A 121896-nucleotide genomic window follows, 5' to 3' on the forward strand; every position below is an offset into this window, starting at 1 on the left:
AGAATCGTGAGTGCAGCTCTGGAGTATAATACAGGATGTAACTCAGGATCAGTACAGGATAAGTAATAAATGTACACAGTGAATCCACTAGCAGAATCGTGAGTACAGCTCTGGAGTATAATACAGGATGTAACTCAGGATCAGTACAGGATAAGTAATGTATGTACACAGTGACTCCACCAGCTGAACAGTGAGTGCAGCTCTGGAGTATAATACAAGATGTAACTCAGGATCAGTACAGGATAAGTAATGTATGTACACAGTGACTCCACCAGCAGAATGGTGAGTGCAGCTCTGGAGTATAATACAGGATGTAACTCAGGGTCAGTACAGGATAAGTAATGTATGTGCACAGTGACTCCACCAGCAGAATAGTGAGTGCAGCTCCGGAGTATAATACAGGATGTAACTCAGGATCAGTGTAGGATAAGTAATGTATGTGCACAGTGACTCCACCAGCTGAACAGTGAGTGCAGCTCCGGAGTATAATACAGGATGTAACTCAGGATCAGTGTAGGATAAGTAATGTATGTACACAGTGACTCCACCAGCTGAACAGTGAGTGCAGCTCTGGAGTATAATACAAGATGTAACTCAGGATCAGTACAGGATAAGTAATGTATGTACACAGTGACTCCACCAGCAGAATGGTGAGTGCAGCTCTGGAGAAGGTTGGGTGTGTGAGAGCTCTGCAGGATCCAGGGTGTGGTCACCAGTAAGAGGAAAGCTTACCCAGCCAAGTCTACAGGTGCTGGGCTTGCTCCAGCCATGGAGTCCCAGACCTCCTCCCTCTGGCCTCGGTCGGGGGGAGGGAGGACTGCACCCCAGGAGGGGAGAACACCTGGTCGGAGTGGCAGCAATGTCACCCTGACTCCCCTGGAGGAGCCCAAGAGGACCCGCAGCCAGAGGAAGAGAGTGGAGGACCATGCGGCAAAACAACGTTTGCAGGCAAGTTGGGCTGATCGCAAGGAGGGCGAGTCTGTAACGGATGTGGCATCACGCATTGCCAAGTATATGAAGGACTTTGGGCATGTCGGGAGGCAGCTGAATAAATATAAGCAGGAGCTGCACGTTGCCCGCTATGATGCGGAGCGGGCCAGATCCCGCACCAGGAAGTTAGCCATATCGCGGCAGATTGAAGCCTGTGAGGAGGCCATTGAGTTTTATGCAGAGGAGAGGGAAAGGATTCTGCAAAGAAGCGGGCCTTTCAAAGAAAAATTGTTAAACGACGAAAGGTTTAGCAAAATGGCATCTGTGAGCAGCGGTGCTATTAAAGAGCGCTCTGCCAGGTGCTCAAGCAGCAGCACAGGCGAATCAGACAGTGCTGAGGATGGGCGAGCTGGGTGCTCTGGTGAGCAGCAATCGTCGCTGCCAGGTGGGACTACTGGGCCCAGCATCCCAGCTGAACAGGTCAGCCTGCCCCCCACGTCAGGCGAATCTGACCAGGAGGACACCGACGACAGCTGCAGCAGCAGTGGAGAGGGGGCGCTGATAATGCGGCAGATACAGCTGCAGGAGTCCCCAGAGAGGCTACAATCCTGCTACTTTGGAAAGGATTTGCCCCCAGAAACCTCAAGCAAAAAGAGGAGGAAAAAGGAAAAAACGTATATTCAAGAAAAGTTCGTTTATGTCACCAAGCACTCTGGTTTGGCTGAAAAGTCAGACCAGGGTGGTAACCCTGAGCTCCTAGTCCCGGGCTCTATGGTGGGTCCGGTGCAGGGGACTGGGGAAGAGAGGGTTAATGCGGCCCAAAACTCCAAGCCCACTTGTGCTAGTAGTGGGAATGGAGGAGTAAAGGAGGTGGAGAAGAGCGTTCGGAAAGCGAAGAGTCGCGGCCAGTCCAGAGGTGCTGGCGCTGTTGGTCACGTCCCAGTGGGAGGGGGGCGTGATCCGGCGCCAGGTCCCACCGGTGGTAGCTTAGCTGTCCCCCCTGTGTCCCTAAAGCGCCTTTCCGGTGCAGAGGGGGCGCAGGGGGTGGTGGCTGGGTCTGCCGATCCTCCCACACATGGTAAACATCCTTCTGCTGCTGGAAGGAAAGCTGGGGGAACTGCAAATCCAAGAGTGGCTAAGGTGGGCGGAGCTACAGCCACCAATGTCAAAAGAAATGTTGAAGTACATCTTCAGCCACCCACCAAAGGTGCCATGGACTTGCCCTCAGGGCATAAAGAGAAAATTAAGAGTAAAGGTAACATGGGTCCTGGTCCAGCAGCTAATGGAGAAGTGAGTGCGGTAATGGATGCGGCTGTTGGTACCCCTGCTGCCCCTGTTCCTGCTGCCCCTGTTCCTGCAGGAACAGGTGTCCCCGATTTCCCGGCTGGTATGCCACCTTTTGTACGGGAGGGTGGGGCTTTGGAGGGTAGTCAGGGGGTGGGTCAGGATCCAGTCGCCCCTCCAGCGGCGACAACATCTGGTAGAAGTTATGCCAGTGTCGCCGCTGGAGGGAGGGGGGATGCGTCCTCCTCGTCTTTGGGCTCTGGGGACGGCGTTTTGCAACAGCGCCTCCTGGAGGCCTTGAGGAGGGGGGAGAGCTCGATGAATGTAGGGGGCAGAGTTGTGGATTTGTCTCTCTGGGTGGAGAGACATGGTCTTGGTGCCTTCCGAGAACAAAGGGGGGAGACCGTCTGGTCCCTGCCGACAACCGGGCAGGACATTGGCCGTAGGAATGTGGCTCGTCTTCAGTGGAGAGGCAATGACGCGTGCCCATCCAGGAGTAAGGTGGTGGAGCTTCTGCTGAAGATGGGTTTCAGGGCAAATGACATCTATGCCCTGATCCATCCTTACGGCACGTCTGAGTTCGACATCAGCTTTGCTCGCCCGGAGGGCCTGGAGCTCTTCTGGGGGAATTATGAGCTGATGAAGGACGAGCCCGGCTGGCGCGGTTTCGCTGCACAAGTGGTAACCCGCCAGACTGGAGTCAAGAGAGTGACCATTTTGACTCGTAACGAGTCCCTCTCTTGTTATGATATCATGACTTGGATAAGTCGGTACGGAGAGGTGGTGGATATGCCCAATAAGAACCGGGACGAACACGGCATCTGGTCCGGAGCCTGGACGTTTATGGTAAAACTAAAGCGTTCAGGGAATTCGGTGGCCCACATACCATCCGCGGCCTTCCTTGGCAGGGATCGTATCTTGGCCTTCTACCAGGGGCAGCCGAAGCTCTGTCACAAGTGCGGCGACCCCACACATTTGAGTGCAGCCTGTAACGTCATCAAGTGCGCTCTGTGTGGCGAGGTAGGTCATCTTGCGGCATCTTGTACAGAGATTAGGTGTCACCTGTGTGGTGACCTCGGTCACCCATTCAGTCGCTGTCCACGCTCTTTTGCCAATGCGGTCAGGGCCCCAGCGGAGGAGAGCCGTGAGGTTGCTTCTGCAGGGGAGGGGACCAGCAGAGGCGATGGAGCCCAGGAGCCAAGGAAGAACAAACATGCTGGGGCAGCCAAGCTAAGGCGCCAAGAGAAGCGCGGAAGGGGCAGGGAGCTGGTGAAAACCCAGGTGGCAGGTGGGTCAATGCTGGCCCCTGCTCCGGATGCAAATCATGTGGCTGAGGCTCCAGGGGACAGGGAGCTGGATGAGGAGGTCAGGAGGATCCAAAGGGAAGAGGATGCCACTTATTCAGATTCTTCCCACTATGAAAGTGTGGGTGAGGGCAAGGATGAGTGGCAAAAGAAAAAGCGCAAGCAGGGCTCCAAGAAAATGAAAAAAAGGGAAGGGAAATCTTCCCCTGCAACGGGCCAGGTGCAGGAAGGCAATCCAAACTCTCCTCTTGTTGGGCTCTCCAACAGGTACCAAGCTCTCTCGTCCTCGGAGGAAGAGATGCCTAGGACAAGCGTGGGGCCTACAGGGGGTGCTGAGCCTTCCTCTTATGGGGGTTTGGTGACCTCCAGGGGGAGGGCTGGCCCAGAGCCCAGTGACAAGGAGGACGAGGTCGAGGAGCCCCTTGCCATGGACCTTTCAGTGTCCAAGAAACGTGGCAAGGGGTCATCCTCAGACCCGGATGAGAAGGGGGGTGGGAAGAAGAAAGCCATCTAACTCAATCACCAATGATGGCGGCACCCGCTCCGTTGACGCTGGCATCCATTAATGTTGCCAGCATTAAATCTGATATGGCTAGATTTGCGGCCTTTGATTTTCTCGGCCGCGTTGAAGCTGACATTTTGTTTTTGCAAGAGACCAGGCTGCCAAATTTGGCAGCTGTGCATAAGGCAAGGAGGGAATGGAGGTCTGGTCCATCTTACTGGTCTCTTGCGGCCGAGCCATATAGCGGAGTGGCGGTACTTTTTACCGCAGCGGTTGAATGCCGACGGGTTATCGAGTTAGAAATAGGGAGGTGCCTGATCCTGGATGTTCTCATGAAGGGACAAGAGCTTCGGCTAATCAACATCTACGGTCCCCAAACCAAGCGGGACCGCAAAGATCTCTTTATGAGGATCAAGCCGTACCTTTTTACCAGTCGGCAGGTGATCTTTGGGGGTGACTTTAACGCAGTCACGAGGACCCGTGACAGGGGAGGCTCCCTAGGCAAGCTGACTTATGATAGCGTCGCGCTTAATAGCATAGCTAGCGAAGCTCGCCTGGTGGATGTCCACATCCGGCACACCCCAGGCCACACGGGTTTCACCTATTATAGAGGCGAGTGCAGGTCTAGAATAGATAGGTTTTATTTGAAGGAGGAAGCCATCTCTTCACCAGTTTCTGTTGTTGAGGTGGAATTCTCCGACCACTGTCTGATTTTGTTTTCCCTGAATGTTGCAGAGACCCCCCGGATGGGTAGAGGCTTATGGAGGCTGAATTCATCACTCCTGGAGGAAGCAGAGATAAGACAGTCCTTTGAGGATTTTCTGCAGAGCCAGGTACCATTACTGGATCTTTGTAGCAGTAAGTCAGAGTGGTGGGAGATATTCAAGATCAGGGCTGCGAGGTTCTTCCGCCAGCTCTCTAGCCTCAGGAGCCTGAGTAAGTATCGTCTTTATCAGGGCCTGAGGAGGAAACTCGAACATCTCATCTCGACTGGAGGTAGCCGCGAGGAGATCTCCAGAGTGAAGTCTTTGCTCAAAGGGTGCCAGTATAATAGGCACGCATCTTTGGTTTTTGAGAGGGACTTCGGGAAGTACCACTCACCTGACCCTTACAGAAACTGCAAGATGTCAGTGAATCGTAAAGTTGTCACTGGACTGATCGACGGTACGGGATCTCTGAACAGGTCCAGATCAGGGATTCTGGAAGTCATCAGATCCTTCTACTCGCACCTTTTGAGGAAGAGGGATCTAGATCGAGATGTGATGTCGGCTTTCCTGGCTGAAGCTGTTCCTGAGCCAGGGGATGACCTCTTCCTTAATGTTTTGACAGAGGAGATCAACATAGAGGAAGTTAAACTGGCGATTGATGGGCTTGCGCTCAAAAAATCGCCAGGACCGGATGGCTTAACATCTGAGTACTATAAGACCTTTAAGGACCTCTTGAGTCCCCTCTTGACTGAGGTTTTCAATGAGTGTCTTTCCTCGGACACTCTCCCAAAGTCAATGAGGAGGTCGGCTTTGATCCTTTTGTCAAAGGGTAAAGACTCGAGCCGTATTGAGAACTGGCGTCCCATAGCGCTTCTCAATACGGACAGGAAGGTTCTGGCAAAAGTGCTGTTTAATCGGCTGGTCAAGTTTGCACCCCGGCTCCTCTCGGGCGCCCAGCATTGCTCTGTTCCAGGCCGTAGCACCTTTAGTGCTGTTCTAGGTGTCCGGGAGGCAGTGGAGCAGGGTAGGGCTGGTCACTGGGAGGGGTACCTGCTGTCCTTGGATCAGGCCAAAGCGTTTGATCGGGTTAATCATGAGTACCTCTGGTCTGTTCTTCTGAGATATGGCCTGCCAGTGGGGTTTGTCAATTGGCTCAAGACATTGTACGCGGGGGCTGAGACTTTCCCGCTAGTGAACGGTTGGGTCGGCCACCCATTTGAGGTTGGGTCTGGCGTCCGTCAGGGTTGTCCTCTGAGCCCCTTGCTGTACGTGTTTGCCATTGATCCTTTCCTTAGGATGATTGATGGTGGGCCTATGGCGGGGGTCGGGATGGATCGGGCGGTGCCGGAAGCCGCCCTCAGGGTGGCAGCGTACGCTGATGACGTCACCGTCTTTGTGTCCTCGAGGGGGGAGGCAGAGTACGTGATGGCAGAGGTGGATCGCTACTCGGAAGCATCCGGGTCCGGCATCAACTGGGATAAGTGCGAAAGTCTCTGGTTAGGAAGGGGAGATCCTACATTTAGTCTCCCGGACACCCTTCCAGTGCCCCAGGACTCGGCTAAAGTTCTCGGCATCAAATTCGGCCGGGGAGATTACCCCATGCAAAATTGGGTGGTCAGGCTCGATGGTGCCACTCAGAAGGTGGCCCAGTGGAAGGGTTGGTCTTTGACCCTTCGGGAAAGGGTTAACCTGATCAAAACATACCTGCTCCCTTTATTCATCTACCTGGGCAGCGTATGCATTTTGCCAGAACCTCTCTGGACCCGGGTCTACAACCTGTTCTTCCTAATGTTGTGGGGGAACAGGTTGAACCTAATTAGGAGAGATGTCACATATCGCACGAGGAGACTAGGGGGGTTATCTATGGTCAACCCCGTGGTGTTTCTCGTAAACACCTTTGTTAAGATCAATATAGGCAACCTCTGGCAAGAGAGGGCTCCTCCGTGGGTATTCTCCTGTTGGGGATGGCTTCGGCCTTTCTTCCAGGAATGGGAGACAGGAGGGCGAGTGAAGGATCTTCGCACGCCGCACGGGCATCTTCCGGCTTACGCTACTGTGGTTCTGAAGATGATACGTCGGTGGGGTCTGGGGATGTGGGAGATCAGAACTCTGTCGAGGAAACTCCTCGATAAGAGGGTTCTGTTGACCCATTTCCAGAAGCCCCTGGCGCTCAAGGACTGCCCAAGTCGGGACCTGGAGGGAGGGTTACGTTTATTGAATTCTGACAGGATCCCCTTGAAGTTTTGGGACTTGACTTGGCGCTGTTTCCACGGGAGACTGTATGTAAGGGGCAACTTGAAGAGCAGGCCTCTGGTGGATAGGGGTTGCCCCCGCCAGGAGTGCAGCAACGTACTGGAAAGCATGGAGCATTTCCTGCTTCAGTGTCCCTTTAATACAGAGGTGTACAAACGGGTGGGAGCCTCCATTGGTTGGCCCAGGTTGGCACGCCTCTCGTATGCGGAATGGGTCTATGGGGCATTCGGGGACCTTGGTTGCAGGGACCGGTGCACTTTATTCTTAGTCAGCCTAGTGGTCAGGTTTCACATTTGGAACGCACGGTGTTTAGTTTCGACGGAAGAGAAAATCCTCCCCGTGGATGAGGTGAATAGAAACATCCTGGGTGACCTGGTGAAGGTGCGCTCTCTGGATTATGAGAGGTTGGGCACGACTAAGGCCTCTCTCCTATGGAGAGGGTTTGTATTTCGTTAGGGACAGTCTTCTTATTGTTAGGGTCTTTGTAGGGACAGAATAGGGAGAGGTAGGGACAGTTTCTCTGAGGGTAAGTTTTAGGGAAGGAGTAGGGACATTGTAGGGACAGATTAACTATAGGGATAGTTTTTCTCTTTTTGGTCGGTGCCCGGCTTATCATATCCAGTCCTTGTGGAGGGCTGAGTGTGACACTAGTAGAGTTTTTGTTTTTCGGTCAAAGATGAAGTATGTACGGCTGCAGGTAACTGAACCTTAGGCTTTCGGGTACTAATATGTAGTGTTGGTTTGTAGTTGTGTAGTATAAGAGATGTTATATGTTATGTTTTGTTTTGTATATAGGGCTAGGGGTTATAGAGAGGTTGGGTGGGGGTTTATTGGGGGGAGGGGGGGGGATTTATGCCTCAGCCGTAGCTTGACACGTCCCGGACAATGAACACTGGGCACGGACTGTTGGTGCGGGCGTGGCCCTCAGGCTGCGGCGGGCAGGGTGTGTGTATGCGGTGCAGCTCGGCTCGTCCTGGACATAGACATTGAGCACGGACTTGGGATGCAGGCGTGGCTCCCGTGGCTGCACCGTAGGGGGTTGTTTGGGGTGTGTGGTGGTTTGGTCTGGATATAGGGTTAGTTTAGGATTATGTAAGGTTTTATTCTTTAGGTGGCGGGCATTAAAAAAATAAAAAAAAAAAAATTGAAAAAAATATTAAAAAAAAAAAAAAAAAAAAGGTATTGGGTTGTTCTTATTATTGTTATTATTATTACTTTTGTTGTTGTTTGCATTATTGTTATATAATTGCTTCGGTTATTAGTCGTTTTCTTTCTTCTTTCTTGGGATTTCAGGCTGGATCCTGTGAGTTAGGGATGTTTTCTCACATGTGTGTATATTGTTATATGTAGTATGTAGTGTATATGTATTGGTGAGGATGGGTGAGTGTAGTTTGGAGTGCAGGTTGGTGTAGTGTGCGGTGTGTATTATTTGGACCAGATGGACCTTTTGCTTTTGTCCCTTTGTCCTGCAGTAAGGCAAAGTACAGATAATATAAGTGATGATTTGTTTTTGTTTTATGTTTATGTCTTATGCCAAGTGAGTGATATTTATGTTCTGTTTATTGTTATGTTTTTTACTTTTATAATAAAAGATCTACAGGATGTAACTCAGGGTCAGTACAGGATAAGTAATGTATGTACACAGTGACTCCACCAGCAGAATAGTGAGTGCAGCTCTGGAGTATAATACAGGATGTGACTCAGGATTAGTACAGGATAAGTAATTTATGTACACAGTGACTCCACCAGCAGAATAGTGAGTGCAGCTCTGGAGTATAATACAGGATGTAACTCAGGATCAGTACAGGATAAGTAATGTATGTGCACAGTGACTCCACCAGCAGAATAGTGAGTGCAGCTCCGGAGTATAATACAGGATGTAACTCAGGATCAGTGTAGGATAAGTAATGTATGTACACAGTGACTCCACCAGCTGAACAGTGAGTGCAGCTCTGGAGTATAATACAGGATGTAACTCAGGATCAGTATAGGATAAGTAATGTATGTGCACAGTGACTCCACCAGCAGAATAGTGAGTGCAGCTCTGGAGTATAATATCGGATGTAACTCAGGATTAGTACAGGATAAGTAATGTATGTACACAGTGACTCCACCAGCAGAATAGTGAGTGCAGCTCCGGAGTATAATACAGGATGTAACTCAGGATCAGTGTAGGATAAGTAATGTATGTACACAGTGACTCCACCAGCAGAATAGTGAGTGCAGCTCTGGAGAAGGTTGGGTGTGTGAGAGCTCTGCAGGATCCAGGGTGTGGTCAGCAGTGAGAGGAATCTTACCCAGCCAAGGTTACAGGTGCTGGGCTTGCTCCAGCCATGGAGTCCCGGACCTCCTCCCTCTGGCTTCGGTCAGGGGGAGGGAGGACTGCACCCCAGGAGGGGAGAACACCTGGTCAGAGTGGCAGCAATGTCACCCTGACTCCCCTGGAGGAGCCCAAGAGGACTCGCAGCCAGAGTAAGAGAGTGGAGGATCATGCTGAAAAACAAAATATGCAGGCAAGTTGGGCCGATCGCAAGGAGGGCGAGTCGGTGACTGATGTGGCAACCCGTATTGCCAAATACATGAAAGACTTTGGGCATGTTGGGAGGCAGCTGACTAAATATAGGCAGGAGCTGCGCATTGCCCGCTATGATGCGGAGCGGGCCAGATCCCGTACCAGAAAACTGGCCATATCACGGCAGATTGAAGCCTGTGAGGACGCCATAGACTTTTATGAGGAGGAGAGGGAAAGGATTCTGGAAAGAAGTGGGCCTTTCAAAGAGAAACTGCTAAATGATGAGAGGTTTAGCAAAATGGCATTGGTGAGCAGCGGTGGCATTAAAGAGCGCTCTGCCAGGCACTCAAGCAGCAGCACGGGTGAATCTGACGGTGCTCAGGATGGGCGAGCTGCGTGCTCTGGTGAGCAGCAATCTTCGCTGCCAGGTGGGACTACTGGGCCCAGCATCCCAGCTGAACAGGTGAGCCTGCCCCTCACGTCGGGTGAATCTAACCTGGAGGACAGTGATGACAGCTGCAGCAGCAGTGGAGAGGGGGCGCTGATAATGCGTCAGATTCAGCTGCAAGAGTCCCCAGAGAGGCTGCAGTCCTTCCATTTTGGGAATGATTTGCCCCCAGACACCTCAAGCAAGAAGAAGAGGAAAAAGGAAAAAAAATATATACAAGAAAAATTTGTTTATGTCACCAAGCACTCTGGTTTGGCTGCAAAGTCAGACCAGGGTGGTAACCCTGAGCTCCTAGTCCCGGGCTCTGTGGTGGGTCCGGTGCAGGGGACTGGGGAAGAGAGGGTTAATGCGGCCCAAAACTCCAAGTCCGCTTGTGCCAGTAGTGGGAATGGAGGAATAAAGGAGGTAGAAAAGAGTGTCGGGAAAGCAAAGGGTCGCGGCCAGTCCAGAGGTGCTGGCGATGTTGGTCACGTCCCAGTGGGAGGGAGGCGTGATCCGGCGCCAGGTCCCACCTGTGGTGGCCTGGCTGTCCCGCCTGTGTCCCTAAAGCGCCTTTCAGGTGCAGAGGGGGCGCAGTGGGTGGTGGCCGGGTCTACCGATCCTCCCACCCATGGTAAATATGCTCCTGTTCCTGGAAGGGAAGTTGAAGGAACTACAACTCCCAGAGTGGCTAAGGTGGGCGGAGCTACAGCAACTAAAGTAAAGAAAAATGTAAAAAGGCCAGACACTGAATCCGCTGAAGTGCATCTCCAACCACCCACTGGAGGTGCCATGGACTTGCCCTCTGGGCAAAAAGGGAAAAAAGAGGGTAAAAATAATAAGGGTCCTGGTCCAGCAGCTAATGGAGAGGCGATTGAGGTAATGGATGTGGCTGTTGGTACCCCTGCTGCCCCTCTCCCTGTTGCCCCTGTTCCTGCAAGGACCCTGGGAACTCCAGGTGTCCCTGGTTCCCCAGTTAGTATGCCATCTTGTGTACAGGTGGGTGGGGCTTCGGAGGGTAGTCAGGGGGTGGGTCAGGATCCAGTCGCCCCTCCAGCGGCGACAACATCTGGTAGAAGTTATGCCAGTGTCGCCGCTGGAGGGAGGGGGGATGCGTCCTCCTCGTCTTTGGGCTCTGGGGACGGCGTTTTGCAACAGCGCCTCCTGGAGGCCTTGAGGAGAGGGGAGAGCTCGATGAATGTAGGGGGCAGAGTTGTGGATTTGTCTCTCTGGGTGGAGAGACACGGTCTTGGTGCCTTCCGAGAACAAAGGGGGGAGACCGTCTGGTCCCTGCCGACAACCGGGCAGGACATTGGCCGTAGGAATGTGGCTCGTCTTCAGTGGAGAGGCAATGACGCGTGCCCATCCAGGAGTAAGGTGGTGGAGCTTCTGCTGAAGATGGGTTTCAGGGCAAATGACATCTATGCCCTGATCCATCCTTATGGCACGTCTGAGTTCGACATCAGCTTTGCTCGCCCGGAGGGCCTGGAGCTCTTCTGGGGGAATTATGAGCTGATGAAGGACGAGCCCGGCTGGCGCGGTTTCGCTGCACAAGTGGTAACCCGCCAGACTGGAGTCAAGAGAGTGACCGTTTTGACTCGTAACGAGTCCCTCTCTTGTTACGATATCATGACTTGGATAAGTCGGTACGGAGAGGTGGTGGATATGCCCAATAAGAACCGGGACGAGCACGGCATCTGGTCCGGAGCCTGGACGTTTATGGTAAAACTTAAGCGTTCAGGGAAATCGGTGGCCCACATACCATCCGCGGCCTTCCTTGGCAGGGATCGTATCTTGGCCTTCTACCAGGGGCAGCCAAAGCTCTGTCACAAGTGCGGCGACCCCACACATTTGAGTGCAGCCTGTAACGTCATCAAGTGCGCTCTGTGTGGCGAGGTAGGTCATCTTGCGGCATCTTGTGCAGAGATTAGGTGTCACCTGTGTGGTGACCTCGGTCACCCATTCAGTCGCTGTCCGCGCTCTTTCGCCAATGCGGTCATGGCCCCAGCGGAGGAGAGCCGTGAGGTTGCTTCTGCAGGGGAGGGGACCAGCAGAGGCGATGGAGCCCAGGAGCTAATGAAGAACAAACATGCTGGGGCAGCCAAGCTAAGGCGCCAAGAGAAGCGCGGAAGGGGCAGGGAGCTGGTGGAAACCCAGGTGGCAGGTGGGTCAATGCTGGCCTCTGCTACGGACGCAAATCATGTGGCTGAGGCTCCAGGGGACAGGGAGCTGGATGAGGAGGTCAGGAGGATCCAAAGGGAGGAGGCTGCCACTTATTCAGATTCTTCCCACTATGAAAGTGTGGGTGAGGGCAAGGATGAGTGGCAAAAGAAAAAGCGCAAGCAGGGCTCCAAGAAAATGAAAAAAAGGGAAGGGAAATCTTCCCCTGCAACGGGCCAGGTGCAGGAAGGCAATCTAAACTCTCCTCTTGTTGGGCTCTCCAACAGGTACCAGGCTCTCTCGTCCTCGGAGGAGGCAGAGGTATCCAGGACAAGCGTGGGGCCTACAGGGGGTGCTGAGCCTTCCTCTTGTGGGGGTTTGGTGACCTCCAGGGGGAGGGCTGGCCCAGAGCCCAGTGGCAAGGAGGACGAGGTTGAGGAGCCCCTTGCCATGGACCTCTCAGTGTCCAAGAAACGTGGCAAGGGGTCATCCTCAGACCCTGATGAGAAGGGGGGTGGGAAGAAGAAAGCCATCTAACTCGATCACCAATGATGGCGGAACCCACTCCGTTGACGCTGGCATCCATTAATGTTGCCAGCATTAAATCTGATATGGCTAGATTTGCGGCCTTTGATTTTCTCGGCCGCGTTGAAGCCGACATTTTGTTTTTGCAAGAGACCAGGCTGCCAAATCTGGCAGCGGTGCATAAGGCAAGGAGGGAATGGAGGTCTGGTCCATCTTACTGGTCTCTTGCGGCCGAGCCATATAGCGGAGTGGCGGTACTTTTTACCGCAGCGGTTGAATGCCGACGGGTTATCGAGTTAGAAATAGGGAGGTGCCTGATCCTGGATGTTCTCATGAAGGGACAAGAGCTTCGGCTAATCAACATCTACGGTCCCCAAACCAAGCGGGACCGCAAGGATCTTTTTATGAGGATCAAGCCGTACCTTTTTTCCAGTCGGCAGGTGATCTTTGGGGGTGACTTTAACGCAGTCACGAGGACCCGTGACAGGGGAGGCTCCCTAGGCAAGCTGACTTATGATAGCGTTGCGCTTAATAGCATAGCTAGCGAAGCTCGCCTGGTGGATGTCCACATCCGGCACACCCCAGGCCACGCGGGTTTCACCTATTATAGAGGCGAGTGCAGGTCTAGAATAGATAGGTTTTATTTGAAGGAGGAAGCCATCTCTTCACCAGTTTCTGTTGTTGAGGTGGAATTCTCCGACCACTGTCTGATTTTGTTTTCCCTGAATGTTGCAGAGACCCCCCGGATGGGTAGAGGCTTATGGAGGCTGAATTCATCACTCCTGGAGGAAGCGGAGATAAGACAGTCCTTTGAGCATTTTCTGCAGAGCCAGGTACCATTACTGGATCTTTGTAGCAGTAAGTCAGAGTGGTGGGAGATGTTCAAGATCAGGGCGGCGAGGTTCTTCCGCCAGCTCTCTAGCCTCAGGAGCCTGAGTAAGTACCGTCTTTATCAGGGCCTGAGGAGGAAACTCGAGCATCTTGTCTCGACTGGAGGTCGCCGCGAGGAGATCTCCAGAGTGAAGTCTTTGCTCAAAGGGTGCCAGTATAATAGGCACGCATCTTTGGTTTTTGAGAGGGACTTCGGGAAGTACCACTCGCCCGACCCTTACAGAAACTGCAAGATGTCAGTGAATCGTAAAGTTGTCACTGGACTGATCGACGGTACGGGATCTCTGAACAGGTCCAGATCAGGGATTCTGGAAGTCATCAGATCCTTCTACTCGCACCTTTTGAGAAAGAGGGATCTAGATCGAGATATGATGTCGGCTTTCCTGGCTGAAGCTGTTCCTGAGCCAGGGGATGACATCTCCCTTAATGTTTTGACAGAGGAGATCAACATAGAGGAAGTTAAACTGGCGATTGATGGGCTTGCGCTCAAAAAATCGTCAGGACCGGATGGCTTAACATCTGAGTACTATAAGACCTTTAAGGACCTCTTGAGTCCCCTCTTGACTGAGGTTTTCAATGAGTGTCTTTCCTCGGACACTCTCCCAAAGTCAATGAGGAGGTCGGCTTTGATCCTTCTGTCAAAGGGTAAAGACTCGAGCCGTATTGAGAACTGGCGTCCCATAGCACTTCTCAACACGGACAGGAAAGTTCTGGCAAAAGTGCTGTTTAATCGGCTGGTCAAGTTTGCACCCCGGCTCCTCTCGGGCGCCCAGCATTGCTCTGTTCCAGGCCGTAGCACCTTTAGTGCTGTTCTAGGTGTCCGGGAGGCAGTGGAGCAGGGTAGGGCTGGTCACTGGGAGGGGTACCTGCTGTCCTTGGATCAGGCCAAAGCGTTTGATCGGGTTAATCACGAGTACCTCTGGTCTGTTCTTCTGAGGTATGGCCTGCCAGTGGGGTTTGTCAATTGGCTCAAGACATTGTACGCGGGGGCTGAGACTTTCCCGCTAGTGAACGGTTGGGTCGGCCACCCATTTGAGGTTGGGTCTGGCGTCTGTCAGGGTTGTCCTCTGAGCCCCTTGCTGTACGTGTTTGCCATTGATCCTTTCCTTAGGATGATTGATGGTGGGCCTATGGCGGGGGTCGGGATGGATCGGGTGGTGCCGGAAGCCACCCTCAGGGTGGCAGCGTACGCTGATGACGTCACCGTCTTTGTGTCCTCAAGGGGGGAGGCAGAGTATGTGATGGCAGAGGTGGATCGCTACTCGGAAGCATCCGGGTCCGGCATCAACTGGGATAAGTGCGAAAGTCTCTGGTTAGGAAGGGGAGATCCTACATTTAGTCTCCCGGACACCCTTCCAGTGCCCCAGGACTCGGCTAAAGTTCTCGGCATCAAATTCGGCCGGGGAGATTACCCCATGCAAAATTGGGTGGTCAGGCTCGATGGTGCCACTCAGAAGGTGGCCCAGTGGAAGGGTTGGTCTTTGACCCTTCGGGAAAGGGTTAACCTGATCAAAACATACCTGCTCCCTTTATTCATCTACCTGGGCAGCGTATGCATTTTGCCAGAGCCTCTCTGGACCCGGGTCTACAACCTGTTCTTCCTAATGTTGTGGGGGAACAGGTTGAACCTAATTAGGAGAGATGTCACATATCGCACGAGGAGACTAGGGGGGTTATCTATGGTCAACCCCGTGGTGTTTCTCGTAAACACCTTTGTTAAGATCAATATAGGCAACCTCTGGCAAGAGAGGGCTCCTCCGTGGGTATTCTCCTGTTGGGGATGGCTTCGACCTTTCTTCCAGGAATGGGAGACAGGAGGGCGAGTGAAGGATCTTCGCACGCCGCACGGGCATCTTCCAGCTTACGCTACCGTGGTTCTGAAGATGATACGTCGGTGGGGTCTGGGGATGTGGGAGATCAGAACTCTGTCGAGGAAACTCCTCGATAAGAGGGTTCTGTTGACCCATTTCCAGAAGCCCCTGGCGCTCAAGGACTGCCCAAGTCGGAACCTGGAGGGAGGGTTGCGTTTATTGAATTCTGACAGGATCCCCTTGAAGTTTTGGGACTTGACTTGGCGCTGTTTCCACGGGAGACTGTATGTAAGGGGCAACTTGAAGAGCAGGCCTCTGGTGGATAGGGGTTGCCCCCGCCAGGAGTGCAGCAACGTACTGGAAAGCATGGAGCATTTCCTGCTTCAGTGTCCCTTTAATACAGAGGTGTACAAACGGGTGGGAGCCTCCATTGGTTGGCCCAGGTTGGCACGCCTCTCGTATGCGGAATGGGTCTATGGGGTATTCGGGGACCTTGGTGGCATGGACCGGTGCACTTTATTCTTAGTCAGCCTAGTAGTCAGGTTTCACATTTGGAACGCACGGTGTTTAGTTTCGACAGAAGAGAAAATCCTCCCCGTGGATGAGGTGAATAGAAACATCCTGGGTGACCTGGTGAAGGTGCGCTCTCTGGATTATGAGAGGTTGGGCACGACTAAGGCCTCTCTCCTATGGAGAGGGTTTGTATTTCGTTAGGGACAGTCTTCTTATTGTTAGGGTCTTTGTAGGGACAGAATAGGGAGAGGTAGGGACAGTTTCTCTGGGGGTAAGTTTTAGGGAAGGAGTAGGGACATTGTAGGGACAGATTAACTATAGGGATAGTTTTTCTCTATTTGGTCGGTGCCCGGCTTATCATATCCAGTCCTTGTGGAGGGCTGTGTGTGACACTAGTAGAGTTTTTGTTTTCGGTCAAAGATAAAGTATGTACGGCTGCAGGTAACTGAACCTTAGGCTTTCGGGTATTAATGTGTAGTGTTGGTTTATAGTGGTGTAATATAAGATATGTTATATGTTTTGTTTTGTATATAGGGCTAGGGGTTATAGATAGGTTGGGTGGGGGTTTATTGGGGGGAGGGGGGGGGGGGGATTTATGCCTCAGCCGTAGCTTGACACGTCCCGGACAATGAACACTGGGCACGGACTGTTGGTGCGGGCGTGGCCCTCAGGCTGCGGCGGGCAGGGTGTGTGTATGCGGTGCAGCTCGGCTCGTCCTGGACATAGACATTGAGCACGGACTTGGGATGCAGGCGTGGCTCCCAGGCTGCACCGTAGGGGGTTGTTTGGGGTGTGTGGTGGTTTGGTCTGGGTATAGGGTTAGTTTAGGATTATGTAAGGTTTTATTCTTGAGGTGGTGGGCATTAAAAAATTTAAAAAAAAAAATATAAAAAAAAAAATGTATTCGGTTGTTCTTATTATTGTTATTACTTTTGTTATTGTTTGCATTATTGTTATATCATTGCTTCGGTTATTAGTCAATTTTTTGGGATTTCAGGCTGGATCCTGTGAGTTAGGGATATGCTTTCTTACATATCGGTTTATTGTTATATGTAATGTATATGTATTGGTGAGGATGAGTGAGTGTAGTTTGGAGTGCAGGTTGGTGTAGTGTGCGGTGTGTATTGTTTGGACCAGATGGACCTTTTGCTTTTGTTCCTTTGTCCTGTTAACACAAGTGATAATTTGGTTTGGTTTTATGTTTATGTCTTTTATGCCAAGTGAGCGATATTTATGTTCTGTTTATTGTTATGTTTTTCACTTTTATAATAAAAAGATCTACAGAATGTAACCCAGGATCAGTACAGGATAAGTAATGTATGTACACAGTGACTACACCAGCAGAATAGTGAGTGCAGCTCTGGAGTATAATACAGGATGTAACTCAGGATCAGTACAGGATAAGTAATGTATGTACACAGTGACTACACCAGCAGAATAGTGAGTGCAGCTCTGGAGTATAATACAGGATATAACTTAGGATCAGTACAGGATAAGTAATGTATGTACACAGTGACTACACCAGCAGAATAGTGAGTGCAGCTCTGGAGTATAATACAGAATGTAACTCAGGATCAGTACAGGATAAGTAATGTATGTACACAGTGACTCCACCAGCAGAATAGTGAGTGCAGCTCTGGAGTATAATACAGAATGTAACTCAGGATCAGTACAGGATAAGTAATGTATGTACACAGTGACTACACCAGCAGAATAGTGAGTGCAGCTCTGGAGTATAATACAGGATATAACTTAGGATCAGTACAGGATAAGTAATGTATGTACACAGTGACTACACCAGCAGAATAGTGAGTGCAGCTCTGCAGTATAATACAGGATGTAACTTGGGATCAGTACAGGATAAGTAATGTATGTACACAATGACTACACCAGCAGAATAGTGAGTGCAGCTCTGGAGTATAATACAAGATATAACTCAGGATCAGTACAGGATAAGTCATGTATGTACACAGTGACTCCACCAGCAGAATAGTGAGTGCATCTCTGGAGAAGGTTGGGTGTGTGAGAGCTCTGCAGGATCCAGGGTGTGGTCAGCAGTGAGAGGAATCTTACCCAGCCAAGGTTACAGGTGCTGGGCTTGCTCCAGCCATGGAGTCCCGGACCTCCTCCCTCTGGCTTCGGTCAGGGGGAGGGAGGACTGCACCCCAGGAGGGGAGAACACCTGGTCAGGGTGGCAGCAATGTCACCCTGACTCCCCTGGAGGAGCCCAAGAGGACTCGCAGCCAGAGTAAGAGAGTGGAGGATCATGCTGAAAAACAAAATATGCAGGCAAGTTGGGCCGATCGCAAGGAGGGCGAGTCGGTGACTGATGTGGCAACCCGTATTGCCAAATACATGAAAGACTTTGGGCATGTTGGGAGGCAGCTGACTAAATATAGGCAGGAGCTGCGCATTGCCCGCTATGATGCGGAGCGGGCCAGATCCCGTACCAGAAAACTGGCCATATCACGGCAGATTGAAGCCTGTGAGGACGCCATAGACTTTTATGAGGAGGAGAGGGAAAGGATTCTGGAAAGAAGTGGGCCTTTCAAAGAGAAACTGCTAAATGATGAGAGGTTTAGCAAAATGGCATTGGTGAGCAGCGGTGGCATTAAAGAGCGCTCTGCCAGGCACTCAAGCAGCACGGGTGAATCTGACGGTGCTCAGGATGGGCGAGCTGCGTGCTCTGGTGAGCAGCAATCTTCGCTGCCAGGTGGGACTACTGGGCCCAGCATCCCAGCTGAACAGGTGAGCCTGCCCCTCACGTCGGGTGAATCTGACCTAGAGGACAGTGATGACAGCTGCAGCAGCAGTGGAGAGGGGGCGCTGATAATGCGTCAGATTCAGCTGCAAGAGTCCCCAGAGAGGCTGCAGTCCTTCCATTTTGGGAATGATTTGCCCCCAGACACCTCAAGCAAGAAGAAGAGGAAAAAGGAAAAAAAATATATACAAGAAAAATTTGTTTATGTCACCAAGCACTCTGGTTTGGCTGCAAAGTCAGACCAGGGTGGTAACCCTGAGCTCCTAGTCCCGGGCTCTGTGGTGGGTCCGGTGCAGGGGACTGGGGAAGAGAGGGTTAATGCGGCCCAAAACTCCAAGTCCGCTTGTGCCAGTAGTGGGAATGGAGGAATAAAGGAGGTAGAAAAGAGTGTCGGGAAAGCAAAGGATCGCGGCCAGTCCAGAGGTGCTGGTGCTGTCGGTCATGTCCCAGTGGGAGGGAGGCGTGATCCGGCACCAGGTCCCACCTGTGGTGGCCTGGCTGTCCCCCCTGTGTCCCTAAAGCGCCTTTCAGGTGCAGAGGGGGCGCAGTGGGTGGTGGCCGGGTCTACCGATCCTCCCACCCATGGTAAATATGCTCCTGTTCCTGGAAGGGAAGTTGAAGGAACTACAACTCCCAGAGTGGCTAAGGTGGGCGGAGCTACAGCAACTAAAGTAAAGAAAAATGTAAAAAGGCCAGACACTGAATCCGCTGAAGTGCATCTCCAACCACCCACTGGAGGTGCCATGGACTTGCCCTCTGGGCAAAAAGGGAAAAAAGAGGGTAAAAATAATAAGGGTCCTGGTCCAGCAGCTAATGGAGAGGCGATTGAGGTAATGGATGTGGCTGTTGGTACCCCTGCTGCCCCTGTCCCTGTTGCCCCTGTTCCTGCAAGGACCCTGGGAACTCCAGGTGTCCCTGGTTCCCCAGTTAGATGCCATCTTGTGTACAGGTGGGTGGGGCTTCGGAGGGTAGTCAGGGGGTGGGTCAGGATCCAGTCGCCCCTCCAGCGGCGACAACATCTGGTAGAAGTTATGCCAGTGTCGCCGCTGGAGGGAGGGGGGATGCGTCCTCCTCGTCTTTGGGCTCTGGGGACGGCGTTTTGCAACAGCGCCTCCTGGAGGCCTTGAGGAGAGGGGAGAGCTCGATGAATGTAGGGGGCAGAGTTGTGGATTTGTCTCTCTGGGTGGAGAGACACGGTCTTGGTGCCTTCCGAGAACAAAGGGGGGAGACCGTCTGGTCCCTGCCGACAACCGGGCAGGACATTGGCCGTAGGAATGTGGCTCGTCTTCAGTGGAGAGGCAATGACGCGTGCCCATCCAGGAGTAAGGTGGTGGAGCTTCTGCTGAAGATGGGTTTCAGGGCAAATGACATCTATGCCCTGATCCATCCTTATGGCACGTCTGAGTTCGACATCAGCTTTGCTCGCCCGGAGGGCCTGGAGCTCTTCTGGGGGAATTATGAGCTGATGAAGGACGAGCCCGGCTGGCGCGGTTTCGCTGCACAAGTGGTAACCCGCCAGACTGGAGTCAAGAGAGTGACCGTTTTGACTCGTAACGAGTCCCTCTCTTGTTACGATATCATGACTTGGATAAGTCGGTACGGAGAGGTGGTGGATATGCCCAATAAGAACCGGGACGAGCACGGCATCTGGTCCGGAGCCTGGACGTTTATGGTAAAACTTAAGCGTTCAGGGAATTTGGTGGCCCACATACCATCCGCGGCCTTCCTTGGCAGGGATCGTATCTTGGCCTTCTACCAGGGGCAGCCGAAGCTCTGTCACAAGTGCGGCGACCCCACACATTTGAGTGCAGCCTGTAACGTCATCAAGTGCGCTCTGTGTGGCGAGGTAGGCCATCTTGCGGCATCTTGTGCAGAGATTAGGTGTCACCTGTGTGGTGACCTCGGTCACCCATTCAGTCGCTGTCCGCGCTCTTTCGCCAATGCGGTCATGGCCCCAGCGGAGGAGAGCCGTGAGGTTGCTTCTGCAGGGGAGGGGACCAGCAGAGGCGATGGAGCCCAGGAGCTAATGAAGAACAAACATGCTGGGGCAGCCAAGCTAAGGCGCCAAGAGAAGCGCGGAAGGGGCAGGGAGCTGGTGGAAACCCAGGTGGCAGGTGGGTCAATGCTGGCCTCTGCTCCGGACACAAATCATGTGGCTGAGGCTCCAGGGGACAGGGAGCTGGATGAGGAGGTCAGGAGGATCCAAAGGGAGGAGGCTGCCACTTATTCAGATTCTTCCCACTATGAAAGTGTGGGTGAGGGCAAGGATGAGTGGCAAAAGAAAAAGCGCAAGCAGGGCTCCAAGAAAATGAAAAAAAGGGAAGGGAAATCTTCCCCTGCAACGGGCCAGGTGCAGGAAGGCAATCTAAACTCTCCTCTTGTTGGGCTCTCCAACAGGTACCAGGCTCTCTCGTCCTCGGAGGAGGCAGAGGTATCCAGGACAAGCGTGGGGCCTACAGGGGGTGCTGAGCCTTCCTCTTGTGGGGGTTTGGTGACCTCCAGGGGGAGGGCTGGCCCAGAGCCCAGTGGCAAGGAGGACGAGGTTGAGGAGCCCCTTGCCATGGACCTCTCAGTGTCCAAGAAACGTGGCAAGGGGTCATCCTCAGACCCTGATGAGAAGGGGGGTGGGAAGAAGAAAGCCATCTAACTCGATCACCAATGATGGCGGCACCCACTCCGTTGACACTGGCATCCATTAATGTTGCCAGCATTAAATCTGATATGGCTAGATTTGCGGCCTTTGATTTTCTCGGCCGCGTTGAAGCCGACATTTTGTTTTTGCAAGAGACCAGGCTGCCAAATCTGGCAGCGGTGCATAAGGCAAGGAGGGAATGGAGGTCTAGTCCATCTTACTGGTCTCTTGCGGCCGAGCCATATAGCGGAGTGGCGGTACTTTTTACCGCAGCGGTTGAATGCCGACGGGTTATCGAGTTAGAAATAGGGAGGTGCCTGATCCTGGATGTTCTCATGAAGGGACAAGAGCTTCGGCTAATCAACATCTACGGTCCCCAAACCAAGCGGGACCGCAAGGATCTTTTTATGAGGATCAAGCCGTACCTTTTTTCCAGTCGGCAGGTGATCTTTGGGGGTGACTTTAACGCAGTCACGAGGACCCGTGACAGGGGAGGCTCCCTAGGCAAGCTGACTTATGATAGCGTCGCGCTTAATAGCATAGCTAGCGAAGCTCGCCTGGTGGATGTCCACATCCGGCACACCCCAGGCCACGCGGGTTTCACCTATTATAGAGGCGAGTGCAGGTCTAGAATAGATAGGTTTTATTTGAAGGAGGAAGCCATCTCTTCACCAGTTTCTGTTGTTGAGGTGGAATTCTCCGACCACTGTCTGATTTTGTTTTCCCTGAATGTTGCAGAGACCCCCCGGATGGGTAGAGGCTTATGGAGGCTGAATTCATCACTCCTGGAGGAAGCAGAGATAAGACAGTCCTTTGAGGATTTTCTGCAGAGCCAGGTACCATTACTGGATCTTTGTAGCAGTAAGTCAGAGTGGTGGGAGATGTTCAAGATCAGGGCGGCGAGGTTCTTCCGCCAGCTCTCTAGCCTCAGGAGCCTGAGTAAGTACCGTCTTTATCAGGGCCTGAGGAGGAAACTCGAGCATCTTGTCTCGACTGGAGGTCGCCGCGAGGAGATCTCCAGAGTGAAGTCTTTGCTCAAAGGGTGCCAGTATAATAGGCACGCATCTTTGGTTTTTGAGAGGGACTTCGGGAAGTACCACTCGCCCGACCCTTACAGAAACTGCAAGATGTCAGTGAATCGTAAAGTTGTCACTGGACTGATCGACGGTACGGGATCTCTGAACAGGTCCAGATCAGGGATTCTGGAAGTCATCAGATCCTTCTACTCGCACCTTTTGAGAAAGAGGGATCTAGATCGAGATATGATGTCGGCTTTCCTGGCTGAAGCTGTTCCTGAGCCAGGGGATGACATCTCCCTTAATGTTTTGACAGAGGAGATCAACATAGAGGAAGTTAAACTGGCGATTGATGGGCTTGCGCTCAAAAAATCGCCAGGACCGGATGGCTTAACATCTGAGTACTATAAGACCTTTAAGGACCTCTTGAGTCCCCTCTTGACTGAGGTTTTCAATGAGTGTCTTTCCTCGGACACTCTCCCAAAGTCAATGAGGAGGTCGGCTTTGATCCTTCTGTCAAAGGGTAAAAACTCGAGCCGTATTGAGAACTGGCGTCCCATAGCACTTCTCAACACGGACAGGAAGGTTCTGGCAAAAGTGCTGTTTAATCGGCTGGTCAAGTTTGCACCTTGGCTCCTCTCGGGCGCCCAGCATTGCTCTGTTCCAGGCCGTAGCACCTTTAGTGCTGTTCTAGGTGTCCGGGAGGCAGTGGAGCAGGGTAGGGCTGGTCACTGGGAGGGGTACCTGCTGTCCTTGGATCAGGCCAAAGCGTTTGATCGGGTTAATCACGAGTACCTCTGGTCTGTTCTTCTGAGGTATGGCCTGCCAGTGGGGTTTGTCAATTGGCTCAAGACATTGTACGCGGGGGCTGAGACTTTCCCGCTAGTGAACGGTTGGGTCGGCCACCCATTTGAGGTTGGGTCTGGCGTCCGTCAGGGTTGTCCTCTGAGCCCCTTGCTGTACGTGTTTGCCATTGATCCTTTCCTTAGGATGATTGATGGTGGGCCTATGGCGGGGGTCGGGATGGATCGGGCGGTGCCGGAAGCCACCCTCAGGGTGGCAGCGTACGCTGATGACGTCACCGTCTTTGTGTCCTCAAGGGGGGAGGCAGAGTACGTGATGGCAGAGGTGGATCGCTACTCGGAAGCATCCGGGTCCGGCATCAACTGGGATAAGTGCGAAAGTCTCTGGTTAGGAAGGGGAGATCCTACATTTAGTCTCCCGGACACCCTTCCAGTGCCCCAGGACTCGGCTAAAGTTCTCGGCATCAAATTCGGCCGGAGAGATTACCCCATGCAAAATTGGGTGGTCAGGCTCGATGGTGCCACTCAGAAGGTGGCCCAGTGGAAGGGTTGGTCTTTGACCCTTCGGGAAAGGGTTAACCTGATCAAAACATACCTGCTCCCTTTATTCATCTACCTGGGCAGCGTATGCATTTTGCCAGAGCCTCTCTGGACCCGGGTCTACAACCTGTTCTTCCTAATGTTGTGGGGGAACAGGTTGAACCTAATTAGGAGAGATGTCACATATCGCACGAGGAGACTAGGGGGGTTATCTATGGTCAACCCCGTGGTGTTTCTCGTAAACACCTTTGTTAAGATCAATATAGGCAACCTCTGGCAAGAGAGGGCTCCTCCGTGGGTATTCTCCTGTTGGGGATGGCTTCGACCTTTCTTCCAGGAATGGGAGACTGGAGGGCGAGTGAAGGATCTTCGCACGCCGCACGGGCATCTTCCAGCTTACGCTACCGTGGTTCTGAAGATGATATGTCGGTGGGGTCTGGGGATGTGGGAGATCAGAACTCTGTCGAGGAAACTCCTCGATAAGAGGGTTCTGTTGACCCATTTCCAGAAGCCGCTGGCGCTCAAGGACTGCCCAAGTCGGGACCTGGAGGGAGGGTTACGTTTATTGAATTCTGACAGGATCCCCTTGAAGTTTTGGGACTTGACTTGGCGCTGTTTCCACGGGAGACTGTATGTAAGGGGCAACTTGAAGAGCAGGCCTCTGGTGGATAGGGGTTGCCCCCGCCAGGAGTGCAGCAACGTACTGGAAAGCATGGAGCATTTCCTGCTTCAGTGTCCCTTTAATACAGAGGTGTACAAACGGGTGGGAGCCTCCATTGGTTGGCCCAGGTTGGCACGCCTCTCGTATGCGGAATGGGTCTATGGGGTATTCGGGGACCTTGGTGGCAGGGACCGGTGCACTTTATTCTTAGTCAGCCTAGTGGTCAGGTTTCACATTTGGAACGCACGGTGTTTAGTTTCGACGGAAGAGAAAATCCTCCCCGTGGATGAGGTGAATAGGAACATCCTGGGTGACCTGGTGAAGGTGCGCTCTCTGGATTATGAGAGGTTGGGCACGACTAAGGCCTCTCTCCTATGGAGAGGGTTTGTATTTCGTTAGGGACAGTCTTCTTATTGTTAGGGTCTTTGCAGGGACAGAATAGGGAGAGGTAGGGACAGTTTCTCTGAGGGTAAGTTTTAGGGAAGGAGTAGGGACATTGTAGGGACAGATTAACTATAGGGATAGTTTTTCTCTATTTGGTCGGTGCCCGGCTTATCATATCCAGTCCTGGTGGAGGGCTGTGTGTGACACTAGTAGAGTTTTTGTTTTCGGTCAAAGATAAAGTATGTACGGCTGCAGGTAACTGAACCTTAGGCTTTCGGGTATTAATGTGTAGTGTTGGTTTATAGTGGTGTAATATAAGATATGTTATATGTTTTGTTTTGTATATAGGGCTAGGGGTTATAGATAGGTTGGGTGGGGGTTTATTGGGGGGGAGGGGGGGGGGATTTATGCCTCAGCCGTAGCTTGACACGTCCCGGACAATGAACACTGGGCACGGACTGTTGGTGCGGGCGTGGCCCTCAGGCTGCGGCGGGCAGGGTGTGTGTATGCGGTGCAGCTCGGCTCGTCCTGGACATAGACATTGAGCACGGACTTGGGATGCAGGCGTGGCTCCCAGGCTGCACCGTAGGGGGTTGGTTGGGGTGTGTGGTGGTTTGGTCTGGGTATAGGGTTAGTTTAGGATTATGTAAGGTTTTATTCTTTAGGTGGTGGGCATTTAAAAAAATAAAAAATAAAAAAAAAATAAAAATATAAAAATAAAAAAATAAAATATAAAAAAAAAAAAAAAAAGGGATTGGGTTGTTCTTATTATTGTTATTATTATTACTTTCGTTGTTGTTTGCATTATTGTTATATCATTGCTTCGGTTATTAGTCATATTTTCTTTCTTCTTTTGGGATTTCTGGCTGGATCCTGTGAGTTAGGGATGTTTTCTTACATGTGTGTATATTGTTATATGTAGTATGTAGCGTATATGTATTGGTGAGGATGGGTGAGTGTAGTTTGGAGTGCAGGTTGGTGTAGTGTGCTGCGTGTATTGTTTGGACCAGATGGACCTTTTTCTTTTGTCCTGCAGTAAGGCAAAGTACAGTTAATATATGTGATAATCTGTTTTGGTTTTATGTTTATGTCTTATGCCAAGTGAGCGATATTTATGTTCTGTTTATTGTTATGTTTTTCACTTTTATAATAAAAAGATCTACAGGATGTAACTCCGGGTCAGTACAAGTAATATGATGTATTTAACCCCTTAACGACCGCCCCATCGGGAAACTACGTCATGCTGTTGCAGGACGTGTATGGAGGGAGGTAGCGGCGCTATCTCCCTCCATACAGCGCGGGCATCAGCTGTTTATTACAGCTGACACCCGCGGGCAATAGCTGCGCTCGGCCGTTCGGCCGATCGCAGCTATTAACCCTTTAAATGCCCCGAACGCTGTTCGGGGGTCCCGCAGGGGCGCCCCGCGCTGTGAGATCGGGGGAGCCGTGCAGGTGTCATGGCAGCCGGGGGCTTAATGAATGGCCCCACGGCTGCCTTAGCAGACTGCCTATCAAGCCCTCCACAGAGGGTGGCTTGAAAGACTGCCTGTAAAAAAGCAGTATGACGTAATGCTATAGCATTACGTCATACTGCAGGAGCGATCAAAGCATCGCATGTTAAAGTCCCCCAGGGGGACTTCAAAGTAATGTAAAAAAAATAATCAATAAAGTTTTTTTAATTGTTAAAAAAAAAAAAGTTATAAAAGTTTAAATCACCCCCTTTTGCCATATCCATTATTAAAAAATCAAAATCATAAAATAAAAATATGTATTTGATATCGCCGCGTCCGTAAAAGTCCGAACTATCAAAGTAGTGCATTATTTTTCCCGCACGGTGAACGTTGTCTGAAAAAAAAAATAAAGAACGCCAGAAATACACTTTTTTAGTTACCCTGTCTCCCAGAAAAAATGCAATAAAAAGTGATCAAAAAGTCGTATGTATTCCAAATTGATACTATCGGAAACGTCAGGACATCCCGCAAAAAATGAGCCCTTGCTCAACTACATCGACGAAAAAAAAAAAAAGGTATTGCGCGCACAAAATGACCGCAGAAAATAATTGAAAAAAATTAAATATCTTAAAAAAAAAATAAAAGTACTACAGCAAAAAAAATACTATACAAGTTTGGTATCGTAGCAATCGTACTGACCCATAGAATAAAAATATCAGGTCGTTTTTGTTGCAATTTGTGTGCTGTAGAAACAGGACGCACCGAAAGATGGTGGAATGTCATTTTTTTTCCATTTCTCTCCGCTAAGAATTTTTTAAAAGTTTTTCAGTAAATTATATGGGCAATAAATAGTGCCATTGAAAAATACAACTCGTCCCGCAAGAAACAAGCCCTCATACAGCGACGTCGATGGATAAATTAAGGAGCTACGATTTTTTAAAAGGGAGTAGGAAAAAACAAAAATGGAAAAAAGCAAAAAAGCTCCGTCACTAAGGGGTTAAAGAGTGACTCAACTACCGAATTTATGTAGATTCATTCTATCTGTAAAATGGTGAATACTGTAGTAGTGACGACTTTCTGTCATTTTGCTAAGTGTAAGACAATTACTGCTCCATGTCAGACTACTAGAATTGGTATGTGCTGTATATTGTGTATGCTATTCTTTTATTTCTAATGAAGTGATGTGTTAAACCAGCCAGCAGGTGGCAGCAGTAGGTGGAATAGCACCCCAGGGGACTAGAATTGTGTGATCTGACATGAGATCTTCCTCATACCAAGCAACCGAAAGCAAATTCTTCCTCAGTTTGAGAACCCGTGGTATTTAAAGAACAACTATAAATTATTAACTAACCCAGATACATAAACATAGACGTCTACATCAATCTACACAAGCAGATGACACCAGTAATGTTGTTATTCTTCCATTAGGAGGTATCATGCATAATTCATTCTTATTTAAAGGGGTTGTCGTGGACTTTTTGGATTTTTTCTATGGATGGCCTGTCCTCAGGATAGGTTATCAGTAGATGATTGGTGGGGGTCTGCCACTCGGGATCATCCTCAATCAGCTGTCAATACAGATAGTGCAGGAAGCAGATAGTGCTGTGTGTATTGCAGCGGTCCGGGTTGGCAGTACAGGTACAGCTCCCATTGAATTCAATAGGACCTCTTACACCACCAAACCAGGCTGCTCTAATACGGACATCACTATCTTGCGCTCTCAGCGGGGTTGGGAATCAACTGATCGGTGGGGATCCCAAGTGGCGGTCTTTGACCTACCATCTATTCATGACCTATGCAGAGGACATACTGGTGTATCTTGTCTCCACCAGAGTTATGGGTGGAGACATGGGCTGGCCTGGCAGAGCTAGAGGGGACACCCACAGCTCCGGATTGGCTGCCGGATACACACCTGCACTGAGCTGAGGTGCCTCCCGCTGTGCTAACATGCGGCAACTATGTTTGCAGCTCTACCATTAACCTCCCCCCCCCCCCCTTCCCCTGGCTATTGTCACTGTCCCTTCTCCCCTCCCAGCTCCTGCACTGACAGTCACCCCCACGGACTGCCATTGGCTTCATGCTGAAGTAGCAGGGACGCCAGCGATTGGCCGGCCATAGTGAGGAGACGCACCGCAGGGCCGGCTAATGGGGGGACGGGAGCGGCGCAGAACAGAACCTGGAATGGCCAGCTGTTTACCAAAGGCTCTGTATACTGGGAGGGTTGTACATCTTGACACAACCCCTTCACGCTCAAGGATGTACAGTAATGCCCATGGCATGTGGTGCTTCTGTGGAGCCGATCCTGCTCCATACACGGTGGCTGCTGGCTATCTTGGACAGTTAGTATCTGCCCGCAACAGCTGTGATCAGCGTTCATGCTGATCGTGGCTGTAAACTCTTTAATTGCAAGTTCAAGTTCCCTATAGGGACTAAAGGAAATGTAAAAAATTAGTTTAAAAAAATGTTTAATTATATTAGAAAAAGTAAAAGGTAATAAAAGTTTGTTTTTTTTTAAAACACCCTTTCCCCATATTATAATAAATTTTTTAAAAGTCCAATGTATGAAATTCCAGCATTATTCCTGTGCCAGAGTGTTTGGCAATCTCTGCACACTGCCAATATTATGGCTCCATCACCCAGACTTCCCGCATTCTACTTCGATACCAAAGTGCAATGGGTGCGGCTATAAACGATCAGATAATTAGATGTTTATTCCCAACGAGTTCCTGTAGAATTTTTACTTTCATATTCGTTTTACCACAAAGCCATAAGTGTCCCCATCACAGGAACAATCTCATGCTTGTGTATGACTAGCCCGGGAAATTTATGTGGTTAGTCCGGTAGAGCAGGTTGGGAAGTTACAGAAGTATTACTATTAGAGAAGAGCGAGCACCCAAATGCTCGGGTCCGCGTTGTTCGAGTTGAGCTTTTCGTAAAATTCGAGAGCTCTACTCGAGTAACGAACCCCATTGACTACAATGGGAGACTCAAGCATTTTTGTATGTGGGGCGCTGGGTGCCGAGCTTTTTTTTTTGGTTGCTCCCTCTCTCCCTCTCTCCTCCTCTCACCCTCTCCCCTTCTCCCCGCCTGCCAAAAAATTTGCCAGTGACACGCGCTGCGTGGCGGGGAGGGGCGAAAACGGGCACATCACAGCAGGGAGGAGCCTAAAACGGAGGCGGGGTCGAACACTGCTTGATGCCCGTTCAAGTAAAGAGCACCATTGAGTACGCTAATACTCGAACGAGCATCAAGCTCGACAGAGTATGTTCGCTCAACTCTAATTATTATATGTTACTACACATGTGCATATAGTAAAATACCTTAAAGGGATTGTACAGGATTAGAAAAATATGGCTGCTTTGTTCCAAAAACAGCACCACACCAGTTCACAGGTTGTATGTGGTATTGCTGGTCAGTCCTATTCACTTCAATGGAGCTGAGCTGCAATACCAGACATAACCAGTGGATAGGTGTGCTGCTGTTTTTGGAAAAAAAGAAGTCATGGTTTTTCTCATCTGTAACAACCCTTTTAATCACTTAGTGACGCCTCTCCCCTGGTAATGCGATCGGCGCTATCCAATGGAAACATCAGGCACATGCACAGAAGGGCTCACACCCTGGGAAATTTAAAATTTCTCTTCTCCCGGCTAGCATGTGCAGTCTGGAGCAGAGAAATGTCACCGGGGACCGCTGTATACATTTCCCGGTCACATGATGACTGTTATCCAATGGATAACAGTAATCATGTAGTGTAAAAAAAAAAAAAGTTACATCTCCGATCATATCATGAGGGAGGATGAAATTACGTACCTAAGGCCCCTAGATTTATCAGTGGACCTTACCCAGTCTTCTGCGCACGCGCCTGTCGCTAAAGTGGCAGACGCATGCGCAAAAGCATATTGCCTGGGTAATTAGAAAATTTCCCTGCTTCTGGCTACCAAATGTAGCCAAGAGCCTGGAGATTTCACAGGGTACTGCGGTATGTGGTCCTTGGTCACGTGATCACCGCTATGCAGTGGATAACGACAATCACGTAAAAGTAAATAAAAGTTAGTTTCACCTCCCATCATGGATCCGATCCATGAGGGGAGGTGAAATTACTTACCTAAGGTCTCCGGCGATGTCCCTCGATGGGATCATTATCTGCTGCCCTTTCACCAACTTCAGCGCATGTGCCCATTGGCAAAATAGCGGACGCAAGCGCAGAAGCTGGGAAGGGTCTGGGAAATTTTAAATCTCCTTGCTCCTGGCTACTAAAGGTAGCCGAGAGCTTGGGGCAGTGACCGAGAGCCACGGTGAGCGGTCTGCAGTCACGTCATCACTGTTATCCAACAGATAATGGCGATCGAATAAAAGTTAAAAAACAGTTGAACTTTAATGCTCCTTTCGGTTTGGGCCCTGTTGTGCAGCCAGACATAAGATTAGGGCCACAATTGGTATATTTATGAACCTGGGACAAACAGGGGGATCCATTTTGGGGCGCAACTCTTCATTAATGTGTGCTGTACAAAAAAATAACCTGTTTTTAAAATGACACAATTGCCAAATAATTGCAATAATTGCTTTAATTCATTCAAAAACTGTGGGATCAAAATATGCATTACACCCCTAGATGAATTCGTTAAGGGGTCTAGTTTTGAAAATGGGGTCATTTGTGGGGGTCCTTCGCGTTTTGGCCACTCAAGGGCTCTACCAGTGAGCAATGGGGACTAAAACACCTTCAAGCAAAATGTCTGTTCTGAAAGTCACCCGCTGCTCCTTTCGGTTTGGGCCCCGTTGTGCATACAGACATAATATTAGATGCACAATGGGTATGTTTCTGACCACAGGACAATCGGGGGTATCCATTTTGGGGTGTCAATCCCCTTTTTTATGTGCACTATAGAAAAAAAAATATTTTTTTAAAATGACATATTTGCAAAAAATATGAAATTTTATTTTTTCTCGTCTAAATTGCATTAATTCCTGAAAAAAAAGTGGGGTCAAAATACTCCTGACCCCCCTCAGTGAGTACATTAAGGGGTGTAGTTTTTAAAATAGGGTAATTTGCAGGGGTCTCTTTCATTTTGACACCTACGAGCCTTTACAATCTTGGCTTGCTGTAAGAAAACAAAGTGTTCCTCAAAATGTTGATAAGTAATATTAAATTTGTACGTCTCCTAAATGGTTAAATAAAAAAAGAAAAGTTTTTCAAATGTGCGTCCAGAATAAAGTAAACAGATGGAGATATATATCTTAGCAAAGATTTGTACAGTATGTTTGCATATATTTTATATATTACAGTTGAAAATGTGAAAAAATAACATATTTTCCAAAATTTTCCTGATTTTGGCACTTTTAATAAATATTCACAAATTCTATCGGTCTATTTTTAACCCCTAAATGAAGTACAACATGTGGTGAAAAAACAATGTCAGAATCACTGGGATATGCAAAACCTTTATGGCGTTATTTTATGTTAAAGTGACACATGTCAGAGTTCCAATATTTGGCTCCGCCACTATGGGTCATACAGGCTTGGTCACTAAGGGGTTAAGGGATACATGTCAGCCTCTATGAACCCCGTAAACTAATATTATTGACTCATAGAAGAGGTGACATTGAGCCTGATAGGATATAATGAGGACACTTTGTGCGCACACTGATGGAGTCCAGCGCATTCACGAAGTAGCAGCCTTGAGGGTGGACAGCAGAGGAACGGGACGACAGATGAGTATAACGCCTCCTTCACACGACCATATGTGGTTTTTACATTCGCCTGTACGCACCATATAATCACACGAATGAGGATTTGACGCGATTGAGTCCAGATCTGTACTCGCGTACAGAAAGAAGATCCAGCCACAACGGAGGGCAGATCCGTAGCGTCAGGATAGGTAATTCTTATTTTTAGGCCTCATGTCCGCGGGAAAGGAGGGACCCGCTGCGGGACTCTGCATGGAGAATCCGCAGCGGGCCTGATTTTCCCCGTGGACATGAGGCCCTAAAGTCACACCCTGGACTCAGTGCTCAGTGTGAGCCTATAACTTTAGTTTATGGGGTTTGTAGAAGCTGAAAGGTTACCTCTAGTACAATGGTCCAGAAATCCCGGTAATCTTGCTTGGTACAAAAATAAGGTTGGATTGCTTGTAGATCAAAAGAAAACATATATGCCGATCCACAAAACAAAAAGAATGAACACTTCAAAAACAACTATATACATTTTGTATCGCCGTAATAATATTGACTTACAGATAACGGCATTCTTACTGCACCATGAACTGTAAAACAGCCCTTCCCGCTCATGGCGAAAAAGATTTTAAAAGTTTTCTAATTCATTATATATGGTATGGTAAATGGAACCACTGAAAAATACAACTCCTCCCACAAATAACAAGCCCTCATGTAGTTTAGTCGCTGGAAAAAGTTTTGAAAAAGTTATGAACTTTTGAAAGTGGGAGAAAAAAAATTAAAATAAAAACAAAAAAAAAAGGGCTGCAGCAGGAGGAGGTTCGGTAAAATGATCCCCCCTTGTGTCCTCTTTATCCACAACCTCCCACCTCTGATATAAGAATACATTCAGACGCAGCAGATTTCTTTCCATAATTTCCTGCCACTGTCCTATACATCCGAATGGGGCTTGTAGACATCCATGTACAGTATAGTACTTGCCGCCAAAACAACCCCCAATCAGATGAATGCAACTGATTTTAAGCAACTTCTGGGATGATTTAGTGAATCCCGCACTGAGCAGGGGGTCGGACCTAATGACCCTGGAGGTCCCTTCCAACTCTGCCATTCTATGATTTGTATCGCACAGATAAGTAATAAACCATCTTCACAAACAAATCTAGTTGATTTTAATGCTATGTCTCACTGTGATATTCTGTGTGGTTGATAGAATGTACATTGTTGTGTCCACGATGCAGAAGAGGAAGAGAAATGTTAACCATAAGACTACTATCATTATCCAAAAAGAGGAAATAAAATGATTGAATGTATGCAGGCCCTGCGAAAGAGGAACCCTTGATGGTCCAACAGCAAGATGAAAAGTGAACAGAACTGCTGATCCCCAGAGCAAATAGATTAAACAGGAAATTTTATGTCTGACATCTTATATGCTGCATTTGTCACTAGTTTCACCTTCTGCAGGCTCCATCTCTAATTCTCAGTCTTTCTTGAGCTGGTGGGTGTAGACTGCTGCTGTGATGTCTTCATATACTACACACAAAGAGGAGCAGGATTTATTCTCTATGGCCACCTGCAGACGGCTGGGTCGGATCCTGCTGCGAGAATTCTAGCAGCGGGACCCGACCTGGGCCCCTGCAGGGACCAGTGCGGCGCTCACCTCTTCCGCGGCTCCGGCTCTTTGATGTGACAGCCAGCGCATGTGCAGAGCGGAGCAGGCGGCCCGGGAGTGACATTTCTGTGCGGGCCTCTGTGAGACCCGCACAGAAATAGAGCATGCCGCGATTTGTTTTCCGCACGTGTTTTCACGCGGACAAGTCGCGGCCGTCTGCATAGGATTGCGTATTGTAATGCAATCCTATGCAGGCAGACAGGGGCGGAAATTCTGTGGGAAATCCCGCCGCAGAATTTCCGCCCGAGTGCAGGGGCCCACCTCTGATATAAGAATACATTCATATACAGCAGATTTGTTACATAATTTGCTGTGACTGTCCTATACATTCGAATGGGGCTTGTAGACATCCATGTACAGTACAGTACTTGCCGCCAAAACAACCCCCATTCAGATGAATGCAACTGATTTTAAGCAACTTCCTGCCACCCAGATAAGTAATAAACCGTCTTCACAAAGAAATCTAGTTAATTTTGATGTTATGTTTCTAACACTTAACCCCTTAAGGGCTTAGTTACATGACTGTATATGGCCACCGTTTTTACGGCCGGCCGATATATGCTACAATCTGATGCATTGGGTTCCAATGCATCAGATCACACAGGCGTATTCCCGCGGCGTAGAACTATCTTTGTGCCCAGAATTATTGTCGGCTGCTGCATGGACTCCTATGGGAGCCAATGACAGTGGCGGGAGAAAGGAGGTGGGAGGAAGTTTAGCAGCGTGACTGCTAAACTTCCTCCCTCTTCTCTCCTCCCCTTCGACTGTTTGCAATGGCAGGGGGTAGGACGGGGGTGGAGTTAAGCTCCGCCCCCTTCCATTGCTGGCTACCGACAAGGGGCGGGTGCTTAGCTCCGCCACCCGTTCCACCCACTCCAATTGCAAACAGGATATTATTGTATTTTGTCACCACCAGGAAGCTAGGGGTTTGACAGGGCTTAGATGGAGGAACGCCCTGTCACACGCCTAGTTCCCGATTGGGTGACTTTGCAGAAGCCTTCACAGCTATAAATGTAAGTCTAATAGGAAAATTAACCCCTAACCCTAATCCTCCAGCCCATGCAAAAAGCAGTGCAGACGCTGCATCTGTCCCTGCGCTCCCTCAGGGCTCCGTCCTAGCATTTTTTTTGCTGCTGCTGTGCCGCCTGTCAGCTCCGTAGCTGCCGCCAATTGCCCTGGGCACTCACTTATGGGGTCCAATGGCTCTGTGTCTCTCAGCCATCCCTTCTGCCTCAGCCGCCGGTCGGAATGTTGCCACGGTCGTCCTCCTGAGTGAGGACACCACTTAGAGTACTGTGCTGCCTCTGCATCCAGCGTCTCTGTGTGTTCCGGTGCTCACAGCTTCGGCCCTGTCTTGATGCCGTCGCAGAACGTCAGTGGCCGGTGTCCTCCGGCACCTCTGCCTAAGGGTGCGCGGGCGCTCCATGCATCACCACTGTACTTCTGCCCTCTCTGAATTTAGTAACGCCCCCCACCCAGCCAATAAGAAGCTAGGGGCATTACTAAATTCTTTGACAGCTGCTTCCTTGCCACCACTCCTAACTTCTGGTGGTAACTAGGTACAATAATAACTGCAAACAGCCTGAGGGGAGCAGAGAGGAGGTGAGCCGGCGAAGGGGAGGGAAGGGGTAGACAGCTAGGCTGTCTCCCCTGCCCAACGGCATTGCGGCCTCGGCATATATGGGCCGGGGCTGTGCTGTTTGAACGGGCGCACAAACATTAGATTTGTGCGCCCGTACATGCGTTTTATGTCGCCGGCGGGCGCACATAAAAACGCCTACGGCTGTGTGAAGGAGCCCTCAGGCAGAGAGTTCCACAGTCTCACTGCTCTTACAGTAAAGAAACCCCTTCTATGTTGGTGATGAAACCTGCTTTCTTCTAGACATCGCGGATGCCCTCTTATTACTGTCCTGGGTATAAACAGATCATGGCAGAGATCCTTGTATTGTCCCCTCATGTATTTATATATAGTTATTTGATCGCCCCTTAGCCGTCTTTTATGCAGGGTGAATAATCCTAATTTTGTTAGCCTCTCTGTGTATTCCAGTCCCTTCATTCCATGTATTAGTTTAGTTGCCCTTCTTTGAGCCCCCTCAAGCACTGCAACATCCTTCCTGAACACCGGTGTCCAGAACTGTGCGCAGTATTCCACGTGGGGCCTGACAGGTGCCTTATATCGTCCCTAGCTCCTAGAACTCTTTTGCTGCACCCCAAGACTTTATTAGCTTTTGCAGCAGCTGACTGGCATTACTCCAGTTTAGTCTACTATCCACCAGTACCCCCAGGTCTTTTTCCATCTCACTTTTCCCTAGCAGTGCCCCACTTAGTGTATATTGGTGACATCCGTTTCTCCTGCCCATGTGCATAATCTTACATTTATCAACATTGAACTTCACTAGCCATTTTTCAATCCAAGCCCCTAGCATATCTAGGTCTGTTTGCAGCCGTACATTGTCCTCCGTTGTATTAATTACCTTGTAACATTTTGTATCATCTATATGGTATTTCTCAATGTATTAAGATGTGCCACAGGCCCGTCTTAATAGTCAGAAATACATGACAGCACAGGGAGCCTTCAAAAGGCCCTAGGCTGTGATGAAAGCTGGAATGGCACCTTGTAATCTCATCAATGGGGCATTCCAAGCTAGAATCATATTAACTCCTTGTGTCAGGGATGTAAATCTGCATCCTGAGGTGAGAAGGGGTTAAAGAGACAACCCAAGCAAAACCCTGGTGCACTCTCTTTTCTGACAGTTTTTTTTAAATCCAAAGTCAATAGTGGATAGAAAGTAGGGAGATAAAGGAAAGACTCGCACTTCTTTATCCAATTGGATTCACTTCTGGCTTTGGCTCAAAAAACTGCAGCAAAACTGCATCTGTATTTCCAGTCTCACAATGTTCATCCTGTTCCTCCTGGTTCATAAACAGAAGCTTTTTCAATGTATGGTGTTATATGGATTACCCCCCAGTGCCTAGTATAGAATAGAACTATTAATGATATTTATTGCGTCCTGTGACGTTTTCTACAAGACAAGCCGTAGCCACGTAATGTGGAAGTGTCAGCGCCATTAATAACTGACGAGACGTCATGTTCATTGATCTCCAGGGGAGATGCTGCTGCTCATAAAGCACAGGATCTCCAGGAAGTCTTCTCCTGGCCAGAGGAGGTGAGTCACTGTGACTTGATGAAGATAAACCTTCCTTCTGGGTAATGCTGTTACATATCATTATGCGGGTTCCAGGCAATATATCAGACACTTCTAATACCCCCTGTGACACACAACAGATGCTGCTAGTTCAACTTCCAGTGTCTGTCTAAATGGCTCTAGACATTCAACCCACCCTCTGCTGTATCCTAATCTGAACTTGTGCGATGCTCTCACATGTCTGCAGGAAGCTGATAATATAGAGAGATACCAACTGTCTGCCATGGCTACCTCGAGCTCACAATTAATATGCATGTTTGTCTGCTATGTTCTTGTTCAGGACCCTCTCCAGAACGGAGGATCCAGTACATCTGTGCATTACAAATGCTCTCCCACCGGCAGTGTGTGAGCGGTTGTCTATCTGGCGCTTGAGTTCGACACATCGCGGATCGGATTGACAGATTACTGGGAGGGGCTAGAGAGGATCCATGCATGTTGGCACCAATGAACAAATTAGAGGTCAATGGAGGACCCTCAAAAATGATTTCAGGGACTTAGGGTCCAAGCTCAGGGCGAGGACCTCCAGGGTAGTTTTCTTTGAAATACTACCTGCACCACAAGCCACACTAGAAAGGCAGCAGGATCTTAGGGAGGTAAACAAGTGACTCCGAAGTTGGTGTAAGAAGGAGGGATTTGGGTTCCTGGAGAACTGGGCTGACTTTGCTGTCAGCTACAGGCTCTACCGTAGGGACGGGCTGCATCTTAATGGGGAGGGTGCAGCTGTGCTGGGGATAAGATGGCGAGAAGGCTGGAGGAGTGTTTAAACTAGGGACTGGGGGAGGGCAAAAAGAGAAATAGGGGGGTAGTCAGTGTAGCTAGCGATCTGGATCTAAGCAATGGGAAGAGGGGTCGAGCAGGGGATGGGGTTAGTACAGTTAGAACTGACAGATCAGCCAATAGTACAATTAGCAACAAAGCGAATTTAAAGAACAAAAAAACTGTATAAATTGTATGACCACGAATGCAAGAAGTCTGATTGGTAAAGTGGGTGAGCTTGAAGCGAGAATGACTGATGAAAACTATGATATAGTCGGAATTACGGAAACATGGCTGGATGATAAGTGCGATTGGGCGGTGAATTTACAGGGTTACAACTTTTTCAGAAGAGACCGAAGGAACCAGAAAGGGGGAGGGATACGTCTGTATGTTAAATCGTACTTATTGCCAAGGCTACGGGAAGATATAGGTGTAGGAGATGTACACGTGGAATCTCTGTGGGTGGAAATACAGGGAGAAAAAAAATATATAAATCTTGATAGGGGTTTTCTATAGGCCACCAAAAGCAACAGAAGAAACTGAAACCTTACTATTAAGGCAGATAGAAGAGGTGTCAAAATGCAACGAAGTAAATATCATGGGGGACTTTAATTATCCAGATATAATATGGGAAAACGAAACTTGCAAATCTCACAGGGGTGATAAGTTCTTGAGAGTAATTAAAGACAATTACCTGAACCAACTTGTGCAGGAACCAACAAGAGGGAGGGCCATTCTGGACCTAGTACTAACTAACAAACCGGACCGAATAAAGGGGGTGCAGGTTGAGGGGCACTTGGGGAACAGTGACCACAATATAATCAACTTCCAGCTGTCATTCAATAAGAAGCCTTATCAGGGAGCAACAGAAAAACTAAACTTTAGTAAAGCAAAATTTTAATCAGCTTAGAACTACTATCGGTAACATTAATTGGGACAACATCCTCAAAAATGCCAGTACAGAGGACAAGTGGGAAAAGTCCAAAAGGATCCTAATTATTCCCTTTAAAAATTAAAAAGAATCTCAACTAAAAGGAAACCAATGTGGCTCGACAAGACTGTAAGAGGGGCAATAAACGAAAAAAAGAAAGCGTTCAAACTACTAAAGCAAGAAGGCAGCGAAGAAGCGCTAAAATCATACAGGGAAAAAAACTAAATATGCAAAGATAAGATCAAAACTGCCAAGGAGGAAGCAGAAAGACTGATCGCCAAAGAGAGCAAAAACAACCCGAAACTATTCTTCAACTATATTAACAGCAAAAGGATTTGCACTGGCCCTTTAACAAATAATGCAGGAGAAATCAATGATGATGATGGAGGGAAGGCAAACCTATTAAAAAGGTTCTTTTCAAGCGTATTCACAAACGAAAATGAAATGCCATACGAGATGCAGGGGAATAAAATGAACCCCTCACAAAATATCTCATACCTAACACAGAAGGAGGTGCGGAACGGGTTAAAGAAGATTAAAATAGATAAATCGCCAGGCCCAGATGGACTACACCCAAGGGTACTAAAGGAACTAAGTGATGTGATAGCTAGGCCGCTATATCTAATATTTGTGGATACTATCAAAACCCGGGGTTTTACCATTGGATTGGCGCATTGCCAACATGGTTCCAATTTACAAAAAGGGGGCCAAAAGTGAGCCTGGTAACTACAGGCCGGTAAGTCTCACTTCAATAACTGGAAAAATATTCAAGGGGTTTCTGAGAGATGCCATCGAAGAGTACCTCAAGGAGAACAATGGAATAACTCCTCACCAGCATGGATTCATGAAGGGTCGCTCATGTCAGACAAATCTGATCAGATTCTACAATGAAGTAAGCTCTAAGCTGGACCTGGGAGAGTCTATTGATCCCGTATATCTGGACTTCTCTAAAGCATTTGACACCGTGCCTCATAATAGGCTGATATATAAAATGAGACAGCTCGGACTGGGTGAAAACGTGTGTATCTGGGTAAAGAATTGGCTCAATGATAGAAAGCAGAGGGTGGTAATAAATGGCTCATACTCTGATTGGGCCACCGTCGCTAGTGGGGTGCCACAGGGTTCAGTATTAGGCCCCATTCTGTTCAATATATTTATTAATGACCTGATAGAGGGGCTGCATAGTAAAATATCAATATTTGCAGATGACACAAAATTATACAATATAATCAATGCAACGGAGGACAATGTGCGGCTACAAACGGACCTAGATAAGCTGGGGGCTTGGGCAGAAAAATGGCAAATGAAGTTCAAAGTTGAAAAATGTAAGGTTATGCACATGGGCAGGAGAAACGGATGTCACCAATATACACTAAGTGGGGTACTGCTAGGGAAAAGTGAGATGGAAAAAGACCTGGGGGTACTAGTGGATTGTAGATTAAACTGGAGTAACCAATGCCAGTCAGCTGCTGCAAAAGCTAATAAAGTCTTGGGGTGCATTAAAAGAGGTATAGGGGCGAGGGATGAGAACATTATCCTCCCACTATATAAGGCACTTGTCAGGCCTCACATGGAATACTGCGTACAGTTCTGGTCACCGGTGCTGAGGAAAGATGTTACAGTGCTGGAGGGGCTTCAAAGAAAGGCAACTAAACTAATACATGGAATGACGGGACTGGAATACCCAGAGAGGCTATCAAAATTGGGATTATTTACCCTGGAAAAAATACGGCTAAGGGGTGATCAAATAATTATGTATAAATACATTAGGGGACAATACAGGATATCTCCCATGATCTGTTTATACCCAGGACTGCAACAGTAACAAAAGGGAATCCGCTACGTCTAGAAGAAAGAAGGTTTCATTGCCAACACAGAAAAGGGTTCTTTACTGTAAGAGCAGTTAGACTGTGGAACTCTCTGCCTGAGGACATGGTGATGGCAAAATCCATAGAGGAGTTTAAAAGGGGACTTGATGTATTTCTGAAGAGGAAGGATATTACAGGATATAAATCATAGGTTAATTATTAATCCGGGTATACAGGCAGGTAGGAACTATTAGAGGTTGATCCAGGGATTAGTCTGATTGCCATTAGGGAGTTGGGAAGGAATTTTTCCCCCAAAAGGGCTAATTGGCTCCTGCCTCTTGGGGTTTTTTGCCTTCCTCTGGATCAACAACATAGGAGGATATCAGGCTTGACTAGATGGACATTGTCTTCATTCGGCCTTACATACTATGTTACTATGTTACCCCCCTCCATTGAGATACCACAGCGACCGTTAAACCTAACAATGAGCGATGAGCTTCATTGCTGATCTTTTATGCAGCATAAACGATGAGCTCATCGTTAGGTTTAAATAGCCGCCATTCAGTAGTGAACGGCTGCTGTGTGATCTCAATGGAGAGGGGCGTGAAGCAGCCAGCTCTGCTAGCTCCCTGCAGGAGCACTGGAGCGAGGAAGCACAGGGACGAGTGTCAGGCATCGCTTGCCCGACATTCATCCCGTGTAAATGGATATTAAGTGTTCAATTGTCCTGCTGCAACCTCCACAGGAGAAATGAAGTATTACACAGTGTCCATTCACATCAATGGGTTGTCTGTGTAATACAGGGCAAGTCCTCCAGAGAGAGGCATTCTTTATAACTGCTATATATGATACACATATGAAGGCAAGGTGCACATAGTCTTCATGGGGCCTTATAACAAAACTCAGAATTGCTGCATCCCCAAAAAATGAATATATTTATGATACAACATCTCTGTAACACAGCGGGCTTAGATACAGCAGCTCAACTCTAGTAAACCTCTAAATAATGCAGTCACCATGTAATAGTCAGATACTAGCTCTACACAGTGATTTCAATGCAGTGATCACAAGGGACATCTCCTCTAAATGGAGTGCTTTCATTTTTCTTCTCTATCCGGGCCCAGATCACCATGACGATTTCTGACAGCCCTGACTCATCTCTGCACACTCTTTACATGCTGCCACTACTTCCAATATCTATCTCGGTACCTCCTCTCCAAAATAGTAGTGCTTCCTCTGTGGACCCACAAAGTAACAATGCCTCCTTTGTGGCCTCTCCAATGTAATAGTGTCTGCTCTAAACCACTCAAAGTAATATTGTACCCCCTCTCCCGAAATTCCAGCCAGCAATGCAGAAGAACCTTTATTCTTTTTGCTGCAGCGAGTCTCAGCACAGAAATGCGGTAAGTCTAGTGTAAGAAATAAATGTTCTGAACTGCTGGTCAGAGTTTCATCCAACAGATGGGGAGGGTCTGGTTGGCCTCGGGCTCCTATGTCCACACGCCCCATAGAGGTCACATGGTTTGCCACCATTGGCACAAGTGGGAGGAAATATTTAAAAAGTTCCTCCTCTATAAAATAAAAAAGCAAATAAATATAAGTGACTGTCATCCTCTCCTCTTAAGAAAAGCTATATTTTATGTCCCCCACTCCTTCAGGGTACTGTTCGAAGGAGACCTGACTTCAGATCCAGGGATAGAGATGTGCTGGTAATAAACACATGTAACTAAATATAATAGGCAAAGCTAGATAGAAATTACACCGGTCATAGCAGGAAGCTGAAGAGTAAAATTAGTGTCTCCGTCCCAGTTTCTTAATTAGTTTGCTGGAACCTGGGATTTTCCTGGCCTTCGTTTACAGATCCCTGTGCTCAGAGTTCTGACCTGCACTAATTATATTACATAAGTGGCAATTATGATTTAATATGGAAGCCTTTTGTATTACTTCCCCTGATTTCGAGTTATTGCTTGCTTTCAGTAAATGGAAACCAGGGCTCTCTTGATCAGGGCAGGTTTTCATCTTTTGGATGTAAACAATGTTTCTATTCATTGACAGCAAGCAGCACATGAGAATAGTTTTTCCCAAACAACTTCATTTCCAAAACTCGGTAGTGTATTTTTTTCATATGTCCCTTTCCATTATGTTTTAGCATGCAGCACCTTAGGACCACGCAGATGTCAGATTACCAAAAGATGCCTGACCTCAAGGTGGCATTGCGGGTGGGTATTTTTTTTGGCGTTAAGATCAGGTCTTAAGCAGAGCAAAAAAAAACCTGAGCAAATAAGAAGAGTGCTGAAAATTAGAAACTTGGGTCTCTTCTGGTCTAACCTTCACTCCTGCTGAACTACCCACCAATCAGGGCATTTTTTGCAGTCAGCCATATTTGATGCTGGTCCTTATTGGCTGTAGGTTAGGAAGAAGAGGAGGAAGGAGGAGAGGAATAACACATGATTCCAGAATCAGACTACATTAGGTTTGCTTGTAGTCTGTTACCATGGAGACACATAGGTCTGCATAATATTTGCATACATAAAACGATAAATATTTAATCAAGAGTATTTACAAAACTAATTAACTGTTTAGCAATAAGATGATTGCAAAAGTATACATACCCTTTAAACTCTTGCTTTACAATTGGAGCTCTGCTCCAGGTCTTTTCAGATGAGCACTGGGACCATTTTTGTTTTATGCCGGATAACCAAAAATTACAGACCACCAGTTGCCAGATTATCAGAAAAATTATAATTATATATCAAAGGAATGTAGCAATAGAACCAATAGGGATGGACCCTACTGAGATGAGTCTATAGCCTCCGACACACTAGTGTATTTGGGTCCATGTGCTGTTTATGCTAATTCACGGACAGCACTCATACCCATTATAGTCTATAAGGCTATGCATGCTGCATTTTTTTTATGGACGTATCATGGACGAGAATTAAGACATGCAAGTGCGTGTGAATGTGCAGGCTGTCCGTGTATCAGACAGCACATGGATAGCTGTCCTTGTGATGTCCAATGTAAGTTGTGCCCAAATCTGGGGGGGAACTGTTGAGCTGGTAGAGGTGGAGTAATGGTGTGGGGAAGGTTTTGTTGGCACACCCTGGGTACTCTGATACCTGTAGATGGGTGCAATCTTGAGTTAATGCGGTTCTGAAGGCCAAAGGAATTGCAAAGTGATACTAGATGGGGGTCTCTAATAAAGTGTCCATTCACGGTAGTAAAGTATGTGTGCTATAGAAATTGTAACATTGTAACATTCATATAATTATAGCTAGATATTTGTATCCTTTTCCTCCATCACTCCTGGTATTCACCCAGCAAAGACAGTGACTCATTTACCTTGGTGCCACCTTAAACCATTGATGCCAGTGTGAAGGTGGCATTTGCAATGGATTCAGTATAGTATGAGAGATGGTGATGGTGTGAAGGCTGAGATAAGAAAAACAGAGAGGAACTGTGGAGGATGATAAGGAAGAAGAAGATGATGATGAGGAAGGGAGGAGGATAGTGAAATCTATGAAAGGAGAGAGAGAGAGAGGAGGAGGGAGGAGGTGCCACAGCAGAGGCTGCAATACACACAGCACCATAGACAGAGACTGCTAGAGCATAGGGAGAGTGCATAGAAGAGGAAGGGTCTGCAAGAGGGAGAGAGAGAGAGGAGGGGAGGGTGAAGGAAGGACTGACAGCCAGGCAGACAGGCAGAGGGAATCTACCAAGGGCAGGGGGCTGCACACAACCTGAAGAGAAGGGGCTACAGGACAAGGCAGGTGCTGAGCAGTGACACTGCAGACATGGAAGGAGCTTCGTTTGGAGCTGGCAGAGCAGGAGCAGGCTTTGATCCTATAGAATTCCTGAAACAGCCCCAGACCATCCTGAGGATAGCATCCTGGGTAAGTGAGGACCACTCATTGTCAGCAATGCATGCACCTGATGTACAATAGACACTGGTTGCAACCATCTATAGGCTGATCATACCAATCTCTGTTCATTTTCTGTGGGTTAGGATTAGTAAAGGATAATATAGGTAGCCCATATTGATCATCTTGGGCTAGTGAGGTGCATTGTGATGGCCACTTATTGGCCGTGCATAGACAATAGACACTCCTGTCTGCAATGCAAAATAGCTCTAGTAGTCTACTTGATACGGCTGGCAACATCTGTCTCTATATAGTGGCCTTTCCGAAAGGATTTCCAATGAGGGCGCTATATACAATAAGGCTGTGGGGGTCACCCCATTCACCTTGTGCTTCCCTAGTCACCTGTGCTATGGTATGGGCTGTGAATATAAATGTATGATCAAAGCCTGTGTACAATGTCTTTTACTGATCATGCACTGACTGATACAGAAGCTGAATATATAGAATGGATAGAGATACTTTGTATTAGGATTGCAATGACCACGCTTATATTATACCATTATATACTAAAGACAAGCTTATATTATAGTATGAAGTACTAAGGACATGCTTATATTATATTGTTATCTGCCATTAGATACTAAGGACAGGCTTATATTATATACTTAGGACATGCTTACATTTATACTAGAGAGATGCTTATATTATATATCAAGGACATGCTCATATTATATCATTACATACTAAGGACAAACATATACTAACAATATGGTTATATGGTTATATTACTATCAAAATGTACTAAGGACATGCCTGTATTATATCGGTACATTCTAAAGACAAACATATACTAATGATATGGTCATATTATATGAGAATGTACTAAGGACATGCTTATATTACACCATTATATACTAAGGACAAGCTTATATCATATACAAAGGACATGGTTATATTATAGCACTATACAGCATAATATGATAAATATATGCTTATATTACACTCTTATACACTAAGGGCATGCTTATATTATACTATTATATACTAAGGATATGTTTATGTTATACCATTATATACTGAGCACATGCTTAGATGATACTATTATATAATAAGGACATGCTTATATTATAGTATTATATAAGGATGTGCTTACATTATACCTTTTTTCAAAAGATACGCTTATATTATACCATTATATAAGAATATGCTTATATTATACCATTATATAAGAATATGCTTATATTATACCATTATATAAGAATATGCTTATATTATACCATTGTATAATAAGGACATGCTTATAGCATTATGTTATGCTAATTTATGCCTATATTATACCATCTCTATCCTAGGGATATGCTCATATTATACCATCCTAGATGCTTTTGTTCTAACATTCTCTTCTAAGGGCATACTGTATTAAGGACATGCTTTTGTTTTACCATATATGTTCTAGGGGCATGATGATGATATACCACTCTCTACTTAGGGAATGCTTCTACTATACCATTCTGTATTATACACATACCGATGTCCTATAATAAACCCTTCTCTAATAAATAATGACATGCTTATGTTATACCATCCTAGAATAAGGTTATGCTTACGTGCTACCGCCCTATATTAAGGGCATGTTTTTATTATGCCTTCGCATACTAAGGGTATGTTTATGGCATATCCTTACTTATGTTATATCATAGACTAACTAGTAGATTGACTTGTCAGTGTGATTCCTGCAGAGAATAATAAAAGTTAGCAGACATTTTTATTTCCCCCTCTGTTCATTGGATCAGCACCAGAGATAGGATCCTGATTATATGGGAGGAAGAAATGGCCTCTGTATAGTGAGCATAGTACACAGTATTTGCGGTGTGTAATAATTGCCATGCACTGTGGTGTGTGCTAATACTCCGTGCTAGATCAAGATTGTCTCTCGACTGGAGGAAGACACTATAAGCTTTTATTACACGCCACCTAGCCCCCTCCGCTGCAGGTCATTTCTTGACAGTATTCTTTTGTTTCGATTTCACAATACTTTACTGTAGATCCAGAAATAGATTATTATGTTCCCTCCTGCATTTCCTGTATTGTGACTACTAATTAGCACATTGATTGATTTGTAAATTGTGGATACATCATGGAATCAACAGTAGGTCCCAAGGAGTGGACAACATGATGTGGTGTAGGCTCAGTGGGTGGATGTGCAGACAGGCAGTCTGATCAGTGAGGGTTGAAATTGCTGAAAATTCAATTTTATTTGAAACACTCGTTTACAGTAATTGTTGTTAGGCCGTATTTTTATTGTTATTATGTTTATTACGGTTTCTAAGTACTTCCAATACTCTGTGCTGATTAGTTACTTATTATATCTCTATAGCTCTCTGTCTTTCTGATACAGAACGCCAAATCCCCTCCGTCGACAAAAATGATAAAAGTCTTGCTGCCTGGAGTCACCACTAGGGGGAGCTGAGCAAATTAGTGTATACTGTATTTGACACGCTGTGCCACTGACTGATTTAAAGGGAATCTGTCATCAGATTTTACCATAGTAGAGTAAGCACAGCGCCAGAATTACTTCTATTTAGAAAACTTATTTTGCCATGACTCTTTAGAAATCCATAGCTTCAGAATCGCAGTTTGAAAAGTTCCTGTGCCACATGTAATCATGCAGACCAGTTCGTTGGGTGGGCCAGACTGTGTCTCTCTTCTGCATGTTTTTTCCATATGCCCGCCCCCTCTTCTTCTATGATACTATGTCTTCAATGCAGTGTAGCAAAATCTTGAGCCACTGCTGACCCGTGCATGCGCAGATGAGCTCTGCAATTCTGCGCATGCGCAGGTCAGCAGTGGCTTAAAATGTTTCTGCATTGGATTGATCATATGGTATCATAAGAGAAAAGGGGGCAAACAGATGGAAAAAACCTGCAGAAGACAGAGCCGATCCACCAAACCGGTCCGCATGGTTTACATGCGGCGCAAGAAATTTTTAAACTGCGATTCCGCATGTATGTATTTATAAAGAGCAACAACAGAACAAGTTTTGTAAACAGATGAAGGTAATAATTCTATCTCTGTGCTTACTTTGATATGGTAAAAATTTATGACAGGTTCCCTTTATCTTTGGGCTACCCCTGATGGCAGCACCTAGGGTTTCCCTGGTTTTCATCCTTTGACACCTACAATTGGGATCTGCTCTTAGCTGCAGAGGCCCTCAGGCTATTATGATGACAGTAGTCTTAAGTTGCATTTACACTGCAAAGATGATCACTCAAAAGATGGCTTTTGAGCAATCATTTTGCATAAACTACTACTTGGCACTAATGCCTATTAGTACCAAGTAGCAGCATGTGACCTGCCAGGAGCTGTATTCAGGAAACAGACCTCCCGGTATTTCCTGATTACTTTCGTTTTGATCTGCGATGGGGCTGACAGCTGAGACCAGCTGATACAATGTTATCAGCTGTAATCAGCACTCCCCGGGCAGAGAACAGCGTGCGGTCCTGCTTATCAGCTGTTCTGCTGAATGATGGTTTTCAAGCAGAACTGAAAACCGTTGTTCGGCCGAAAACTGAAAGATGGGCCCAATTAGACACAATGATTATCACTCAAAAGGCATCTTTTGAGCGAATTTTGAGCGATAATCGTTGTGTTTAAATGGGCCTTTGGTGCAGCTGATATGGACTGGTGAGAGATACCATAGCATGGTACCATGGTACCAGAGAGACAGGCAGAGAGTCAAGGAAGCTGGCAACCAGATAAACCATGCTCAAGGTACAAGCCAAGGTCAGGAAAGGAGAAGAGGGGAGAGCTGGGAGAACAGGCATTGGTCAAGACAAAAAGCCAATCACGAAGCTTCAGTACCTTTGCAGAACCTTTAAGCAACTCTCCGGGCCTAGACATACAAATGGCTACCCCGCTTCTCTGACTAATCATGTGCATCAGGTAGTCAAAGAAGTGGCTGTGGCTTTAAGGAACCTATTGCTCAGGCACCGTCCATTTGGGGAGGGTGCCTTAAATAAGCATGGAGAAATCAGGATTTGCTAGAGGTAGGAAAGCTACATGTGCCCCCTGATCCTTTATGACACAGACTGGTTGTGTGTGTGCACCCTACAAGCGGTACTGATAATAGCAGGGACATTGCAGTATCTGCTGCACTTGTACTGGAGAGGACATTCATCGCTGCGACTTGAGGGAATAAGAGGTAGGGCAAGCCACTGACTGCGGCTAGCAGCCATCACATTATTATTGAGTTCTATGCATAATCTGTATGCAGTAAGCTCCTGAGTTCCCTCTAGTGGTGGCTTGAGAGAGACAGAAATGTATCATTTATCTCTGTGTCTTTGCAAAGGGATTTGGATGTCTGTTTCAGAAAAACAGAACCACCACTGCTAAAACAATGTATATTATAAAATGTATCAGTACGGAATTGTGAAACTAAAAATGACATTTTATTAACAGTAGGGAGTAATTTTAAAGGGGACCAGTCACCACTACTACAATGTCTGACGTTGTAAGCTTTAATTTGCTGGAGCAACTTTTTCTTATAGCCTTAGGCCCCCTCACACAGGCGCTTTTTACCGCGATTAATGTGACCCTTTCAGCACCACGCTAATCACGGAACAATACTCCCATTATTTTCAATGGGACCGCTCACACAGGCGCAGAGTGACGCGATTTTCGAGCAGTGCATGTTCTATTTTGGGGAGTTTCAACGTTTTTAAATTTAGTGCCGCGTTTTTGATAGCGCTAAATGCCCTAGCTACACTACCTTGAAAAAAAAGGAAGACTCACCTAGCAGGCGACGTCCAGGTCCCTCCTGCTGCTGTCCAGCTTTCCTGCAGGCTTCGGTGACATTGTAAGCCTTCAGCAAGAGATTGCTCTGATTGGCTTTTGAGCGTCGCGCTCAGCCAATCAGAGCCAGTGCTTTATGAACCAATCACAGCCATTCAATGATAAAGAATAACCGTAATCAAGTTCCGAGATTAATTAGCTTTTTTCCGTCCATTCATGCGGGTGTATCGCATGAAAAATTCGCTACAGAGCTTAAATCTGTCGGTCTGCAGAACCCCTCGGCATTACTTCTAATGCTTAAATAGCGGCAGCTGTCTTCTTTTCCGAGCGCAGGTTAACCCCCTTCCCCTTCCTCCTTTTTTTCAGCTCCCACAGGAGACTATAGTAGCTTCCAGCGTTTTTTGGCAAAAGATAGATCAAGAAGACCTATCTTTTAACGCAACATGAAAAATCAACAAACAAAAACGGCCGCCGATTTCATGTTTTGACAGTGTGATTTTTTCATGTGCCTGAAAACCACCCAAATGAATGTATCCACTGGAATCCAATTCTTCACATGGTAGCGTTTTTCAGCTGATGTGAATGAGGCCTTAGATCGGGCCATCTAAAAGGACCTTAAAAGGATCTTCACAAAATTGACTTTTACCACCAACCCATAGGATCGGTGATAAAAGTCTGATTGGTGAGATTCCCACTGATTCCGAGAATGGAGATCCCGTGTCCCTGTCTCCTCCTCACTGCAGGCTCCTGGGTAAAGGGGTATGGTTTTACTGTGTTGCTATTGCACATGCCTATAAGAGCTGGCTGTGGCCAGTTATGGCACACAATCCTAGACCGGATTTGTATTGCGAGCTCCATTTTACCAAGGAATCCGTGCGGACGGCCTCCATTCATGTCATTGCATATGGGTTGTGGGTACCTCCGCTGTCATACGCAATACAGTAAAGTGCCGTATGCAGGGTCACCTGGCCTGGCCTGAACCGTCCACACCGACAAGGCTATCATGTATGCTTAACTACTGCTGCATCCAGTCTCCTCCTCATTGTAGGGCTACAGTGAGCCCACAATGAGAAGGAGAGGTGGACACGGCCTCCCATTCTTGGGATCAGCAGTGGTCTCAGCGGTGAGGGCCCCACTAACAGACTTTTTGAACCATCCTGTGAATCGGTAATGAAAGTCAGTTTGGGGAATACCCCAAGGTACATTGGGCCCACAAGACCCTGGCATGTGTCCAATCATTGAGGCGCCTATGTATAAGACATTTCCCTAATATCCTTTACCATATACCAATTTTTAGAACCTCTTTCTTTACAGGAGTAATTAAATTACAAGTTCATAGTGCAGTGAGGAATTCCAAATCTCCTACATTGCCCCGCAAATCTGTCAGCCGACTGCACCCTGTATTCTGTGTATGGAACAGATGCGTCAGGCTGCTGGAAACCAGCCTGTTGTGCTGACAGCTGACCAGGGAGGTAATGAGGGAACGTTTGAAAAGTTCAGTTCAGCCATTTTTTTCAAACTTTTGTAAAAATTTTGGTTTGAGCCAAATTAGTTTGAACTAGAGATGAGCGAGCATACTCGCTACGGGCAATTGCTCGAGCGAGCATTGCCCTTAGCGAGTACCTGCCCGCTCGAGAGAAAAGGTTTGGGTGCCAGCGCGGGGGTGCGGTGAGTTGCGGCAGTCAGCAGGGGGAAGAGAGGTAGAGAGAGATCTCCCCTCCGTTCCTCCCCGCTCTCCCCCGCAGCTCCCTGCTCACCGCCGGCAGCCGAACCTTTTCTCTCGAACAGGCAGGAACTCGCTAAGGACAATGCTCGCTCATCACTAGTTTGAACCGAACCAGAAGTTCATCAAAACCACTAAAATTGGTGTATATCACTGTCTAAAAGCCCCATATAATACTCCTGCTATACGGGGCTTTTACACCCCTTAGCCAGTGCTACACATCAGTGTTCAGGACTCGTGATGAGTGAACTGAACCAACAGAAGACTCTTTTGCGTAGAACTTTTCTAAAAACTTGGTTTGGTTTCATGCCCCAAAACCGGGTCCTACGAGTTCGGTTCGCTCAATGGGATATTTTCCTGTGCAAGATTCGTCCATATCGCAATCAGATGGAACTTGCATAGGAAAATCTTCTGTGTAAATACACCCTAAGGGCTCCTGCAGACGAGCCTAGGCATAGATACGCTCCTGAAAGGCATGGCATAATAGCTCTGTGAAGGGAACGCTATCATAGCCTATCAAGCGCGTATCCGCGCATTTTATTGTACTTTTCTGCGCGGTTTGTTTCATGGTGCTCAAAAATTGAGCGCAAAGACGGGTTCTATTTTCTGCATTTTGCGTAAGTGATTTTATTTGCGCAAAAATGCGGGTCTGCAGAGGCCCTGATATAATGGATAGAGCCATTTACAGAAGTGTAATTTTGGCTCAGACAGGAGAAGCATTTGGCTGATTCCGTGTTTGTAAGAAATGCTTTCCCAGCCACATGTCACATGGTTTGGCGGTTATGGTGTTTTACGTTGGTACTTTCCTGATCTCTATCAGTAATGACATTAGAGCAGGTTGCTAATTAGAGCAGATGTTTTACTCTGGTTGAATAGCGTACTTAACCCCTTAAGGACCAGGCTGTTTCGGGGATTTTACCCATGTAGTGGTTTACTGTCCAATGTTTTTTTCTTCAGCTATCAAGATTATTTTTGCAGATTTTTTTCCCCTTGACATATAGGGCTATTATTTTATATCTTTTTTCCATTCTTTTTTTTGTTTTATTTGGGGTAAAAAAAATGAAAAAAATATTTATTTTTTTATTTAGAATTGTTTAATTGTAAAGGTAGTATATTTACGCTAAAATAAAATACAGGAACGGGTTCCTCTTTTTGTTTTGGAAGTTTTGATGTATAATTTGTATAGTGTATATATATTTTTTCCCCATCTATGTCCCCCTTGACGTCATATGGTCTCTTTTTTTTATTTAATACGTTTCCACTGTAGCTGCGGCATTCATAGTGGGCCCAGTTACAGGGAGAAATATCCCCTGTAGTGACAATAGTCACTGACAGAGCTGATCAGGGTCTGCTAGGACCCTGTAGCTCTGCTGTAACAGGGGGCACTGGCGAGTCATATAGTAGAAGTAATACTTCCACTTTCAGGCTGCATTCAAACGGGGCAGTTCGGTTGCAATAAAAACCGCCCCAAAAAGTGCATTGGTAAAATCGTGGTTTTTTTTTTTACTATGTTTGTAGTAAAATGTGGGAAAAAACCACGTGCAGTTCTGCAAATTAACTTTTTGGTGCCGTTTTTATTACAAGCGAACTGCCCCGTGTGAATGGAGCCTCAATCTGTAGTGCTTTGTAGCCTGGAAAGGAGAAGGTAGAAGCAGTTGAAAACTTTAACTCAACAGTCATACTATGTAATGGGGAATACACCACCCAGTTGAAAACTGCTTCTCCCTTCTCTTCCGGGTCCTCAGCTGTGTCTGACAGCCGAGGACCCGACCTGCTCCTGCTTGATTGCAGGTGCAGAATTTTAATCCCGTGCCGTACATCTGCTGCCGGCCAGGATTAAAGCCCAGGATCAAGCGGCACATATGAAAGGGATGGTGGCAGCATCAAGGGTGTGGAATAAAGTCCAAGTTCCGTTTATTGCTCCATGTCATTAAAAAGGCAACGTTTCGACTACATGTCTTTATCAAGATTAGCAAGATTAGCAACCTTAGTGAAAACAGACAGCCGACATACACTACCGTGTGATGCACGGGGCAGCGTATACACCGTCGGGCGGGGGGAGACAGCCCTTCCCTCCCCCTCGCAGGCTCTCTGCAAGGGGAGGAGGGGAGATAGGGCGGGAGCAAGGGCGTAACTATAGAGGATGCAGGGGATGCGGTTACACCCGGGTCCAGGAGCTTTGGGGGGCCCATAAGGCCTCTCTTCTCCATATAGGGAGCCCAGTACTATGAATAAAGCATTATAGGTGGGCGCCCTGTTACAGGTTTTGCATTGGGGCCCGGGAGCTTCAAGTTACGCCTCTGGGCGGGAGCTAATGTGTGCTGAGCACCCGCCCCTTGCCGCTGTTTGCAATAGGAGGGCCGAGACAGGGGCAGGGCTTAGCTCCACCCGCCCCTCCCATTGCAAACAGTGGCAAGGGGTGAAGAGGAGGAGAGAAGAGGGAGGGAGTTTAGCAGTGACACTGGTAATCTCCCTCCCACCTCTCTTCTCCTGCAGCTGTCATTGGCTCCCATAGGAGTCTTTGCAGCTGCCACCGCCGACGTATAAGCGCCCGACCAGCGCCCGGAGATACGCACCTGTGCACTGATGCATTGTAAGCCAGTGCATCAGAGGGGCAGCGTAAATCGTCTGGGGCCTGAAAACCCGGCCGATATACGCCCGTATGAATAAGCCCTAAGGCTGTATTCAGACAGCCATGAGCGACTTGCACCCAAGATTTTAGGGCGCAACTGCCCATGTGCTGTCTGATATGCAGAACTATTGATATCTGCAAGTTTTAGGCCGGTGTCACATTGGTGTAAGCGCATCTACGTGCATATTTGTGCAGCGTATTTGCTTAACTGGTGTTGCGTTTAATTATACTTTTTGCGTGTGCAATTGTGTGTATTTCTGCATACAAAAAAGCACGCCAGCACGCTCCCATTGATTGCAATGGGCCATTAGTGTAATTAGTTCAATATGTACTATTTTCCTGCACAAATATACAGGAAAATAGAGCATGCTTCGTGTTTTTTTGCACAAATAAAATACGCGCATGTGAATGAGCCCGTTAACATCAATGGCTTCTATTCACTGCGTATTGCACACTCAAATTATGCTTGTGCAAAGCGATGTGCAAATACTGCTCTACTTACCTTTTACACCAGTTTTGAAAAATCTCCCTCATAGCCGTCCCCGTCTCCAGAGGGGTGAAAAATCCAATCAGTCATATATATTAAAGAGGTTGTGCAGCATTAGAAAATATGGCTGTTATCTTGCAGGAGCCGCATTACTTCTGTCCGCCGGTTGTGTCTGCTATTGTGGCTTGGCTCCATTCTTTTCAATAGAGCTCAGCTTCACTACCAAACACCACCCATAGCTTGGAGTGCAGGCCTGTCAACTCACCCGGATTTCCTAGAAGACGCCCAGGTCCAGGGCCCCCTCTCCAGTCATTTTTCAGGCATCTGTGAAGTTCAGATCCTCTCTTGCGAGTTTCACGCTAATCGCTCGTCTATATGACTCCATTCAAAAGTATGGGGTTCATATTCGTATGGGATTTGTGCGTCTTGCAACATACAAATCTTACGCAAGTTTCACAGCTGTGAAAGTGGCCTAATTGTTTTCTTTAATGGGCCGATTGTCATTGTATAGTAAGGGCTCGGTTACATGATCGTATGTGCGCAGCATACTATGCATGCAATGTTTCTGCGTGTAATATGCAGTGAATAGAACCCATTGATTTCACATAAGCAGATGTTTTCACGCAATGTGTAATCGCTTGAAAAAATACTCGGCATGACCTACTCTGGTGCGCATTATGCACCCAATAGGCCACTGAACTGAATGGGTGGGAGCAAATATGCAGTCAATTCCCCGGGAACCTGCGCATTCACTGTGCATTTGCGTAAAATTTCAATGAGTCTGTCTGCATGCGCAAATACGCAGTATATTTGTGCACATAAAAGCACGCCAGAGTGGCTGAAAAATGTGGGCGTATTTGCAAGACCGAAATGAACTTACGCCTGTGTGAATAAGCCCTAATAGTGACCCCCACAGTGGCCTCAGTAGTAACAGTGTCCCCCATAGTAATGCCAGTAGTAATAGTGACCCTCATAGTGGTTCCAGTGGTAATAGTGACCCCCACAATGGCCACATTAGTCAGTTACCGCCATAGTGGCCGCAGTAGTAATAGTGACTCTCATAGTGGCTGCAGTAGTAACAGTGGCCCCAGTAGGCATAGTAATCCCCATAGTGGCCTTTATAGTAAAAGTGTCCACCATAGTGACGCCAGTGGTAATAGTGACCCCCCCCCCCACAATGGCTACATTAGTAAGTTACTCCCATAGTGGCCGCAGTAGTAATAGTGACTCTCATAGTGGCCTCAGTAGTAACAGTGTCCCCCATAGTAATAGTGACCCTCATAGTGGTTCCAGTGGTAATAGTGACCCCCACAATTCCCACATTAGTCAGTTACCCCCATAGTGGCCGCAGTAGTAATAGTGACTCTCATAGTGGCCGCAGTAGTAACAGTGGCCCCAGTAGGCATAGTAATCCCCATAGTGGCCTTTATAGTAACAGTGTCCACCATAGTGATGCCAGTGGTAATAGTGATCCCCCCCCCCTACAATGGCCACATTAGTAAGTTACTCCCATAGTGTCCGCAGTAGTAATAGTGACTCTCATAGTGGCTGCAGTAGTAACAGTGGCCCCAGTAGGCATAGTAATCCCAATAGTGGCCTTTATAGTAACAGTGTCCACCATAGTGACGCCAGTGGTAATAGGGACCCCCCCACACACACACACACAATGGCCACATTAGTAAGTTACCCCCATTGTGGCCCCAATAGTAACAATGTCCCACACAGTGTCCCCCATGGTGGCCCCAGTAGTAATAGTGACTCCCATAGTGGCCACAGTAGTATAAGTGGCTCCCATAGTGGCCCTAGCAGTCATAGTAACCCTCATAGTGGCCCCAGTAGTCATAGTGACCCCCACAGTGGCCCCAGTAGTAATAGTGATCCCCATAGTAGTCCCAGGGGAGCTGCCGAGCCAGAAACCAATAGCAGCCCCCATATTGGTGCCTACAGGCTTTACTGTTACCCCACCTACAACTTAGAAGCGGCGGCGGGGGAGGTCAGCGGTCACAGGCTCAGCAGCTGCTGCCACCACCATTCTGGCGCTGCATGTGGTATAATTCCTGTTATTTTGATGCACATCCAGGGGCCACATAAAATAAGGTGACGACAGGCCGGATTCAGCCTGTGTTTGACGTGTGTGGTGTAAATGTAGCATGAATGAGCCGGTCCTAGACAGCGGCGGTCTGACAGCCTGTGGGCTATTAGCTGATTGATTGGTTAGGACCTTAAATGATATCAATCCAAGGTCGTGCGAATGTCATCGTCAGTACTATCTGTATACTAGTCCCGTACAGGATGAGGGGCAGGCTGCTGTGTGTCTGTATACTCTGATGGGGGACACATCTGACTCTGCCTCATGAAGGTGGCATTTTCCAGCAGTCTGCACATATGAAATCGCTGCCTTTATTTCAGGCGCCACCTCGCTGTCTTCCTGGAAACAGGAGTGAAGTTAGCTGCGGGTCGAGGCATCCTGTGTCCCCGTGACATCAGCGAATGTCAGCGGCTCTCTGTTGGTGTATAGTCATTAGGATTCCATCCTACAGCCGGCCGGATGATGATGGCTGCCGGGCGCATCATGTCCTGTATTAGGGCTCACACGGGCGTACGCTGTCTGCATGTTACATGTAGATTTTCTACGCACGTAAGGACTTCTTCACACGGGCGTATGCGTTTTTGTAATGCAGAAGGTGTTTTTGTGCACGTGTTTGCGCATTTTATTGTACTTTTTTACGCATGTAGGGCATGTTGATATGGGCGGGACACCCCCACCCACCCGCTCTGATTTAAAAGGCTATTTAGCCTAATGATGTCCAGATGTGTTCTTTTCCCGGCGGTTTGGCGCTGTATTTTGCCTATCCCCTTACGTATTGCGTGCGCACTCCACGTAGGCTAAACGCAGTGCATACCCACGATCACCAGCATCGCATTAGGCTAATTAGTCATTTAAATCAGGGCACATGATTCCCCCAACTGTGTGAACGAGTGATGCCCGCACAAATACGCCGCAAGATACATGTTACGCAGAAAGTTGCCATAGAAGTCTATAGCAGGTTAAAAAAAGGTGAAGGCTGTGACCGTCAGACGGCGCAGGGAAAAGAAGACAGCTGTCCTTATTAGGCTTCTAGTAGCCATTAAATTCCACGGAAAGGGAGTTTTAACGCGTGTGTGAGAACTGGCATTGCAAGCCCAAAATTTACAGTATTGTGCCCTGATACACGCGTAAGAGCCTGATTATTGCCAACTCCAAACCTTGTTTTCAGTTTTGCAGGCATGAAAAAAAACGTGACATGCTCTATCGTTGTGTGCATTTGCGCACCTAAGGCATTATGGGGGTGCGCAATTTTGCAGGTAAATCGATAATACCAAGCGGTCTCCGGCAGCGCTGAAAGTACTGTAAAATGTGCTAAACATAAGCAATAGCGCAACCTTCACAGAGCAATAAGTGACACTACCACAAGCGTTTTTGCACTTACGTTTGTCTGAAGCCGCCCTTAGGCTAAAGACACATGGCCGTAATGCAAGTTGCACCCAAGAAACATGCGTGCAACGCACACTGGCTAACACAAAGACACCCATCCATGTGCTGTCCGATCTACACAGACCCTGTGTCCGATTTACACGGATCCACAAGGACCCAGTGCATGTCCTATTCTCACCCTTGAGAACGGATGAGAATAGGACATGCCAGGAGCATTTTCATCTGTACACCTTTAACACTCGGCGACTGACAGAAGTTTCCATCGACTCCCCCAAGACACATGACCGCTCGTCTTGAATGACCATTCATATGTTTACAGAGGTAAGCCGCAGTTAGTCAACTCTGGTGGTGGCTTATCTTCTGGGGAAGAAACGGATTGGGTGTTGAAAACCAGTACCCCCATCTTTCTTTCTTCCGACATCATCCCTCTAGGTAACGTTGACCGGCCCCGTACACAGAGAGTCATCGGTGCTGTCAAAATTGGCAGACTCTAATTACTAAACACTTTATGGTCACCTTTAGGCGGTGTTCACATGTAAGGTTGTTACCACATTTCTTCTAGTTCTTAAAGTGGTAAAAGGGTCCCATGTTAAAATGCCCCCACATGCAATCAGACAGAACCACTTATATCCCGAGGTGGATATTACTAAAATGGTTGTGCTACGTTCGTGCAGGGTGCAGGTACGGCAACCCTCACAGACCTCACCAATATGTCAATCCTTGGCGTGATTAATGTCCACTATGAATTAAGACACCAACATGTACTGTAGCACTGGGAATGCTCTCCCTAACCAACTTCGACTTGGCGGGCCCTGCCTAAAAGTAGGGCAATTGTCCCTAGTTGGAGGATAGGGAAAGATATATAGTAGTTGGAAATGTTATTTATATATATGTACCAGAGCTAGGCACAGCTAAATAACTCCCACAATAAAAATATCACCACTAGTACCTAGCAGCAGATGATTGCTACCACACCAAACACCTGGAAAATAGGCAGGAAAATAACCAGCACCCATGTAGAGGTGGGCCCAGGATCAATACACTTCCATTATGGCTGATTGGCTACCTAGAGGAAACACCACCCTGTCAGTCAATCAGTCCATACACCACCAGAGATATTGTAGCAGGGAAGAGAAGAAGGGAACTCTAAACACTGAGGGGCTCTTGATAGACAACACCCAAGGGAACTTCTGCAGTGACAGGAAACATAGAGGGATTCCTGACAGACGGCTCCTAAAGGAACTTCTGCAGTGACAGGAAAGAAGCACTTGTGTAGTGTCCCAGAACACTATCCTTGTCCCCTCCATAAATGTCATACATGTATTGTCTTATGAAGATGCACTGTGCAAAGCTGTCATGTCATTTTCTGTTTGTATGTTGCACAGCTGCAGCATCTGAGGGGTTAACTCCTATAAAATCATTGACTATCACCGTTTCCACTGAATGTATCTCTTATGCTGTGTCATGTGGTACAAGTGAGGTTATAAAAGTGAGTGTCTGAGAGCAGGAAAAGTTTTTTTTTTCTTCAATTTGTGTTAGAGTAGGTTTCCATCTTGTCTGCTGTAGAGTGCTAACACAGAGCCACATGGAAGCACCTTTAGCTTCCATGTTGGTGAAGATGGAGGAAGAGGAGCGACTACCTGTAGCATCTGGAGAGTGGATGGGAGAGGAGTGAGTCCCTTCCAGAAAGAGAGCGCACTACCCCAGTTTTACTAAAACAGGTACTTATTCACAACACAGGCGTTTTTCCTGTGCGGCTGTCTGCGATTAGGATCATCGCACAGAGGTACCTAATTGTGACACCCACGAGGATGTTGTACGGGGTGCATCTGGGCTAAGCCGTCTTCTGAGTAATTTTGTCTGCCAGAATGTTTGTGGAGTGACCGCAATGCTTTTCCTCCTCCGGAGTGCTCCCCAATTCCAGGACCTGTGACATATAGATAACGTGGGCTATAGGGCCGTATTGTTCCTGTGTATCCTCTTTACCTCTGAGCTCTGGCCTGTAATTTCTACAAGTGAATTATACCTGTAATACCTGTTTATTCAAGTTTAATGCAAGTAAAGTTTTACCGGGCCTTAACCGTTCCTGAGGACCCGAGGTACTACACACAAGTCTCCGTGTTATTTACTCCATCGCATTGAATAATGCTGTGTGGGAACGGTGGCGTCATGAGTGATATCTACTACAACCCACCCCCCATCCGCTTTATTGGCACTCCAAGCCAAAGGAGTGCCGAAGCTCGGCCGGCAATCTACACTTGCCTTGGCAGTGTGTCATCCCTCCGGGCCAAAGCATGGTAAGTGCCACCCTGATAAGTCAGCACTTAACCCTCCCAGCTTTTCACGTTAGCCAGGTGCCATGTGTCACCCCTCTGGGGTGTTGCACTTGCAGCGTCCGAGGAGCAGACCCTTGTCATGGGGCTCTACTGTCTGCTCCCCTAAGGGTAGCTCAGTACCCAACCTCGTTACCGACAGGGGGAGTTCACAAATGGGTAACGGTTGTTAAGACCTATTTGTCACTGGCGACGCCAACACTCCATCCTCTGCAGTGAATCTCGCGGGTGTAATAAAGTACTCCACGCACACAGAGTGTCTTTTCTGAACGAGAACTGGGAACGTTCGGTTTTGTCTGTTTACTTAACCATTGATAGCAGATAACAAAAGAACAGTTCTTACAGCAGTGAAGCTAGCAGGATTCATGTGGTATTGGTACATCTACAGTCTTAGTTATCTGCAGGAACTCACTCTCCATGTAACTCTCTTTCTCGCCTGTCAGTCACTTACTGTCTTTCTCGCCCTCTGGCAGTTTATCTATTTCTCCGAATGTATGTGGTTCTTCTTGGGTCCAGGGTCATGCACGCTTTAGTAGCTAGTTGGTATCGGGAGTGTCTCAAGAAGGATAGGCCCAAGCGGGAACGGCAGACCACTTTTCGGCCTCCTCCATGCCCCTCTCCTCTCACCAGCTTCCTGGACTTCTCATTCAACCACATAAATTCAACATACATCACATGGTCAACAACCAATCCACGAACAAACAAAACGATACAATTTCAAGACATCACCAGACATTAACCCATTCATGCCTGCAGACATCCAATACACATAAATCAGATGCATTTTACATACAAGACAATGCTCGAGACAAACATAAAACTTATATTCTGAGTTGCTGGAGGGGACCCCAAACTCTGCGCCACTACACACTCACCGAATGATGGGGCATCTACCAAAGGTGCTGATGTTGTTACTGCACTCCGGCTCTACTTCCAAATTGTAGCCAGCGCACTGCAACAGATCAGTTCTTGAAACCTCTTCCATTGGCCATACCAGATTGTGGAATTTCTTTAAATTCTTATCTGTCTTTATCTGATTTTGCATTGGGGTCCTGATGCATCCAGTTACTTCTCTGGGAGTCAATCTCCTCCTTCAGAATTTGTGAACTATTGGATGCTGGATTACAAGAATTTTCTTAAATGTCTATTACCTACTACAAGAATAGAAGATGAACATTTGGAAGCCCTCCAGTAGCCGCCTACTCTCAGCTCCCCGTGTGCACAGCAATTACCTGTTTGTTAGTGCCGTGGGGTAGGTAAACACTTATCTGCTCCTGAGACAGCGGGAAATAGAATTCCCTCAGCAACGCACAATGAAATAAAAGTAATGCAGTCACTTCGCTGGTGCATTACGGATAGAACAATCCGCATTTATCAGCTCATGATCTTTTCTTCTTTGTGTACCCGGGGCAAGAAGCTTGCAGCAGCCATGGAGCTACCACTCTGCTACAGTCACCCAGGATTCTTCGACTTGAAAGGACCCCGCTCTCTACTTCTTGACTACCCATTACTGTGGCACCTCCTTTACACCGTGTTTGGTGAGTTTAACTACAAAACTTCCATCAAGGATACCAAGAAACACCATAGCACAGGCACAGCAGCGCTAAGTATTGGGCCGACTTGGGCTTTATGGATCTAAACAAGTATGTAAGGGGTTTGGACCGTCAGTGTGCCCAATTGCCCATCACTATATCTTTGAACTGTGAATAGTTATGGTTGACATGTTCTACTATGTTAGGGCTCAAGTCCACAACCATTTTTTCACCGTGTATTACGTCTGCTTTGCACGGCCGCGTGATACGTGGTAAATAGAGTAAATGAGGGTCAATGGGCTTTCATTGATCAATGCACATGTGCATGTAGATCGCAGCATGTTGGGTCGGCTGTCAGCTGTCTTGATACCTGCTATATATTGAGCAGGCTCATCTCCAAAGTTGTTCTATTCACTGTTATCTGGTAAAGGGTTGATGTTGGTGAAGGGTTAAAAAGCAGACCCATCCAACACGCACAGATGACACATGGACATACACATGAATTACAATCAGGTCATTTTGTTTGTGGACTGAAATTAGACACGCTCGTCTGAATAAGGGCTCACTGAGAGACTCGGTAACACATGTTTTGTTGAACCCTGCTGTGTCCGCACCATCCTCAAGTGGAGTTTAGGTCACACACTGTGGGTTGATATGACAGCAAACCGAGATCTTACAAATAAGTGGGGGACTTAAAACACACAGTATATTGTGAATAGTATTGAGAGAACCGAAACAGTCGAACCTAGTTTGGGGTCGTACTTTGCCAAAAGGTCAGTTCAGTGACAACACAAAGCTCTGGACGTTCGTCTTGGCCAAACCCGCTAAAAGAATAAAGGATCTTTTTCCTCCTTCTTCTTTTTCTCTTTCCTTCCTCTTCTTCTTTCTTTTGCTTCTTTTTTCTTCTCTTCCTATTTTCCCTTACTTTTTCTATTTCTTCTTCATTTTCATCTAACTATACCTTAAAAACAGCTCAGAAGTACTAGTTACAGTGTAGATACAGTCCTGGGTGACTCCGAGAAACATAGATGTCCAGAGTTCGGGTCGGGAGACCCGCTGTCAGGCCGGGATGCACTTCTGTATTACGGATGCAAAATGGAAGCCAAAATATGGCAGGAAGATGCCTTTGGGTCCCAATGCTTGATGAATGGCTTAAGCGGTTGAGGGTGGGCAAGGGGTACCAAGAAGGGATTTCATGACCCCAGATAACTAGAAGCTCCCGGTCCCCATTGCCAAATATGTAACAGACCCCCAATTACAATGTGCCATTTATAATTACAATTAAGGACACATTGCCCGAAATGTGTCAGGGGTCTGCATGTTGGAACAACTTGTTGATCTGGTTTTTCAACATGCCAGATTAACTATTGAAGTTTTATCTTCTGACACTGTGCTGGACATTTGTACTGGTGTTTTGTTATGTGGCAATGGGGTTGTATAGGCCCTTTTGGGCACCTAGGCTCTGGTATGACTGCTACCTCTGTGCCCCCTGTGGCCTCTATAATGACCGCATTTTCCACCATCAAAAAGAGCCCACATTTCACAGTTCTTTAATGTGTCTGTTAAACAAAGAATAATTATCAGTTGTTTTATGGATTCAGCGGATCTCTTAATATTTGGGGAATTCGGCAGAACAGATGGAGATTTTTTTCTCTGTGAAATAATGAAGTAAACAGAGTTTTGATGGAAGTTTTTGTTGACATCAATTAATCAAAGTTGGCAGAGGGTGGAAAACCCCTAATTTTTTTTGGGGGGGAAGTCCAGTATTACTTCTCAGTTCACTTAAAACGAAGATCCAGAAATCAATGAGCAGAACCTTGTAGTCTGTCAGTGGTCACATTTGGGTGCACTTCGGGAATTTTTGTTATATGAAACTTTTCTTTGTCAAAAGTCATGTTGAACAGATGTCACGGTGCCCTCGTCTGTGTAAGGAAGACCGTACAGGATCTTTGGGCATTTGATTTGATAAACAGATGAGAATAGGGCTGCATGGAATCAGTAAAATTAAGGCCATGACCCCTTTCAGTGAAGAATGGTCTGATTGGTTTGGTCAACATAAAAGCAGTGAAGATATAGGATCGCGGAAAAGAAAGAGATAAGGACTCAAAAAGTATGAACACCCCTTGGAATTCTTCAAATATGGAACGCAATGATTTTATTTAGCCTTTTTATTTTTTCCCGAATTTGTTGCACAGTGTTAAAACATAACATAGAATGGACTCGGACTGCCCCACATGTAAACCAATGAGTCCTCTGGTAGGCTCCGAGCCAAGGCGGCTCCTAGCCCTCACTTCCCACACCAGATGTGCTCAGGATCTGCATATACTGGGTCAATGGGATTCTACCAATTCCTGCCTGCTGCTTTGGTCAATGTAAATGGCCCCACACATATGTAGCCTCTAGAGATGAGCGAGTATACTCGCTAAGGCTAACTACTCGAGTGAGTAGTGCCTTAGCCGAGTATCCTCCCGCTCATCTGTAAAGATTCGGCTGCCGGTGCGGGTGACAGGTGAGTTGCAGCGGTGAGCAGGGGGGTAGAGAGGGAGAGAGAGATCTCCCCTCCATTCCTCCCCGCTCTTCCCCACCCCCCGAATCTTGCTCGAGTAGTTAGCCTTAGCGAGTATACTCGCTCATCTCTAGTAGCCACCTTTCTATTGAAGCTGGGAATACAGCGGCGAGGAGTTTGTAAACAGGGATCAAGTAATATTTGTATATACAGTAGCTGTAAAATGAATTTTACTGGTGGGTCCTGGGCAGCCCCGTCCGACACTGACAGAACTTTTGTAAAGAAGAATGGAAAACAAATGCTGTGCCCACATTTGCAGTACTGATAAAGTGTGGCATGGAGTGTTAAGGCAGTACTAAGCTCTGGCCCATGACCTGAAGGTTGCAGGACAATCCCCACTTGGTTCAGGTAGCCGGCTCAAGGTTAACTCAGCCGTCCATCTTTCCGAGGTCGGTAAAATGAGAACCCAGCTTGGTGGTGGTGATGGTGGTGGGGGGGGGGGGAGTAATAAATTACTTGAAAGCGCTGCAGAATAAGTTGACGCTATAAAAATAACAGGATTTATTTATTAATTTTTTTCAAAGGATGTTAGACTAATTTACACAATGACCATGAGGCGTGCCTTGCATCAATAGCCAAAGATTGACAAGGATGCTCCTGATAACCCCATGTCATCACCTGCAATGCTTTGCATGGGCCAAGGAAAGATGTTAATGGACCTTGGATGCATGGCAGAAGGTCATCTGGAATGGCGAGTCCCATATCCTGCTCAACCATATGAATGACTGGGTGTGCGTGTGGCATAAACACCATAAAGCTGCATCCGATGGCTGTACCTTGGGAGTTCAACAGAGTCATGTGGGGAAATCATGGTCGAGGAAGCATTTTCCTGGAATGGCCTAGCACCACAATCCGTGAATGTTTAGCACCTCAGGGAATGGTTAACTGACCGTCTGCACCCATATTTTCAGGAACATTTCCCAACTACCGTGCCATCTTTCAACAGGGCAATACTCCGTGTCATCGAGCTCGGATCACTAGGGGGTGGTTGGATGAACATGACAATGAAAACTCTGCACACTGCCTTGGCCCCAAAACTCACCAGACTATGACCCCATTCATCATGTTTGGGATAAGCTGGAAAGGGCTGCTCTCATTTATCTGCAAATTATGCACCAACTGGCGGAGCTGCTGCAGCTAGCATGGGGCGAGTTGTATGTGGAGGATGTTCACCACCTTGGAGAATCTGTTTCCCCGATGTCTGAAAGGCGTGATCGCCCAAAAAGGTAGAACAACCTGTTATTGAGTAGGCGTTCCTAATGTAGTGATCGTTCAGTGTATTAATCTTTTTGGAAAAGTGATAATCTTGGGCTCCATAATTATCCCTTTTCCTATAAGCTCTATACTTAGTCCTGGCATCAGGATTATCTATTGCCCAACAAACTCAACCACTTTTAAGGGGTTCAGGCAAAAGGACTATCCTTTTTTTCTAACAAGCTACAGACCTATTAGGTAAGACTATTCTTTTTACTACCAACTGCACACCTTTTTGAGCATCCAGGCATCAGCAATGTCATTTTTCCAACAAGTTTTACCTGGGGGACCGGACGAGAATATCCGTTTTACAATAAGCCACACCCCTTTTGGAGCGTGGAAGCATGAAGATTTTCTAACAAGCTTGAGCTCTTTAGGAGGTCCAGACACCAAGTCTGCACCGCTAATAGGGAGGGTTCACACATCTGGGTTTTCCGAGGATAATTAGAATGGCTACAGAGGTGAACGCAGGCCCAATGTATAATATATTTCAGGCATTTCTTCATTATCACAAGCGTCTTGTATTTAGTTGTTTTTATGACTACAGATTTTTTTCTTATTTAATTAAGTATTCAGATTAGTGTTTCCATTGTGTGATATTCCGACAGTCAGTAAAATTTCACTTTCCGAGTTCTAATATTTACTCTGCATACATAGAGCTGTAGGCCATCTTCAATTACCAAAAACCGAACATAAGCGTAAAATTAAATATGCAAATGGGATATTTGGCAGATTTCCAGTTGAGAACTAACCACGCAAAACATGACTAATTCACTGACTGACGCCTTTTAACCAATTTGTTGTCAAAGATTGAACCAAGGAGAACTGCAGTACTGAGAATGGGTGCTACAAAAACTATGGTGTTATGAGTATAAACCAAAATGCAGGCAGATGTAAACATAGACAAGGACATAGCAGTTGCATGAGCGCTGTGGCCCTGTCAAACGGTCCATCGAGATCCCAAGAGTCGGCTCCACTGATCCGATATTGATGGCTTATCCCAAGGATAGGCCATCAAGTCTTCTAACCTAGATAACCCCTCTGAGGATCCTACTCTTCTGATGGACATATATTTTGTAAATTTGAGAGCTGTGATGACTTTTTAAATATGTATTTATAACTCTGTTTGCTGTCAGCAAATGAACACAATCTTGTTAGCTGAAAACTCCTTACCTAGTCCAGCTGACAAAGATGAGGGTCTGTCACCATGTTCTCGGTCTTGGCCATCTTCTGTGAGCTAAACAGTGCAGTAGGGTTTGCTAATGTATCTGTACTGGTTAGTACTAGAGATGAGCGAGCGTACTTGGAAAAGCACTACTCGCTCGAGTAATTTGCTTTATCCGAGTATCGCTGTGCTCGTCACTGAAGATTCGGGTGCGACTCACCTGTCAGCCGCAGCGGGGAGCAGGGGAGAGCGGGCGGGAGAGAGGGAGAGAAAGATCTCCCCTCTGTTCCTCCCCGCTCTCCCCTGCAGCTCCCCGCTCCGTGCCGGCACCCGAATCTTCGAGCGAATAGTGCTTTTCCGAGTACGCTCGCTCATCTCTAGTTAGTACTAAGGCTGCTTTCACGCATGCGATGGGGATTCCGCTGCTGAGGAGCAGGAAAGGGGAATCCCTGCGTCTGAAGACGGAACTGAATTGACTATAACTGGGTCCGCCCGTTTTCCACCCAGTTACATGCAGCGCTTTTTCTTCCGCTATTTGCAGCCCGATCTGCTTAAGCACAAAAGGCAGAGAATAGAACTCATTGATTTCAAGGGGTTTATTCACATAAGCATATTTGCCTGTGCATTTCGGTTGCACAAATAAATACAGCATGCTCTATTTTTCCTGCACATTTGCGTACCAAAAGTCCTATAAAAGTCAATGAGGATGCGCAAATGTGCACAAAATACGCAAGAAGATTTGTGAAACACTATATGATTGCACAGGAAAAAGGAACACATCTAGAACTCATTAGACTAATTAGCCATTTCAATTGGTGCGCCCTTGTTTGCCACGTGCAAATGTACATGCCTTATGCGTGAAAAAAGGACAGTAAAATACGCCGATGCGCATGCAAAAAAGTCATTCATTCCACAAAAGGGTATTATTGAGCATAAGGTAACATCCGTAATACTGATGCATGGTTCCAGATAACATCACAACCGTATGCCATCAGTACTTTCATCAGGATTTGCCTCCACATATTTTATCTTCTACTGGGCAAATACTGATCAGTATTTGTACAATAGAAAATAATGGAAATATGAAGAAAATAGGCAAAAAATTGGTCATGCTGCGTTTTTAAAAAAAACAGATGTGAAAATGTGAATAGATTCATAGATGTACATTTGCTCCATATTACAGTCCACAAAACACCGACCAAATGTGGAGCTAAAACACCCTCGTCTGAAACAACCTTAGGGCTTAAACACATCAGCGTGATTGCGTCACGTTTTGCGAGCATGAAAATCCCGCCTGCAAACGCGATGAAATGAAACCATTGATTTCAATGATTTTGTTTTCACTAGCGTGATTCTCCTGTGCAATTCCTTTGCAGGTTTTTTTTTACCGTGCGCAGTAGCGCGAGATTTAAACAGCAACGAAAAAATAACTTTTCACTGGTTCATGCACAAATACGCTCTGGTGCGGCGACCGTATATACGCATGCGCCTGTGTGTTTAGGCCCTATGCTGCTGCTGTGTTTAGCTTACAGAGGATTGTGTACACATTGATACATTGTAACAAACACATCAGTTATATAAACCGGACTTGATCCGGCATGGATTTAGTTTGCCTCTTCAGTCTTGGGCATGTTGGGGGTTGCAGTTTGGAAACTGATGGTAAACCACAGGCTGGAGACAAGACCACTGCCTTAGGGTGGACGCACACTTGCGATATTTTCTCGCTTGCGCTGCGAGAGCACGAGAAAACTCGACAATGGCCCCCGCGGGGATGAAGGAATCCTCTGCCACAGCTGTCACAGCTGTGGCAGAAGTCCGCGGCATTCTATTCTATTGCTTTCAATGGGATGCCGATCCCATTGAAATCAATGCTTTCTGCCAAGCCCCGCAGAATGATTATCGGGGAAGGGCTTGAAATATAAGCCCTTCCTCGAAATCATCAATAAGTGTGTAAAAAAGTTTAAAAAATTATTACTCACCTCTCCTGCGCTCAGCCGCGTCATCCTGCTGGCTCCCCGGCACTGCTATGAAGCTCTTTCAGCAGTCGGGGATTTAAAAATCCCCGCCTCCTGAAAGGGCTGTGCAGATTGGCTGAGGGCTCAGCCAATAGCAGCTACTGCTTAGCTATTGGCTGAGCGCTCAGCCAATCACACATAGCTCTTAGCTATTCATTCATGAAAAGAACGATTAATGATATATCGCTGATCGGATCTTTCATGCAGACCTACGAATGACGACCCGTTTACTATGGAGGAGTGCCGGAACGATCCCTGGCCTGCTCTGCCTCCAGTCATTGAGCGATGGTCCTCCAATTTAAAAGCACAGAAGCGCTTATTGCTGGGACGGTTATCGGGCACTGAAGTACCTCACAGTCCTCCCCAGTAAAAGGGTCATCAGGTTATCTTTGACTTTTTTCATACAAGAGAAATATCCCTAATGCGGTGAGAAGCAGGAACATGTAGAGCTGCTGACTCAACACATAGATTACATTTGCTATAGATAAGACAGAGATGTTCTTTCATTGTCACCAGAGTGTAAACTTTGACGCTATTAAGTTTCGGTTAGATACCACATGTCTCTCTCGTTCTGCTGTGAAATTTTTCTCTTGGGATATGTTTGTTCTCCTTAGGGAGAGCCCCTAGAAGGTATCAGGAGACTTATAAGGTCATGCATGCTCCTCTGGGAAATGTATGCAGATGGCAAGACACAACAATACCTCTACAGCGCCACCTATTAGAAAGTAACATTCCTGCAAGTCAGTGGCAGACCTTTTCACAAGCTTATGTTTCCTCATACCTTCTAAGTGCCTTCCCTAAGGAGAAACCATACCCTTCCTGACCCATATTATAAGCCTCTTACCCAGCCAGCCTGCAACCTACTGTATACTGATGAGGGGCAAAACTCCCCAAACAGTCTGTCTGTACATGGTTATTCTGGCTTTACCTTATATTCCCAGTCATTCTTACAAGGACTGCGAAAAGAAAAATAGGCCAAGTATGCATCCCATGATACGTTGCAGGACAGGCTCTATCACCATGCTCCCTTGCAGCGTCCCGTAGGGTGACTCCAGACACAGGGCATACGTTGCAGAGCTGGGAGGCCTACCAGGCTCCCTCCCGGAGGGACACACGTAGCCTCAGCCAGAGCAGTGCAAGGCCTCTTCTGGACACCCCTAGGAGAGGGATGGCCAATAAACACAAGAACAGGAGAATAGGTTGTCACGCGTGATGCCACAATTCCGTTACCCAATGGGATGATCCTCAGAGGTAAATAAATGGAGCCGCAGATTGTGTAATGTACCTCAAGTTCCTGGGAATGGCCAGGGCCTAGCAAAACTTTACTTAGAAAGCTTGATCAGAATACACTTGAGAATACACTGATGCAGGTAAATAGAAGATTAGAGGTCAGAGAGGAAACACAGGATGACACCGGTCCTGCAGTCTACATTATCTGCTAGGAACCGCTCTTGGAGGGGAAATCTCCAGAGGAGGATAGGGGTAGGGTCACTCCACAGACACTCTCACGGAACAGTACCTCTGCACGGTAGTTTTGGCCGTTTCTTCTCGCTCACTCTCAATCTCTCTCTCTCTTACTTCTTCTCACTCACTGTTGGCTCCTGGCATCGGGGTACTTAGAAAACCTCTCTTCTTCTTCCATTCTTCACCACATGAGGGTTGAAGGTACCCTCATGTAGCTGGCACTCTCTCTCAGGAACCTAGAAGAATAGACTGACTGCCACACTCAAAACCTCATAGTTATAGACAACATAGATCACGTGACTAGACGAATATTGATACATTGCAGGTATCTCCCAGTCTCATGCAAACATTAACCTCTCACTTGCTGCAGCTGTGCAATACATATAACAAAATGACTAGACAACTTTGCACAATGCATCTACAAAAGGCATGACATTTATGGAGGGGCCAGCAACATAGACTCCTGGCCACCACACCCTGATAGCATGCAGAGAGCCAGATTGCAATAAAAGGGAGCAATTATTCAATGCCAACTAAAATGCAACCACACACCTCAAACCAAATTGAGTGGATTGCCTTGTATCACCACAGTGTGCCACACTGCTCCCTCTTATTGCCATCTGGCTCTCTGCATGCTATCAGGGAACATGGTGATTGAGCCTGGCCTGCAACATATCATGGGATGCATACTTGGCTTCCTTTTCTGTGAGTTATGTCTTTGTACATTTTTTCTCACACTTCTGTGATTTCAAGGCCTGCAAAAAAGTCTGACACTCACTTGCAGGAATGCTGCCTTCTAATAGGTGGTGCTGTAGAAGTATTGTTCCATATTTCCATTTGCATTATTGGAAAAACCCTTCTTGAAACAAAAAAAAAAAACCTTGGGACTTGAGCAAGAGCAACACAAATAAACCATTTAATGAGATGGATTAGCAGCCTATTCACTTTCGTAGGCCCACAAGAGTGGAATGAATAGGAAACAGCCTTTAAGGACTTTAACCCTTTAACATTTAAGCAGGGGTGGGTTTGTTAGTGCTAAGCATGGGCAGGGTTTAAGTGAATCATAGAATGGTAGAGTTGGAAGGGACCTCCGGGGTCATCGGGTCCGACCCCCTGCTCAGTGCAGGATTCACTACATCATCCCAGACAGATATATTTCCAGCCTTTGTTTGAAGACTTCCATTGAAGGAGAACTCACCACCTCCCATGGTAACCTGTTCCACTCATTGATCACCCTCACTGTCTAATATCTAATTTGTGTCTCCTCCCTTTCAGTTTCATCCTATTGCTTTTAGTCTTTCCTTGTACAAATGAGAATAGGGCTGATCCCTCTGCACTGTGACAGCCCTTCAGATATTTGCAGACAGATACTAAGTCTCCTCTCAGCATTCTTTTTTGCAATCTAAACATTCCCAGATCCTTTAACCGTTCCTCATAGGACATGTTTTGCAGACCGCTCACCATCTTGGTAACTCTTCTCTGAACTTGCTCCAGTTTGTCTATGTCTTTTTTAAAGTGGGGTGCCCAGAACTGGACACAGTATTCCAGATGAGGTCTGATTAAGGAAGAGTAGAGGGGATAATGACCTCACGTGATCTAGACTTTATGCTTCACTTAATACATCCCAGAATTGTGTTTGCCTTTTTGGCTGCTGCATCACATTGTTGACTCATGTTCAGTCTATGATCTATTAGTATACCCAAGTCTATTTTTACATGTGCTGCAATTCCTCCCATTCTGTATGTGCTTTTTTCATTTTTCTTGCCCAGATGTAGAATTTTGCATTTCTCCTTGTTAAATACCATTCTGTTAGTCACCGCCCAATGCTCAAGCTTTTCTAGATCTTTTTGAATCCTCTCTCTCTTCCCTAGTGTTAGCTAGCTCTCCTAGCTTTGTGTCGTTGGCAAATTTGATCAGTTTTCCATCAATTCCCTCCTCCAGATCATTTATTAAAATGTTGAACAACACTGGGCCTAGGACAGTCCTTGTGGTTCCCACTTGAGACATTCTTCCACTTGGATGTGCAGCCATTTATGACCGCTCTTTGAGTATGATCACTCAGCTAGTTGCCAATCCACCTAACATTTGCCTTGTCAATTCCATATTTTGTAATTTTTTCCAGTAAGTATGGTATGGGATACTTTGTCAAATGCTTTACTAAAGTCAAGATATACTATATCCACCGCATGTTTCCTGATCAACCCAGTCAGTGATTCTGTCATAGAAGGAAAGTGAATAGAATTTAAAGTGGTATTCCTGAGAGTAAAAGTTTTTTTTCAAGCTTCCGCCCATCTGCTGGGTGGGTGACAATTGATAGATCAGTAGGAATCTGACTGCTGGGATTTCCGACAATCCTGAAAACAGGGGACCTTTGTCCACCCTATTTATTAATGTGGGGCGGCATCTCTATCACTATAATGTCACAGCACTTGCTTATCTTTGTCAGCCCCATTGGAATGGCTAGCTGTCCATTCACTATGATGTTATAGTGATTGAGAGAAGCAACCGTGTATTGAGAAATAGGCAAGATATGAGTCCCCCATTCTCAGGATCAGTGGGGGTTTCAGCAGTCAGACCTTCAGCAATCTATCAGTTTTCATCCATCCAGCGGAATACCAGATTACCCCTTAAAAGACCCAGGGAGAGATAAGTCCTACATTACTGGATATGTGCACCTTACAAGCCAATCACATAAATGGATTGTTTATAAACCATGTGATTGGCTACAAAGCTGCATGTGATTAGTAAAGGGGGCACCTGCTGGCATAGAGGAGAAAATGAAAAGCTGTTGCCTTGTATTTTTTAAGAACACTTACAAGTTTCATGAGTTAAAAGAGTACTGGTCTCCTATTAATGACGACTGGGAAACTCCCTTTGAAAGTGGAGTTTCCCTTTAAAGAGCACTGATAAGTCAATACAAGTCCCTGAGTTGTCCTCTTTCAATTTGCTACATGTTCTCAGTCCTATCTGTCTGGGATTACAACCACTGTGATCACTATGATGGCTCCCACAGAGGCTGCTACACAGCTTTCCTAGGGTCCTGATATTACAATACGGGAGGGCAGGGGCGTAACTTTAGAGGGTGCAGGGGATGTGGTTGCACCCGGGCCCAGGAGCCTTAGGGGGCCCATAAGGCCTCTCTACTCCATATAGGGAGCCCAGTACTATGAATAAAGCATTATAGTTGGGGGCCCTTTACAGGTTTTGCATTGGGGCCCAGGAGCTTCAAGTTACGGCTCTGCGGGAGGGTATGTATCTGGAAATAAGGTCGCCTTCACATATGCAGTAAATGCTGCGGATTCAACCCTTGGAATATAAGGCTTGAATTCCATACCTGTTCTGCAAGTGGCCAAATCTGCACCGTCTGCGGATTTCCTGTGTAACTTCTGCGGGTATTCGGTTGTTGAAAGCCTGCAGCGATCCCGCCCTGTAAGAAGGCGGCCGAAGCAAGAAGATGTAAGTTAGGTAACACGGATGGCGAGCTGAGTGTGAGTTACTGAGTATGAGAGTATTTACACTTTTATGATGATTGATGAATATTTCCGGCGGTCGCAGAAAGCGCGACTGCAGCGAGGTGGGAAGTTGGCGCGGTAAATATAGATCTGACTGAAGGCACATTCTCACTTAGTCACACATCTGCGAAGTATTAAAGAGAAAGCTATTCCCGGTTACCCATCACTGTGCCTAGGCCGCGCGCCGTATCAGATCCTTACGCACAAAACGCGCACAAATATGAACTCCATTCTTTTGAATGAACTTATTCATATGAGCGATTTTTTTTTTGTACCCCACAGCGATTCTGCGAGGAAAAAAATCGCAGCATGTTCTATCTTTTGGCGTTCCCCCGGAACGACTCGCCCATTGTGTCCAATGGGACCTTGAAAGACGTCACATGGTGCTCACATACGGTGTGATCTGCCAGCCGTGCGATGTGATGTTTCCCAAAATACTTGCAATCCTCTGATGTGCGTGAAACAAGCGCCTGTTGATCGCAATTTCACAGATGCGAGAATGAAACATGTCTCGCATCGCAGTGAAAAACCCTGCTGTTATAGGGGGCCACAGACCGCTGTTATAGGGGGCACTGTGGAAGTTGAAGCATCTATGACAGGCAGATGGGATGGCTATTACTAACCAGACATTGTTACCTGTTTCAGGTGTTCTCCATCGTGGTCTTTGGGTCGATCATAAATGAAGGATATGTAAACATTGACAGTCCGCAGCTGCACTGCGTCTACAACAGAAATGATGATGCTTGTAACTACGCCATCGCTATTGGGATCATCGCTTTTTTCGCCTGCGTGTTATTCATCATCATGGACATTAATTTCCCTCAAATTAGCAGCGTGAAGGACAGGAAAAGAGCGGTCATGCTGGATATGGGCTTCTCAGGTTAGTACATCAGCACTATTGTGGAGACGTGATGTGTAACCCGGTTCCTCAGTGTGTCCCCTTGGGCACTGGTGGCGGACTTCACAGAAGTATGAGTGCGGCTGGTATTGGAGTCCAAGGATTTTGTAAGTCGATGACAGGACTCTAAACAGGACAGGACATTGGTATGTAGTCAACGCTCACTCATGTGTGACTGGTTACCTGACACAGGTAAAAACCCGTAGCCGTAACAGACAATAGACCCCCATAACAGTACAAGCCACAGTATCTCTATGACAGTGCCAGTAATATGCCTCCCTTAACAGTATAAGGCACAGGATCCACATAAAAGAACCAGCCAAAGGACGCCCATAACATCACAGCCAAAGTATCTTTATAACAGTGCCAGCCACAGCACCCCCATAGTAGTGTCAGCCACAGGACCCCATAAAAGGGCCGGCCACATGTCTCCAATAACAGTCAGTGGACCCCCTTAATTATGACAGCTAAAGGACCAACATAACATTACAATCAACAATATATCTATAATAGTGCCAGGACCTTTATAACAGTGCCAGGAAAAGGACCAACATAAAAGTGCCAGCCAAAATATCTCTATAATAGGGCCAATCACAGGACCAATGTAATGGTATCATCCACAGTATATCTATAATAGTGCCAACCGCTGGACCCCCCATAGCAGTGCCAGCCAAAGTATATTTCTAATAGTACCAGCTACAGTATCTCTATAATAGTGCTAACCTTAGGACCCACATAACAGTGCCAGCTGCAGTATCTTTTTAACAGTGCCAGCCAATAAATCTCTATAATAGTGCCAATCACAGGCCCCTATAACACTACCAGCTATAGTATCTCTATATGGGTGCCTGCTACAGTATCTTTATAATAGTGCCAGCCACATGACCAACATAACACTATCATGCACAATACATCTATAAAAGTATCAGACACAGGAACCCCATAACAATGCCAGCCAAAGTATTTCTCTAATAATGCCAGCCAGAGTATCTCTATAATAGTGCCAACCACAGGAGCCGCATAACAATGCCAGCTACAAGAATTGCATAGCAGTGCCAGCAACAGGACCATCCACAGTATATCTATAAAAGAGCCAGCCAAGGTATTTCTATAATAGTGCCAACCGCAGTATCTCTATAATAGTGCCAGCCAAAATATAGATATAATACTGCTAGCCATAGTATTTTTATAATAGTGTCATCCACATTCCCAACATACCGCTATCATGCACAATATATCTATAATAGTGCCAGCTACAGGACCCCCATAACAATGCCAGCAAAAGTATTTCTCTAATAGTGCCAGCCACAGGACCCCCATAACAATGCCAGCAAAAGTATTTCTCCAATAGTGCCAGACACAGGACCCCCATAACAATGCCAGCAAAAGTATTTCTCTAATAGTGCCAGACACAGGACCCCCATAACAGTGCCAGCTGCAGTATCTTTTTAACAGTGCCAGCCAATAAATCTCTATAATAGTGCCAATCACAGGACCCCATAACAGTACCAGCTAAAGTATCTCTATAAGGGTGCCTGCTACAGTATCTTTATAATAGTGCCAGCCACATGACCAACATAACACTATCATGCACAATACATCTATAAAAGTATCAGACACAGGAACCCCATAACAATGCCAGCCAAAGTATTTCTCTAATAATGCCAGCCAGAGTATCTCTATAATAGTGCCAAACACAGGAGCCGCATAACAATGCCAGCTACAAGAATTGCATAGCAGTGCCAGCAACAGGACCATCCACAGTATATCTATAAAAGAGCCAGCCAAGGTATTTCTATAATAGTGCCAACCGCAGTATCTCTATAATAGTGCCAGCCAAAATCTAGATATAATACTGCTAGCCATAGTATTTTTATAATAGTGTCATCCACATTCCCAACATACCGCTATCATGCACAATATATCTATAATAGTGCCAGCTACAGGACCCCCATAACAATGCCAGCAAAAGTATTTCTCTAATAGTGCCAGCCACAGGACCCCCATAACAATGCCAGCAAAAGTATTTCTCTAATAGTGCCAGCCACAGGACCCCCATAACAATGCCAGCAAAAGTATTTCTCTAATAGTGCCAGACACAGGACCCCCATAACAATGCCAGCAAAAGTATTTCTCTAATAGTGCCAGCTAAAGTATCTCTATAATAGTGCCACCCACAGGACCCGCATAACAATGGCAGCTACAAATCTTGGATAGCAGTGCAAGCAACAGGACCATCCTCAGTATCTCTATAATAGTGCCAAACGCAGTATCTCTATAATAGTGCCAGCCACAGGACCCCCATACCAGTTGCAGCCCTGGTATTTCTATAATAGTGCCAGCCATAGGACCGCCATAACAGTGCCAGCAAAGCATCTCTATAATAGTGCCAACAACAGGACTCGCATAGCAGTGCCAGTCACAGCATCTATATAACAGTACCAGCCCTATAAAAATACCAGTCAAAGTACCAACATAACATTACCATCAGGAATATGCCACCGTGCCCTTACAAGAATGGGACAAGCATGTGGCACATAACCAATGCTTTATGTCAGGCAGGGCATGGCATCAACGCATTATATGTGATGTCATCATGGCGTGATCCGCTGCAGGGGTAAGGCTGTGCTACAGGTTCATCAGCTAGGTCCTAGCATAGTTACAGATGAAGCAGAGCTGAATTTACCATTGAGTGGTTACTTCTGCATCTAACATGTTTCCTCAAATTAGGACTTACTTGCAGTCCTATGTAAGATGATGATGTATGTAAATAGCATTGCCCCCTCCGCACTGTCCTCCTATGTGCTGGAGGTCTTGTTCCCCTCCTGGCATAACAACAACCTTATTGGGGGGGGGGGGGGGAGAGAATAATTAGATATTTCACAGTACAATAATAGACACTTAGTGTTTGTTTCGCCTTAAGACAGAATTTCAGTGACTTCCCTAAATTGGCGGCTGTGTCTGCGCTCTTTGTCCCTCACCGCTCGGTGTTTACAGACGTCGTCTTACACGCCATATACTGTAATTATACATTGTTTTCCTAATAGCTTAACTCAGGCCCAGATCCTCAGTGCTGAAGCTGACGATCTGAACACGCCTGAAACAAAGGGTTAATATTAATTACATCTAAGACCACACAACCCGTGTGCGGCACCGAAAATGTAAATTAACCTTTGATTTGGCGGGGGTGACTATAGCGCAAATGAAAAAATTCAGCAGCAAGATCAGGAACGAGACTAGAGATCCTTTTACATGCAAACTATGGGGCCCCTGATGACGCTGGCTGTATCCCTTAAACGGGACAGAAACTCTGTGCAGGGGCAAGTGGTATCATGGGGGCCTGTCCATGGTGGTTAGGGGTATAGCAATGCTACCAAGCACCAGAATGGGGCCACCATATTAGTTTTAGGCCTCCGACACACTAGTGTTTTTTTTATCTGTCTGTCGAACATGAAAAAAACGGACGATGCACATACAGCATATAAACCCACATTATTCAATGAATGTATGAAAAACATTACCACATGACTATACTGATGCGATTTATGGACAAGACCCGCCCATTCAAGTCAATGGGGAGAGAAAAAAAACAGCAGACGGATGCCCTGCGATATAGGGGCGGGATTCGCGGCCCCATATAACGCTCGCCAGTGTGAATTTAGCTTGAGGGTATGTTTACGCAGCACATTTTTGCTGCAGATTTGATGCAGAATCCATCCCACTTTGTTGGCAAATCCGTATCCCATTACTTTCAATGGGAATCTGCGCCATTGTCTACATCGCAAAGATTTTTTTTTTCACATGTGGATGTAACAGAAAAAAAAAAGTGATGTCACTTCTCAATGTGGATTTCACGCCGTTCCCGCGTCAGGAATTCCGCATGCAGATTTGCCCATTGAATAAGGATAAATCCGCACGCGGGTTTGTGGCCATACATTTGCAAAACCGTGGCAAAAGTCCGCAGCTCAGCCATGGTTTGTAGAGGTCGGATCCATCCATGCATGCACCTGTGTATTTGCTGCATTTTTGCGCAATCCCATAGACTTTAATGGGTGATATTGGTCCGTAAATATGGAAGAAATAGGGCATGCTGCTTTTTTTTTAGGCAAACGATCAGTCCACGAGAAAAACACCCATCTGAATACACCAAATATGGGCATAATACAGGCAGATAATACACCCGTGTGATTGGGCCCTTAGGATTCGTTTACTTGGACCAAGAACTGCAATCGACAAGCGGGTGGAACAACGCTCATCTGCTTTTCTTTTACAGGGCCAAAAATGGCTGCTACGGTGATCAACAATCTCTCTAGTACGATCATCCACTCCCATAGGACAAAATCTGCGCATTTCTCCTAGGTGTAAACATACTCTTAGGCTGGGGTCAGAGGCGTAACTTGAAGCTCCTGGGCCCCAATGCAAAACCTGTAACGGGGCCCCCAACTATAATGCTTTATTCATAGTACTGGGCTTCCTATATGGAGAAGAGAGGTCTTATGGGCCCCCTAAGGCTCCTCGGCCTGGGTGCAACCGTATCCCCTGCATCCTCTATAGTTACGCCTCTGCCTGCGGTCACACGGGACCGAAATCCCATGGAATGACTGCACTGAAAAACTGCGAGATTTCCATGGGATAAGCACAGCTTCAAAACCTGTAGCCATTTGCCGCAACTTTGCTGTCGGCATTCCGCTACGGCTATCTCTCTCCATAGAGAGGAGAAAGGCTGCCAAGAAAAAGGGGAAAGAATTGATATGCTGCGGTTTAGAATTCTGCGCCACACGTCCGTTTCCACGTGGCTTGTCCGCAACAGATTGGCCGCAGAGTGTGGACACGATTTTTGCGAAATCTCGTCCACTTTGCTGGCTAATCCTGGGATTAATTGCACAGAAATTTCCCAGCAATTCCGCCCTGTGTACCCAGCCTAAGAGTTCCGAATCTCACCTTGTACTACGCCCACCCTGCCACTGTGCCACCTCTGCCCACGGCTGGTAGTTACAGTTTCAGATGGAGCGCTGCAGCCTGCAGACCAAAGCACTATAGTCATTGCATTATGAATCATTTTCGAAAATCGATGACGATGATACACTTAACAGTATATTTACCCCTCATCCCCTGATGCCTTTTACATTTCTTCCTCTTTTTATAGATTTTGTGTAAATTATCAAGAAATCTGTTTTCATGCAGTATTTCCTTTCTGCATAAACAGTGAAGTGAAACCTGCTGTTGGTAAATGTTTTTCAGTTTAATTACCAGATGTCTAAGTCACACATGATTTCCAATGGAAATGGTCACTGCACTTTAAACAAATGTGTATTTATGTTAATTTGATAAGTATTAAAAGTACAATTTATTTACCCAAAATGGTGTATTTGTGCTAGAAAAAAATCCCCCTAAAGTGCTGGCCACTCGGGGTTTCCTTTTTTACTAAATTGATGTCCAGTGACTGTTGGCATGTGAAGTCTGTCTCTGGTAGCAGAGACGGATTACAGGAAGTAGGGGGGTCTTTTGCTTGTTGCTGTTTTGTGCTAGCCATAGAAGTCTTTGAAGAAGGGAGGGAGAGGAGGAAAGAGTTGCTGGAGGGAATCAGAGGTAGGGAGATGCTGCTGAAGATAGGGTTTACTGCTCTACAGCTGTTGGAATCACTCCTGCACTGCTGTATAACATCTTTCATGCTGCTGTTACTTATGAGTGTGTGTTACAGGGGGATAGTGAAGAAGAGATCCTGTTCCTATGTGTGTAGTATAAGGAGACATTATAGTAGCAGTGTACACCCACCAGCTCAGAGATAAAGAAGAGATCCTGCTCTCCCATGTGTGTAGTGTATGGAGACATCATAGCAGCAGTCTACACCCAGCAGCTCAGAGAAGAGACCCTGCTCTCCTGTGTGTGCAGTATATGGAGACAACATATCAGCAGTCTACACCCACCAGCTCAGAGATAGAGAATAGATCCTGCTTTCCTATGTGTGCAGTGTATGGAGACATCATAGCAGCAGTCTACACCCACCAGCTCACATATAAGAAGAGATCCTGCTTTCCTGTGTGTGCTGTATAAGGAGACATCATAGCAGCAGTTTACACCCACCAGCTCAGAGACAGAAGAGACTCTGCTCCCCTATATGTGCATTGTATGCAGATATCATAGCCGCAAACTATATCCATCAACTCAGAGAGATAGAGAAGAGATTCTGCTCCCCCACAACATAGCAACTAGTCTACACACAGCAGCTCAGGGGAGACTGATAATTAGAGATGCAGCCTGCAGAGGGGAAAACGGGAGATAAATACAGGATACAAGACATATAATGGCCAGAAATAGTGTTATTCTTCATATACACGCACGGAAGCTTATTCTGAAAAGCCACCTGAAAGCATGGGTATGCTTAACCCTGTTGCAACATATAACCCATTTTGTTTATGTCCTTCTCTTCTCTGTTTGGTCCAGGGCTGTGGTCCTTCTTCTGGTTTGTGTGCTTCTGCTTTTTGGCCAACCAGTGGCAAAGGACGCCAAAAATGCCTGAGGTAGATCAGGCAGCCGATGCGGCAAGAGCAGCCATTGCCTTCTCCTTCTTCTCCATTATCTCTTGGGTAAGTGTCTCATTATCTTTTAGTCTTGCGTTATATCCAGCTTTATATCTAGGTAGCATTTTATCAGAGCCTGTATACCAGTACATCAGAGTTAAAGCTTTAGAGCCATAAGGTCCCTTTCCCTTTTCTTGTAGGAAGGGATAAGGAGAATAGAGAAGGAAAATCATGCTAATAATTGTATCATACAGAGGCGAAATAATAGTGTCAAACAGCGCCGTGAATATAAAGTGCTAAACAATATCACCATACAGTACCAAAATAATAGTGCCTTTCACCATAAAGTGCTGCAAGAATTAGCACTTTTCCGGCTCTAAACTATTGATGGTTAGATTTGGTCATCAACAGTTGATCTACGGTGGTCTGCCACCCAGGACCCCCAACAATGAAATATTCATGATCTATTCTAAGGATAGATCATCAGTAGCTTTAAAGCTGGTAAACTCCTTTAAACTAATATCACCATACTGTGTCAAAATAATGGAGCTATATACTACCATACACCATAAAGTGAATACCACTATACAATGCCAAAATAATAGTGCCATGCAGTGCTCTACACCATAAAGAGAACCAATATCACCATCAAGTGCTATAACGATTAGGTCGGTAAAAAATATCACACTGGCAAAATATGTACATTGGCAAAATAACAGTACCATGTAGTGCTATATACTATGTAGCGCCCAATTAATACTGCCCTACTGTACCTTAATACTAATACTGTACTTAATACTGCCCTACTGTAATTTAATAACATTAAGTTATTAAATGTTAATAAATGAATTTGACTGATCCGCCTCCCCTCTACTGGACTGCTGTGCAATCTTTCATTTAATGTCATAATCTGTGTGCAATGGTATGTTCCATTGCTTCATACAAACTGAAATGACTCCATTTGTTACCACATGCATTTTTGCCTCTCACCTCCCCCAACAGCATTTTCCCTCTCTTCTGTCTCATCTTATTGTTGCTGGGCACATTTTGTTTATTTAAAGGGGCAATAAGCCTCTGCATACCCCCAACCCATCCTGTTCATTAGCCTTGTGAGGATGGGGTCAGTTGGTTGACTAGTGTATTCCAACTAGTCATTCCCAGCTCTAGTCTGAACCTTAGGCCTCGTTCACACGGATGACATGGCATTGCCGCAAGAAAATCGCAGCGATATCACATCACTCGTCCGTGCAATATCGCTGTGGTTTCTCACAGTGATAAAGCGACTTTGTAGCGCTACAAAGTCGCATGTTGTGTTACAAAGTCGCGTGATTTTGAAGCACCACATGCAAGGATTTTTGGGGCTCGATGAACCAATCACAGCCATTTATCGAGTGCTGGCTGTGATTGGCTAAGCGTCAGCCAATCACAGCCAGTGCTTCCAGGAGGCGGGGATTTTTTAATCCCCGGCCAGAAGAGAAGAAGAAGATCAGTGCCTGGGACCCAGGGAGAAGATGCGGCCGGGCTGACAGCGCTTCCAAGATGATGTATGTGTATTTTTATGTATTTTTTATTTTTTAGGATTTCCTACTGTCAAAGTTGCATCATACCACACGAAAACGATGCGATGCAACAGAGAGGAAGGCTCCATACAGAAACATGGGCTACAAAACCTCACGAGTCGCGGGCATATCGCCAGACCTGCAAGTTTTTGTGTCGGGTTGTTGCATGCTATAAAACATCGCATATGTGAAGTAACCCATAGGAAAACACAGGCTTCACATACATGCAATTTGTAGCATTGTTGCAACGCGACAAAATCGGGCAACTTTGTTGCCTGTGTGAACAAGGCCTTAAAGCTAGTGATAGCCTCATTGCCATGCATGTGGCTCCCGCGCATGGGTGTCCAGTACCAAGTGTCCGGGAGCAAGTGTCTTATGCAGTCGAATGATGCAGTTCGACAGAGCAGGAGACAGGTAAAATCCACAATCACCCATAGTCTGGACAAAAATACCCTCCTCTTTGCACTAACCTCCACCGCTATTCTCCTTTCAAGCCTTAACACTTTCTTTCTATGCTCAGCCCCAACACACTCCATCCACATCAGCCCTTCCCTCCTCTCCTCACCCATGCATGGCTCCCATGCACTTTTCAACTTCCTCAGACGCCTCCAATCCCCCCCATATACCGCCAAGAAACACCTTAGCCACCCACACAAATCCCCTAACCATCTAATCACCCTCGCTACCCTGCTACTCCTAGTCGCAGGGGACATATCCCCCAACCCAGGCCCATCCCCTACTGCTCTCTACCAAAATGCCCCCCCTGCCCCATTCAAATGTGCCCTATGGAACTCCCAATCCGCATGCAACAAACTCCCAACTATTCATGACCTGTTCACCACCAAACACTTCAACCTGCTCGCTCTCACCGAAACCTGCATATAGCAGTCACATTCTACCTTGCCCACTGCAGTTCTCCAACACCCCCAGATCGGACGACAGGCATATAGCGGAGGAGTAGGCGTCCTCCTCTTACCGAACTGTAACTTCCAGGTCATTCTTTCGGCTCCCTCGCTCACCTTCCAGTCATTCGAAGTCCACACCCTATGACTCTTCCGCCCACTGTCCCTGCGTTTTTTGCAGTTATCTAGTGGCCCCCAGGTCCCACCCACCTGTTTTTAGACCACTTTGCCGCCTGGCTCCCCTACTTCCTATCCTGTGAAATCCTAAGCCCCATCCTTGGCGATTTCAATATCCCTACTAACGACCCCAGCTCCTCATCTGCCTCCCGTCTTTTAACGCTTACCTCCTCCCTTGGCCTATCACAAATCTCAGACTCCCCCACTCACAGAGATGGCAACACTCTCCATTTAATCTTCCTCCGTCTCTGCTCTGCCTCTCACTTTACTAACTCCCCCTTCCACTCTCAGATCACAACCTCCTCTCTTTCTCTGTCAGGCACCTTAGCATCTCCCCTGACCCTCCTATCTATCACACCTCTAGGAACCTCCAGTCCGTCCGCACCAAACAGTTCGCCGAGACCATTCAGTCCTCCCTGTCCCCTATCTCTCCCCTCTCCTGCCCTAACCTGGCAGCAGAACACTACCACAACACCCTCAGAAGTGCCTTGGACGAAGCAGCACCAACCATGACCCAAAGCATTAACCGCAGACCACGGCAACCTTGGTTCACGTCCCAAACGTGCTTAATCCGCCGGAGCACCGAGCTGCTATGGAGAAAATCAAAGCTGCCCGTAGACTTCCTCCACTTCAAATTCATGCTTAAAGCTTAGAACCTCGCTCTTCACCATGCCAAACAAGTTTATTTCATCTCCCTTGTCTCCTCACTATCCCACAACCCCAGGTGACTCTTCGACACCTTCCACTCCATCCTCAGCCTTAAAGAACAAGCCCCCATTACGGATCTTAGTGCTGGAGAACTAGCCGCCTATTTAAAAGAAGAAATAGAGAAAACCTGAAAAGAAATCTCTAAAAAATGCAGGCTAACCTCGATTCCAGTCTCATCAGCACTGCATCCAGCACCCACTCACTTTCTATGTTAGAACCAACGACAGAGGAAGAGGTCTCCAGGCTGCTTTCCGCTGCTCGCTCCACCACCTGTGCTAGCAACCCTCTCACCTCTTCCGGTCCCTTACCCCAGCTGTCATTACCCACCTCACCACCATCTGCAACCTCTCCCTGACCTCTGGCACCTTCCCCTCCTCATTCAAACACTCCATCATATCCCCTCTACTTAAAAAACCAACCCTTGACCTGACCGACGCTGCCAACTACCGACCGGTCTCAAACCTCCCCTTCAGCTCCAAATTACTGCTCTTCTGGTTCCTCTCCAATTCCTCTCGCTGTCGGGGTCCCCCAGGGATCGATCCTTGGTCCCCTTCTCTTCTTTATCTACACACCCCCAATTGGACTAACCATCCTCAAATTCACCCTCCAATACCATCTCTACACTGACGACACCCAACTATACACCTCTTCCCGTGACATCTTTAAACCATTCCTCCAAAATATCACCGACTGTCTGTCCGGTGTCCTCAGAAATATTGCTAAAATCTGTTGGTTCCTCACTGTGGATACGCTAAAGACACTTGTTGTCACCCTCATCCACTCCTGCCTCCACTACTGCAACTCGCTATTCATTGGCCTTCCCCGTACCAGACTCGCTTCCCTCAATCCATATTAAAAGCGGTAGCTAGACTCATTTTTCTATCCAGCCTCTGCACTATGCCAGTCGCTGCACTGGCTGCCCATCCACTGCAGGGCTAAATTTAAACTACTCACCGTCACCCACAAAGTTCTCCATGGCGCTGCGCCACTGTACATCATCTTCCTCCTGTCCGTACACCACCCAGCCTGCACACTCCGATCCGCTAACACACTCAGATTAAACATCCCCTCTAATACGAACGTCTCATGCTCGCCGACAGGACTTCACCAGAGCAGCACCCATCCTCTGAAACGCTCTACCCCAAAACACCTGGACAATCCCCGATGCACGAAATTTCATATGTGCCTTTAAAATGCACCTCTTCATGGAGGCATGCCAAATCTCCTGACCTAGTTCCCCGGCCTTCCCTATGGCTCCCCATACCTTACATCCTGCTTATCGTATACGACCTATACCCCTGCACCGCCTTACGGCCCCACCCCGTTTGCTTCTTAGTAACTGATTTCCACATGTAATTCCCATACCTCATCCACCCCTCGTACCTCCTGCATCACCCCCACCCCGTTTTTTCCAACTGATTGTATATCACATGTAATTATTGTATTGTCTGTGTTTCTCCCATGCTTGAAAGCGCTGCAGAATAAGTTGGCGCTACACAAATAAAGATTATTATTATGGAGGAGTTGTTGGCGGAGGAGAGGGACGGTCGGGAGATGTTTATACACATTTGGATACATTTCCAAAGATCCCCGGAATGTCGGAGATTGATTGGAAACTCGCAGGCAGTATTTTAGGATTGGTACATTGGTGATTGAGGAGGGATAACTCTGCATGGTCGTGAACTAATACCTCCACCTTTATCTATTCTTATATGAAGTAACCCTTCTAGCCCACTGATGTGTGTAAGGTGCGTTGATGGTTTGTGTTTTTTTTTTTTTATTATTATTTATTCTTCTTTTTCTCCTTCCCTCCCTCTCCCTATTAGAACATTTTAATTTGGGTAGTCGTACTAGGAGGTAGGATATAGGAAAGCTCAGAGTTGGGTTTAGAGAAGTACAATTCTTGGTTCATTCAATGGCGGTTAAAATTGACTGAGATTTAGCAGTGTAATGAGGAATTTATCACCTCTGGTCTCTAATCAACAGACTGGGTTCTGACGTAATAGGTGATATGTTAAATGCTAGAAATTGGAAACAGTGTTTGTCAGCACAATTGTCTATTTTTGGTTTTGTTAAAACAAAAATGTTTTCAATAAAAATTGATTAAGCATAAAGTTATTAAATCTGAGCACACAGTGACCTACTAATAGTGCACTGCTGTACCATACATTGTAACGTTATTAAAGGGGTATTCCAATGTTGGCAAGTAATCCCTTATCCAGATGATAGGGGATAATTTGCCGAGATGGGAATACCCCTCACCCCTCAGTGCCCAAGTAATAGTGTCATTCAGTGCTGTAATCTACTTCTTCATGGAGTACCGCAAATAAAGAATACTGCCATGCAGTGTCCAATATGATCTGCAGAACTATAACATCTCAAGGGCCTTTTCCAGGGCCTGATAATAGAGTAAGAATGTTTGCCTGAGCGTTCCTTTGCCCACTCATTTGGCCTAAAAATGCAAACGAATGACTAACGAAGAAGAAGCTGCTCATTTGTCAGCTGATTGGCTCTTGTATGTGGGCATAAACATATTCGTTGGTCATCTCTCCATATAAAGCAGGAGATGTGCAGCCAACCATTGACATCTCTATGAGGTTGAACAATCAGATGAATGATCCTTCGCCCCCTAGTAGCCTCCATCGACCTGCATAAAGTCACAGGAAATCAGCGCTTATCTTGTTGATCAGCGCAAGTTTACAGGAACAAAGTGCGCTACATAAAAGGACGCTCGCTCTGCCAATTACAGCTGGCCTCCTCCTTGATTCTGTCTATGACGAAAAGTCACTGCTACACCTTAGATCAAAGAGCAATGAGGAAAGAGTTAAGAAGTCAAGATCCATTGGACAAGGTTAAGGACTTATTGCCACATCTTTCCTTTTATCATCCAAGTCTGTTAACCCTTTCCAATCCAATTTGTATCCTGGTTTTCCTAGGGGGCTTACTCTTTTTCTGCCGTTATACTTTTTTTTAGCGCTATCTGCTGGCTAAAGCCAGTAGTGCATGAGGTGACATGTTGGATAGCCTCCGACAGCAGAGAGGCTGGCAATATACAGTAAGAGAACCCCGACGGACGTCTTCCAGCATCAGAGCTGTACACCCTTAAATCATAATGTCTTTGGAGGTCAGACAGTGGATTGGAAAGGGTTAATAGTCTTAAATGGGGTGTATGAAATTGAGAAGTCATGGCTGTTTTCTTACAAAAACAGCGCCAAATCTGTAAACACTGGTTTTGTGTGATATTGCAGCTTGGTGGAGCTGCAATACCACACATAACCCATAGACCGCTCTTGGAAGAAAGCAGCCAAGTTTTTCTAATTTCCACCGATTGGTTTACCCTTCAAATACGGTGCGGGGAGAGGATGCATCCAGTTTTATATATGGCCATTTTATGACTTCCAAAGTCAAACATGTATTCAGTTATTACATGCTGATATCAGGTTACCTTTGACCATAGCGTTCCTGTTTTTTTCCACAAAATATTCGCATCGTCATTATTCAGCCTGATCTGAATAATCACTATCGCCCCCTGCTGCTAGTGCACTGTATATGGCACAGTGGACACCTGTTTTGCACACATTTCTTTTATGGTCCTCCTTGCAAATATTTATTTTATTTTACATTATGTTGCGACCTCTCTGGATTATCAGACTTTCCGGATTACTGGGGTGTTTGGTTAGTGAAGGGCATTCACATGTATATGTTTAATCCTGCTTTTCCCATTTCAGGCTTACTTATCACTTTGTGCCATGGAGAAGTTTAAGTACTTAGCCTTTGGTGAAGAGGAGCAGAGGGTTTTGTCTCATCCCTGAGCCCTCCTTGTATCCCAGCTCTCTCTATGTCTCCCATCACCTGCGGCTCATGTCCTTAACCCGGACTAACAAACGCATACTGAAACATTTAAAGGGGAAGTCCATCAAAAGTGACCTTCAGATAGATTATAGGGTCAAGTGAGAAGACCACATTGGTGATATCTGTGATCTGGGACCACCAATGATTTCCAGGGCTCTATAGATTCAACCCTTTTGGCACGGCTTAATTTCGGTTACACAACTGTCACCGTGTCGGATGCACTGTGACTTCTAGGATTCTACGGGGAGTCTGGGGTGACATCACTACATCAGTCCCGGACCATGTGATGTGCCAGGTCATTCTGTTTTGGATACCGATGGATTAACATCTCCCTCCAGTTCCAACGCTGATAGGCTGACTGGGTTGATTTTTTTTTACCCAGTCAGCCTATCGGTTACTATGTCAGGGTATTTAATCTGGCACCTTGGTGCACGGGTTGCTGGTTATACATCCACTGTTCTGGACATTGGCTGTGCCAGTGTGTTCTCTTCTCTGTGATTAATAGTGCTCAGCAGACTTATGCCCACTATCTAGTGTTCAACTCTGTGCCCCATACCCACATATTCTGTGAATTGGTATACAGAGATTGGTGTCACCAGTTCATTCCAGATTGGGTCTTAACTTCTCTAGTGAGGTTGCCCTTTTCTGGTTAGGTGCTCAAGTTGAGGGGCTGGTCCGGTTTGAGGAGTTCTGATTGCCATTGCCATGGTTTCTAGTTGCAGTCTTCCTACGTTAGACCATAATCATCCAGTTTATCTGTCTACCGGTTAAACTCCATGTTCAGCTTCGGAATTTGTCACCTTCGGTTGTACTAACTAATCATACCAGATGTGACAACAACATTTTAAACAAAGTTCCATTCAAATCAATGGCAGCATGCTGAGATTAGTGTACAGAAGTTTCTGAGCAGTGCCAAAGGCGTAGGTTCATTCTATAGTCCTAGAAATGAGTGGTAGTCAAAGATCACAGACTTCACCAATGAGATCCTCACACCTGTATCTATGGTATATCCGAAAATCGTTTTCACTGCCCCCACAGTCAGCTACTAGGTACTGTATGTCCATACTTGTGCAATGCATATGCTATGTTCTATACAGGTGTATATGGGCACTTGGGCAAAACAATCACAATGGGCCCACTGTCTATGCCACCCTCAGCTTGACAATCATAAGTCACATTTATCGACATCTCCAAATGCCCCCTAAGCCCATTTGGTCTAGGGTATATTCCATACAAGGAAGTCCACATCACTATATCCCCCTTTACATGTATGGACACACCTGCATAGAAGATATGCTTTGACTTATCACGCTCTACTGTGTGGACAGTAATGGCCAAATGTGATAAACTGCTTTTAACTGACATGTTGGATTTATGAATATTTTTGAAAAAAAACAAACCTCAAAATTACGTCCGGATCTCTGAAAACACGTTTTCAAAATGCCTGCCTTCACACAGCATACAATGGAATGTCTGCATTTTCTCTTATAATGTCCAGCTTATTCATCTGTGTAACTTGTTTAAGGCTATGGAAACCTTTGTGCATGAAAAATCAATACCTATATGCCCTACTGAGTCCCTGCAGAAAAAAAAATAACACGCATCTGTTTTAGCATTGAGTTTTCCCTCTCATGCATTTACAAAGCCTCATATTTGGTTTGCATTCTCTACCACATTCAAGTTTCTGACTGGCATTAATCAGTTGGTCTCACTCATGAACTAGCACAAGCTTACCTCCCCTTCTCCTCTTCACTTTCAGAAGCTGTGTAGCATAACCACACCTACTCAATACTACACAGCTATCTCTCATCCTCTCTCTGTCTGAGTAGCTGCTGGTCTGTTCCCTCTCACTACTGATCAGCCATTTGTAATAGTAGCTTTCTCTGATCTCTGTCCTCCTGATCTCCTCCGCCATCCCCAGGCACTGTCATACAGCACATTCATAACAGAAGAGCAAACTAGGGGTGGAGCTAAGAATCAACCCATCAGTTTACTATGATTGATGGAATTTTCTAACATTGCAGTCCTCCAGTCTTGGAAAACAATACTAAAAACATAGAAATCAAACAATCAGAATTTTTTATGGAAACCAATTAGAAAAAATCATAATTTCCAAAAACTTATTGATTTAAAAAAAAGGTGTACATAGCCTTTAACAAATCAGCTAACTAGTTAAGCATCTGTTGGCTCCTTTTCGGCTTTTTAACCCATTATTAACCCTCTTACCCAGGCTGCTATGGCTCTGAAAGCCTTCCAGAGATTCCGCCTAGGAACTGACATGTCCCTATTTGCCACGGACCAGTTCGCCCCTGGCACCAACGCTGGATACCCAGGCTACCCTACAGGCAGCGGCATTGAAAGTACAGAAACCTATCAAAGTCCTCCTTTCACTGAGAATGCAGACATCAGCCCCAAGGGATATCAAGCACCCTCGTACTGATGGAGAAGGGAAGACCCCGGATGTTTGTATGCAGATATAACAGGTGTACTGATACAGTACAGAGCATCAAGTGACTACCGTATCCTGCTGTACATTCTAGATGTGATTACCGGAATTATCCCTGTAGTTAGATGTACAGTGCACTCTGTACTGTGACATTGATTGCTTGTTTGTGATCACTTCAAAAGGTTTTGCCTGTTTTTGTTTTCTTTTTTACTTTTTTTTTTATTAACAAAGTGTTCCCTCTAAGGTAGGCCTCTGCTCATTACTGAAGTACAGCTAGAAGGACAAAGGGCGCTAGCAGATCAATAAAAGCAACCCAAGAGGGCCAACCTCTGGCCCCTCTTCAGGTGAATCTATCAGATCTCCTATGTGAGGACAGCATCTGATAGAGGAAATGATGCTGAATTCGGGAATATATAGCTTTCTATGGTTTAATATAGTATTTTCATGTAAACAGCTGTGCAAATGCTGCTTGGTGTGAGCGTGTGAGTCCCATTTACTCCGCCCACATACTGCTGATTGACAGCTCACTCACTCTCTGTGGGCAGGATAAACATGACTCACAGGCTCAAACCAAGCAGCATATAGGCAGCTTTTTAGATGGAAATACTAAGTCAAACCACATAAATCTATATATCACCGAGTTCAGAATCTCTTCCTCTATCCGATTCTGCCCTCAGATAGGAGAACCGACAGATTCACTTTAAACAGGCAGACACTTTCAACAAGGGCACTAGATAATTTTATGTACTTTTATGTCATATAGAATAATTTCATATAACCTGATCTGATCTATCTACAATGGGCCAAACAGAGTATACTATTAGTATAAGTGGTTTTTATCATTCCTCATACACTCAGGTTTTTATATTAAATCAGAAAGTCTTCTGAGAACATTCCATCTGTAACAAGTATAAGGATGTAATACCCTGTGATGGTCCTAACATAATAAAATATGGCAGACGTTGGACAATCCCTTTCCTCTAACTAGAATATGATCACTGCCATTGTTGGGATCACCAGTGATTAGCTGTCATCTGTCAGAAAGTGTTCAATTTCCCTACAGTGCCACCACAGGAGAAATGTAGTATTACGTATTTCTCATTGAATTCAATGGGCCGTCAATGTAATGTATGCATGCAGTTGGTCCTTCAAAGTGAAAAATGCTCTTTATAGTTGCTAGTAAATGAGGGTCCTAAACAGGGAACTCCACTTTACTTAGAATTCTCTAAAAGCTTATTTCAAAATGGGTTTTCTAAACCAATCTTTTTAGCTGACAGTGAATCAAGTAAAGTGGCGATCCCAGTGGGAACAGTAAAAGATGCTGTTAGATAGTAGCAATGGTGACATATAGCTGAAAATTTTTTTGGAAGGAACTGATGACATTTTTTGAGATTTTTTTTAAAGTGGGATGAAATGATTAAAAAATTAAAAAAATATTGGGTTGTTCATCCCAAATTGGAAGCTTAAAGGGACAGGATAAGCTACGCCGACTGCAATTTTATCCAAAGAGCTATCCAAGCAAGCAATATAATGTCACCATGCAACCAATCTAAATTGCTAGGAGCTACTGATGTCACTGAGGCGTGATACACAATGTGACTCATACCTCCTCGATGTAACTGATTTCTACAGAAATAACAAATACAAAGTTGTGTCTCTGGTGTTTCAGGCTGCAAAATCAATTCCAAGTCAGCAATTTATTGTAGAAGTTGTAAACAATAACCCAGATAAAGAAGATGTGTGATTGGTTGTTTAGTGACTGCATTCTGAAAGCCAAAGCAATTGTGCCTCCTCCAAGTCGACAGCTCCACCTGCTGGTTAGAAAGGATACTGAATTTTTCCCATGAAACAACAGTCACAAATTTTTGAAGGTGTGTATAAAATTGGTTACGGCCAGTAAACTGACTTCTAAAAGTATTATATAGAACCCTAGCGACATCTTGGCAAGAGAAGCAACTGCACAAATCTACTGAGCAACTCCACTGTGCATGCAGTGAAAGGTGCCATTGCGACCATCATTGGTTTAAGATTACCTGAACCGATTCAGTTACTTCAGAGCTGCATTTATAATTCTGTAGACTTCAGAGCTGAAATCCGCCTGCATGCCTTATTGGCTTAACATACAGGAAATGCTAAGTGTCACCAATATTATAAAAGCACAGCTAAGCTGACGGGGAAGGAAATTTCCGATGATCGCCAGCAGAATTGAGAATGCAGCTCTGGAGCATGATACAGGCTACAATGTAAATAGCGATATAGCAGCCTATAGCAAGGAATGTAGGCTGTGGCAGCTTTGACTTTGATGCAATCGTAATGCCAAGCAACAGAAAGAAGGCAGGGAAACCCAATACAACCAGACATAAAAGACAAACGCATGCTGTCCCAGGGTTCAGAGGTAAAAATTAACCCTATGCAGCCTTATGGACATATGTAGCAAACTATAGCTAGCAATATAATATTCAAGTTGGGCGTTCTTAGAGGGAACACTGGAAGTTGTCACGATGCGGGAATTCATTTTAAAGGGGTTGTAGAAGATTAGAAACACATGGCTGCTTTCTGTCAGAAATAGCACCACCCTTGCCCATTGGCCATGTCTGGTATTGCAATATTCAGTTAAATGAGAATAAGCTGCAATACCAGACATGGCCGATAGACAAGGGTGGCACTGTTTCCACGGAAAAAAAATGATACAACCACTTTAACGAGAAATGGTCTATTGAAATACAGTTTCTGTGCCTGTCGGATGATGTGTATTCAGTGCACCTTATCGCCTTTTCTAGCTAAATGTATCGTTGTGGAAACAGCCGACGCTTGTCTGAATTTAAAAGCACAAATGACTGCTACGTAACTCCAACCGTAGACGAGACGCAACACCGAAGAGGACCCCAATATTATATATGTTATTACACTTATAATCTTCACCTGTAGCTGCCACTAGAGGGAGCTCACTGCATACAGATTTGTACAGCTGCCGTTGAGGTTAATACTAGATGGAGCTCCCCCTAGTGGTGGTTGCTTGCACTCAGAATTTTATCAGAATGGAAGTGGTAATATGCTTTAAAAATATATATATGTATGAAATGATGATGAATAGTAACTGTGGGGGAATGCTGAGTTTTGCTCTGAGGTCCTGTATATTTTATGGCTGTCTCTGCCCCCATGGTTAATTCATCTTTCCGTGTGAATCATAGAAATGCCCAGGTGAAATGTAGATAACATTGAGGAACGATAACAATCATCGTGCTGCTGTGCTTTTTTTCTCCCTTGGGCTGCATGTAGATGGATGTATACGAGTTGTGCCCATGGAGGGGAAAGGCTACTGCCCAATATCCTCTGGTTGACTTGACTCCAGAGATTTGACTTTAAGGGGATTGCACCAGAATTACAAGTTATACCCTATCCACAGGATAAGGGATAACTTGCTGATCAGTGGGGGTGTCACCGCTGAAACCGCCATCAATCCTGTAAATGGGAGTGGGGGGATCCCATTACTCTGACATCCTCTCTGCATGCAAGTTATCCCCTATCTTGTGGACAGGGAATAATTTGTAATTCTGGTCAACCCCTTTAATCTCCTGGGTCTTGATTCAGAACCTGTATCGGGGCTGTCCTAGGTCATTTATAGTACTACATGTGAAGGTGGACCTTGAGACCCCATAGGGCCTGGGGCCCCTGTGTGCCTAGGGTTTTGCTCCTCTTCATAGGTTAAAAACCTAATAACACATAAAATAAAGAGTATCTGTCCATATCACAGCACACAATCTGGGATGATCACATGGCCATGACCCCCGCTTAATCCTATCAGTTATCTGTATATTATTCTGCACTTGCCACCAGGGGGAGCTGTAGAGCCAGAGCTATGAACTACCCTCATACTATAGAACTGCCAATAGTTTTACCAATGTTTACACAAGAGAAGCGGATTTTATACTGGTGTTAAGGAGTGGTGGTACATTCCAGCACTGATCAGACCAACGGGGGTCACTTACACCCTATTTCACTATTCTGATGCACTTTCTATAGCTGTATAGTATTGGGATTGTCATTTTTTAAAATTATTTTGCGAAAACACAACTTCTATCATGATTATTGTCAGATGGGAGGTGTAGCTTCGAGAATTCTAGCCTATAGGCTTAAAAAAAAAAGGGGAGGGGGGGGGGGGGGGGGGGGAGTTTCCCAAGTGGTGACATTTAGATCAATTCATTATTGCGAGGCTTATCACCCCTCGGTGGAGCCACTAGTTTCCGGTGATGGAATTGGCTACTTACCGTGAATATGTTACGCCTCAGTGATGTCACTAGCTCCTGGCATTACCAGATACTGATCTGTAACCCTAGACAGCGGTGGCCACAGGTACACTTTAAATGATGGTTGACCCGGCCAGATTAATCTGCCCGGTGACCAATAACATTTTGCCGTATATATTACTCCTCCTTTCGCCACAGTTATACTCACGCTTGCCAGTCGTCACATACGCGTTGCCAGTTACGTGCCAGGGCCTGTCTACTGGGAAACCAAGGCGGTTCACAAACGTGTCAGTTATACAGTGTGGTCTGTGTGTGTCTGGACTCAAGTGACATGTTTACAAATATCTGTATATATTGTATCTCCTGAAAGAACAATCTGTGATTGTGCGTTTTCAGTAGCGTCTTGTGTCGAAATGTAACTTGTTTTCTGTACATTATGAGATAATAAAAAGAGAAGATTAAATGGACGACGAGTGCAGCCTGGATTCTTCACCGGACCGACTGCTGCGTGGCTGCGGTGGGAGCTCGGTGGTTGAGCGTATGGGGATAAGCTGCAATACTGGAATCAGTCAAGGGTGGCGCAAACAATTCTGCACTAGCCGGATTAAGTGGCTGTAATGGGAGTGTAAAGGTTAAAAAAAAAAAAAAAAGACTTAGACGTAGTTCTTATGGGTGTTGTATTCAAGCGAATGTTGAGGAGGTGATACCACAACTAGCCAATCGATGGCGCTGTTCCTGAACGAGAAAAAAAATCAATCACTTGAGTGACTCTACTAAGGGGCAGCAATAGGAGGTTGGGAGTTGAAGGGACCTTTCACACGGAGTGGAATAAGTCCGCACAGACATTGTTGCGTCACATCGTTCCTATGGGGTTTTGAATTCCGCACTTGTTATAATCCGCACGTCTTTATTTCAAAACTGCAAGAATAAATTTGACAGAGGAAAAGCTTTCTGCTCCAGAATGAAGGACGTCTTGTGGAATTGTTGTGGCGGATTTTAAGATACACGGGATCTAATCCGGCAATTCAAATCTGTGTTAAAAAATAAAGCAAAAAACGGAAATTTTGCAAGACGTACTGCAGTGAAAAATGCAGCAAAATCAGCCTTTGCGCTGCGTCCTTTCAACAATTTCATCCTGTGTGAAAGGTCCCAACAAGGGTTTATTCCAGACTGAACTGCAATACCAAATCCATCCAGAAGACAAAGATGGCGCTGTTCCTGAAATTTAAAAAAAAGGTTTTCTAACCTCTTGCAGCTAGGGTTACTCACCGGGGCGGCCGGTAATTACGTCCAAAGGCTGAAGCACATCTCAGGCACCTGAATGAGAGGTTCAGGAGTCACAGCTCCAACTATGGTGGATGGATGGGAGCTAGAGAGGGTGAGTGACAATACGTAATGCTGTGGAGTTGCTGCATGGCCACAGGTTTAGGGTGTGGAGGAGACAGAGGGGGCTCTATTACTATTAAGGCCACTAACGAGGCTTGTGCACTGTGCTGATTTGTGACGGAAGCAGACAGCTCCATTCACACTGCCCAGATTACTGTTACAGGCATTGTTCCCACTGAATTGAATGCCTGTAATACTAAGCCTGGCCACTACAGTGGGAACGGAGCTGTCTGCTTCCTGCAGAAATCAGCTTGGTGCACGAGTTCTTCGGCCTGGTGCCCAGCAGGTGTCCTGGATGGATGATCCACTACTGGCTTATCAAAAGCTAGGCCATTAATAGTTGTAAAGGAGTTGTTCAGGGTTAGAAAAACATGGCTGCTTCCTTTCAAACATAGCACCACCCTTGTCCATGGGTTGTGTTTAGTAGTGCAGCACAGCTCAGTTCCCATTTATTGTAATGGAGCTGCCATAACCAGCTAACAGGGTACTGCAAGGGTGGCGCTGTGTTTAGAAGAAAACAGCTATGCTTCTTCTAACCCTGGAGAACCCCTTTAGGGGTAAGGCTACATCTCAACCCAATATCTTGGTGTAGTCCTGGGACCTTCTACTCTAATAGAAGTCAATGCAGGTTGAGCTGCAACATGCAAGTTGCTTTGATCCACAGATTCCAAAAAACACAGCCGGGTTAGATGTTTTACAACCTGTGCATCATGGTAAGTGGTGAGTGGCAATACTACCTACATTGGCTTCTATTAGATGGGCCAAGTCACACACTGTGGTATTTCTGTGGCATATGCCATCTGTGTACTCCATAGACTATATGTACCGTGGCTGTGTGCCGTCTGAGGCTACTCAGATGAGCGAATGTGACGTGCTGAGCGTTTACACGGGGCGAAAAGCCAGCGAGCCAACAACGTGACAGAAAAGTCAGCTTAACAAACTGAACGGCAATCGAGCGATTTTTGTGTATTTACACTTAACTATTATCGCTCCAACTACTAAATTTGAGCGATAATATTTACGTGTAAATGGGCCTTTACCTTGTAGACTCTGGTGTTGCTCCAATGACCAATCAGATTGCCATTTTAATTTCCCGATCCTGCTGTTATCAGTAACCCCCCCATTGTTCCAGGCTTCACTAGAAGAGTTCATGTGGCTTGCTCACTTATGTGATCTTTTAAAGGGGAAGCATCATCATGTAAATCACAGTGCCACCTAGTGGCCAGTAAGTATCACTACAGTTTTTCACTGTCCAGCCATAAAAATGAGTCAAATCAGTCAGTTTTCTTTTTGTTTTTTATTTGCCCAATGCAATTCTGTATCTGACAGGCAAAGAGCACCCCCCCACCCTGTGCACATCCCATATAGGTCCTCACCAGGGAAGGAAACGCTGGTAATCCATCCACAATGCTATGCGGTGTTAACCCCTTTACTACCACAAGCAGCTGAAATGAGGCCATTTGCCCAGAGGTCCAAACAGTGGCATGGCACACAACATTAAACGGATGGCATTAACAATGGTACAATGTTCAACACTGCAGGAGAATGAAATGGTCCAGACTGTCAAAGTGTGGGGTTTACCTATAATTGAAGACATCGGAGGCACTTCATACCCCCCATGCCTCTTCCTGTAACAGATACAATGATCAGATGAAGGTCTGTAAGTCTAGGGCTACACAGCGACATATTGTGCAACAGAAAAGCGCAGAAAACTCGCAAAGCCCCCCCCCCCCCCCCAAAAAAAAAAGTGTGACTTGCTGCGGCACGACCGCTTGATGGCTGCAATAACCGATGGCAGGTCACAAGTAAGTTGGGACCAAAATCCAACCCATCTGGACTATTGGTGACTAACGCGTTGTAGTCACATTAGGTTACAACACAGACACCTGACAGATGCGACGGCGCAGTGCGACACGGTGATCTTTATGCAGTCGTGTAGCCCTAGCCTAACGGCGCTTTTACACGGAACGAGCACTGCTGGGTGAATGGAGTGGAGCGGGCCAGGATTGTTCTGACCAGCCTATTCGCCTCCATTCACAGTGAACAGGCAGTAGCTCAGAAGTGAACTGCCTGTTTACACGGCCACTCCGCCGTTCAGTCTTATTCATGCAGAAACTGGACAAATGAGAAGCGAACAAATCCTCGTTAGTCGTTTACTCGGGCCGTGCATTTACACTGAACGATCATTCAGATTCTCACTGGATGTGGGAATCACAACGACTCATCAGCCCATCTAAAAGGGGCCACAAAGCATCAGCCTCAGTTCTTGGCACGTGAGCAGCAATTTACAATGATTTAAAAAAAATGTAAATCTTGTCAATAAAGTTTGTAGTATTTGAATATATACAGAAAATTTGATTTCTAATTACAGATTCATTGGCCACATCTGGGGAACTGACTCCTGTTCAAGTAGGATATATTTTGTTATAAGAAGTGGTCATTAAAAGGGGTTGTCCAGTTGTAAACTATTAAGAGCCCATCCTTCAGACAGACCATCAATAGTAGATTGGCGAGGGTCCACCACCTTAGAACCCCACCAATCAGCTGTTCTCTGGGCTGGTGCGCTCATGCACTGAACTGTTTTCTAAAAAAGGCAAACAGCTCCGTTCCCACTGCGGTGGCCAGGCTTAGTATTGCAGGCAAAGTTCCCTTTCGCTTTACAGTATTTGGAATTTGGTCTGTAGTACTAAGCCTGGCCATCGGGGGCTGCTTCTTGCAGAAAACAGCTAAGTGTAAAAATGTACCGACCTAGCAAACAGCCGATTGGTGGAGGCTCTGGGCGATAGACTCTCATTGATTTACTATTGAGGGCCTAGTTTGCAATTGGATAAACCCCTTAATTGGTAACACTTGTAGATGGCATGGGGCTGTGACAACCAAATATAACACTCAAAACCCCTCAAATTTTTATAGTTTTTCATGTTGATAATAGAACATTAGTATATAAACTGGTAACGGTAGGGCAGCATGGTGACTATGGCTTTGAGCAAAGATCATTAAGTAGCCATGGGATCATGGTGCAAGCCACAAGTGGCCGTAACTGCGGCCCACTGACTGCAAGAAATAGCACCTCGGTACATTCCTTGTGATCTGTGGGTAGCAGCCACAGCCATTGCACACAACCTCAATGACAATGTGAGGGCATAGGGCTACAGTGCAACTTCTATCACGGCCAAAAGTCGCTTTCTAGCCTTATTCGTAGCAGACATGCCTTTTACCTGCATTTCCAAATTACTGACACTGCCCCCATAGGTTCGGATGCGGGCATAGCAGGAGGGGTACTTTCTCAACAGTTGGCATACACTGTCCAAGAATAGGTTGTTTGCAGCGTGCCATAAACTGTGCTGCATCTATCAGCCCGATAAAAATGCTGTCATACTGAATTAATCAGTACGGATCCCAATTTTAACCAAAGGGGTTGCTTCTACTAGAAGGTCTGAATGTGATGTAACCAAGCAAGGACCTACCGCGCATACATGTAAAATGGATCCGACCCCTTATACATGTCAGTGAATGGACAAGTTGCAGAATGTTACATTATACAATAAATAGGTTTTATTGCTGTGTGAATAAACTCCGGGTAGCTCCCACCACCCTGGTCTGTGGAGAACAATACCCCACTGCGGGAACAACTGCGCTATATATTGCAAAACTAACCCTAATTGCAGCTTAGGCCATATTCACATCTGTGTTGGAGTCTCCAGCGGTGGTGCGGTGTAACATCCCAGCTAAGATAGCACAACATGTTGCACTAGGTTGTCTGGTCAAATGCAAGCTAGCATGCAGGAAACCGGACGAAGCACATGATAGTAAATGGGGACAGTTGGCCGCTATTCAGATTTAACACAAGTGGCGGTTCCGGAACCTATGATGGAATAAGGAAGCACAAGTGTGAAAGAAGCCTAATAAAAAGGGACAGAACGTAATAAGATGAACGGCTAAGTGCTACAACTACTATATTCCTGCAGGCATTGAAAGACGAAAATGGAAACCACTGTCCACGACAACCCACTGACTATAATGGGGTCCATTTGGTTTCTACAAGCCATTTTTTCAGAATGTGCTGCGCAATTTCATCCGGGGCTATTGCAGAAAAGAGTGATCGAGGTCCCCAAACGGACCCTCTGAGGGTGATGTGAACACAGCCTAAGACCTGACTCACCTCTGGGTGGACGTAGATGGGGGCAGAGATTACCCTGGACTTCTCTTCAATCCTTCCATTCATTAATACTGCTGTCAGCCCCTTTCCAGCATGAAAGGGCTGACAACAGAGAGCAATACACTGCATTCAATCATACAATTAAAATAGACTTCAGGCCTAGTGTCCCTTTAACAGCATAATTCAATTTCCCAGAATGCACTATGGCCACAAAACCATGGGACAGGGGCCGTTAAAAATATTTATGCGTGCGATTATGCGAGCATGAATTAACGAAAAACCTGATTAATTGGAAGTGGGACCAAAAAGAAACAAAAATCACATGAAATAGAGCATGGCCCCACTTGTTCCAGCAGACTCCTCAGTGATACTGAAATATAAGTCCCACCTTGTACCGCTGGAGAGGGTAGTCACTACTTGCAGTAATTCTGCCCCAGCTAGCATGGATGGTCACTCTCTTCAGAGGGTAGCACCAACTCTGTGCCCTCCACACTCAGCACCGTCATCACATCATTTATTTGGCCACTCAGAGCATCATAATTTACTTTATTATTAGCGGGCCGCCGCATTGCCGCCCGGATCTGCCCACATTTCCACTTTTACTATCACTTTCTTATTTTACTCTTTCGTTTTACCCCAAATCTGGGTTATGTTGTCCAGAGCCTAACTGATGATCCGGCTGATGGCCTGGAGCGATGGGAAGTCATTGTCCTCGAGGTGCGATGTCTTGTGATATGCAATGTCCTGGGGGGACAGCACCTGGCTGCAGGTGGGACAAGTGGAATAGTCCAGTTCAGGGGAGCTGGAGTCCGTTTTCCATGCAGCTTTCTTGCTCTTCTTGGACTTATTTGAACTTTGTTTCTGTTCTAGTCGGAGCTCTTGGTGGGCAGCTAGAAGCTCCTGCTGTTTGGCGTTGTCTGGAAGAAGGACCAGGAGCTCATTGAAGATGAGACTGAAGTTCTCCCCGAGAAGTTGGCGGCAGCTTTTGTAATACTCAGATGCAGAGATCAATCCCTTGAAAAACATACAGAAGGTTTTAGACTACTCAAATACAAAAATGTTGCCATACAATATTGGAGTCCTCTACAGCTCATGGAGAATATCAGGAATTGGGTAGCCAAAATCTGTCTCAACTCCCAGCATCCCCCCGACACCCTACAGCTGGTGAGCCACAGGTTGGAGAACAATGCTCTATAGGAGAAATTCATAAAAGCAGAAACAGCAGAATTCTGGTGTCAAACAAAAAACATAAAAATGCTCATTTTTATGTAAAAATTAAGACTTCGATAGTTACTGCCACTTTTGTAAAAGGTGGTCATGTCTCAGCAGCGCATCGGTGCCCATGGCCTGTCGAATTCAGAAACTGGTGTAATTTAGAGTGGAAAACTACGCCAGATCTTATTTGGCTTAGATTTCAGGAGGAGGCACTTCAAGATGCGACAAACACATTAAGTCATCCCTGGGTTTTGAACAAGTTTTCTAAAATACACCAGGTTCTCCTTACTCTCTAATGTCAGATTTTTTCACCCTGTTTAGGTCTGTATTTGAGTTTCAGATGGTTTTCTCCATTCTTCTGCTATGCTGCTGTTAGTAATCCACTTTCAGGGAGGGGACATATAGCAAGCCTAGTATTCTGCCATAGTCTTCCTTGTCCTTACTTCCCATACTGCATTGCACAGTTTCTGGTCCAATCAGCAGGGAGGCAGTATCTCAATGCTGTCCCAGGACAATCAGGTATTTAGAGACATTTTGGCTAAATGTGCGTATGTAATGTGCATACACCCAAGTGCTGTAACAGGAGAGGCAGAGACTCTGGAGATCCTTATCGCAGTGTCTGCAGATCTGTCAGCCTGCAGCCTCTGAATGTGTATGGGAATGCCCCGGTGAAGATAGCTCCTCCCCCTGTTACTATAGAAGCTCTATACCCAATAACAGGAAGTGGCTTACAGAAAAGCTTAAAAGGGAGACCCCTGGTGGCAGTGATTTATAGTGGTAAAGTAACAACATTTATAATGCAAAAATGTAATAGAAATGATAAGACTAACAAAAGCTGGTAAATGAGCAAAAGTGGTCTGAAAGCTTAAGGGACTTGACAGACCTCCTAATACATTTGGTGCATCTTACAGCAACAGTACTTTCCTAAGACCGGCCTATAAAAACACTAGTCTTGGATAAACGTGCTCTAAAAGTGTGTTCAGATCTTAGAAAGTGATGCTATATCAGCAGGATCATCACTTTACGATCAGTTGGGGTTTGACCTCTGGGACCCCCATGCTACTGAAAATGAACGGGCCACAACAGTGATTTAGCACTACATTAATGCATTAGTGTCCAGAGCACTACTGTGAAGGACATGGAGCACTACCCCAGAGCTGTAGCCCCTTTACTCTCAGGATGAGTCAAGGTCCCAAAGGTCGGCCCCACCGATCAGGAAGGGAATGCATAGCCTAGCGATATGCTAACTGGGAAAATCACGGTAATGAATTTAGATGCCATCTACTGGTAACCAAATGTCAAGACATGTGGCAGAGCTGCAAGTCTTGACTAAAGTTCCTTCTACACAGCCCAGCTATTGGCCATGAACATTCCTCCGAACGTTTGCCTAACAACTGCCAACGCTCGTTCATCAGCTAATGGTGACTTTCAGCAAGCATGAAAGTGTTTACTAATTGGCCACATCTCTCCGTGTGAATGGGGAGACTATAGGGAAGAATGATCATAACTACAATCACTCGCCTCCAGAAGCATGTTCTTGGCCTGAGTAAAAGAAAATGAAACGGGTGCCGATAGGCGTTTGTCAAAGCAGGCTGAGAATTGAGCTGATGTAGAAGGACCTTAGAATATGCAGCCACGACTACAGTTCGGCACACGGAGGCTCGGTTCTCACCTGTCTAAACTTGCCCGAATGGGATTTGAATTCATTGAACTTGGACTCGTCGCTGTGCAGGTAATCTTTGATGGAGTTGATCAGGTAAATGTTTCTCTGCTGGAAGTTCTCAGGGATGAGGTAAGTCCTGTTGCAAAATGTGGGCCTGGAAAGGTGTAAAGGCAGAAGACATCATCATGGCATGTATGGACCTCAGAATCACTTCTTACAACCCAAGTGCTGTTATATACAGTGGATATAAAGGTCTCCACATCCCGGTTAGAATGCCAGGTTTTGGTTATGTTAAAATATCCGACAAAGCTGAATCATCTCAGATTTACTTCCACCTTCGATGTGGGCCGTTATCTGTACAATCCAGGGGAAACCAAACTGACATCCCTCAGGGTGCAAAAATAATGAAACTAAAACAATGTGGCTGCATAAGTGTTCGCACCCTCTTATATTTGGGGATGGGGTTGTGTTCAGAATCAGCCAATCACACGAGCCCCTGATAACTAGTAGACAGCACTCCACTGCCGGCATTTACAGGGATTCTGGTTCTCCATATAAAGTTCGGCTCTTCTAGGAGGATTTCCTGGCATTTTTTTAGTTGGTCTGTAAAGCGCTTACAAGAGGGTGTCAGTCAGGAGAAGGGTACCAAAAAAATTTACAAGGCATTATATGTACCATGGGATACAGTGGAGACAGTCAGCAAGAAGGGGATTACATTTGACACAACAGTGACATCACCAAAAAATGGACGTGTCTCAAAGATTGACGTAAAGACCAGAAAAAAATTGGTCCACGAGGCCAAAAGGCCGACACAGCAACACTAAAGGAGCTGCAGGAGTTTCCAGCAAGTCCTGGTTATGTAGTCATATGACAACCATCTCCTGTATTTCTTATATGTCGGGGCTGTGGGGGAGGGGGGCAAGATGGAAGCCTTTTCTAACAAACAAAAACATCCGAACCGGCTATGTTTTACAAAACCCCCATTGCATCTGCCAGAAGTCTGTGGGACGTGTTCTGTCTGATGAGACCGAGGGGGACTTGTTGCCAGAATTCCAGAAGGTGTTTGGTGTAAAGCCAACACTGCCATCACCAGAAGACCCCCGACCCGCAGTGAGGATGGTGGGGTGCATTATGTGGGGGGCTGTTCTGCTGCAGGAACTGGGGCTTTAGTCAAGGTGGAGGGGATTATGAACAGTCCCAAATATCAGCCCATGTTGGCTCAAAACCTTCCGGCCTTGGCGAAACAGCTGAAGATGAAGAGGAACTTCACCTTTCCGCACAACGACCCGAAGCAGATCTCCAAATCACCAGAAGAACGGCTTCACCAGAAGATTAAAGTTATGGAATGGCCCAGTCAGAGCCCAGACCTGAATCCTATTGAAGATCTGTGGGTGACCTGAAGAGGGCGCTGCACACGGGATGCCCACGCCATATGACAGATTTGGAGTGTTTTGCGAGGAAGAGCAGCCAAGATTGCAAGACAAGGTGTGCCATGCTGACAGACACCGACCAAAAAACACTGAATGCCGCCATAAAGTCAGAGGGGCTCCGCCAAGTGTGTCAGAGGGGCTCCGCCAAGTGTGTCAGAGGGGCTCCGCCAAGTGTGTCAGAGGGGCTCCGCCAAGTGTGTCAGAGGGGCTCCGCCAAGTGTGTCAGAGGGGCTCCGCCAAGTGTGTCAGAGGGGCTCCGCCAAGTGTGTCAGAGGGGCTCCGCCAAGTGTGTCAGAGGGGCTCCGCCAAGTGTGTCAGAGGGGCTCCGCCAAGTGTGTCAGAGGGGCTCCGCCAAGTGTTAGTTTAGGGTGAGGAGATTTATGTAACCACATTAGATTGGCTTTTTTTTTATCCTTCCCTAAAAGACTTCAGTTTGCTTCCTAATGGAATTGTAGAGAAAATGGGTCACATTGAAGGTGGACATGACTCAGAAAGGATTCAACATGATAAAAATATTCCATTTTAATGAGCGTGTAGACTTTTTATATCCACTGTATTACCTGTCCTTATAACTGGTCAGACTGGTTGTAACTAAAGGAAACGCTATGTTGATTAGGTACATCTAGGAAGAAAACTAGGGAATGGGGGTTAGCATCACTCACTCCTTCACTGGTTTGGTGTGTGACTGTGCAGGAAGAGACACAGATGAGACGCTGGTAAATCCGGGAGGGGGCTTCCCAACAGAGGACGATAATCCTGGAGGCGGCGGCAAAGGAGCGGCAGTCACTACGGGACAAAATCCTACAAAGAGGAAAAGCGCCAATTAAAGGTTTGTCGGATTATACTAAGCTTGGACCCCACCAAACATTGATGCTCTACCCTTAGGAAAGACCAGCAACATGTAAAAGGAGTCAGCAAGAGATTCTCAATGGAGCAGTAAATGGTTAAAAACAAAGTTGTAGTCACTGCTTTGATCGAGCGCCGATGCTTCCATCCTCATCACTAGTGTTGTGTTTGGTTGTAGCGTCCACAGTAGCCAATCATTGGACTCCACAGTAAACGACTAATGTATATGGACATGGCTCCACAGCAATGTACAATCACAGACTGAGGAGGAGTACCAGAGCGAGCGTGCTCAACCAGCCAGGAAAGATAACATGCGCAGTGGAGTTTGGTTTTTTCCATAAAAACTCCTGCTTTCCTGCCGAATCCGCGGCCTGTCAGCAATTCAATTGTGGATGGGCTGCGGATAGGACGGCTTCCACTGACTATAATGGAAGCAGTCCATGCGGGATCCGCAGTGAAATGGAGGATGCTGCAATTTATTTCCCCGGACCAAAAGGTCCGCAAATCACATCAGCATGCTTTATTTCACTTTCAGACGCCCATGTATCCCTATGGGTGGCTTGATTTGTGGAACTGACCAGCAAATCAGATCTGCCTGTTTGACATTGGGCCTAAACAGCAGTATGTGCAGCCAACCAGCAATGGCTCTATGGGAACAAATGATGGTGTTAATGATAGTTCATCACCATACCACACATCTGGCCACGTGAATAATATGAAGAAGCGCTGGCTGGAATGCTCATTATTAGTGAGTGCTTGCTTGTAGAAACAGAGGACAGGACTGTAAATGGACCCGTAGTAACTCGGCAAACCCCATTTACGTCTCATAAGACTCTTTTTACCCAATTTTTGCTGCTGCGTTCCAGCATTGCAGCTCTGCCAAAATCCCAAAGTTCATTGTTGCAGATGTCGTCAATGGAAGTTACAGGCGGTGACACTGCAGCGGTCAGGTGACTTCCAGTGACATTTGCCACAAACAAACACCGGGACCACGGCAGGGCTGTATACACATAAGTAGGGTATATTCCAATGTGAGGTATAGGTTACAGCATGAAAGCAGACCACCAGAGATGATACATCAGTGAAACACACTACCTGGTGGTGGCATCCGCAGCAGGCTACTGTTGACCAATGCTGGAAAGTCTTCATCTGTTGCATGGTACTTTGGACCTGGACTGGTCAATGTGTTCATCCCAGGGGGATCTTTACAGACACTTCCTTTGTCTGGCACCTTATTTCCACCGTTAACCACCGTATTTGACTTATCACTGAGGATTGAGGTGGCAGGTGGTGTTGGGGTGCGTTCAATCTCCGTGGCATTCTCCTTGAGGGATGAGCTCACTGAACTGTCTTCTACAAACTGACCAGGGGCGGTATTGCTTGGCTTCTCCGATCCTATTCGCTTTTTCCTGTTGCCTTTCCCGCTCGATGTGGTCAGCAATTTAGAGATATCCATCATAGTGGGAGCATTACGGAATTCCTGTGCCGTTATCCCGACACTGTCATCTTCATCCTCCGATAAGGAGGGTGGTTTTGGGATTTTCTTGTTGGGGCCTTTTGTGATGTTTGGTTGGGCAGCTTTCATAGAGGCTTTGCTTGAAGCAGTAACGGTAGGGCAAGAGGTTTTTGTGGTACTTTTGGAAGAGGAAGTTGCCCAAGCTGAAGTGACAGCAGACCGCGGTTTACCGAGGCTCATGTTCGACACCAAGGCTGGGAAATCCTCCTCCAGAAAGGCGTTAGAGGACCGAGCAGTGTAAGACAGCCCAGCAGGGAAGGCCGCCGCCGAGGAAGAGCCCGAGGTGGACGACAGACTTGGGAAATCCTCTTCCATCAGTTTAACAGGCGCTGGTTTTGGAGCTGGTTTGGGAGCACTGCAAAGTCAAAGAAATTAGAAAAAGTTTTAAAGTAGTCTGTCACCACTGCCAGTTGTAGATGGGGGGTCTTGATGACAATTATAGAGCCATCTTTATTATTTTGAAGTTATGCTCCACTCCACATAATGAATCTTAAAGCGCTTCAAGCACTGCATGCAAATTGGACTGTCCGATGGATGCCGCCAGCGTCTTGCATTGTAAGTCTTTCGTGCATTACCGCGGAGAGGAATCCAGCACATGCACGGCGGACTACTATCCGCTGAACACACCATGATCGACGTCACGTGCATAAACCATGCTCAGTATGGCGCGGGCACGAAAGCCTTAAAACGCAAGATGTCCCCAGTGGCCAGAGCTGGAGACATTAATTAAGACCGTAGGCGGGTGTTTATACATCAGTGTTAGAAGACAGCCTGACCCAAAGCATGAGGCGAACCGCCCATTACACGGTCCAGTTTGTATTTGCATACAGCAAGGGAAGTGCTTCATTTGTGGAGTGAAGCATCGCTTCAAAATAATACAGGTAGCTTTATAATCTTCAACGTGTGAACACGACCTAGAACAGACTTGTCTGGGAACACTTTAAATCCTACATAAGGTATGCACTGCTTATTTATTGATCAATTGCTTCTTCAATGAAAAATTAGAGAATTTGTCCCCTTCTGAGCTGCCTATGCCCTGGATAGGTCATCAATAGTTGATCGGCGGAAGTCTGCTGCTCAGGACTCGCACTAATCAGCTGTCTGCCGCACAGCATTGCAGACACTGTTCCCACTGAATTCTGTAGGATCTGTGCCCACAATGTACACTGGACTCTGATCTCTCCTTCTCCCCGCACATTCAATCTCTGGCACAAACATGCCATCTGCACCTCAGGAATATTTCTAAAAGCTGGGCGTTCCTCATCACGGACACGCCAAAGACACTCATTGTTGTCCTCATCCATTCCCGACTTGACTACTGCAACTCGCTCTTCATTGGCCTTTCCCGCACCAGACTTTCCCCCTCTAAACGCAGCAGCTAGACTCATCTTCCCATCCAGGTGCTCCTCAGGCGCCCCTGCACAATGCCAGTCGATGCATTGGCTACTAGGGATGAGCGAGTATACTCGCTAAGGCTCGTCCCGAAAGATTTGGGTGCCGCCGCGGGGCAGGGAGCTGCGGGGGAGAGCGGGCAGGAACGGAGGGGAGATATCTCTCTCTCCCTCTCGCTCTGCCTCTCTCCCTCTCGCTCTGCCCCGCTCCCCGCCGCAACTCACCTGTCAGCTGCGGCGGCCCCCGAATCTTTCGGGACGGACGGGGAGATACTCGGCTAAGGCACATTACTTGAGCAAGTAGTGCCTTAGCGAGTATACTCGCTCATCCCTACTGGCTACCCATCCACCACAGAACTCAATTCAAACTCATCACCCTCACCCACAAAGCTCTCCATGGCGTCGCGCCACCGTACATAGCAGATCGAAGCACACTGGCTGGGTGATGTATTGATAGGAGGGAAGCTAACACTCAGGTTAAACACTCCTCTAATATGAACCTCGCATGCTTGCCTACAGGACTTCTCTACAGCAGCACCGATCCTCTGGAACACTCTTCCCCAAAAAACGCGGACAATTCCCGACGCACGGAACATCAGACGCGCCTTAAAGATGCACCTCTTTAAAGTAGATGCACCTTCTGTATCACCCCGACCCCCTTGGTTCCCAAATTAAATACCACACTAGATTTCATATTGCTTGGGTTCACTATATGCCTCGAAAGCGCTGCGCTATACAAATAAAGATTATTCTCCCAGTGTTAGGCCTCGTCCACAGGGGTATTAAATGGCCAGATCCATGGTTGATTTTTGCGATATAGATCCGACACGTTAACCTGCAGCAGAACTCCAAGACAAAGCCTCAGTGTTCTGCACATTCTGATACGGATCCACATGCAGGTTTAGACCCTGTGAAATGGGACAAATTCCTTAAGCAGCAGCCTGATGTGGATCTCGTATCAAAAACAGACATGCCATTACTTTTTTTTCTGCAACGTGGATTTCCGATGGTAAATGCAGAAAAATGCACACCTTATGAACGAGGCCTTAGAGACAGTGGCAGGGTGTAGGGAAGGGGGTGTGAATGAAGTTGTGCATCAGCATCTTGGCCACACAGACCGCACATCTAGCATGTACTACTAGGATAAACACGTCTCAGACATAAGAGTCTGAGACATAGGAGCAGATAGCATAGTGCATACCAGGGTGTCTGAAAACAAATTAAGGAATGAAGGTTGAAAAATCAAACTTGGTGCAACTTTTTAACAGAAGGTAACCACTGGCATATGCAAACCCCTTCCCCCCCCCTCCCCCATGTCAAAGTTGTCCATAGCCTGTAAGTTACCACATCTAGTATGAAGCCCATGGTCATACCTCAGGGGTGCAGCCGCAGTAGAGCCAAAGGCAGGGAAATCCTCTGGATTCAATACCCCGTTGGATGCGTTTGACATCATATTCACTTCTTTGGGACCTAAGAAAGAATTTGCAGATTGTTATAGCATCCGTCCACAGAAATGAAACCAGGCTGGTCTATCAAGTTGTATAAAATAAAGATCTCAGTCACATTTTGCATCACCGGAGGATTTAGGCATTGGTTTCGCTTTTCGGGCTTCCTCGGGATCCCTGGAGTCCTCCTTCCTAATTTTCAAGCCATCGCCATTTTCTAGCACTTGTCTCCTCCCACTTTCTTCTTGTTTCCTTGCTGCAACAGATGCCCTCACTGCAGCGGCAACTTCCCGGTCCTCCTCTTCCCTGCAATGCAACATGCAGAAACACAACCGTAAAACGACTTTTGCAACCATTTTTATTGCTTCAGTGCATGTAAAATAATAAAAATAACAAATTAAAGGGGTTGTCCCGCGGCAGCAAGTGGGGTTATACACTTCTGTAGGGCCATATTAATGCACTTTGTAATGTACATCGTGCATTAAATATGAGCCATACAGAAGTTATTCACTTCCCTTCCCTGCGCTGGCGTCCCCGTCTCCATGGCTCCGTCTAACTTCAGCGTCTAATCGCCCGATTAGACGCGCTTGCGCAGAAGGGTCTTCTGCCTTCGGCTCGGTTCGGCAGCAGCGGCGTTCTGGCTCCGCCCCCTTCTACGTGTCATCGCGTAGCTCCGCCCCGTCACGTGTGCCGATTCCAGCCAATCAGGAGGCTGGAATCGGCACACATGATGGGGCGGAGCTACGCGATGACACGTAGAAGGGGGCGGAGCCGGAACGCCGCTGCTGCCGGGCAGACCCGAAGGCAGAAGACGCTTCTGCGCAAGCGCGTCTAATCGGGCGATTAGACGCTGAAGTTAGACGGAGCCATGGAGACGGGGACGCCAGCGCAGGGAAGGTAAGTGAATAACTTCTGTATGGCTCATATTTAATGCACGATGTATATTACAAAGTGCATTAATATGGCCATACAGAAGTGCTTAACCCCACTTGCTGCCGCGAGACAACCCCTTTAAGCAACTTTGCAAACATCCTTGGCTGGCACACCAATGAATGCTTACCTTTTATATCTCCAGCTCCCCCTACGGTTCTGCTGACCTCCACGTGCTAACCCCCTTGCTGCTCTTGCCTGCCTGTTAAATCGATCCACCTCTTCATAATCCTCCCCTCCAACTAGACCTGAAATATAAAACAGTGGCATAGACATACCAATGATAGATACACTGTTTCCTATATTTAAAGACTCTATAGTGATGGGGTCTGTTCCACTGGATCGGTACATCGCAAATGTGGTGTCGATATTCAAAAAGGGGTCAAAAAGTGAACCTGGAAACTACAGGCCGCTAAGTCTTACTTCCATTGTGGGTAAAATGTTTGAGGGGTTTCTAAGAGATGCTATCCTGGAGAACCTGAAGGGAAATAGCCGTATAACTCCATAGCAACATGGGTTTATGGTGGAAGGGGGTAAGGGTGGGGTTGCTCCTGCCAAACCAATCTGATCAGCTTCTATGAGGAGGTAAGTTCTAGACTGGACCGGGGAGTCACTGGGTCTTGTGTATCTGGACTTTTTCAAAGCGTTTGATACTGGTTGGTATATAAAATGAGAATGCTTTGTCTGGGCAAGAATGTGTGTAAGGGGGTAAGTAACTGGTCCGCGATAGGAAACAGAGGGGGGTTATTAATGGTACATACTCTGATAGGGCCCAATACTACTCCCTGTGGTACCCTGCTAGTAATGGTGACCCAATTATTTTAATATATTTATTAATGACCTGGCAGAAGGATTGTGCAATAAAATATCAATATTTGTAGAGGATACAAAGTTATGTAAAAATATTAACACAAGAGAGGACAGAATGTAGTTACATACAGAACGGTAGAGTTGGAAGGGACCTCCAGGGTCATCGGGTCCAACTCTCTCCTCAGTGCAGGATTCACTAAATCATCCCAGACAGATGTCTGTCCAGCCTTTGTTTGAACACTTCCATTGAAGAAGAACTCACCACCTCCCGTGGTAACCTGTTCCACTCATTGATCCCCCTCACCGTCTAATATCTAATCTGTGTCTCCTCACTTTCAGTTTCATCCCATTGCTTCTAGTCTTTCCTTGTGCAGATGAGAATAGGGCTGATCCCTCTGCACTGTGACAGCCCTTCAGATATTTGTAGACAGCTATTAAGTCTCCTCTCAGCCTTCTTTCTTGCAAGCTAAACATTCCCAGAAGATGTGTATATGGTTGCAAGTGTATCTGGATAAGTTGGGGGCAGAAAAGTGACAACTGAAGTCTAACACTGCTAAATGTAAGGTTCTGCACATAAGCAGAGAAAATGCATGTCACCATTACACACTAAATGGGAAACCTCTGGGTAACACTGATATGGAAAAGGACTTGGGGGTTTTAGTTAACTGTAAGCTTAACTGGAGCAACCAGTATCAGGCAGCTGCTGCCAAGGCAAATAGGATCATGGGGGGCATCAGAAGAGGTCTAGGGGCACATGACGAGAAGATTATTCTTCCTCTTTACAAGTCACTGGTCAGACTACACATTGAATGCTGTGTACAATTTTGGTTACCAGTACTCAAGAAGGGCATATTGGAGGTGTAGCGGGTTGAAATGCTGGCAACCAACGAGGGGGCTGCAGTGCTCACCTGAGCATTGTGCGTCCTCAGCTATGTTCGCTTGCTTTCAGCACATAGCCGAGTGAGCACAGTGCTTGGGTGAGCACTGCAGCTCCCTAAATCTAGCAATCAGGGGGGTTCTCAGTAGTGAGACCCCCACTGATTCATACTTTTGACATGTCTCTACCCTCAGGATAGGTCATTAACAGTTGAACAGCAGGGGTCCGCAACTTGTGATCCTCACCGATCAGCGGATCCTCTGGCCCACTGTCAGTGCGGCGGGGGTCATCATCAGTGATCAGGGCTGGAAGTGCCATAGACTGCTTAATTCCCATTGAATTCAATGGGAGAAATGTCTTCTATTACATTTCTGGCTCTGACTGCAATAAGGAGTCCCTTTAATCCAGAAATGTTATAATCTGGCACTTGGATCCAACACAGGACTGTAATAAAATGTGAGATTTCACATGAAAAGTAACAGAGAACCAAAAAGTGAATTCCTCTGAGGCTAAAGGCACAAAGCCCTATTTTTGGGCTGTTTGCTGTCCCTTTAATTTCGCGGAAACAAAACTCACGGCAGGTGAATTAGTGTTCATTTTCACAGATGAGAACAGAACATACAATAACCATGAATGTGCAATGTCTGAGCAGATTGCGTTTGAGTGGAATTAAACAGAAGTAACAGAGAAAAACATTTGCTTAACAGAAGAGATGAACAAGTCAGTAATAGTATTAAGGAGCCAGCGATTACCCTCCGCTCTGCGGTGATGTCTGGGGGTGTAGTTGAACTGAAGATCGATCTGGCGGTTCTGACGGGCCTCGGCACGGTTTTTGCTATGGCACGATGTCTTGTGTGCCTTGTAGTCAATTTCAGTCCGAAAGGCGTGAGTAAACTTCTCTGTGCTGCATATTCCCTCCTCACACAAATAGTGACTCTCGCGGAAGTGTTCCCGCAGGAACGAGTAGTCGCTGCAATAGAAAATATAAACCGTCACTATACACAGAAAATCTGGATGTTGGAATAAACTACATGTTAAATCTAGATACATTACATATGGCAAGGGTCTGCAACCTGGAGAGCTGAGTCTGGGAACATCACTCATACTTATCACCTTCCCCAATCCCCTGCTGTGCGCCCATCAAGCTGCAGCTCCTTGTATATAGCAGACTTATGTGCACACTCGTAGTGACAGGACTAATCCTCGTTACATCTACTATAGGTCCTAGCAGCAGAAGATATGGCCAGACAGGACGGGGGTCCTTCAACGCTAGCTGCCATACAAGGTAAGGACCCTGATCTCATCACAGGAATTTCTTGTGACCTGATGAAAGGAGGGAGTCTCCTCCTTAACCAGCATTGTTATTGACAGTCACAAGGGTTAAACAGTTAGTACAGCATTACAGCTGTATGTTACAGCCATTACCCCACTACAGTAGTGTTCCCCATGCAATCAGCAGGACTGGCATGCTCATCAGTAACTGCTGGCACTCATGACAAGCATACGTGTCAAGCATACGTGTCATCAATTCTCTAAGTGTTAAAGCCGCGTTCCCACTGTAGCAATGGCGAGGCTACGCCACATATATGATCACTGGGGCCTAACCGCTGGATCTGTCGTAGATTACATACAATATATAAAGAATAATTCACCGGCATTACACGGGCGCCATTGACTCGGGCACTTACCTATAATATTCCTGGGCCCCATCAGAGTCACAGAAGTGGCAAAAATAGTGGTCCTTGCGCAAATGTTTCAGCAGCTCGTCGTTATCGAGGTAACGCTCGTCACAAAACTTGCAGAGAGGATGGCCCCGGTGGGAGGTGTCTTCTGGGTCACCCTGGATTCGATGACGAGCGAGGTCCTTGCGTGAATACCACTTCCGCTCATAAGTAAAATTCTGAAAGTGATGAACACAACATCTAATCAAGTACTGAACACAATATTAGGTCAGTGACGTTCGGTATGGCTTATGTTGCTTTTTTAACCCCTTAATGCCACAGGACGTATGTTTACGTTCTAGCAGGGTGGTAGCACAGCGCAACAGGACATAAACCTATTTGAAAATCCCACATATTTGGTATCATTGTATTCCTAACGACCTTTACAATAAATTGAACACACTATTTATCCAGCATGGCAAAAACTGTAGAAAAAAAAAAGCTAAAAAAAAAAATAGGGGTAAAATCCTTATTTGTTCATTGCTCCCCTCAAAAAAAAAACGCAATAAAAGTGATAAAAAAAGCAGTCTGCTACACAAAATGGTACCAATAAAAACTGCAGCTCACTATGGAGAAAAAAAAAAAAACAATCCCTAACAGAACTCAGTCCATGGAAAAATAAAAAGTTGTGGGACTTTAAAAGGCATCAATGTGAAAAAAAAAAGAAAAAAAATTGTGCAAAAGTAAAATAACCTAAAAAAAAAATAATTTTGCTATTCCCTCAATTGTACCAGCCCACAGAAATGTTTTTTTGTATAATTTATGCTGCATGATTAACGCTGTTTTCTCTCGCTGCCCTCCAAAAAAAAGTTTTCCCAATACATTATATGTACCCAAAAGTGGTAGCAAAAAACAAGCCCTCATGCGTTCACATCAATGGAAAAATAAAAATGTAATGGCTTTTAAAAAGTGGAGATGAAAATAACAAAAACAAAATCGTCACATCCTAATGACCAAAATAGGCCGCATGGCTAAGGGGTTAAGTCAGAACCAAGAGCAGGTTAAAAGTTAAAAGAAAAAAAAAGTTGAAGCCATGTCCGCGTGTACAAGAATGCTGCGGAGTTTCCTTCCTGTAGTGTTACAGAACTGATAGAATCCAATGCATCTCCCAGATCTCACCCACGGGGTGCAGCCTTGTCATCCACATATTAGTCTGGGGGCAGATGTTTAATTCTATAGTATGTCAGTTTTTGCACCGCAGATTTCACCCTTCTCAATGAGAGGTGAAATCTGCACTTTAAACAGGTTTCCATCTTGAGTGAAGCAAGCAGAAATCTTTCTTTATACTTCTTCTTTCTTAAGGACCACCTTCTGGCTTTAGCATTAAAAACTGCGAAGATCTTCCCCAGGTGAGTCGGTCCAGGGTTGAATTCATGAATCTACAGGCTTCAGGGACAAATATCCTACCACTCCTTGTCATGGTATCTGTATAGCGCCAAGTCACCATGCTGCTCACACCATTATAACCCCCCGGTCATACCCAGAGACCGGCCGTGTGCCGCATGGACAGGAATAAGAGGCTGGTACTGTTAGTGGTCTCAGGTATCTGAAGCTGTGCCGACTGCAGTGCCCCCACAGTCACTGGAGAGGATCCATACAGGGAACACAATGATTGAGGTGGTGCCCACAGATGCTCAATACAAGTCCATAGAATTAGGGGGCAGGGAAGTACTTGGAAGTCTTGGTCATGCTTTTGCAGCCACTCTCTGACATTTCTAGCCGTGCGACATGTTGCATTGTCTTGCTGAAAGATCCCATCTGCCCCAGGGAAGACAATCAGCATGTGTAGGTGCACAAGATCTGCAGGGAAGGATTAATAACCAAATTGGTTCAGTGTGCCTTCCAGATAGATGAGCGGGCCAGAGAATGCCACAATTAAAATCCTCCCCCAGCAATAACGCTGCCGCCACCAGCTTGTGTTCATCCAGCAATGGTTGCAGGGTGTTTATTCTATGATGTTTCTCGTCTGATGCACAAATATCCATCTGCTTGATGAAGCAGAAAACGTGACTAACTGGAGAAGGCAACTGTTTGCCAGTTAGTAGTGGCCCAATTCCGCTACTGCCATGCAAATTGAAGCCTTTTCTTCCGATGCACCTTTGTTAGTACAGGTGTGGTGGCTTCGGAGCCCCATACGCAGTAGGGTTCACTGAACTGTTTTACACACGTCTGGTAGCCCCCTGGTTGATTATCATGATGAGCTGCTCCACTGTATCGGTCGGCCCTCGCAGCCGACGTTCCCCCCTCACATCAATGGCACGTGGTGCTCCGCAGTTACCATGTCGGTTATTCCCAATGGTGCCTCATGATACACTTTCACCACAGCAGCTTGCGAACACTTCCCAAACTGCGCTGTTTGAGAAATACCGCTCCCTTGGCTCGAAAGTCAATAATCATCCTTTTTGGAACTCTGATGAAATCGCCCCTTTTACACCTCACAACGGGTGATGTGTGATCAGACAGCCCATCGCACGTCACTTCCTTCATGGGCTATACACTGGTGGCCATAATAACGTAACACGACTGTGTATAATGACACAGAAAGAGCCTGTCTATATCATTAGACCCCGATTGGGTATGGGACTTACTGAGATATTGCCTCAATGGACGCACACGCGCCCCCAGAGGTGTAGTCACAGTGAGTTTGCAATGTACATTTAGACTCCATTCAGACAGCCACATTTGATCAGTATTTGTAAGATAAAACAGGGAGCGGGTCTAAATCATAGAAGAGATGCAAAACTTTCCATTCTGCAGTTTCACTCTGGTTTTGGCTTACAGATACTGATGGCAAAATACCGACCAATCGTCTGACCGGGGCCTTTGCGGTAATTTCTGCGTGCCGCGGCGATGGAAAATCTTCTCACCTTCAGGTGCTTTACACAGAGTTTACAGCAGAAGAACTCGTGGTGTTTTCTCATGTGCTGCTCCAGGTCAGCAAAGGCATGAAAGGGTCTCATCTCAGGGCACATGTGACATTCATGTTGTAACAGCCGCCTGCATAGAAACACGAGAGAGATGAAAATAAGTCACATGTAGGCGAGTCACACAATGGTGGGCATCCATGCATCATGGAGGCCATAAATACCATGTTTTTGCTGAAGTACGATCAGTAAAAATCATTCTAATGGGGTTGTATGGGAGAAGAAAAAAAGATAGCAGCTTTCACTGGAATGGGCCAGAACTGCAGTACCCCACACAGCCTGTGGTCAAGAGTGTCGCTGTTTAAAGGGGCTGTGTGGTTTCACGATAAAAATATGCGCGGGCTGGGCATGAGTTAAAATAACACATACTCACCTATGTTCAGCCCTCCGGGGTACAGCTGCGGCCAATCAGAGGTCGCAATGTCACTATCCAGAACTCCTGGCATCATGGCGCCCAGAGCGTGAGCGCTGATGCAAGGAGTTAGAAAGTGATTCTGTAGACTCTGATTGGTCACCTGGCTTCTGTCAGCGAAGGATGGGAATGGACAGCGGGGCCGGTTAGCTATGTCCCGGGTGGCCGAAACAGGCGAGTATGTGTGATTTTTTTATTTTAACTCACGCCCAGCGATTGCAAATTTTCATAATGAAACACAACCCCTTTAAGAAAGGCAGCTGCCATTTTTTTAATCTCATAGCAGCCCTTTAACTATTTCTATTCAACTGCAGGCAAAGTACAAAAGACCGGCATAATACAAGGATTCAAAGAATGTAAGAGTGCCTTTGTGTCGTTCTCCATCCCCAAAGGTCCTGCCATCGGCATAACACAGTATTAGTTTGGGCTCAGAATGTTCCTTCAAGGGCGTTGAATGAATGAATGAATGAATGAATGAAAATTAATTTATGCCCCATCCACAGGATAGGTGATAACTATCTGACCCATGGGGGTCTCACCACTGGGTTCCCCATCATTGGAGCAGTGGTCAAGCATGTGCACTACACCTCCATTCATGTCAATGGGACAGCTGGAGATGGCGGAGCGCTTGAACTTGGTCATCTCAGACATCCCCATTGAAATGAATGGAGCTGCAGCGCACGTTCTCCATTCACATGGGGATCTTTGGGACATGCAGTCTCTGGATCTTTGGGGGTCCCAGTGGTCAAACTGTGATGGATCAAAGAGTGATCACCCATTCTGTGTGTGAGGGATAACATTATCCGATAACACAAGCACTTACCTAAACAGAGAGAAGACTTTCCCCTCACTGAAGTAGATGTCATGTTTCCTCTCACACTGCATCTGGGAGGTGTTGATGCTTGAGAAGGGAGCAACTTTTTTAACGAACACAACCTGTAAAGGCAAGCAGGGCCAGAATTATAGCAGAGATACCAGAACTATCCCGGCAATGTAACCACATGCAAAGGACCCCAAAATGTCCTGAAATGTTTGCACAAGACCGGGAATAACTTTATGATCAAGTGGGGGGGTCCAACCGCTGGGAACTCCATGAGAACAAGGGACTCGAAAATGTGATTGTTCCCAGCAAGAGAAACCCCGTAATCTTGTAGATAGGATAGCTTTTAATGGCTAACAAAAATACATGATGTTACTGCAAGCTTGCGAACCTCTCGGGGTCTTCGTCAGGCTAAGGACATGCATGCACGCCAAAGCTCCATTCATTACAAGGGCAGCAGTAGAAATTGCTGACTACAAGTGCTGTTGGGGGCCAACAATAATGAACTGAGTCTTCTGCTCTAGTCATATGAGTACCGTCGGGCCCCTGTTCTCGTGGGGCTCCCAGCGGTCGGACTGATCATAACGTTACCCTCCTATCTTGTACATCCCAATGACTTTATAACTCGGCACAGCCTCTGTAATTAGCACAGAAAGTGTCCTTCCAGCTGAACATGTCAACAGAACCTGCGGATGACAGCGGCCGTACAGTCCCAGTGACTCACAGGAGAAAGGTCAGTCGTCGTGAGTCACGCAGCAGTCTGTCAGAGACATCAAGCGAGACATTTCATGGATTCTGTGACTTCAGCCCTTGTGTCAGCGCCGGTGATCGCCGCTATACGCCATCCTCTATAGTGCGCAGCCATCAGCCACATCCGAAAGGGTAAGGAAACTTGCAGGAAAAACTTTTGGACACTATTGTGACACATCAGGAGTTTAGATGAGGGCGGTCTGACTGCCGAGACCCCCGCTGATTGCTAAAACAAGCAGCGCTCAGCCGAGTTCTCCGCCCCGTCTGCTGTGATCACTGTATGGATTCAGATTTGACCCCGATTTCAGCAGCCGGCCCCCCACAGATCAAGACTTCTGGCATGTCAAAAGTTTCCTAAAAGTTTGGTTCAGTTTTAAAGGGGCACAGGAGTATAAGTCCGGGCTCACACGGCCGCAAGCATAGAACGCCGTGGGGGTCCCAGGACATTTTTATGGCTGTGGAGCTAGTCATGACCCTGCACACTGCCGCGTACAGCGGGGAAATAGTACTGCGCATAACTGTGTACGCACACACGCAGTCACACTCAGTACACCGGGGGTTTTGTTTATATTTCCCGCGCCGTCACTAAATCGATGGCACGCTTACCCGTGGCCATACGCAAGGTAATTACGTACGGCGCCCGTGCCCTCACCCTAAATGGTAATTCACAACTAGAAATAAGTAACTTCACTACAATTACATTTGACTTTTTTTGCAGTCATTCGGCATCACAGGACGCTTCTCCTCAAGTCACATCCAAAGCTGCGGTTAGCATCGTGGGGGGAGGTTTTGTTCGCACCAGCTACTGAGATAACGGAAGCCGCGGTTATGTTTCAGTGATTTGTCGCTTGCAGGAAGGTTCTGTTTGCACCATTGGCGCGAGCGCCTGATCCGTCGCTTATCGGACAGGATGAACTTCAGCCCTCCTGGTTACTATCAAATCATTGGCGCCGAGTCCCCGGCAGGAGCTCATTAACCGCCCCCCATGAGGGTGTATTCAAACGGGCGAGAAAATCCCACCTACATCGCACTCTAAGGCCGGACTCCCACTGACGTGATCAGCTGCGGGCCGCACGCGAGAGACAAACGCAGCACGTAGGCAACGACACGTGTGCCGCCAACTCACATGCACTATATTGGCATGTAGACTCGCGTAATGCGCACCAAGATAGAACATGTCGCGATTTTTTTTTAGTGCGCGTATTTCACGCGGCAACAGGGAAAATTAGTACAGCGCAAAACTGCACTCGTGTCAGGCGGCCCTAACTGCGATTTTTCTGTAATCCGTTTTGGCATCACAGCGATGTTCGTGACCTCAGGTCGTTAGTAGGCAATTGGCGGGGGTCCGCCGCTCAGGATGATTGCTGTCATACGCAGGGGAGTGGGAGCAGATAGCTCCAACCTCTGTGTAGTGGCCAGCACTGGTAATTGCAGGCACGGCTCCCATTAAAATCAATGCCAACTGCGCCTGCAGTTTCCAGTGCTGGCCACTAAACCAGGGTGGCAGCAGCAGCCTCATACACTGAGCTGCGCACTGATAGCGGGAGCCGGATCAGCTGACCGCACGGATCCCCAGGGTACATCATCAATAGCATTTTTTTGTGGAAAACCCCTTTAAAGAGGATTTCCCACCAAAAACAGGTATTCACAGGACTGGTGATAAATGTACAAGTGTCAGGACCCCCCCAATGATGAGAACGGGAGACCCCGGGACCCTCCAGTGAATGGCGCAGCGATGTCCGTAGACTGGAGCGTTGGTCGCACACAGGTAGCGCCATCATCATGGGGCCGCCATAGGTGATAAACGTCATTGGTGGGGCCTTCCCCCCAGTACCTACCTAGTCCAGCTCCTCAGAGCCCATCTACCTAGTCCAGCTCCTCAGAGCCCACCTTTATACGGGGAGGTACCTACCTAGTCCAGCTCCTCCCGGCCCACCTACATACGGGGGTACCTACCTTGTCCAGCTCCTCAGAGCCCATCTACCTTGTCCAGCTCCTCCCGGCCCACCTACATACGGGGGTATCTACCTTGTCCAGCTCCTCAGGGCCCATCTACCTAGTCCAGCTCCTCCCGGCCCACCTACATACGGGGGTACCTACCTTGTCCAGCTCCTCCCGGCACACGGCGCAGTACTTCTGCTCGCACAGCACCCGCATCTTGGTGGAGCAGCGGTAGCAGACGGGGTGATCGCACTTCCCGATGGCGAATACATCCATCTCCTGGCAGCACAGCACACAATTCCCCTCCAGATCCAGGCTCTTCCCCGGCTTCGAGGCCATGATCAGCGGCGGCAGGCAGACACTTAGACGCTGCTCAGGGTGGTGGTGAACAGTGGGGAGTAACGAGTTGGCAGGTCTGGGGTCACCAGTGACAGGAGGGGTTACTATGGTCAGGCAGAGGCCGCACTCACAGGACCGGATACCCGGGGAGGTTACCGTAAGAGGCCGCCGTATGGACCTAAAGACAGCCGGGCTGAAGAATACCCGGAGGAGCCGCCGCCTAACGGTAGAGGTGCCCGGTGGGGACGGAGCCGACCCCGAGCTCCAACACGTTACCGGCTAAGCAAACGTCACACCTCTGACGCATTCCGCCGGAAGAGAACCATAGAGCACAACAACAGGCAAGAGCGTCCACTGCAGGGAACGCTCACTGGCTGCTCGGAGGACTCAAGCTTTCCTCCAGCTGCTGGTTACAATGCACGACGAGGACCCCTACTGGTGGAGGTGGAGCACTACATAGTGGCCATTTTGTCAGCCTGCACTAATAAAGTATAAGAGGAAATGATACTTATATTTTATTATATTTAATGCCATGTACAACATTTCACGAAGAGCAGTAAAATGGGGTCATTATATTTCTTTCACTTTCTATTCAGTTGTGGCGGCCATTTTTGCTCTAGTGACGAAGGGAGTGCAGCCATATTTCCTGGTTGTCACTTTTTAGATCACTTTTTTGGGGTTTACCCGAGCATTCTGTTATCTGTTCCGTCATAGGAACTGAAAAGTGGAAATGCGGATCCATCTTATGATGGAACCGAGTGACGCCAAATGGACCCCATTGACTGGAATGGTAAAAGTCCGGCTTCCGTTAGGCTGGCATTTTCCCGGATGAAATAGTGCAGCATGCTGCGATATCACATCTTTAGATGGATCTGCGCTTCAATCGGAATCGCCGGCGCAGTTGTGAACATGACAACTGATGGTAAAACCGTCAGGGCGATGTCGATGCCGACGGAACAAGAGTTTGCTGAATATTTCTGAGACGTTAATGTAAAGGTGATAGCCAGAAATGGCTGCCCGTCCTGTGTCGCCTTTTTTTAAAATTAGTAGAAATGGCTGCCACAATATGCGGCCATTTTTAAGTAGTGTGGTTGG

At 46.7% G+C, this 121896-nt stretch overlaps 2 protein-coding genes across 5 annotated transcripts; one reads left to right on the top strand and one right to left on the bottom strand.

The window, feature by feature from the left end:
* The first annotated feature begins 43669 nt into the window (after window positions 1–43669).
* Window positions 43670–94134, top strand: SYNGR3 (synaptogyrin 3). Of its 3 annotated transcripts, none has more exons than XM_066576649.1 (4): window positions 43670–44000; window positions 73562–73796; window positions 80259–80401; window positions 89764–94134. In XM_066576649.1, the coding sequence occupies exons 1-4, from the start codon at window positions 43902–43904 to the stop codon at window positions 89971–89973; spliced, it is 687 nt and encodes a 228-aa protein (XP_066432746.1). In that variant the 5' UTR covers window positions 43670–43901; the 3' UTR covers window positions 89974–94134. The 3 variants fall into 3 exon arrangements, with proteins under 3 accessions (XP_066432746.1, XP_066432747.1, XP_066432748.1); XM_066576650.1 differs by having other exon boundaries at window positions 89836–94134; XM_066576651.1 differs by having other exon boundaries at window positions 87410–89903.
* A 2760-nt stretch (window positions 94135–96894) lies between these two features.
* Window positions 96895–121125, bottom strand: ZNF598 (zinc finger protein 598, E3 ubiquitin ligase). 2 transcript variants are annotated; one of them, XM_066576653.1, is made up of 12 exons: window positions 120622–121125; window positions 117775–117887; window positions 116483–116612; window positions 113583–113794; window positions 112647–112864; window positions 110338–110455; window positions 109408–109583; window positions 109206–109302; window positions 106021–106796; window positions 104742–104880; window positions 102659–102803; window positions 96895–100785 (listed from the first exon to the last, which is right to left on the bottom strand). In XM_066576653.1, exons 1-12 carry the CDS (start codon window positions 120799–120801, stop codon window positions 100435–100437), a joined length of 2655 nt encoding a protein of 884 aa, XP_066432750.1. In that variant the 5' UTR covers window positions 120802–121125; the 3' UTR covers window positions 96895–100434. The 2 variants fall into 2 exon arrangements, with proteins under 2 accessions (XP_066432750.1, XP_066432749.1); XM_066576652.1 differs by having other exon boundaries at window positions 109396–109583.
* Between the last annotated feature and the right edge of the window lie 771 nt (window positions 121126–121896).

Source organism: Eleutherodactylus coqui, chromosome 8 (assembly GCF_035609145.1).
Source record: "Eleutherodactylus coqui strain aEleCoq1 chromosome 8, aEleCoq1.hap1, whole genome shotgun sequence".
Classification (NCBI taxonomy): Eukaryota; Metazoa; Chordata; class Amphibia; order Anura; family Eleutherodactylidae; genus Eleutherodactylus; species Eleutherodactylus coqui.

Bases quoted from the DNA above. Each gene is read 5' to 3' on its own strand.
- ZNF598 (XM_066576652.1), bottom strand. From the start codon at position 120,801: ATGGCCTCGAAGCCGGGGAAGAGCCTGGATCTGGAGGGGAATTGTGTG. The intron at 109,303-109,395 runs GTGACTGAGATC...ATTCTTTCTTAG, and splicing joins ATCCTCCGGTGATGCAAAAT to GTCCCAAAGAAGTGAATATG. The intron at 100,786-102,658 runs GTGAGAACCGAG...ATGTTTTTCAAG, and splicing joins ATTCGGGCAAGTTTAGACAG to GGATTGATCTCTGCATCTGA.
- SYNGR3 (XM_066576649.1), top strand. From the start codon at position 43,902: ATGGAAGGAGCTTCGTTTGGAGCTGGCAGAGCAGGAGCAGGCTTTGAT. The intron at 73,797-80,258 runs GTTAGTACATCA...TGTTTGGTCCAG, and splicing joins GCTGGATATGGGCTTCTCAG to GGCTGTGGTCCTTCTTCTGG. The intron at 80,402-89,763 runs GTAAGTGTCTCA...CCTCTTACCCAG, and splicing joins TCTTCTCCATTATCTCTTGG to GCTGCTATGGCTCTGAAAGC.